Source organism: Ailuropoda melanoleuca, chromosome 6 (assembly GCF_002007445.2).
Source record: "Ailuropoda melanoleuca isolate Jingjing chromosome 6, ASM200744v2, whole genome shotgun sequence".
NCBI classification, from domain to species: domain Eukaryota; kingdom Metazoa; phylum Chordata; class Mammalia; order Carnivora; family Ursidae; genus Ailuropoda; species Ailuropoda melanoleuca.
Window position 1 is genome coordinate 102253883 of NC_048223.1, and position 105586 is coordinate 102359468.

The window sequence follows — 105586 nt, forward strand, 5'->3', positions numbered from 1 at the left end:
CATGCCCCCCCATCCCCACCTTGTGCCCCTGCTGCAATGTCTACGAAGGAGACCGGCTCCTCTTGGGGCCTGCAAGCTTTTGTTAGCGTTATGTGAGCCGCTAGTAACAAGGGCCCTGAAACCCAACTCGACCAAACTCATAAAAGGGGTCACTGTCTCTTTAATTAAAGTTCCCTGTTTGGAGGTTAAAGACAAACCCGTTTGATGGTGCAGGTGTGTGGAGGGGGTTGGGGGGAGAGGGATGGAGGGGGCTGGCGGGAAACGGAATTCTATCTTTGGAGGGGAGCAGGGAGGGGACTCAACAGGGACAGACTGGCTGACCATGGAAAGTCTGATGTGGGCCCGAAGGGTCCCCAGTGTGGTAAGGGTCACAAGGGGAGAAACCAGCCAGGAACAGGGAGGCCAGGGGCCAGTACAGCCAGCTCTGACGGCCCTGTACACATGCTTTGCTCAGGCGGCCTGCTCCCTGATCCCTGCCACCATCATGCCTAAGGACTGTTCCCCTTGTCCACTCCTTGATTCCCCCTTTTCCACCCCAAGAGTTCTCCCCTAAAAGAGGGCTCAGGGCTTAATCCCATCTCCACATAGAAGCGACTTCATCACAGTTTAACATAAAAAGATCAGCTGGTATTGACCCGTAATTTGGACCCACGCCACGCTATTGGCAGGAAGACAGAATAAGTTAGGGTGGCCATGTTTCAAAAATTCTCTGTGTGCACTCAATCACGGCCCAGGGAAGGCGGGCGGGTGCGTAATAACCCAGCCGCGCTCTCCATTTCCCCTGTAGATCAATGCTAATACCAGGAGGCCCCGGAAGATGGATGGAACCGACAGGAACCTTGAAATCCCTACACGGGGGCTGGTGCCTCAACCGATAAAGGATTTCGTTGCTGCTGGGGCGGGGACACAGAAACCCTAAGGGCCACGGGAGACAGTCTGGTGGGGGGCAAGGCGGTGGGGAAGGGGGAGCAGCCTCTTTTTCACACACACACACACACACACACACACACACATACACACACACTCGAGTCCTCACTGACACCACAGTCACTCACACAGCCTCTGACTGATGCACGCTTCCAAGTCACTGACATGCACGTCAATGGCTGGCACACGCAATCACTCACACTCTCCAGCCTGCAGCACCAACACCTCCCCGAGAGGCCTGGGCTCCAAGCAGTCACTCACACAGGTCCTAGGACACATTATGCACACACAGACACAAACATGCACACAAACTCAAACCTACACACCAGAATCACGGTCTCTGACACAGACGCTCACTTGACACGTTGAGATGCAGACACGCCGCCCACTCACTGGCATCTACACGCTGCTGTGGGGAAGAATAAAGATACATGCGCCCGCACCCATATTTATGTCCCTGCCTTTCCTTTCTTCCTTTCCACCCCATTCCTTCTGCCCCTTGTCTTCTGATTCTGTTCAGAACCTTGCTGGCTGGTGATCCGTCGGGGAGCTTCCCAGGACCCACTGGAAGTAAATCGCTAAGAAGTACACCAGACACACAGCCCTGGAGACACCCAGATGAGACCCCATACACATACTGGCTGGAAGGTAGGAGACCTGGGTCGCAGGGACAGATCAGCCACAGACTCGCTTACATGGCCTTGGGGAAGCCCCTGACTCTTTCTGGGCCTCTATTTCCTTATCTATAAAACAAGAGGTTGGACCAGGAGATTTCTAAGTCCCCTTCCAGGTCTGAACGACTGTCTGTGGCAAATACAAGTCCTTGTGCACGTTGTGTGTGCACACACACGGGCAGCCCCAAGCAAGTGCACGCACCCCGGCTTTTGAGCGCCAGGTGGCCTGAAGCCACACCCACGATGACATGCAGGATCACACCCGCAGGCGCTGCTCTTCCCAGCAAGGGTGCCTGCAGCAGGGACAGCAGCTCCTCATCCTTCCCTAAGCTGGATGTCAGGGAGCTTCAGAACCCACTTTTCTGTGATCGAAGAATTAGGGACAGAGCAGGGAAATGAAGCATTGCTGTGAGTTTAAGGCAGGAGGTGTGGGAGGGCAAGGGTTGGGACCTGCAGAGGGGATAGAGAGAAAAGTACAGTGCTGGCTGCCAAGACTGCCCCCCACCTGCCCACCCCTTTCTGGCAGCTGATTTTTCTTCTGAGCTCAGCCCCAATACATGAGCCCTTTCCATGGCCTCACACTGACATCTTGTGGCCATCACTAGGATTGCAGGCACCGCAAGGGGGGCATTGGGTCCCCTGTGGAGAAATACAGCTCTACCAATCGCCTAGCCAGTACTTGGTGGGACAGTGGTCTGATCCCTGGGTGCCCTGTCCTAGGCTCAGCAACCAGGAAAGGCACAGGAGGCTGACATGTACCTTGAGCAGGGGCTGGTGTAAGGACAGGGGACTGCTTTGGGAAAAAGCTTCTTTTGATGACGAAAGGGACTGGAGAAAAATGAACACTCAGGGGAGCTCCAGTCTGTGGAGGTGACATAGCCCTGTCACCCTGCAGCCCCAGTCTGAGGCAGGGAAACGACCCTGGCCCAGGGGCTGCAGTCCAAGGGAGGAGATGCAACATTTCCCCAGGGATCCCCCACCTGAAGGAAGAGACTCAGCCCTGGACTCATGCAAGCACAGTCTGATGGCGAGCGTCTGGCTCCCCTCGCAGGGAGACTAAGCCTTTAGGGGGTGAGACATGGCTGCCCTACGGGAGCCTCTAATCTTGAGGAGGGGAAAACCCCAGCATCATCAGGGATAGCAAGCCTAGCTGAGGAGGATGCAATGTGGGGGTTCTGAAGCCTCCCCATCCCAGCCTCCCATGTCTGGAAGTCTGAAAGGAACATGATTTCTGTGTCTGCATCAGCAGAGCATTGAGGGTTGAGAAAGAAGAGGGTTGAGGAAGAAGTAGGGGGTACCTTGGCTCCAGAGCCGGCCCCATCCATTCTGAAGAGGCCTGGTGAAGGGGGACAGGGAGAGCCACATTTCCAGATCCTCCCAGAAATAGCCGTGACCAAAGTCCCAAGGCTGTCTCAAGACTTCTCTGGATCAGTTCCTCTAGGTGGAGTCTCCTGTCACTTCTGGAGACAGGCTCTAAGCACCCAGAGATGGCAGATCACACACACACAAGGCAGAAACCATGGGTTCTCAGCCCAGAGTCAGGGAACCCTGGAGGTGCTAGGCTGATGACTTTGTTATAAATTAGAGACTCATTAAGAGAAGGTTGAGAAGGGCTCAGTAACAGCTTTCGGGGCCCATCTTTTCGATTTCTTGTTCAGTTTGTTTATTGCGATTGTTCCTGTCTCATAAGCTTATTGCAAAACCAATAAAAATGATCTATTCAGAGAGGGGAGCTGCTCTTTTGACTAGTAAGCTGCCGCTTAGTCCTGGGCCCCACCCCTCCCCCTCCTGGTGGCTGCAGCCCCAGCCTGGTTGACCAGCTGTCTCCTGCCGCGGGGTCAGCAGAGGGTGCCAGATTCTTGCTCACCAGAAACTGTGTCCACCTGCCATGCAGCCACCCTAGGCCGGCCTCAGGCCTCCAACCTGGCCCCATCACTTCAATGACTGCTATACCCCAGCCCTCCAGCTTACCAGGTCTGAGCAGGGCACATGTCGGGGTTCAGATATGAGGGGATGAGAGGTCAAGATGGGGACCCGGGGACAATCGCTGGAGCCTGGAATTTCAGGTGGGATTTTGGCTCAGTTTCCCCTCTGCCTCAGTGAGACTGCATGCTTAACATGGAGTTCTTTACCCTGAGGTAGCCCTGAGGGCTGGTGAATGGAGCAGAGGAAGCCCCAAAGGTTCCCTAGAATCGGAAGTCCTGCCCTTGACCTTGATGACAGCACAGAGTCCCCTGGCCTCTTGCACATCCAGAACCCTGTCAGAGTTGAGTCCAGGGGCCCAGGAACCCCTCTTCTCAGGGAGCTGGCTCTCATCCCCATCCCTGTTCCATCAATGACATCAGTTCTGGTTAGCGACTATGATGTTTGAGACATCATGGATTTCCTTATGGCACTAGGTTTCAGAGACTTTCAGATGATCATTGTGGGGAGCACAGGGTTGAGGGGAGTCAGAGAGAAGCCAACAGACTCCTTACTGACCGTATAGAATTTGAGTGTCAGAGCCCGGAAGGACTTCAGAGATCATTCTGTCCAACTCCTTCAAGTCTGGGATACAGAATCACGGTCAGAGACGTGAAGTGACTTGTCCAAAGCCCCACAGCCACAGAGTGACAGAGCTGGGACTGGAACTCAAAGTGACAGACCCTGGCACCATTGTCTTGTGTCTTTCTTTGTTTATCTGGCTCATGTCAGGGAGCTCTGCCTCCCTCATGTGTCAGTCCAACTCAGGTAACAGTCTACCCTCCCCACCCCCACCCTCACTCTCTAATAACAGGCAAGTTCTCTCTAAAGCAAAGTCAGTGTCTTTCCTCAATGCCCTGGCTCTGCCTGACGGCCCGAGGGAGGGGAGGAACCTTGCACAGAGGCCTTTGGAATTTCTCCATCATTCCAAAGAGATAGCATCAATTGACTCTTCCTTCATCTGTTTATTTTGGATGGGAGAAGAAGACACAAAGGCAGGTAGGAAAGAGCAAAAGTTTTCAGGACACAGAGCATCTCAAGGACTTGGCACATCTTCAGAGAGGCACATCAACATTCTTCCTTGATCTCCTTGTGTTTAACACTCAATATAACAGTTACTGTATGTCAGGCACCGTTCTAAGTGCTTTAAATATTAATTTATTAATTTAATATGCATCATATATTAATTTAATGAATACTCTTAGTAACCTTATGAGGTGGGTATTAATATTAGCCCCACTTTACAGAAGAGGAAACTAAGTCACAGAGAGGCAAGCAGCTTGCCCAAGCCCTCACAACTAGGCAGCAGTGACATCATCATTCACAGCTAAACAATCTGGCTCTTATCACGGTACAGTACGTACCACGCTGTGTACCTTCTCTTTACAGAAGCCCCAGCCCAAGGGCAGCTGTGGCCCTGGTGACCTGAGGAGGAAGGAAGACTCTGAATGTTCGGAAGGGACAAGATGTCCCTGGGGTCCAGGGCAGTATCCCCTCAAGTCTATCTCTTGCTACCCCCCATCCCGGCCACCTCTTCCATTAGCTTGCTTGAAGGCCTATGTTTTATGGTTGGGGTGGCCAAAGGAAGTGTAGACAGCTGAGACCCTGTGTCCCTCCCACACCAGCCCCATTGTGGGGGGCCTTCTGCTGGGATCTGGAAGCCAGGGCTCCAGGCGTGGTGCCACGTACCCACCGCCCAGTTGCTCCCCGAGCCTCCGCCCTCCCACACAGCCGCCTGCACTGACATCTCTGAGAGGGCCTTTGATTAAAGAGACAAGTGACTTTGCCCATTCTATTGATCAGAATAAATTACTAGGAACTAATTTATGGGCCTCCCCGCAGCCGATGACATGGTGGATTGTGCGCTATTGGTCAGTAAATTGGATTGTCAGGCTAGATTATTGGTTCGTATACAGTTATCTCTCATAGCAATAGCAGGCGGCCCAGGTAAAGGAGCAAAATCCTTTCTCTGCTGCCAGATGCCAGGATGTCATGAGGCCTTCTTGAGGTCTGGAGGGGAGGGGCCGGGAGCGAAGAGGGGGAGAGGCGAAGGGAGGCAAGGCGAGGCCTCTGTGCAGGATGCTTATTAATTAGTGTGGCATCGCAGCAGTGAAAGAACATTAGTGTGGAATCGTCTGCGGAGTGATGGGGAAGTGACATGGTGGGCCTCCTCCTGATTCTCCAGCTATGGCGCTGCTGGGTAGAGGCAGGGAGGGGGTTGATGAGCAGATGGGGGGGAGACAGAGGCTGGGGGGGGATAAGAGGCCAAGAGGAGGGGAAGGGAGAGGAGAGGCCGCATGTGCTGGGAGCTGCAAGCAGAGCAGGTCTCCTGAGTGCCAGTGTCGCTGAGCCCCACGCGGGGGAAATGGAGCTGCCGTTCTGCTCCGTACATCACAGCCAACAATGAAAAGTTCTAGAGCTGGGATTTCTCAGGCAATTTGGCCAGCGATGCATGGGGCAGTAGATCCTCGCGCACTCTTCCGTGCTTCTGCCAAGCCAGCAATAACAAAAACTTATTTTTTGCCAGGGAAACGGATATGAGTCAGGCAACCCATCAGGAGTAAGGGGGGCTCTACCACACCACTGCGATTTGTACCGCTCGGCTGTTTCCCCGAGCTCTAAAGACCTGCCAGGAGGTGACAAAGGCGAGACAATTTCGAGTTCACAGTCCTGTGTCCTCGAAGCATAACAGCACGCCATAGATGGGGACTTTCAGGGGCTATGGGTTGCAAAGTCAGCGGTCTTTTCCCCCAAGCCCACTGAGGAGGGGGGAGAAGGGGTGAGCAAGAGGAGAGGGACAGAGAGCTGAGGCCCTGGAGAAATGTGCAGCCCTTCCCCTCGCTGGGCATTCCCAGGACAGACTCCCCAACAGCTCCTTCCTCATACAGGGCATGGCGGGAAGGGAGCAGAGGGGCAGTGTTGGGGTGCCAAGCTGGCTCCGGGGATGGGATCACAGACATCCCAAGTGAAAGGCTGCGTGCCCCCTGCCACAGGCTGCCAGGGTGTTTGTCACCCACACAGCCCCTGGGGTCATGCCATCGCTGAAGGGGCGGGCCTGGAAAACCCATTTGATCCTGTTTTTGCACTCTGGGTATTGAGGTGTGAGCCCTGAGGAGGTCTGCACTTTCTCTGAGGCTCGATCAGGAACACAGATAACCTGTTCTCTGGGCTGCAGGCCTCCGGGGAAAGGCGCGGATGGTGGACGACACACCAAGCCGTTTGGACTCCAGCTATCACTTATCTGACACTGCCGGTAACCCTGCGAGTAAACACCCGCTGGCAGGGACCCAGGGCCTCCGGCTCGCTTGAGTTGCCACTGAGAACAACAGCAAGGGGGTCTCATCAGTGTCGCAAATACACGCAGATCACCCCCCACCCTCACCCAGTGCCGCTTAGCAGATGGGCGTGCTGATGGAGGGCCTTGGGAACGGCCTAGACCGTGAACTCAAAATATTCTGCACATTCCACAAGATAAAGAGTAGAGGCTTAAAAAGTGAAAAACCCCTTCCTCCAGCCTCTGGCTGCTTTTCATGCCTACCCCTGGTCCCTTTGCTCTCCCTATGTTAAACTGCGGCCTTTGGCCATCTCTGCAAGAGTTTTCCTTCTGGCCAATCTCCCTTTCTGCCCTCCACTGATAAATACGAAATTAAGAGGAGGAAGACCCTCAAAGCAGAGGAAACAGGGTGGGGTCCAGACTCTGAAGCCCCAAAGTAGTGCCCCCCCCACCCCTTGTCGGACACTGCTCTGCCCTGGCTTCCATTCAGCAAGTATGTGGAAGTGAATGCACGGCCCCCAGAGTCCTCGAGCCTCGAAGATGGAAAAGTTTGCAAAGCTTGGAAAAAGAAAAGTGGACCTGCTAGTCGGTCTATAAATTAGAGACTCATTAAGGAGAGGCGGGAAGGGCTTTGGGGGCCTGTGCCTTTCGATTTCTTGTTGAGCTAGTTTATTGGTATTGTTTCTATTTCATACGTTTATTGCAAAACCAATAAAAATTATCTATTAAGAGCAGGAAACTCATCTTTTGACTTGTTGGTTGAGGTTTCTACAGAATAACCTTTAACTGGTCCAGCATGTCTGCAGGACAGGAGCAGGCCTGCAGAGATAACTCCAGAGGTCAACCAGGCGGAGAGTAGGTATGCCCAGTCCTGCGGGGAGGGGACAATCTCCCTCCAGAACCCGCGAAGAGCAGAGGTTATGACTCTAACCAACGGGCAACCATACTCTATTTCGTTCACCCCACATTTAAAATTTTAAAATTTGTTGAAAGCATCTAAATTTGAGACTTTCCACCAAAATATGCCAATATCTGGCTTGTCTTTAAACATGGGAAGATCATACCGGGCCTCATTCTCAGCTGGAAACAACAGACACTGTCCTCTCTTCACAGGCTCACGGCCTTCTGTCCCCTGACCCAGCCGCTCGGCCGACTCACTTATGTTTATATTACCTGCCTGACCCCCAAGATCATGGAAGTCTGCAACCCCTGCCTTAGAGGAAGACTAGGTTGGAAGGGGGGACAGCTAAACGTTTCATTTACAGAACTGCTCTTGAAATAAAATTTTATAAGAATGTTTCCAAATCAGACTGATAAAATTTCTCCACCAAGATCCCCCAAAGGAAGGCCTGGGTCTTGTCCGGGCTGGATGGGAAGGGAGTTAACAAGTGTCACATGCCTACGTGCCTAGCCCTAACCCTTCTAGCTTTCTGGGCATCGTCCCCATTTCACCAATGGGGAAATTCAAGCTGGGAGATGGTCAGTGATGTGCCTCAGGGCAAAGGATAATATACCCCTCAGCCGAAGTACGCTAGCCCTAGAAGAACTCAGTAACAATCTCTCTGGTTTTGAAGAAAGAACAGAAGGTCCCCAGTGTTCTCTCAGGCCTGGAGAGGCTGCCCTAAGGGAAGAAGATTCACGACCGATTAAGGAAAACCCACCCAACTGTGGCTCAAGTTAGAACTTGCCTCCAGAGTTACCAACACCCCTAAATCTAGTGAAAGGGAACCACAGGGTCTTTAATAATCACTCTGTCAGGTCACGGGATGGTGACTAATGGGCCTACAGGAGGAGACGGTGAAAAACACTCTAGGAAATAAATTTGGGTGATTAAATTTCAAGGCAGTTCATGGAACAGCAACCCGAGGCCTAAACTAAGCCATCAAGTTACCAAGAGAATCAAGATTTCAATTTAACCACTGCTGCCCAAGAACCAATCCTGAGTCTGCGAAATAGTGGGTTCAGAGAAGGCACCCCCCCAAAAACTCTGAGTGGCTCTGACATCTTCCCACCTCCAGCCCTTCCTTCCAAAGGGCCAGCTAGTATTAAGTCAAGGAAATCGTTGTCTTTGTCTGGTGATTACATGACTCTGAGTCTTTAAGTAAAAAGTCATTACTCACATCAGGGAGATGAGGGTGGGGAGGGCCTCCAATCAGATGTAGGCTAGAGCCGTGCACAAATGTCTAAGAGACTCTCGGTTTACTAAACTAACAGAAGAGGCCCAAATTCCTCCAGTTCTCTGCTATTTCAATTGAATGCCAAATCCCCTGATTGGATCTCAGGCCCAAACAGTCATGGTCTGGTGTCTGGGGCATAATCCCCCCCTGGCTGAATCCCACCCAGGGTGCTGTTGAGGTTTGCGGGTGAATGCGACCTGGGCTCTAAGGTAAGAGCCCCGGGTCTGATTCCCTGTCATATATTGTCCCTGCCTTTGGTTCTAGTCCCCATGGCATCACTCTCACTTGTTTGTTTCTTTTTGAGAAAAGCCAGGGTGGGGAGAGTTGGAGCTGGAAAGCTCCCCCCCCCCCGCCCCGCACTGTGATCCGAGGAGCCCGGGTTGGGAGGGGGGAGAGCTTAGCAACTGCAGCTGCTCCCGTGGCTCTCCCTTTCGCAATCCCTTCCTCTCTCTCTCTCTCTCTCTCTCTCTCTCTCTCTCTCTCTCTCTCTCTCGGGGCTTCGCCTCCCCCTGCCCTGGCTTCACCAGCTGTTTCCTGCAAATCCAGCTGAGACAGCTGCTGGCCCACCATGCTAAATTTCCAGAGGCCCTGGAACCCCTTGACTCTCTTGGCCCAAATGTGGGCAAATCCCAGGCGTCCAGACAAGGCTGAGATTGTTCAAAAAGCACTTCGCTAGGAAACTGGGGGGAAAGCCAAAAAAGTAAATTACAAAAGCAGAGAAACCGACAGCTTTCTAGAGCGCAGATTCCTTCTCCCAGAATGCCTGAAGTCTAGTCCCAGGAAAGTTTGTTGCAAGACAAGGTGAATAAGAAGGGAGGGAGGGAGGCAGGAAAGGAGGGAAGGAAGGCTCCAGCTTGCTGGTCACCCCCACCGCCCTGCTCCCCACTCCTCCTCAATTCTGTAAGACTTGGATACAAAACAAAGGTGCTCACGCTCTAGCCAGAGATAGAGATTAACACCATCGCCGGGCCTGACGGAGCTCTAAGTTTTTCGACATTCTGCCATCCAGGCCCCTGGCTTGAGCCAGTCCCTGGATCGGGGCTGCCTCCAGTATGTGTTGCCCTTTGGTGGGGGCTCCTTACCAGGCCAGACAAGGAAGGCACTCCTCTGTCGCCTTCCTCTTACACAGGCTCCAGGCTACCCCTTAGAGAGCTCAATGAACGCCTTCTACATTTCCTTAAAGTTAAGAGCTTGGTGTCTGGGCCTCTTGGGTTGCTAGCTGACTGGCAAGATGGCATTGGAGTCACTACACCAGGAGCCTTTCTCCTCTGAGCTCCTAACGCTGGCAATTCTCTCAGGTATACTGTCCTACCCCATTCAGATGCCTACCCAGCCCAGAGGACCTTCCTGCATCCTAATACTACAGGGGAGTTAAAAAGCACAAATATTTACCCACTGTCAATAAGAATGTCGAAGCTCTTCTCTCAGAGCACCTCCAGAAGAGGTTAGGCATATGATGAATGATGCTTCTAGTTTCTGTTTCTAGATCTTGGCTCAGCAGAGCTCCACTTCCACACGTCCCATCGCTTAGACGATATTTCCATCTGGCATATCCATCAGCACCTCAGTATCCATTATCCAACTCACCCTCAACCGATTTTGTCACCCCACCATTGCCAGGTAGCTGGAATCTATTAGTCCCACCATGGGCTTCACGTTCCAACCCTGGTTCTGTCACCTGTTAGCTAGATGACCTCAGTTAAGTCATTTAACCCGAACTGCTTTCTTTCTGTGTAATGAAGATGAGTGTTTGTAGCGCCCTCTCATGGCTGATGTGAGGAATTGATAAAATTACGTCTAAAATATCTAGCCTTTCGCCTGACATATAGGAAGAATGTTAAAATAGATCTAAGTGTAGAAACAGATGTATAATCGGAAACCGGGGATGTACTATATGGTGACTAACATAATATAATAAAAAATCATTTAAAAAAAAAGAAATAGATGTATAGATATGCTCCCTTTCATGCGCAAACTGGTGCCCCATATCAACTCTCCAAGATCCTTCAGTGATGCCATCTTTTCCAGAAAAGTCTGCCTCCTCAGAGAGATGCCTGCAGGAGTCTCCTGGATCCATGTGACAGGCTGCTCATTATAAATTAATAAATTCACATTCTGGTTTTAGGCATCGGTCTTTCAAGCCTGATTAATATGCTTTTGCTACCAGACAAGGATCTGTTTCTGGTTGCAGATAAAATGAGTTTTCTGAGCCCATGAGGCTGAGGGTCAGATGTTGGACCAGAAAAAAGTCTCCAAGTTAATGGCTGTCCCCTGAGAAACCTCCCAGGAGACAACCTGCTCACCATCCCCGGAACAGCTGGTCACCTCCATATCTGACACCTCTGGCTTTGCTGCCTCGTCTCCCGTTTGGAGTCGTTGTGCTCTGGGCACCGGGGTTCATATACGGTAGGTATTTAGGATGCACTTGTTTTGTCAGTGTGTGGGTGGGTGGACGGTTGAGCAGGTCACCGGGAATTTGTGCCTCTTTGGGAGGCAGGGAAGAAGCAGTGGTGGCCTAGCAACAAGGGAATCTGCCTAGCAACAGGGGCGGGAGGCGGGGCCTGCAGGCATCGCGTGGAATGGCTGACGGGAAGGAGACCTTTCTGGATCTTGTCAAGCTGGGGTCTCAGGCCAAAAAGAGAGAAAGCAGACCCACAGAGATCAGGAGAGAAGCGTGGGAGGCAGGGCAGGAACAGAGTCAGCGTATTTGGAAATGTTTTGAACCTAAACTGGAAAAAGCCTCCTGCCTTTCCCAAAATGTGGTGAAGCAAGGAGCCCTCCTCATCCCCAGGCGGAGTGAGTTGATGCCCCAAAGTGGACAAATTTGAAGAGTGTACCGCCTTTTCTGCACCCCAATTTGCAAGAGTATAACAGGATACGCTTTCACACGTGCTGTCAAGTCTGGAATTTGCTCAACTCAGAACGCCACAACCTCCCCTCCCCACCCACCCAACGAACCCCGGCCCCGGGAAAGGATAAAGACCTATATTCACTTAAAATCAATCCAGAGGCAGATTTAGCAACTTTCCAACCCAGTCTGTCTCAGGCAAGGAACCATTAAGAACTCAGCATTGATCTGGCTTGGATCTCTTCCGTCCTTCCCTCCCTTCCACCCATCACAGGACAAGGGCTTGGACATCCCCTCCTGTGAACTTTCAAGACCCTCCCCTGAAGAGAAGAAAAATTGTCATCAGCCTTTGACATGATTAATAATTAAAACTGCTGAGTCTGAGCTGCCCCTAACAGCGAGGTGCTCCAAGACCCCAGCAAACTTTAACAAATAACCAGCCCGCTCAGGGGAGAGAGGAAGCTTTTTTCACTAGACAAACTGACAATTAGCCGCTATTCAAATCCCCCTCTAGTCTTAGCATATTGGTTCTCCTTTGAAAGTGGCTCGGCATGGGGTAGAATTTTTGGCCTTGAGTTTAGAACTACTGTGCATAAAATCAAAGCAAGGAAGCCAGCAGTTGAGAGAATAGAGGCTATTTGGGGATTAGTGATTTCGGAGTTAGATTTCTAATAACTTGGTGAGTGGTGGGTTAGGAATGTCCTCCAGGAGCATCAGGCAGTCAACACCGTGGGACATGTCCTCACATTGAACTGGAAAGCAGTGAGTCACTACCCTAGAGGGTAGAAAGACAAAATGGCATAAAGTAACTGCAACTCAGCAGCACTGCGTGGTAATCTGCCTTTTGTAACCCCTGCGGGCTGCATCCGGTGCTCGCAGTCTTGGGGATACATGTGAAACCCCAACTTGGGCTCAAAGTTTTCTCCCCAAAGAGCCGCAAATACAGGCACCCCCACATTAGGAACCATTTACGGAGAACAAAGGCAAGAGAGTGGGGGAGAGGGGAGAAAGGAGAAGGAGGGGGCAGGCATTCAAACTGCTCATTTTCCCCTAGGAAGCATAAGGCCCAGCCACTACGGTGGGTGAGCAAAGCAAATTGGTAATGGGTGATCCAGATTGCCTCGCAGAGTCTTGCTTGCTTTCCAGGCACTTACTGAACTTTATAACTCTTTTGGGGGTAAGGCACAAAAACCCAGGGTTTCTTATTGACCAGTGGGGGAGAGGGAGTTCGAGCTGGCTGGTCCAAGTCTGCTGCTTTTCCACAAGACTGTACTGTATTCCGTCAAGAGATTGTTTTCTAAATATATATTTTTTTTTAAAGAGGGGAGGGAGCCGGAAAATTTTGATGTGAACAGCAGCTGCAGGCACTTCAAGATTGCAATGGCCTAGCCTAGAAAGCACTGGAAAGCTCAGTTTTTCGGAGATGCAGAAGGCAGAAGACCGAGGTGGGCAGATGGCTGCTCATCCTGGGCACCCGGAAGGGGAGGAGGGCCGTTCCGTGAGGACGAATTCCCTTTTATCCTTTTTTGTTTTAATTGAAATGTAACTTACAAACAGTAAGGTGGATGATTCATAAATGTCTGGCTTGGTGGATGAATATATATATTCATGCTCTCACTAGCCAGATCGAGTGTGAAGCATGACCACCACCCTGGGACTTTCCCTTGTGTCCCCTCATGGCCCCTATGCATCCACCTCCCAAAAGTGGCCACCATTCAACCCTATGTCTAGATAAGTTTGGCCAGTTTTCAAACTTCACGTAGATGGGATCATAAAGCATGTGCTTTCTTGTGTTGATATCTGTGAGATTCATCTACAGTGTTGTGACTATCAATAGTCCATTCTCTTTCATTGCTGTGTGGTAGTTCGTTGCATAAATATGCCATAATCTACTTATCCATTTTACTCTTGGGACAGTTGGGTTACTTCCGGTTTTTGTCTATGATGTATGAAGCTGCTATGAGAATTTTTGTCCATGTCTTTTGGTAAATGTGCACTCATTTCTGTTGGGTATATACACAAGAGTCCAATTGCTGGGCCATTTACCTATTAAAAACAATAACCTGGTGGCATATGTCTGGCTCAGTCATTAGAGAGTGTGACTCTCGATCTCGGGATTGTAACTTGATGCCCCACATTGGGTGTAAAGATTACTTAAAAATAAAATCCTAAAACAAAACAATAACCTGGACTCAAAGAGGGCAGAGATCACGTCTGTCTTTTTCATTGTTATATCCTCAGACCTTGTCACAAAGTATGTACTCAGTAAATATTTTTGGAAAATATATTGATAACGATGTCCATTTTTCTGAAATTAATGTACATATTTGTTGCAATTCTAATTAGATGACAAGAAAGTTTTGATGGGGTGGATTGAGTAAAACAAGTTTAAATTATATAGAAGAATAAATGCTTTACAACGGCAAATCAAATGTAAAAAAGAAAAAATAAAGGACGAGGCTTGCCTGAGCAGATATCAGAATGTACTATAGAGCCACTGTAATTAAATCAATTTGGTATTGGCATAGGAATAGATAAATGTATCATTGGAATAAAATAGAGAAGCCAGAAATAGACCAAGTGTATATATGAGAATTCACTCTATGACATAGTTGGTATTTCAATTCTGTGAAAAAGGACAGATTATTTAATAAATGGTGCCGAGGCAACTTCCTTCTGCAAGAAAATAAAACTGGACTCCTAGTTTATACCACACACAAATTTAAACCCTATGTAAATTAAAGACAAATGGAAAAAATGAGACAATACCAATCTGGGAAATTTAGGAGTTTACATGTTCAATATAGGCGTCGGGGTGGGGGCTTTGTAAAACAAAACTGGGGTCCTGAATTTGTACAAGAAAATACAGACATGTTTTACCTGATAACAATTAAAAAAAAACTTGTATGGCAATAGATAAACAAAGTCAATAGCCAAACAGAAGATTTGGGAGAAAATATTCATAATGTCCAGGACAGACAGATAATTAAGAATAAAAATAAATAAAAGTTTTCATAAATGGACCAGAGGCAAATAACAGAAAAATGGGCAAAAGCTGTTGGAAGGGCATTTGTAAATGGTCAACATGCATTTGTAAATGGTCAACATACATAAGAAAAGAAGCTCAAAATTATTAGTAGTTAAAGAGTTGCGAATTAAAGTACAATGAGATATTGTTTCATACCTTTTGAAAGCAAAAACTAAGATGAGGGTAATTTCCATTGCTGGCAGGGATTCGCGGAAAACAGTTCTACCATTGCTGGCAGAATTATAAATTTCTACGACCCTTTACAATCTGGCAACATCTCTTGAAATTGAAAATATGTATTCGCTTTGACCCATCCATAGAAATGAAAACACCAGAGCGTAAGGAGATGTGTGTGTGTGTGTGTGTGTGTGTGTGTGTGTGTGTGTGCTTTAGCATTGTTAATTTGTACTGGCCATTCTCCCTCCACAACCCTACCCCAGAATAAAAGGCTAGACACAAACTAAAACCCATTAATAAGGCTCAATGATGGGCTAGTTAAAATAGGAAAAAGCTCTGGTTTGTAGCTTTTCCAGATTCCTAATATGTAACTGGTCCCACTGGGCCTCACGTCGAGCTACCAGGCTGGTGTGACTGGACGCCAGGCTGGGAGGAGATGAGAACATTGGCTGGGGGCTCCAACACCTGCACCCGGACTCTTATGCCGCTGTTAAGGAGAAGAAGATGATCTGCAGAAGTTTACGTGGTAAATTTCCGAGAGCTATTGTTGCAGAAGAAAAGCAAAAGGCAGAAAAGTGTGTGGTGACATCATCATATTTTTGTAAAGCATATTCTGACCAAAAAAAAAAAAAAACCCACCTCTGTGTGTGTGTGTGCGTGTGCATGTTTGTGTGCATTCTGTTTGTACATGATTACATAAATATGAGAAGGAGAGAGCCAAGGAAACAAAATAAAAAGGGCACATTTATACATTAAATGTATGTGTATAGGGGCGCCTGGGTGGCGCAGTCGTTGAGCGGCTGCCTTCGGCTCAGGGCGTGATCCCGGCGTTATGGGATCGAGCCCCACATCAGGCTCCTTTGCTATGAGCCTGCTTCTTCCTCTCCCACTCCCCCTGCTTGTGTTCCCTCTCTCGCTGGCTGTCTCTATCTCTGTCAAATAAATAAATAAATAAATCTTTTTAAAAAATGTATGTGTATAAAAGTAAAATTTATTTTAATTAAAAAAAGATAAAGAGCCTCCGATACATGCCCAGTTCTGCAGCAGGCTCACAGGAACATAGGAACATGTGAGACATGGTTTCATTCCAGTATCTAGTTGGAAATATAAAAGCAAATTGTCACAGGACAATTTATTAACTCCTATTAGGCGTGAAATAAGTGCCACAACAGGAGGATAAGTAAAATGAGAGTAGGGGTGAGATATCCCACAGGGGAGGGATTTTTATTCCTTCTTGTTGATGTTCTGTGTTTTTTTATTGTTTTGTTTTTGACTAAGGCCTCCAGGCTCTCCTGGGCCGGGACTTGCTGCTGGGTCCAGGTCTCCTGCCCTGTCACAGTGGGTCCCGGGCCAGCCTCCTTTTTAGTCTCCCTCAGCAGGTGCCCTTGCCAGACCCCCACTCCCCCTTCCCTGCTGCCCCCAAAGACAAACACATTTTATTTTAAAGCTTTGGCTGCTTTACTGCTACTGACTGCTGCTAATCACCATGGAAACAGACCTGGAAAAACATAAACTGGGAAAGCCACACACATTAAGAATCACACAGGTGTCAGGAGGTTTGGTTTCTGGGCCTGGCTCTTGACTCCTTTCTAATCTGGTATCAGGAGGAGCTCACTGGGTGGCCACACTCCCTTTCATGCTCCCATTCTCCCTCCCCTGGGGTGGCCAACCGTTCATCAAGCAAGAGCTACTTTGGGTTGCCAGCAGCTTTACCTTGGGGAAGGGTCCTTCCACCTCAGAGAGTTCTGCTCTCCCAGGCCTCACTTTGACTGGGTTTGGTCTCTGCATAACATACCAATAAATAGGTCAGACAGGTCATCCGCAAGTCTCAGAGCCTAGAATTGGCTAAAGCCCAGTAAATCCCCGTTGGTCCCAACAGCCTTTGTCTTCAGGAAGCTCCAGACTCTGACGAATTCTCCACCCAGCCAGCCAAAGCCCCCAGCACCACTTGATAGCCCCACCTCCCCAGATACTGTAATTGCCTCGCTGCCAACTGGCCACCTTTTGTCCTGCTCCTCTGGTCCAGCACTTTAGCCTTCATCCCGAGACTGTCAGGAAGCCCTTGAGCATCCCCCACCTGGGAGAGCCTGGCTTTGGCTCCTGTCCCCTCATTCAAACACAGCTTGATGAACTTACTGTGTTCAGTATCTTTAATTGATTGCACCCACATTTTTCACTCATCCAGCTTGCCAGAGCATTTACATGAAGTTTTGAATCATGCAAGAAAATGGCCAGAATGCCTGTTTATATAGGAAAAAAAGAGGTAGGGTTTAATTAGAAGGTCTGAGGTAATATCCGAGGGGTCCATCCAAGCTGGAAAAGAGAAAAACAGTTGGGAATCTTAATAGTCAGATGAAAGTCTACAGAGACCAGCTGGACAAGGGGACAGGTAGAGCATGGCCAGAGGTCAGGGTAGCAGCAGCAGGACAGGAAGAAATCCTAGCACATTACAGTGAATCCAGGGTGAGCCTTCAGGCCAGGCTTGTGGGAGAGGCTTTGTCCCCGAGGTTGGCAGCGGTATCCCAGTAGCTGGAAATAGGCGGTAAAATCACATAACCAACAGTCGACGAGTGATACTCCCGGGCAAGACCTGACTGCACACTGCGTAAAACTAATGTGTTTTATTTTGTTTTTCATCTTATTTTCCTGATTACAAAAGTAACTCGTACCCACTGTAAAAATGTCAAAAGTTACAGAAATATGTAAGGTAGAAATTAGACCTCTATCTTTCGGAGAGAAATGCTTTAAAGTTGAGATGTATTTATCAAGATTGCTTTCTCTGCATATATGAACATTTAATATATATCTACATATATGTAAAGTTTTACAAAATTAGTATCATAAAATCACAGCCAGACTTAGAACTTCAGCAGCCCTAAGCTTGGAAATGGTTATGATGTCCCCCATCCCGCTTGTGTTTCACTCGAAAAGAAAAATACTAAACAGTAAAACAAGCATGTGGACGTCAAAGTTTTTGATTTTTCCTTTCATTATGATTTCAGTACTTTAAAAACTATACGTATTCTTTCAAAACTTTTTTTTCCCCTAGCACCCCAAGTGTATGCCTCGTTTGCAATTAGGCCATCTAACACTACGCACAATACCTATTGTCTTGCAGCTTGTTTTGTTTTTCATATGAGCTATATCTTGGTCATCTGTCCATGTCAGTATCTAAACAACATTGTGACTGGCAGGTGTGGGCTCCTTTCCAAAGAAAAACAGAATCCTTCAAATGCTGGTGCCTGTAGCCCAAGGGTAGGATCTTGGAGGGATTTCATGGCTTTAATACATTAGTGTGACAACCACTGACAAGGAAGTGTCCTCCATGTTGAGCTCGAGCTCACAAGCAACTGAACTGCCTTCAAACCTTAACAGAAAGAGATGAGATATAAATAAAGTAATTGACTTGTTCACTTCCTCACAGCTGGTTCAACTTAGGAACAACAAACATCCTCATCATAATTAAGGGGAAAAGTAAAAATCAGGGAAAATTCATTAATACAGGTTTCCTTTATGTTATCACTGTGAGAGAATTTAAAATTAGACTATGTCTTCAACTGGTATTTATTACTTAAATGTGGTACTTCTGTTACTGATTTCTAATTTTATTACATTGTGGACAGAGAACGTTTATATGCTATCAGTTCTTCTGCAGCTTCTGGAATCCCGCTGTGGCTTAGCACGTGGTCATTGTAAATATTTGGCCTGAAATACTGCAATTTTGTCCACCATCCTGGGTGAAGGAAGAAATAAGAAAACTAAAGTCCATATTCTTTGAAATTAGCATTCAGAGACAGGCTTCCAAATATCATAAATCCTGAAATTTGCCTGGCTGAAATCCACAAAAGCGCTACCAAAAAAAAAAAAAAAGTACTTTCTAAAAATTATAAACAGCCTTTAAAATTTTCAAACAGAGTAAAGATTATAAAATTGAAAGTAATAATTCCCTGATATCTCCCCTACCTCGAGTCCCAGAAGGTGGACGCGGGGCACTGTGAACTGTTTTGAGAACTTGCAGGCGCAAGAATCTGTAAATACATCGCATACGCCCACCCTGAAAGGAAAACGCCATGCAGAAGTGGGGTTTTATTACCTGCACACTGTTCCACGCTCTGCTTTTTTCCCTTAGTGTATGTCAAGTATCTCTTCCTATCAGCACGCTTATATCCTCTCCGATCTTTTTAAGAGCTGTATGGCGTCCCCTGGTAAAGCTGGGCCATAATTTATTTAGCCACCCTCCATTGATGGCCACGTGCATCGTTACCAACGTTCTGTTACAGACCGTGCGGCTCTGAGCAGCCTCGTTCACACACGGAACTGCTGCTGCTCGGCTCAAGACCAACGCCCCCTCCCACCGTATACCTCACCAAAGNCCCGCCCCCCAGCCGCAGGCTAGGGAGCAGCATTCAGTTCCCTAGGCTCCCTGTTTGACTAGAACTCCTAATGACCAGCACGCAGGCCTGTTCGTGTTTTAAGTGTTTTCTTCCACCACTCCAAGAAGCAGAGAATAACAATACGAACAAATGCGGGGTGGTACAAAGCTTACAAAGTGTTTTAGTTAACAGTCCCTGGCTCTGGTTTCTGTCCAGGAAATGCCTAATTTCCAAAATTCGCCGCCTCCATTTCTGATCCCCAAATTAGAGAAAGTCATAATGATTCTTTTTTCCATAGAACACCTTCCTCCCCCTGGAAACCGTCTTCTTATTTCAAGAGAGCACTTTGTGGCTCTGAGGACGCTGCCCTGGGTTCCCAAATTGACAGGTTTCTGCTCTGTCACTGTGACCACCCCTGAGCATTTGCTTCAACCGTAATTTTTCATTATTATACAACATCTCGAGGTAGGCTGCAACATTCTATGACTAATAAATAGCCTGAAAATGTCAGAACTCCGTGTCCTAAAGCCAGCTAATTCTGAGTGAGTCACACATAACCTCCTAGTCCCTGTAACATAAGGCCAGCAGAATGCATCACTTTCCAAGCCCTGCTGAGACTGGGTGAAGGGGGCCGCACAGAGAGGGAGTAGATTTCACGAGAGAATTCAATCCCGAAGTGAGCTTTGGGTATGAGTGCCTCACGGGTCAGCACATCTGCAGACACCTGTTGTTTTGCCATTTGTTCAGCTGACTCGTAGACACCCAGAATCCCCCAGGCTGATCCCTTGACTTTCACACCTGTCCATATCTGAATTTTTCATTTGTGATCTAAGCCAGCAGCCCTCTAAGGGCCTCTAGAAAATCAGGCATGGCATTTCTAGGCTATGCTCTACAAAACAAAAACAAAGAATATTTTCCTGCTCCCAACTACCCAGGAAAGGTTTGTTTCTGCTCTCGTCATAAGAACACAAAGTGAGCATTTTGTGCTTGAAAGAGTTCGGAAAGAGAACGTTCCGGTAAAGACCATCTGAGTTCCTACCATGGGAAACTGTGGATTCTGGGGGAATCTTGGAACGGATGGTTTGGGTTCATCACACGTGGAGACCTCAGACTGAAGCCTGCTGCAAGGGTGAAAAGAAGAGGGAAAAGGCGGATTTGGTGAGTAGCTTGGAAAGGACTGGGGTGGAAGTACCATAGAGGGGCTAAGGTTTTTAAAATACAAAGAATGTTCCAGATTCATTTAACGTAATGCATTTTTCTAATGCCTACGGTTATTTCTGGTACAATAGCTAAGTGCCTGGGATGGAGGAGCTGGGGAAAGAAGGGAGGAAGAGCGGGAACCATTGACCAAGACCCACTGACCAAGCCAGGACTAAGTGGATAGTGGGAATTACTTCTGAAATTTTGGTTGGGGTTATCCATGTGTCACCTAGGCTAGCACAGCTCCTACACTAAGTATCTCCTTTTGCCTTAGGAATCTCTTTTTGAGGAATGGGCCTATGTCCAGAAATCAGAGGAAGCCAGCACTGGGCAGGAGACAAACTGAGGGAACTGATCCAGCTGTAGGAGTTAGCCCTGGAAGCTGTAATACCCCAAAGACAGTGGACATGAGTTTCAACATTCTCAGTCCTAATTCTGTAAAGGGCGTTAAGACATACAGTGTGGGTAGACAAGATATTCGTGCAAATACACCAAGTGCCTACCATGAATAAATAATAGTTATTAATAATAGGTTAACAAACATAGATCATCTAGAATTAACCTTTATTGGGCACCTATTATATGCTGTATACTATTATAAGTACTTTATGTATATTAACTGATTCAATACAAGCCAATGGGATAGGCAGTATTATTATCCCTGCTTTACAAATGAGGATTCTGAATCATAGAGAAGTGAAGCAACTTCCCAAATAATAACAGAGCTGAGATTCAAACCCAGGCCATCTGTGGCTTCAGAGCTCATACTCCTAGCCACTCTACTATTCTGCCTCTTGAGACAAACAGACAGAACCCTGGCCAAATGAAGATTTCAACCCATAGAGAAGACATATATACAATAAATCATTCCAATGCAAGGTCCTAAATATTATAGGGGGGACATAGAGTATGTGGGTTGAAAAAGGAGCAAAGAGGTCACTTAAGGGATGTCAGGTAAAATTTTACTAGGAGGACAAGATAGCAGTAGAAATGAGGTACACAAAAGCCCAGAAGCATGAATGAGGCCAGTGTGTTCAAAGAACAGCCAATACCACTGTTCTGAACGGCTGGAAGTAAGACGCACAGGGGAGAACAATGTGATGGCCTCGCACAGGTAGAAAGGGATCAAATCATGGAGTACCTGGTATGGCCTGCTGAAGAATTCAGTTGTAGATTCAGTGCCTTAAAATTTGTTTGCTGGGGATTTGACTGTTGTTGCTGATGATGATTTTGTTTTGTTTTGTGTCCCTGTCAATAACGAATTTGGGAGTGGCATGCTCAGATCTGCTCCGTAGAAAGCTAGCTCAGGCTGCAGTGCGGAGATGAACCGGAGAAAGACAAAGGGACCAGTTTGGAAGCTATATTGCAGAAGACTTTGAAGGGGGTCATTAGGACACATATTGGGGTGCAGCAGGAGGGATAGAAAGGATTTTTGAGTATACGAAATATGTAGTTTTAAATTCTATTAACCAATAAGAAAAACACAAATCGCTTAGAAATGAGTGAAATATGGAAATGGACAATTAACAAAAGAAGAATCCAAATAGCCCCCCCAAAATGTGTGAAGAGATAGTCAACCTAATAATTAAGGGAATGCAAAAGAGAACGATGAGAAGCCATTTTCACCCTCCAGACAGGCAAAAATAAAAGGAGCACGGTATCAAAGATTAGAGCAGGCATGAGGAAAGCAGAACTCTCCTACATTGCTAGTAGGGCCGTAAATTAATTTGGCCATTTATGGAAAGCAATTTGGCAGCATACAATACACTTGATAATGCAAATGCCCTATGACCCAGCAATTTCCCTTCTGATTATATAACCCACAGAAATTCTTGCACATGGGCACAAAGGAACATGTACAGAAATGTTCATGACAGCATTGTTTGTAATGGATAAAATGTGGCATATGAACTGCATACATAAATAAGATGTACAAGTATGTAAATCTTTAAAAAACGTATACAAAATAATCCTATATATTCTTTATGACTAAATATAGGTGGAGGTAAAAAATAAGGAATCTGAGGTACAGAAACTCATGTACTGGAAAACCACAATAGTGGGAGAGGCAAATTAAACTGGGGTGTTGGTTAAAAAGGACTCAGCTACTTCTGTGATGTTTTGTCATAAAAACAAAAAGACCAGAGGGACTCCTGGGTGGCTCCGTTGGTTAAGCTTAAGTGTCTGACTTCAGCTCAGGTCATGATCTCAGGGTCCTAGGATCAAGCCCCCCCTCAGCCCCCCCATTGGCATCCCCGCTCAACAGGGAGTCTGCTTATCCCTCTCCCTCTCTCTCTGCCCCTCCCCCTACTCATGCTGACTCTGTCTCTCTCTCAAAAAAATAAATGAAATCTTAAAAAAAAAAAAAAAGACCAGAAAAGAGGAGAGGAGATTAACTGGGCAAAATGTTAATAGTTTGTGAGTCTAGAGTGGCGAATATGATTTGTAATATTCTTCTTTGTATTTGTCTATCTTTTGCATTTCTGAAAAGAACCAAATATATGTTTGTGTGTGCGTGTGCATGTATTTTTAAGAGAAAAGAAAGGATGCAAGTGATATTTAGGGTGCAAAATCACTAAAACTTGATGACTGATGACAGGTGGGGGCTGAGGGTGGTAGAGAAGAGGAGTTAGAAGGATTCCCAGGCTTCTGGCTTGGGTGACAGGGGAGGGGAGATGATGCCACCATTCACTAAGATAAGAAATACAGGAGGAGAGAACATTACATTGGGAGGTTAGGGAGGGGAGATAATGAGACATGCAGAGTTTGAGAACTCAGCATCAAATGTTTATACTACCGAATTCCTCCTCAGGCAACATAACCGAACAGCCTCCACGTTGCCCACAACTAGCAGATAGGAGTGGGGCTGTCAGTGTCAAGGTCCTACAGAAGGGAGATGAAGGAGAAATGGGCAGAGGCTAACAGAAACAGTGGCAGGTATCTGGCAAGTCTTCACTGAAAGCAGTTAATTTAATAGCGTAACTTTTAATCTGAAACTATTGGTCCTTTTATTTTATTATGTGTAATAAAATTACACATTTCTTTGGAAATGTAATATATATAACAGGTAAAATATAAATTTCACAAGTAGGGGAAAAACTCTGTTATGAGCTTCTTTACCTATGATCAAGGTGGCCACTTAAAGGGACCAATGGCTTCCCACATGGGGAGGTCAAGGCAGGCTGCAGGCAGAGACAGCAGCAGGACCTGGAGCACATGCCTTTATTAGGGGCCATGGTAGAATCCTTTGGGGTTCCCAGGCTAAGGCCCGATTGTTCAATTCCAATTAAAAAGAGCTGGATTTTGGTAAGCTCCACAGGGGTCTTATTAAGGGGCACGCAAGGGAAGGCCCTGGGTGGCAGGGGAGACTGTTGATCACAAGGACTGTTGGGAAGGTCATACAGGAACTTACATTTACCTGCTACTCTGCAGCCTGTTATCTAAGCACGTGCACGGGAAAGCAGGTGTCAGTTCAAGGCCCTTGCAGGCTGCTTAGCTGTACAAAATGGTTGCTGTGGTGGCAATATTACAGAGTAGTTTAGCAGAAGCCTCTACGCTTGTGAACAGTATAGACTGGTATGGAATAGTTTCGAAGATATACTAAGTGAAAAAATTAAGTTGCAGAACGGTGTATGCTACCATGTATACATAGACTATATTATTGCTTGTGTAAATAAAAGGGGGGATTTGCATGTATATGCCAAGACTCTCTGGAAGGATGCTGCACTTTCCAAGTGACTTCCTATCTGCAGCACAGCATTCTACTGTATGGATGGGCCATAATTTGTTTTGTCCCGGACTACTGGGCTGGTTAGTTCCTTTTCAGCCTCCTACTACTGCTGATCTACAACAAATGACTTTATAGGTCCATCTTTGTGAATGGAGAGGTATATTTCTAAGAGACATCAGAAGGGACATGGCTGAATCAAAGGACATGGGCATTTTATATCTTTGATAGATATCGGCCATGGGTTCTTTGAAATGCCCACAGGTATTGATTATAGGTAAAGTGTGGCAATTTCTTTAAGTAAGAATCCCTGAGTGAGAACGCTGCTAACTCCCCGTAACACTCCTCTGGAAACCAAAAGCCCTACTTTGTCCTCTGTCGGTTCCAAGAGACATTTGCTTTAAGAGAGCATTCTCTCCTAGAACTTTAGAAACAAATATTGGAGCATATATTCAGACATCTAGGGCCGCTCAAAGAGGAGTTACAGTGCAATATCACGCCTCACCTCCCCACTGCCGGGTGCTTCTGTCTCTGATCCTGAGAGAAGAGGAGGAAACACGAGGCCTGTGCTTCCACATAGAAACTGCGGCCTAGAGAGGTCGTCTCCATTTAGCGGGGAATGTGTCCCCCAGGTCCCCCAGAGCCTCGCCTCTCTACTCACTGAGGCTGGGTTCCACGTGCCATTTCTCACCATGCTTGTGCAAACACTAGGCCAATGCCACCATCTCCTAAGTTGTAGGAACGTGGCAAAGATTAAAGGGGTCAGCAATCATAAAGTCCTTAGAACAGTGCCTGACCCCTAGTGAGGCCCAGTAGGAGTTCCCCACCAGCAGCATACTGACACGAAATATTTCTCTGATCCCAACTCTTGATAAAAGTCAGGAGAATGGACCTGATTCACATATTTCTTTAGCTAGCCCCTGTAGGCATATGTGTGAGGCTCCTCTTTGTACCTGTTGAAGCTAGAAATCTAGAGTTTTGTGTGAAACCTCTTGGTTTTTAAATGTTGCCCTACATCTTTAGCAAACTCTTTGGGAGCTCAGGCAAACACATCTTCAGGGAGGCTGGCACAGAGGGTTCAGTATTTTGGTGTTGTGGAAGCTTCCAGCTTCAGGATAGTGTTGGCAGGGAATGACTGAAGAGGCAAGTCAGAGCCTGATAAAGTAAGAGTCATGATGTGAGGAATTCTGGGAAGAGCACTGCAAAGGTGTGAGATCAAAGGCATTCTCCTTCCCAAACCCTCTGCAGTTCCAGGTGGTGGGGTAGGTCAGACAGGGGATCTCTGCCTCATTTGCAACATCCTCCCTTCTCCCATTTCTCACCCACAGTCCCTAGATGACTGAGGACAAGGCTGGACCTGAGAGGGCCACCTCAGCCATCCTCCCCATCTTGAAGCTATCTCAGTGCAGGATGGGTGAAGGCAAGCCCCTCTGGAGAGACAGTAAGCCTCCCTCTACAAGGCTCCCCACTCTTGGAGGGAATGGCCTTAAAAGAACATAAGGGGAGCCTGAGTCGTGTCTCCCCACCCTCCTCACCAGCAGGAGTGACCAAAGGAAGCCCACCTTTTCTCCTCCAAGCAGCTTCTGTGTTTAGTGCCACCAATACACAGAAGGGTGAAGTATGAATACAGATTACAGCAACGACTTTCAAACGTTTCCACCACTGCCCACAGTAGGAGCCACAGAACTACCTTTTATATCACTGCCTATAAAAGAAAATACATACAACTGAAGTTTTGCAAAATAACACATAACTATAAACGTTTGTGCAGTACACTGATACTCTCTATCCCATTCTCTCACCATTTTCTTTTCAATATGGTCTGTGACCCCTTACATCAATTTTAAAGCCCTCTAATGGGTTGTTAACCAAGTGTGAAAAACACCTGATTATAGGCCAGAGTCCCTAAAACTAGTACTTCCCAAAGACTCCCTTGTATCTCACATGTATGAATAATATCTGCACCACTAGAAAACAAGGTGACCATAAGAGAAATGCGGAGACATTTTTTCTAGTTCTTATTTAGTTCTTTATTAGTTTTTATGGTTTGCTTCCATTTGGAAAGTTATCACATTCCAAGTGATACTGATTTTTAATTTATGGAAATGATATTAAGTTTTCTTCCAAAATAAATGTGTTTAAGAGGGATTCAAGTGAAAATATGGAGTAAATAATAGTACAGGAAATATTCGGGTATATAAAAACATCACAACTATGTTACTTGTGTTCTAAAGTGTAGGAAATGTTATCTTGCAACATTCCATAATGAAATAACAAGAAACGTACTTTCCCTAACATCAGACCTGCTTTTTCAGAGTGTTACTAATCATTCCCAGGAAATTTAGATTATATGACATTACATTATATTACATTTGGCATTTCCCTAGCAGCCCCTTAAAACCAAGCCAGTGCTTTTTCCAAATGCTTGTTGGGCAGTTTTGAGTTTGGCATCCATTTGCAAAGTGAATTGTGTGGATTTTGGAGAAGCAGGAGCTCGCCTCTCCTTCTTCAGATCATCACGTGGTCTTTCCTTCTCTGTCAAGCATTCAAGTTAATTATTTCCTGTTTCTCTGCGTCTGTTCCTTATCCCCCTTCCCGGGTCCCTCTACATTCCCCTCCACACATACAGGCTTGGCCATGGACAGGCAGCTCTGCAGTAAATCCATCTTTGTCTATCTGCCTGCCCTAGAGAACCCTCCAACAAGACCTTGGAATTGACCAGAGGGTAGCAATCTCAGAGCAAAAGTGTGTCATTACTGTAGAACCAGAAGTTACTTTTACTTAGGTCTCTTCTTTTTAGTATCATTCTTTGTAACTTACTGACCTTTTGTTCTTTTAGTCCCTGCCTGCTAAGGTACTGTGTGAGCCAATCTGCCCACTGTTGTTTTCTTTGTGCCTGCTTGGAATCTCTGGCATCAGTTATACTGTCACTCCTCTCAGGATTCCCACGTTGGGCTTGACACTCCCAGCAAACTTGATCTGTTGTTCATGTAACACTGTTTCTGCTGCTGCCCCATCCCTTCCCATCAAGGCCAGAGTCTGCCCTCCTTCTAATGGTCTTTAACAGTTCAGGGCGCCAGACTGAGCTGAGCTGCACCCCATAGAAGCTTCATGCATAGAAGCCACCCCACTCCTATGGTCTTTGCTTCCTTATCCCCACTGCGTTCCCAGAAATCTTCTCAAACTAACCTCTTATGGTCATCTGGCCTTAATTTCTCCAAATTCTTTATCCAATCCTGGCTGCAGTTTTGTCTTAAGTCTCTAATTCAGTCTTGTCTACTTTATTCATCAGCCTCTCCCCCCAGCCCCACCCCAGTTTTACTCTCTTCTTGGCTCCTCACATGCAAACACCTGAGCTCTTTACCATCTCCCACCTGGTGGACAGATCCTGGCTCTCTATTTCTGGCCCACTTAAACGAACCCTACATTTACCATGTGTGCACATGTGGCATATGTACACATTCAATGTGGGGACAAGGGGCATAAAGACAAAATAGACTGTCCAATGCTATTTGCGGGGTGAGGGGGGGGAGAGCCTGAGAGGTTCCCTGGAATTCCAGTTAGTGTGTTGAGCATATTTCACCTGTGACCAAATCTGTATCATTTTCAAACACAGCTTAAACAAAGAAGAGCCTTGATGCTTATTGAGGATTTAGATAACTACTTCCCTGTTAAGAAGAGATTTTTAAAACTGTGTTTTCATTATGACTCCATCTCCATTTATTGATCAAGGGATTTCTTGCCTCACTTAACTCCATAATCTGTTGCTCAGATTAAGAAAATGTGAAAACTATTGTTTGGTAGCGTGAGCACAGACTTTAAAGTGGCACCTTGGAGGCCAGATGATTCAGATACTATAATCCAAGAGAAGCAACTGATTGATCATGTAGAATGTTGTTTTTTTTATGCATTGCTTTCTTATGGACTGAGCATGCAGTGAAACGAATCAGATTAAATGTTTTGTAGATGTGCCATTATAGAAGCAAGAATTTATTAGTGTAGAAATACCCAACGGAAAGCACTAATATGAGATAGGGAATAATGCATGTAAAAAGCCCCAAATAAACAAACGTGTAAATCATTATTCAACACATTTCAAGCATTTACTATATTCTTTGTTAGGTGAAGAATGATGCTAGGTACAACTACTTCTCACTTATTAGCAGAAAAATGCCTCTTATTTTGGTATTTCCTTTCTTGCATTATCACTACCCAGTATATAGCTGCGTATATATGCTTTTTTGGATGTACGAGAGATCTGTACATTCACTGTTTATCTTTTACCCTATTCTTCGCAACCTTGTGGGCCACTTTTATTGCTCATTAATTCTTCCTCCTAAGGGCTAACCAGGAAGGAAAAGAGGTGAACTTCAAGTCAGTCAGCTTTGCTTAGCTACAGAAGCAGTCAAATCTCAGTACAATAAACTTTAAAGACCTGTCTAAATTCTTTTGTATCATTTAAGATTTTGTTCCACCAAAATGATTGAACAGGCCTAACAATTAAAGCTGGAACATCCTGAAGATTGTTATTTTGGATAATAGTTATTACATATAACATCTGTAATAACTATTAACATATTATATTCAATGTATTATATGTCTGTATATATTATATGTCAGACAGTATCTGACCTGCCTTGGAAGATTTTGTAGTAAATTAAAGTGTAAAAGTGTGTCTAAAGAGCAAAGGAAAGGGAACACTAATTTGCTCACTACTTATTACACGAGACTCCGAACTGTGAAGTTAACACTGCTTATCTCTTTTATAGTTTACAATTTCCCAGAAAAATAGAATAGCATTTTATAGATGTGGAAACTGAGGCTCAGAGATATTCTGACCAGTCTGTTTGTAAGGAAAGCCCTGGCTAACAGCCTCCAACACACAGGCCCCTTACGAAGGATAGATTGCTGGCAGCTTTCACTAATCTATGCTGTCCACACTCAACATGGGTAATCGAAAGCTGACCCTGTATTCCTTTCAAAAATCTCCAAGGAATCTGGCTGCAGAGACTTCATGGATAACTCATTTCAACAGCCGAGAAACAAAATGCTTCCGTGGAAAAAAACAGCCTTTATTTCAGTGGGGTTTGAAAAAGCATCCACCACAACACTTAACAAGAACGCTCACAGAATGGACAAGTCTTCGGACTGGGTTGTACAGATTACCAAGGAAATGGTGACAGCATTAGGGCGCCTTGGCCTAAGATGTTGAAGAGACGATGTAATGAACAGCTGCGGATTTCTGAGGCACAATTGTATGACACAGGAAGCCCATTCGTTGGCCATCCTCACTGAGGGCAGCTGCTGGGCTCAGGTTTGCTTCTGCAAACCTCGTCTCTCGCCCTCGACCAGGCGGCTGTCGCCAGCTGCCGCAGCGCCCGCAGCGGCCCGCGCTTGTCCGCCCCCGCGTGCCTGCCAAGGCCAACGCGGCCCGGATGCGATGGTGCGCTCCCCCCACCCGCGCACGTGACGGGGGGGGCAGTTTTCCTACCCCTTCCCCCTTCTCGAAACCCCGCCTTCTCCTGAGAGGCTGCGGCTTTCTATTGCGCCACTAACTGAAATGACCGCCGTGCCAGCCAGTCAGAGTGCGACCCTTCATGTAAGACCCGCCCCCTGTCGGTCCTCAGGTTCCTTCCCGCTCACACAGGAGTCACTTCCGAAGAGAGAGAACCGCCATGAAGATAGAAGGGGGTGCCGCCCAACTCTGCTCCGACAGCCTCCCCGAGTCCCAGCAGCAAGACGGCAACCACGCACCCAACTTCTCCAGCCACAGCTCATGCCGCCGTCGCCAGCGGCGCCGACATGACAAGGCGCTGCATGCCCGCTAGGCCAGGTTTCCCCTCATCCCCAGCCCCGGGGTCGTCGCCCCCGCGCTGCCATCTGAGACCCGGTAGTACCGCCCCTGCTGCAGCGGGAAAGAGAACAAAGAGTCCTGGGGACAGGTACCGTGCAGAGGGCTGGAGAAGGGGCCGGGTCGCGGGGGCAAGGGTATGAGGGAGGACTGCGGACGCCCGCTCTTTCAGTTCCCGCCATCCTCCGCGAGCTCAGGCCTTGGCGTTCCGGAGCCTGGCAAACCCCTGCCCCGCCTCCGCGCGGGGGCTTTTGGGACTTCAAGTTTCCTTTTCTGTAGTTGGGACGCAGTTTTCGGTCTAGTGACCACAGCCTGGGTGGCTACGGAGAACCCGCCTTAGGTAGACCGTGATTTTTCTCCTTTACGATAGCTGGACCCGGGGCCCTACCTGCGTAGTGCAGATTTAGGTGGTTTTTTTGTACGTTGCAGTTCTACTGATCGTAGTAGCTTAACAGTATAAATCTCTAAATTGTGGGTGAAATTATGTACGATGTGACGAGGGACCCTTCCACGAATTACTTTATAGTCCAGTATGCACGATAATTCATACTTAACATGCAGATTTGGAATGTGATATGTTTTTTCCCCTCAGTTAACTTTCCGCCTCCAAGAGGCTAGGTTTTTTGTGAAGATTTTACGGGAGCTATGTAATGAGATGGGGAGTTTTGACATCCTCTGACAATAAAACATGTTTAAATTCTCTACACACTTGGTACTGTCTTTTATTTTAAGTTTTAAAAAGCTTGTAACTTAAATGTAACAGTAAGTTTATTTTCTAATGTTGTGGTACAGGTCCACAAGCCCTTATCTTAATTGTAAAAGCCAGAATGGTATGAAAATCAGAAGTTTTCAATAATTTTGGCACCACCTCTGACTTGGCAGCCAAACCTGACTAGAACTAATGGAAGGCTGTATATGGGCTTTATCGCATTAAGTGTGAGTATTTGTAAGCTTTACTGGAGAAATATTGGTGTGTTTGCTTCTGGGGTGCAGTGTCACACCCCACTGGGGGGCTTTATGTAATGCATCCAAGTTACGCCCTTTCTAAAATCCAGTAAATTCAAAAGCACAAAAGTTTCAGATAAGGGCTTGTGAGCTGTTATATTTTTTAAAAGCTAGTTCTAATGGACATTTCTGTGCATATGAAATTAGAGAACTGTTCCTACTTGAAAGTTACGTTCATAGTTATTTTACAGATTTCTTGTATGTTTTACGCAAAACCATTTTTCCCTCTGGTGTATTACTCGAAAAGGAGCCTGGGATCTAATATTTTAGGAAAGATATAAGGTTACTTTTAGTAATTAATATAAAGGCTTATTTAGTATTGTTTTGAATTTGCTGCTGCTTAATCCTTTCCCATCTCTTTCCTTAACCAGTACAGAGGGCATCATCCTTTCCTGATTTGCAGAACCTCTGGCATTTCTTCGTTTATTCTCCTGTGGAACTAATTTTTTATATTTTATGAAAACAAATACATAAATTCTTCCTTAATTCGTCACACATATTAATTTCATAACCAGTTAGCTTTTCTACCAACATTTCACATTGTGGACTCTCAGTAAACCATTAAAGAGGGGTGTTGCTCTTCTAACATGAACTGTGAAGCATACGAGGGACTTGGATTGTTCAAGTTTTCTCTGAGCATTCCAACCTCATAGTGAATAAATGTTTAGGGAAACTGGTAGTGTACTGCTTCTTTTTCAGTAAAATGAATACGTTTTAGCAGAATTTTGCCAGGAAGTTAATTTTTTGTTCTGCGTATGATGACAGTCTTCTTTACGCAGCTGACAAATAACTCTAAATACATCAATCCAAATACAAATTCTGGTAATATGGTTCACTTTGTGTTACGGTGCAGAAATCCTTAAAAATTAAAACAATTTGATTTTTGTAACTGTTCACTTTCTTCCTTTTCTCTTGTTTTGTGTTTTCCTTACGCGCAATGTGTTATTTTTGTAAATATCCTAAGAATTTTTAGGTAAAAATTAAGATTTTGAAACACTGGTTGTGAAGACTCGTTTTAATTTCTGCTGTTACTTAGTTTATCATCTTACCGTAGTATACAAAAAAGGTAGTGTAAGCTTGGCACTTGATCCTATCTGCCTTTTGGCCAGCATGCCCTTCAACTCAGCTGCCTCCCCAGCTGGGCCCAAACACTGATATTGCCATTCTGCCATCTAATCTTGTTATGAGTCTGTTCAGGTTTTCCTCCTCATTTTATAATCTCCGTTATTCATTCAGCAAACATCTATTGAGCATTATTTTGTACCAGTCACTGGAGATACCAAGCAGTAGGATCAGATCCCCTCATGTAGCAGTAAGCTTTTCCTAGGAAGCACACTGTCAATTCCCTGGATCCGTACTCCAATCTTACCATTTTAGTACAATAGATTATATAAACCTCAGTCGTGCTTTTATAAATTTGCTCCTATAGGAAATAGTAAATTATATTTTCAGTTTTTTGTAATCAGCTTAGCAAAGCATTATTGCCATTGTCAGAACTTGATTAAACCAGGTAATGAAATCCAATCTATATCCTATAAATCTAGTATTCTTCCCTTAATCTGAATTATTGAGGTTTTAATGTTTGCTTATGTGATACCATATTAGTTATGCTTTTATTTTCAGGAAGCAGTCAATTATAGATTTCTTCAAACCAGCTCCAAAACAAGGTATGTATACTATTAATGCATTTCTTGCAGGATCTTTTGAAGAGGGAGATGGATTCAATTTTTAAATTTCTCTAAGCTCTTACTTGATTAAGCATAATGTTCAAGTTGAAAATATGAAGATGCAGTGTTTTTTACAAAGATAAGTTCTAAACATCATGAAGAAACTTTTTGCTGTTATTCTTCCTTACATTTAAAATATTCCAGTCAATAATGTTCATATTGATACTATTTTGATTCTCTAATACAGTAACATTTTATAAATAGAGCCATGTGAGCTTACAAGATGTAGCAAAAGGGAGCTTTATGAAAGTAAGGTTATTAAATAAACCATGTCTTAATCCCCCCCATAAAATGTGTATCATCATCTAAATACTGACTTGGAAATTTTTGTGATAGCTTAGTATTTTAAATATTATTAATTTAAATAAATATACAAAATGTAATAGTTTGTGTGATTTTTAATAACATGCAATTTGTGTTTTAATTGACTAGACAGACATATGTTGGATTCTCCACAAAAATCAGACATCAAATATGGAGGAAGTGGATTGTCCATCACTGGGACAGAGCAGTTTGAAAGGAAACTACCCTCACCAAAAAAATCTAAACCCAAAAGGGTGCCATCAGAAAAGAGCACTATTTTAGAGGCTTTCATGAAAGGTGTAAAAGAGCACCATAAAGATCGTGGTATGCATGAGTCCCGTCGGCCTTGTGTGTCAATAGCCACCAAATATCCAAAGGCAGTTACAAAAGTCTATGTTCCCCCATATTGCTTGTCAAAGGAGATGAAGACACTGAAGAAAAAACATCGATCTCCAGAGAGAAGGAAGTCACTGTTCATTCATGAAAATAGCAGGGAGAAGAATGAGAGAGATCGAAACAAGACCAGTGCAGATTCCAAAAAGCAGGCCACAGTGACAGAAACTGACATCTTCAAGAACAGCTCTAGAAGTCTTAGCAGCAGGAGCAGCCTATCCAGGCACCACCCAGGAGAAAGTCCATTGGGGGCTAAATTCCAGTTGTCATTAGCTTCTTACTGCAGAGAAAGAGAACTAAAGAAGTTGAGAAGGGAGCAAATGGAGCAGAGAATCAACTCAGAAAATTCTTTCTCAGAAGCAAGCAATCTTTCCATAAAATCCTCTAGTACAGAAAGAAAATGTAAACCAAGGCATGAACAAAGTAAACAGAATGATGTCACACCTGGAAAGAGTAATCTTTCAAACCTGGTATGTGTAATAATTACTGAATTAGCTTGGCTACTGTTTTATTATTTTTAACATGCTAAATGTAAAAATACTTAATATTTTTAACTGTTAACATCGTATTGGTATCTTTTGTTAAGGAAATACTGATACACAGTTTGTTTAAAGCCTAATTTAACGGACAGTTTTTTCCAACTGTCCATAGGACTCAGTAGAGTAGTGTTTCTTGCCCTTAATTTTTTCAGACCATGAACAAAGGCCTTCCTTAATCAAGAAAGTAAGCATTCTTTTTTTAGGCAAGTGTAGTCATTTTTTAATTAGGCTGTGCTGAAGGAAGATACTGAAGGAATGGAAAATCTAAAACAGGAGGAAATATTTTAGAACAGCGGTTCTCAAAACATGGTCCCTAGACTAACTATATCAGCATCACCTGGGAACTTAGAAATGCAAATTCTCAGGCCCTGCCCCAGACTCACTGAACCAGAAATTGGAGGTAAGAGTCCAGCAATCTGAAATTAACAAGGCTTCCAGATGATTCTGATGTACTTTAAAGTTTTGAGAATCACTGGTTTAGATCATGTATAAGTCCTAAATAATTTTGAGATTGTGTCATAGACAACTTAGGTAATAGTTAGAAAGCCATCCAAATACATATTAACTTCATCATATTCTTCCTTGAGAATGGACCAAACCTAGATGAGCATAAAAGCTGACCCTCTCCCCTAGAAAGACAATAACCTCTGTTTCAAAGAACTTCTCTACAAGCAGCAAATAAAGGAAGATCAGGTATCAGGAAAGGGCTATGTTGATAAGATGCTGTGAGATTTTAAAACCAGGTAGACCAAAAAAGTAAACCAAACTATAACATCTTAGGAGGGAATGGAGAGTGTTGCCTTGTATATTGCTAGAAAATGTATTTGTAAACTCTAGGATTTGTTTGCAAGGAGTTTGGTGTCTTTACCAGTGAGATTTGCTAGCAATCCTAAGATTTCAGTGTTTGGTTGTACATGAGTACTCAAACTGAAGTTGTGAAGAGTCCATTATGTCCATTTTTCTTTAGAGATTTTATTTATTTATTAGAGAGCGCACAAGCGGGGAGGAGGACAGGCAGACTCCCCACTCAGCCGGGAGCCTGACACAGGGCTCCATCCCAGGACCCTGAGATCAGGACCTGAGCCAAAGTCAGATGCTTAACTGACTGAGCCACCCAAGCGCCCCTGAGTTATGTCCATTTAATTGGCAAATATTAGGCTTACTATTTATCAGAATAATGATACAGTGCTTTAATATTAATCTTGAGTTAATATAAAGCTCTAAGTTTGTATTATGAAAACTGGCTTTATTTTTATAACATTTTTACATTTTTATGGTACAAATGCCCTTCATTTTTATAAAATTTAAGAGTTTAAAATATTTTATTATAGAAGTTTGAATTTACCTCCAAATATAAGTGCTTGCTTTCTTTGGTTTAGAAATCTGTGTTTAAATGTTACAAAGAAAAGTTCATAATCTTTACTGGCCCCAATTCCTAATTAATTTTTTCTCATTTTGTTAATAGGAAAATGGACATTTCTCAAGGAAAAGATCCTCTTCTGATTCATGGGAACCTGCTTCAGGTAGAATCAATATTAATTTGTTAATTTTTAAATAAAATTGTACCACAGTGGCACTTTTTTAAAACAAATTTGTTTAAATGTGCAATTTCTTTCCTAGAGGGAAATTGAATGTCTCAGATTAGTTGAGAGTTTGGTTAAATTATATTTAAAAAGACTAGTCCTTGAATTAGTATGCATAAACTGTAGTTCGTCTTGACTTTTTTGCCTTTTTCAAAAGTTTCTAGCAACATGTTTCTCATTTTGGTATTCAGTGTTCTACTACTGAATCTTGGCTACAATAAGAAGCATAATCTTATATTATTGGAATTGTGGACTATCTGAGATCTTGGTATTATAGATGCTTTATATAAGATTGAAACTGTTATCATGATCCAAAACAGTGTTTCCTAATATTTCAAGTCCAAAGATAACCTTTTTAATATCAAATTTCAAGGACACCTACGTGATATTGATTTGTACTTTTAGTATCTATTGGTTGAGGAAATACATAATAACAAATAGCTACTGTTAATTCAGTAATTCTTACAGTATCTTTATCTTTTTTTAACTAGAAAATAGAATAGTGTAAAAGTCAAACATTGCAAAAATTTATAACACAGAAAATGAAAGGCTCTTAGAAATAACAACTGCTAATAGTCTGATGTGTCAGATTTTTTTCTGCCATGATTGCAAACTTTGAAAAATGGATTTTACAAATTTCCACACTCAGTAAGAGACAGTGGATGTTACGATAATAGCCAACATTTATTGAACAGTTACTGTGTGCCATGCCCTCTTCTGTGTGCTTTTAATTCATTTGATCTTCATATCCTTATGATTACTTTTAAAGATGGAAAAACAGAGGTACAGAGAGACAGATGTAACTCCCTGTTCTTCAGATTTCATGTAAAACTCTGTTTTTTATGTATTCTAGAGGTGCATTGCATTTTGAGCAGGCGATCTCAAGTGTTAAAATCAATGTTTAGCCAAGGCTGAAACCATAGTTTACCATCATAGAGGGAGCTTCTAGATATAAGAATAAATTTGAAGATTTTTGTGGTCTTTAAAATTTTTATTTAATTTTTACAATGTTGATTTTAGTGATCAAATCCCATTGAATGTTGACATGGAGTACAAGAACAATAATTTCTCAGCCACAAGATTGTTCCTGTACTCACTATTACACATGTGTAGTAATAAGTGATCAATTTGCAGTGAGGTGAATGGAAGAACAAAATATTTTTAGTATAAAATATTTTGCTCTGCCAGCATAAAGGGCTGCTGTTGGTGATGTTGCCACCAAGCTCTTCAGCTTTTTTTTCTCTAGTAATAAATAAGATAAAAATTCTCTTCAGTTCATAGGTTTGCAGATTTCATCAGTGGTGACTGTAATGTAGTTTCATTTATATAGTTCCACATACTGCAGCTTTTGAACAGTGCTTGAAGAAGATGCTTTCTGGGTGCCTGGATGGCTCACTCAGTTAAGTGTCTGCCTTCGGCTCAGGTCATGATCCTGGAGTCCCAGGATCGAGTCCACATTGGGCTCCCTGCTTAGCAGGGAGTCTGCTTCTCCCCCTGACCCTCCCCTCTCTCGTGCTTTCTCTCTCTCTCAAATAAATAAATAAAATCTTAAAAAGAGAAAGACACTTTCTGCATATTTTTGTAAGCAGATTTAAGAGGTTGCCTTCACTTATATTTTTATTTCTTAATATTTTTGCATGTCTGATAATCATTTTTAGTTATGGTATTGTACTTTTTAATAAATACACATTTATGCTGCATTTCAGTGTCAACAGAATATAAAGGACATAGGGGGCTTTTTCACTAGATAACCTGAAGAATGCTTATCTTTATCTGATAGTGAATAGATCTTAATAATCCAAATATATTGTCTTGTTCATATTACTGCTATTATACTTCTCAGTTGTGATCGTGATGTACATAATCACATACAAGTTAGAGGATTTCAGAAATGTTGATAAAGTCATTCAGCTCTTTAGTTTTCCAGAATCCTGTCCTTAGACTACATTCTGAGGTCCAATTAATCCATCCCTTGTTTATTCTATAATTTATTAGTAACCAATCCCCTGTTAATGACAGTTGGATTTTTACTTGTTTTCTATTTACAAATTCAGTCCCTGTCTTATCTATTTTATATATTAGCAGATACTGGAAATGTTCTTAAACAGTCTACAGTTCGTACAAGCGATGCAAAAAGAATCATGCAGTTAACCCACTGCTTCAGAGAGCTTGCAGAAGGGCAGCCTACCTACAGTACCAGTTCAACCGCCTCTAATTCTAGATGTCAAAAGCTCTTAATTAGCTGATTTTTCCTAAACTTTGTCCATAAAGTTTTTTTCTCCTCCTGTTCCGGAATTGAAGACCTGAACAAATCAGAAATTCCTGAACAAATCAGAAATTTCTCCTCATTTCTAGCTGTATATAAATAAACTTCTCTAGGAAATGGAACAGAACTCAAACTGGCAGCTCTGTAGCTGTCTTTTTTTGAAATTCCAAACTTAAAAGAATCAGTGTAAGTCCACCCCAAGTCTTTTTCTTAGTTACTTGATTTTTCATCTTTACTATAAAGTTCCCCTGTCCTTTTTTACAAGACATTTAACCCCAGCAAAGTGAGTGTGGATGAAATGATTTCTTCAGGTAGTAGGAACTATCTGTAGAAAAATGGAGATAGAAGCATTTGTTTATTGATTTTTCATGTTTATAAATGGAATTTTTCAGATTATATGCTGATCAAGCTATCCAAAAAGTTGCTGACCTCTTGAGTTATTTCGTTGTTGTTTTAATCAAATTGTTGAGGATTTGAAGACATCTGCCCTTATGCAGAGAGAAACTTGATTTGGGGAATACTGATTATATAAATAATAATCTTTAATGATTAACTGGTTTTAGTTAATGATACATCACATTTTTAAACAGAGTAAGAAAAAAAAATTTTTTTCAAGATTTTTTATTTTTTTTTATTTTTTTTATTTTTTTTTAAAGATTTTATTTATTTATTTGACAGAGATAGAGACAGCCAGCGAGAGAGGGAACACAAGCAGGGGGAGTGGGAGAGGAACAAGCAGGCTCATAGCAGAAGAGCCTGATGTGGGGCTCGATCCCACAATGCCGGGATCACGCCCTGAGCCGAAGGCAGACGCTTAACCGCTGTGCCACCCAGGCGCCCCCTTTTCAAGATTTTTTAAAATTTATTTTGGGGGTGCCTGGGTGGCACAGCGGTTAAGCATCTGCCTTCGGCTCAGGGCGTGATCCTGGCGTTATGGGATCAAGCCCCACGTCAGGCTCCTCTGCTATGAGCCTGCTTCTTCCTCTCCCGCTCCCCCTGCTTGTGTTCCCTCTCTCGCTGGCTGTCTATCTCTGTTGAATAAATAAAATAAAATCTAAAAAAAAAAAAAAATTTATTTTGACAGAGAGAGAGGCAATGAGAGAGGGAACACCAGCAGGGGGAGTGAGAGAGGGAGAAGCAGGCTTCCCGCTGAGCAGGGCTCCATCCCAGAATGCTGAGATCATGACCTGAGCTGAAGGCAGACACTTAACGACTGAGCCACCCAGGTGCCCCACAATAAGAAAATTTTTAAACCTGGTTAACTCAAATATACGTGCTTTATTAAAGTTCCCCTTGGGGCGCCTGGGTGGCACAGCGGTTAAGCGTCTGCCTTCGGCTCAGGGCGTGATCCCGGTGTTCTGGGATCGAGCCCCACATCAGGCTCCTCCGCTATGAGCCTGCTTCTTCCTCTCCCACTCCCCCTGCTTGTGTTCCCTCTCTCGCTGACTGTCTGTATCTCTGTCGAATAAATAAATAAAATCTTTTTTTAAAAAATTTAAAAAAAATAAAGTTCTCCTGGATGGAAAACCTAGGTAGCTTAAAACAATAGAAATTTATTTTCTCATGGTTCTAGAAGCTAGAAATCCAAAATTAAGGTTATCAACAGAGCCATGCTTTCTCTCAACAATTCTAGGAGAGAATCCTTCTTTGCCTCTTCTAGCTTCTGGTGTTTGCCTACAATTCTTGGCATTCCTTCACTTGGAGATGCATCACTACTGTCATATGGCATCTTTTCCCTGCCTGTGTGTGTGGTTTTATTTAAGATTTTATTTACTGAGAGAGAGAAAGCGGGCACACAAGCGGGAGAAGGGGCTGAGGGAGAGAGAGAAGCAGACTCCCCAGTGAGGAGGGAGCCCAATGCAGGGCTCAGTTCTAGGACCCTGAGATCATGACCTGGGCCGAAGGCAGGTGCTTAACCGAAAGCACCTCTTCCCTGTGTGTTTTCACATCATCTTCCCTCTTCAAGTCTGTCTCCATGTCCAAATTTCCCCTTTTGAAGAAAGCCAAAGAGAAAGGTACTTAGGTTCAATTAAAATGCCAGCCTGCTCTACCCAGAGAAGTACATTTTGTGAGAACCAATGGAAAGGAGGCAGAGTTGCTGTAGTACATTCCCTATGAATTCATGACATGATAGTGTAAAAAAGATAAAAGACCTCAAGACTGCATATTTCCCGTTTTTCTAAGCACACCAGTCATAACTGGATTAGGACCCACCTTAATGACTTTATTTTAAATTGACTACTCCAGTAAAGACCCTATTTCTAATTAAAGTCACATTCTGAGACTCTGGAGTTGTAGCTCCCAAAATGATAAGTTGAAGTTGAACCATAACTCATAACACAGCTCAAGACTAGAAGGATGCACAGGAAGGAATAAACAGTTAAACACTGGGGAGAAAGATTTGGGTGGATTTTTTTTAATTAAGAAATTAAAATTTGTCTGCCTTCAGCTAGTTGTTATTGTATATATATTTTAAGGTGTTATAAATTTAGATGTAGAGTATTACGTTTCTGAAATCAGGTAGTCCTTGGTCTAAGAGAGAATATATGAACTTTGAGGGAATTGCCTTTGCAGTCCTTGCCATGATAACAGATATGCAGCTTTTGTGTTTTGGGGAGCAACACCTTAAATTTTGTTTGGATAGTAAACTTTTAATAGCTTTAGAATGAAAATGAACACTGTCATTAGCTTTAAGTTAGGATACCAGTATTTTATTAGTTAATAAATAAATGGTACTATTAACTCTTTTTCCTTATCCCACATATATTGAATGATCTCAACCTAAACTTTTACAATTTAAACATTTTGTCAGAGTGTTCTAGGCACTCGCTGAATAAACTTTACTAAGATAGGAAAATATGCTTTTCACTAATCTGGCAAAAATTAAATTTTAGCAGGGTCTAAGCAGAATAAGTTCTCTGACAAAAGAAAAAGGAACTCTGTGGACTCAGATCTGAAAAGCACAAGAGAATCTATAATGCCAAAAGTAAAAGAGTCCTTCCTTGAGAAGCGTCCTGACGGACCACATCAGAGAGAGAAATTTATAAAACATATTGCACTGAAGACACCTGGGGATGTATTACGCTTGGAAGATATATCCAAGGAACCCAGTGAAGAAATTGATCGCTCCTCTGGAGGCTTGGCACCTTCAAATTCTGGCCACCATTCTTCCAGGAATAGTGACCAAATCCGTGTGGCAAGTACCAAAGAGACTAAGATGCAGAAACCCCACTTATCTTTACCTCAGGAAAAGTCTGCAGTTAAAAAAGCTAGCAACCTTCAGAAAAATAAAACTGCTAGCTCTGTGGCATCAAAGGAGACAAAACTTCTACCTTTACTCTCCCATGTTCCAAGTGCTGGTTCTTCCCGGGTACCATTAAATGCTAAAAATTGCACTCTTCCAGTTCCTAAAAAAGAAAAAGAGCGTTCCTCATCTAAAGAATGTTCTGGGCATTCTACAGAGTCCTCCAAACACAAGGAACACAAAGCAAAGACTGATAAAGCTGATTCTAATGTATCTTCAGGGAAAAATTCTGGGGGATCTTTGCGTTCAGAATATGGCACTCCTACAAAGTCTCCCCCAGCTGCTTTGGAAGTTGTGCCATGTATCCCAAGCCCTACAGCACCTTCAGATAAAGCCCCTTCAGATAAAGAGAGTTCAGGAAATTCCAATGCAGGTAGCAGTGCACTGAAAAGAAAACTAAGGGGTGATTTTGATAGTGATGAAGAAAGTTTAGGTTACAACCTAGACAGTGATGAGGAAGAGGAAACATTAAAATCACTGGAAGAAATAATGGCTTTGAACTTCAATCAGACTTCTGCAACTACAGGAAAGCCTCCTGCTCTTTCCAAGGGGCTTAGATCTCAGTCATCAGACTATACAGTAAGTAGTTTTGTGACATTTATCTTTATTGAAGAGGGGAAGATGGATTGATTAGTGAAAGAGGGATAAATTGATAGAACTTATTTGAAAACTTTGTATTTTTTATGATTCATAATTGTACTGAAACTGGTATAGTTCTTGTTTGGTTAATGGGTTTCCCATATCTTTAGTTTTATTACTGTAAATCAGTGGTCTCCAAACTTTTTTGATCACACACACTTCTATTAGTAAAAAATTTTTAAGCATGCACTCCAATATATATGTGTACTTATAGATTATATACATGTACCACTATACTACTGTGTACTTTCTAAAGCATATGCAAAAACAATTTAAAAGGAAGAAGAAAAAAGTATTTTCCTATAGAAGTTATATAGAAGTTACTATAGACTAAGTTCTACTGGAGTTTCTATAGAAGTTCCATATAAATAGAAGTTCTATTATTTTCTTCCTGCACCCCAATGGATCACCTTGCACACCCCCTGCTTTGGAGACCACTGCTGTAAATGAAGGTAGAGTGTAGAAATGTTGTTAATTGTGGTGTGCAATTTTATTTATAAAGTGCTTCATTCTATCTTGGGAATAAGCTGCATTAAATTCTAATATGTCTGTAAAATTTGGTGGGGAAGGTGTTAATGTTCCATGGTAACACCTAAAAATTAGTTTGAATCCATTAAAATAGAATTTAAAAATAAAGACAGGGTAGCCATGGAGCCCTTGGGTGTTTGCAGTCAGTTCTTAAGGCTGGCAGGGTTTTATAAGTAGTGCCTTTCCTAATAAATGGTAAAAATCAAATTGCCTGCAGTGCAAAATACTAGATTTAAAGCATGATGGTGAAAATTCTCTAAGAAAGGTATCCTCCTGGCCTAGGTTATTGACAGAAAATATTATTTAGTACTCTGAATAACTTAAAACAACCCAATTCTTCTAAGATATAAAGTATTCCTAAATTTTCTTCTTGTTTTAGGAACATGTTCATAGTGGAACGTATACAAATACTTTGGAACGTCTAGTGAAGGAGATGGAAGACACTCAAAGGTTGGTTAGCATCATGACTACCTTGCTGAATTTAACATACTGCTTGTTTGTGTAGCTGGCTTTTTTTTTTTTTTTTTTTTTTTTAAAGATTTTATTTATTTATTTGACAGAGAGAAAGACAGCCAGCGAGAGAGGGAACACAAGCAGGAGGAGTGGGAGAGGAAGAAGCAGGCTCATAGCAGAGGAGCCTGATGTGGGGCTCGATCCCACAACGCTGGGATCACGCCCTGAGCCGAAGGCAGACGCTTAACCGCTGCGCCACCCAGGCGCCCCTGTGTAGCTGGCTTTTAATTTTCCTTTAAAAATTATGAGAGGGGCGCCTGGGTGGCGCAGTCGTTAAGCATCTGCCTTCGGCTCAGGGCGTGATCCCAGCGTTCTGGGATCGAGCCCCACATCAGGCTTCTCCGCTGGAGCCTGCTTCTTCCTCTCCCACTCCCCCTGCTTGTGTTCCCTCTCTCACTGGCTGTCTCTGTCAAATAAATAAATAAAATCTTTAAAAAATAATAATAATAAATAAATAATAAAAATTATGAGAAATTAGCATACATTTTGTGCTAATACTACTATAACAGTTTTACTGGCAGCTCTGTTAGAAATAAAGTGTTCTTGTTCACAGGCTGGGTCAGAAGATCAGGTTTTTATGGTTTACTGCATTATTGTAGTAACACAAATTCTTTTCTGCTTACCACAACCGGAATCTAACTGGTAGCTGAAATTCTTGATCAAAAGTATGGGCAGAATTTTTTGTGTGTTTTTTTTATTGTGATAAAATATATAGAATTTACCATTCTAATCATTTTTAAATGTGCAGTTCAGTGGCATTAAGTACATTCACATTGTTGTGCAGCCGTCACCACCATCCATCTTCAGAACTTTTTTTCAGCTTCCCTAACTGAAATAATCATACTCATTAAATAACTTCCCATCCTCCCCTTCCCCCAGCCCTTGGCAGCTACTCTTCTACTTTCTGTCTCTATGAAATTAACTATTCTAGGTACCTCATATAAATGAAATCACGCAGTATTTGTCCATTTATACTGACTTATTTCATTTAGCATAGCATCTTTAAGGTTTGTCCATGTTGTAGCATGGGTCAGAATTTCCTTCATTTTTTTTTTTAAGATTTTATTTATTTATTCAACAGAGATAGAGACAGCCAGCGAGAGAGGGAACACAAGCAGGGGGAGTGGGAGAGGAAGAAGCAGGCTCATAGCGGAGGAGCCCGATGTGGGGCTCGATCCCAGAACCCTGGGATCACGCCCTGAGCCGAAGGCAGATGCCCAACCGCTGTGCCGCCCAGGCGCCCCAGAATTTCCTTCATTTTTAAGACTAAATAGTACTCTGTTGTATGTATATACCACATTTTATTTATCCATTCATCCTTTGATGGACACGTGGATTGCTTCTACTTTCGGCTATTGGAAATATTGCTGCTGTGAACAAGGGTGTACAAATATCTCTTCAAGTCCCCACTCAGTTCTTTTGTGTTGGGTATATACCGAGGAGTAGAACTGCTGGATCATACAGTGATTCTATACATAAATTTTCGCAGAACTGCTGTACTGTCTTCCATGGCTACACCATTTTACATTTCCACCAGCAGTGCACAAGGATTCCAGTTTTTCTACATCCTCACCCAACACTTGTTTTTTTCTGGTTTTTTGATAATAGCCATCCTAGCAAGTATGAAGTGTACCTCATTATGGTTTCGATTTTCACTTTCCTAATAACTAATGATTTTGAGCATCTTTTCATGTCCTTTTTGGCCATTTGTATAGTTTCTTTGGAGAAATGTCTATTCAGATCCTTTGCCCTTTTTTTTTTAAGATTTTATTGATTTATTTGAGAGAGAGAGCACAAAAGGGGGAAGGGGCAGAGGGAGAAGGAGAAGCATAGTCCCTGCTGAGCAGGGAGCACACTGCGGGGCTCAGTCCCAGGACTGCAGGATCATCATCTGAGCCGAAGGCAGACGCTTAATCAACTGAACCATCCAGGTGCTCCTTGCCCATTCTTTAATTGAGTTGTTTGGGGTTTTTTGTTTGCATAGATAGAATTTTTTTTAAACATTCTTATGTTCATATAGACCAAATTTTGAAACCAGCATAATCACACATGGTATTTCTACATCAAGTTACTCTTGAGGAAGAAGTTTAGAATTGTTTCTCTCTCATTCTGGCTCTGGCTCTGGCCCTTTCTCTCCCTCTCTCTCTCTCTCTCTCTCTCTCTCTCTCTCTCTCTCTCTCTCTCACACACACACACACACACACACACACACACACAGAGAAATCAAAAAGTTTGAGGATCATAATGGACCTAATAAAATCTGTGTCACTAGTTGTAAACTGCTTTTGCTAATGAGGGGGAAAATATCTTCCTTATTTAAGGAATATGCTCAAAACTAGCCCAGAGAACTTAACTAAAAGCTCAACTGACTTGAAGTTGGTATGTATGTGTCTCAAACTTGATATATGAGTTAGCTAACCATAGGAAATACAATTAGTCAGACATGTTCCCCTTTCTAAATTTAGAGAAATTGTCTCTATTGTAAAATTTTTTAAACATTTTATGAATTCATGTGATTTGTAATGTCAGATCTGAAGTTGTTTATTTAAAATGAACACTGCACGGACCAGAGGCAGACATGCTAGTTTGATCTGATAATTGACTTTTCTGTATTGATAGAGCAAATACGTTTACTGGTCCCTTACTGCTGTATTATACTCATCTACTGTGGGGCCGGAGGTAGGAATAAGGACCTGGGTTAAAATAACTTAAGGACTCCAGAGCTAGACTCTCTTGCTCTGAATCCCAGCTCCTTGCATTGTGAGCTTGAGCAAGTTAGCATTCCTAATGTCTGTTTCCTCATGTAAAATGGGTAATAGTAAACTACCACATGGGATTCTTTTGAGGGTTGAAAGATTTAATACATAAAAAGTTCTCAGTACAGTGCCTGTCCCATAGTAAAGGTTCAGTGTTAGGTATTGTGATGATAATGATGACGACAATGATAATGACTACTGCTGCTAGAAAGCCTAATTGGTTGTTGGTCTACTGGAGTCAAATGAGCATTAAAGATTCAGGGGATAATCAGATTATTCTTTGCCATTTTTCCTTCCCCTTTCTCTAAATGAGTTGGATATCATTCTTGAAGTCCTAGCTATAAAGAAATATCCAAGTCTTCTGACGCGAAGGAACCCTATTCTAATATCATACCAGTAGCTGGGTAAAAGTCTGTTATACATCATGATGTTTGGGAAGACATAATTTGACCTGTAGCGTGCAACAAAGTTTGTCATATAACAAGGTACTTATTAATAAGAGGTTGGGTTTTTTGGGGGGTGTGTTTTGTTTTTTGGTGCTGCTTTTAGACATAAATTAAAGATTATTTTTAGAGTAAACCATTTTTTTTTTTTAAAGATTTTATTTATTTATTCGACAGAGATAGAGACAGCCAGCGAGAGAGGGAACACAAGCAGGGGGAGTGGGAGAGGAAGAAGCAGGCTCATAGCAGAGGAGCCTGATGTGGGGCTCGATCCCGGAACGCCGGGATCACGCCCTGAGCCGAAGGCAGACGCTTAACCGCTGTGCCACCCAGGCGCCCCAGAGTAAACCATTTTCTTACAATTTTCTTTCAATTCTCAGACTAGATGAATTGCAGAAGCAACTGCAGGAAGACATAAGGCAGGGCCGAGGTATTAAATCCCCCATCAGAATTGGAGATCAAGACAGTACAGATGATGAGGATGGCCTCTTAGAAGAGCACAGGTAGAGCATTTTTCGTAATGTATACCCTATTAAGTTTATATTTTTTAATTTTGTTCTTGTGAAATAAATGAACCATTGATGGTTATGTACTTAATGAGTAATCTATGATGGTTTTCTAATCCTTCTGTGATGGTTTTCTAATCCATCTGTGATGGATTTGAAGGACAAATGTTATGGCCAAGTTACATATTTTTTCTCCTAGTTATTGTTTCTTTTCACGTAGACCCATTTATTGGCTTTGAACTAACTACTAGCAAAAACTGGGAGGAACAAAACACATGTTCTCATGCAGTCTTCTTATCTGGGGTTAACATTGGTCCTAAGAAGAGTTTTCTTTGCACCCAACCTTTAAACACAAAGCCATATGAAATATAACTATTTGGTATTCAATAACTGTTTTTATTCCAGGGAATTTCTAAAGAAATTTTCAGTTACAATTGATGCTATTCCTGATCATCACCCAGGTGAAGAAATATTCAATTTCCTCAATTCCGGAAAAATTTTCAATCAGTATACCTTGGATTTAAGAGACTCTGGTTTTATAGGACAGAGTGCTGTAGAAAAGCTTATTCTTAAGTAAGTAGAAAAATAGAAAAACATTTTACTTTTTCTTATATAAAAATTACCCTGAAAGATTTCTAACTGATGTAATCTTCTAAAAGGTTAATTTCTATTATGACGTATCCAGTTTCCTAATCCTTCTTGTTACTATTGTTTTTGTGTTTATTATTTAACTATAGGAAGCAGTGTAAGATAGTTGCTTGGCGTATTACATGCCTTTATTAGTTAGGATTAAGATCAGAATATAATAACAGCGACTGTCAAAATAATAGGGGCTTAAAACAAGAAGTATAGTTCTTTCTTCTGTGAAAGAAGTTCAGAGGTAGGAAGTCCAGGGCTGGTGTTTCCCATATAATCTTTTTCTCCACCATCCTAAGTACGTGGTTGCTTCAGGTGCTACTGGTTTTCCAGCCCTTTAATTTCAAATTCCCAGAAATCCCACACATTTCTACTTATGGTTAGTTGGGTAGAACTTGGTCAACATGACCACATCTAGTCACAAGGAAGGCTGAGAAATGGTTTTTATTTCAGGCAGAGCTAGTGTACCCAGCTAAATAAAAGTTAGCGTTCAGTTGCCAAGAGGAAAGGCAAGAATAGATGTTGGGATGGGCAACTAGCAGTCTATACTACAGTGCCCAGATTGATCTAATTTCTCTCAGTACGTGATATCTCAGATCCAGAGAGATCACATTAATTCTGGTGCTGAGTTTTATGGAAGTACAAACCCAAGATGGCAAAAGTAGACAGTGCCCTGAGACTTAATAGGAGCCTTTTCAACACTGCCAGCTAATGTAAGTTTATCCATCAGATAAATCTGGAGACAGACCAACAGACTGGATCAGCTTTAGGCCATCACTTGAATTTCCTTTATGAGTAACCCATCCATAGTAGAGTCGAGTCCACCTCCGGCGGTATGCTTGCTCATATTTCCCTGATTATGTCAGATGTGGTGGTAGAAGTTTCTTATCATCGATTTCATTTTATTTTTTCAGATCAGGAAAAACAGATCAGATTTTTTTGACAACACAAGGCTTTCTTACCTCTGCTTATCACTATGTCCAGTGTCCTGTACCTGTGTTAAAGTGGCTGTTTCGGGTAAGAGAAATGTTCGGGGAGTATAGTTGTCTTCTGCATTTCCAGTCAAAAACAAACTTAAAACATCATATTTGCATATTACTAGAGAAAAAAAATAGCACATCAAACCCATGATTTCAGCAGATGAAAATGAGGCAAAAGAGTCCACGTGAAGAGATTATGAAGGAAATGCTAATGCAGATCGTGTGCGGGATAGTAATGTTAATTGTGTCTAAGACATTTCATCCCACTGGTAAATCACTACCATGGTTAGTTGTAGAAGCTTTCTTCTCATTCTTACGTTACCTATTTTTGGGGAGGGGATGGGGGCTTTGTGGAGTTTTTAAAGTATTTTTTTCTCCCATTTTTATGGAGATTCTTGAATATATATTTTTAGGATTTGACTGGTACACTAATATTTTCCCGTGTGTGTGTTGTGTGTGTGTACACAACCAGATGTTTCTTTTCCCCAATAATGTTTAATTCTTAAATCCACTTAATTATCTAAATTTTTGTATTATCTGCACAGTAACTTTATAAATATCAGTGGTATCGAAAAATAGGACTATTGTATGAAGTGAGAAGTGGGAAAAGCAGAATGAGTGTCTTTTTTTTTAAAGACAAATTTTTTTTTTTTAAGATTTTATTTATTTATTTGACAGAGAGAGAGACAGCCAGTGAGAGAGGGAACACAGGCAGGGGGAGTGGGAGAGGAAGAAGCAGGCTTCCAGCGGACGAGCCTGATGTGGGGCTCAATCCCAGAACGCCGGGATCACGCCCTGAGCCGAAGGCAGACGCTTAACGACTAAGCCACCCAGGCGCCCTAGAATGAGTGTCTTTAAGTGGGCTTTAAGATAGCATTTCAAACAATCTCATATTTGGCAAGAACTAGATATTCTAATATAGCCTTTTATTCATTTTTTTCATATTGCTGGCATTTTTTGAGTGCCAGCTGTGCCAGGTATTGGAGAGAACAGCAATGAAAAAATCCACATTTCTGATCTCATGAAAGTCACATTCTAGTACTGTAGAGGAGATAGACAGTAAATGGGTATGTGTGTGAGAGCATATTTGGAGATATATTATGTCAGATGGTAAGTGCTAGGAAGAAATAGCAGGTCAGGGTAGATACAGAGAAGCATCAGGGTTGGGGAAAAAAGCTTACGTTTTTGGAAAGAAAAAAAATATGTATGTATGTATATACATATAGATATATATGATAATGATGATGGTTTACTGGTAAGGTGAGGTCTGAGTAAAGATCTGAGAAGAAAGTAACGGAGTGAGCCTTGCCACTATGTGGTAAAAGAGCATTCCAGGCAGAGAAAATAGCAGGCAGTGCAGACTGTGGGGCAGGAGCGTTTATTTCCAGTGGTTAGGAGCTCACTACTTTGACCCCAGTAAATTTTTTTTAAAGCAGTCCTAATCAAATCAAAACTTGCCTCCCTGTGGTTTTTATATAGTAGTACTAATTATCTTTTCTAGAGCCTCCCAGAATATGCTTCATCTAACAGTACTTCACTTATTTTAAAACAGCTGTCATGAGCCTCGTCTCCCCCAACACTAAACTTTCTCCAGTCACTAAATATTTAGTCCCTTTACTTATCATCTTTCTGAATGACCTTTAGCTTTTATTTTTTTATTTTTATTTTTTTTAAAGATTTTATTTATTTATTCGACAGAGAGGGAGACAGCCAGCGAGAGAGGGAACACAAGCAGGGGGAGTGGGAGAGGAAGAAGCAGGCTCATAGCGGAGGAGCCTGATGTGGGGCTCGATCCCATAATGCCGGGATCACGCCCTGAGCTGAAGGCAGACACTTAACCTCTGTGCCACCCAGGCGCCCCGACCTTTAGCTTTTAAAGTGTTTCCCCATAAATGGACATATGCTCCAGATCAGGTTTTTCTAAACAGCAGTTTTCAGTGAGACTCTTTCCCTTCTACCCACTGACATATTTCTATTACTACAATTCAAAACTTCATCTGTTGTCCTGCCAGGGCTTTGTTATTCTCTATGCAATATATCTTTTCTTAAACTTGTAAATAAGACTTTGCATTTATCTGTGTTAATTTTTATCTTGGATGGGGGTCCTCATTATAGCCTTTAAAACCCTGATTTTAACATTTAAGCATACCTTTGTATAAGCAGTTTTTATACTCTACATATTTATTGTTTGAAAAACTAAACTAATAATCATTCATTAATCACTTTTTCTGTGTAAAACACTTTGTCTCATCTCTCCTTTTCAATTCCAAGTCATTTTTCATGATGGAGAGATATACCAACTTACAACTATTTTTCTTTTTTAGAAAGTATGTCAGAATTTATTTTAATGCTGTGGTTCTAATGTGGTTTTTTTTTTAACCCTTCTTACCTAAAGAATATAAAAACACCAATTCAGAAGGAAATATACACCCCAGTGTTTTTTGCAACATAATTTACAATAACCAAATTATGGAAGCAACCCAAGTGTCCGTTGATAGATGAGTGGATAAAAGAGATGTACACACAACATCCGCACATATACATGGAATATTATTCAGCCATAAAAAAGGAATGAAATCTATGGTTGTAACATTTTTATAAATTTAATTGTTAAAATGCAGTTCAAACGTTTGCATTTTCCTGATTTTATGAGTATAAAACTAGAAAGACACTTTACTACTTCTTAAAAACTTTTTCAAAGGCAATTCACGTTTGATTGTGAAAAGTTCAAGTAAAGTGGAAAGATTTTTTTTTAAAAAGGCTTAATGGCATCCCAGTTTCCAGGGGCTATTAAATTTTAGTGTTTTCTAGATTGTTCTCTGCATGTACATAGGTTGCTGTATGACAGTATAAACAATATGTGCTGTTTTATGACTTGTTTATTTCAGATAACAAATTATTGAGTATTTTCACATCAGTATAGATATGTTATCCTTTTTTAATGGCTTTATAATATTCTTTTGTAGCGTTATACTATGATTTATTTAACCCAGTCTCAATTGGTAGACATCAGATTGTTATATACACCTCTTTACACATTTATTTAATTATCTCCAAGCACTGGGTTGCCCACCTTAGAATTCACTACTGCCGGAAAAAGATTGTTCCGGTTTCTAACGTGCATTTGAATGTTGTGACCCCCTAGTGGCAAAACATAACACAAACATTATAACAGACTTTTTTTGGACACCGGTTGATTTTGAAAATGGCACAAACATACAAATGATGCTAATACAAGCATACAATGACACAAATAGGCCTGATTGAAACCAGAGTTTGGGTTATTCTTCCTTATATTTTAGATTTAAATTTACTATAATCATAATCTATAGCTCCATAGCAAAAGGGAAAGAGAAATGTTTTCCCCTGCAAAACCACTTTAAAATTACTTTCAATACGTCATATGATTTTTTTTTCCCAAAGATTTATTTATTAGAGAGAAAGAACGTGCATGCAAGTGCAAACGGGGAGACGGAGAATCTCCAGCAAACTCCCTGCAGAGCAGGGAGCCTGACACAGGGCTTGATCTCACAGCCTTGAGATCATGACCTGAGCCAAAATCAAGAGTCGGATGCTTAACTGACTGAGCTACCACCCAGGTGCCCCTGTCATATGATTCTTTAAAATGTTTTATATTTTTTATTTTATTTTTTTTAATGTTTTTTTAAACCTGGTTGATTTTGTTCCCAAAAAATGGTTTTGTAAAATTATATTAATTATATGCCTCTGCATATGAATTTCTGTATGTAAAAAGGCTAACTAGATCAAAATATAAGGATAATAACTTTGCGTAAATACTACCAAATTACTTTTTAAATTTTACCAAATTATACTGGACATGCTACCTCTTTCCTAGTACTCTTATGAATGCTGGTGTTATCAATGTTCTTGATCATTAACAATCTCAAAGTCAAGCTTCTCTCTTTTTTTTAAGATTTTATTTATTTGAGAGAGAGCACTAGAGAAAGAGAGGGACAGCAAGCATGAGTGGGGGCGCCCAGAGTCAGGCTTCTCTTCACAAGCTAAAGACAGCTTGTCACTTCTCTTTGCATTTCTTTCATTACTAGTGATAATGAACATCTTTTAAAAAGTGGATTGATAGGGACGCCTGGGTGGCTCAGTCGGTTGGGTGTCTGCCTTTGGTTCGGGTCATGATCCCAGGGTCCTGGGATCGAGTTCTGCATCAGGCTCCCTGCTCAGCTGGGAGCCTGCTTCTCTCTCTGCCTGCTTGTGCTTGCTCTCTCTCTCCCTGACAAATAAATAAATAAAATCTTTTTAAAAATAATAAATAATAAATAAAAAGTATATTGATATATTATTTTGCACATTTGTATCTTTTCAAATATTTTTATTCGTTTGTGGTTTGATTTTTGCCTATGATCAACTAGCAGCCTTTTCCGTTAGGGTTTTTGAATTTCATCACACAAATGGACTAGAAAGGCATTTTTTGATAGTTTTCAAATGTTGTATTTATCTAATATAAACAAAAGTTATAAAAACAGTCAGAATGGAAAGGGCCCTGATTTTAGAATCAGACCTGAATTTTAAGTTCCAACTCCTCATGTATTACATTGGGTAGACTATTTTAATCTCTCTGAGCCTGTCTGCTCATGTGTAACACATGATCACGTCATAAGGTTGTTGTAAGTATTAAAATGAAATGCATATAAAATACATATTAAAGAAAATACACATAAAACACCTTTATATATGCCTGGCAAGTAGTAAATGCTTATTTTCTTTCTTCTTTTTTAATACTCTACTTTGGCAGATGATGTCGGTTCATACAGACTGTATTGTGTCCGTGCAGATTTTAAGTACATTGATGGAAATAACGATTAGAAATGGTGAGTTTATAAATTTACTCTGATTAGCAGTGTGAATTATTGGTTGCTATGTGTACAGTCTCTTTCATATTGCTAAACATTTAAGATATTCATACATATAGAATAAAAAATTATTTTTTGTGATCTAGAATCTTTAATAATGGCCTGAAACTCCAATAAAAAATTAGTGTCTGCATTTTTGTAGTTGCGTTGAGAAAAAAGATATAAGATCTTACAAGTGACAGCCCTAACCTGATACTTACCAACTCATGGGTTACTGTCCTGGGTAAATGGAAATAGTTGCAAGTTTGTTATTTATTTAGCCAGTTAACTTTAACTGGCTTATTGACGAGCAAGTATTGTACTGATTGTGCACTGAGGAGATTGAAAATATCTACCACAAAAAGGTAACAATTGTTTTCTCACCTTTGAGATCCCTTATAAAATGAAACAAGCATCGTGATTTACATCTCTCACTTGTTTTGAGGATTGGGACTATATGGGCACTGAAGATGGTAAAATCTTCCTGTGTTAGGAGAACTTGGTATTTTCACATTGTTATGTTCAGTCTTTTCAAAGTATGTTACTTCCTGAGTTACACCCTTTTATTCATCATCACTCTCAGATACTTTCATAAATGTCATTTCCTTCACATTTACTTGAAAACCTGTAATTCGCATATGATCATTCTAAGTAACTATATTGTTAACATATCATTACCAGATGTCATTTCTATAAAATCATCGTAGTAATCCATGTTTCACATGCAGACTGTCACCTTGCAACTGTGTGTTTGTGAACCTGGGATTTGAGGTAAATTTTCTTCTGTTAACTAGATACCTTCAGTGATTCACCAGTTTGGCCCTGGATCCCATCGTTATCTGATATAGCAGCCGTGTTTTTCAATATGGGAATTGATTTCAGATTTTTGTTTCCTCTGGAGAATCTTCAGCCAGACTTTAATGAAGACAATCTAGTGTAAGTTTTATTTTCATTATTAACTCCCAAAAACATTCTTTTAAATAATTTGTATTGTGATAACAGTTAATATTCTTTTCAGTACCAATTCTTGGTTTTGTTAAACCTCTCAAAGTTGAAATGCGTTCTTAACATCTGTCTTAATCTGAAAGTCATCATCGAGCTTAACAAGGAGGAAATAGAAACATTTAAAATTTTTAAAATAAAACTGACATTATTTGACATTATTATTTGACATTATTTGATATTATTCATTATTTGACATCATTCTGTTATTTGACATTATTTGCTTATTTGACATTATTTGTTGGCGATACTGGCCAAAGCAATTAGATAATTATTTGACATTATTTCTTGGCATTAATTTGACATTATTCTGTTGGCAATACTGGCCAAAGGAATTAGATAAGAGAAAAAAATAAGAGATATAAAAACTGGAAATGAGTTGGTGAAAATTTCATTATTTGCAGAAGTGTGTTAATATATACAAAGAAGCCTAAGAGTCAGCTGAAAAGCTGTAACAAAAAAAAACAAGAGAAATTGGTATGGGGCACCTGGCTGTGAGTTCAAGCCCCACATTAGGCATAGAGCCTACTTAAAAAAGAAAGGGGGGCATCTGGGTGGCTAACTCTTGGTTTCAGCTCAGGCAATGATCTCAGGGTGCTGAGATCAAGCTCCACATCAGGCTCTGTACTCAGCGGGGAGTCTGCTTAAGATTCTCTCTGTCTCTCTCTCTCTGTCCCTCCTCCCATTCACCTGTTCGCTCTCTCTCTCTCTCTAAAATAAATAAAATAATTCTTTAAAAAAGAGAGAAGTTGGTATGGATGCCAGAGTACAAAGTTTAAAAAGAGAAATTAGTAACCTTCAGGTATATGAACTGTAGCTAATTTAAAAGATAAACTGGGCGGGGGAGGGGTGCCTGGCTGGCTCAGTTGGTAGAGCAGGTGATTCTTGATCTCAGGGTCATGAATTCGAACCCTACCTTATGGGTAGAGATTACATTAAAAAATTTAAAAAATAAAATCTTAAAAAAAAAAGATAAACTGGAAGAAAAGACTTCATTTACAACAGCAAGAAAAATGTATGAAATACCTGGGAATAAACCTAAATAGAAGGGAGAGAAAGTGTGTGTGTGTGTCTGTGTGTGTGTGTAAACATTACTAAGAGACAAAATAGAAGACCTAAATAAATGGAAGAGCATACCATACTTTCAGATAGGAAGATTCAACATTATAATATAAATACATTAGAGCTCCTAAAGTTAAACCATAAACTTAATGATATTTGAGTAAGAAATGCCAGTGGGATATTTTGTGGGGAAGGGGAGAGTTGATACTATACAAGTGATTCTAAAGTCATATGGAAAAAAATAATACCCAGAAAAGCTTTGAGAAAGAAGAGTTAGGAGGCAGGACTGGCCTTAGCAGATAATAGTATGGGACAAGCACAAAGTGCAAAGCTTTGTCAGTGGAGCAAAGTAAGTTAAAAATAGAACCAAATACATATAGATACTTAGTAAATGCTAAAGATGCTATTTCATAAATGAAAGAGTAAGCTATTAAGTAGCTGGTACTATCCATTATCTGGAAAACTGGGTAGCCATCTGAAAAAAATTTTGCATCCATACCTCAAACTGATAGATCAAAGATTTAAATGTATACAATGAAACCATAAAAGTAATAGAAGAAACCAGCAGGTTTTTATAATCCTAGAAAAGGGGGAAATGGTTTTGTGTATGAACTAAGACTCAAAAGCCATAAATAGGAAAATTAATTTATTTGACCACATTAAAAACAATTTGCCATGACAGCAGTCACTATACACAAAGTGAAAAGAAAAGCCTCAAAAGGGAGTGGGAAGGAGCTATAGTGTTTATATGAATTTTTCATATTCATGCATATATGTATGAATGAAACAACTCTGGTTACAGACAAAGGTTTAGTTTCAAATTAATAAAAATATCAATAACCTATTAGAAAAAAGGAATAAACTGATCACAGAAATAAAAATGGTTCTTAAATATGAGAATATATTCATCTTCACTTCTGAGAAAAAGGTAAATTCTTGTTACTGCTATATCCAAAGCCAAACTCTCACCTCTCTAGTTCTCTTTCCACTCCGTACAGGATCCCTTGTTGCTCAGATGTAATCTGTATTTAAAAATGTGTTGGATAGCAAATTTTCAGATAAAGACTATATTCTATCACTTTAGGGAAAATAATGCTTTCCCAGCCCATCCAAAAAACCCAACCATTTCCCCCAAACATTACTAAAGTACTCAAACCACCTATATTTAAAAAGTTAAAAATATCAGTTATTTTATTATTTAACATTTAATGAATTCAGTAACATGGTAATGTATGTTGTGTGCAACAGATTTGAATTTTTCTTCACTGATGTAAGCAGATACAGTAGTGGAAATAGTGAAATAAAGATATATAATGAATGCATTAAGACATAATACATGCAAATGCTATTTAGCAAAGTAGTTTTTTTTATTGGTTACTTACCGGTTAAAGAGTTAGCCTCAGTTAGGTTTGGTGACTACAGCAGGGAGGTCGTGGCTGTAGTCACTGTTGCTGTGAAGTGGTAGGCATCGATGAGCACCGGAAAGCACGAAGGAGCTGGTGAAGGAATGAGTGAACCATGATGAAATGCCTGTTTAAACACCGTGAGTACAAGACTGAATCCTATTGAGATATGACCACAACTCACTCTTCTAAGACTTGTATACAACTTAACCATTTTTGTTGGTGTGTATGAAATGTTTGAAGGTTCTTAAATAATTAGTTAGCGTGAATAATATGCTAAAGTATAGTAGAACGGTTCTTTTCTTGACCATTAATCTGTTAGGTGTACAGACTTAAAATCTGAGTCACAGCTAACCTCTTTCTCTTTTGCATTCCATCAATTCTCACATCCCTGTGTTCTGCTTCCTCTGTTCATGTCACAGCTGTTCTTTCCTTTTTTGTTACCATTGTTAGTCTAATTCAGATCCTCTTTTCATGCCTACCTGGCAAAAAAAAAAAATCTCCTTCCTCAGGGGCTTTCTACCTCCAAGATATTTATTCTTTTCACTGTTGGAGGATTCCTTTTATGAAACATAGCCTGGAACTTCTTTCTCCTCTGTTCTCAAACTTTTTGCACCTCGTATTTAAGACTCTACAATTTGACCTATTTTCTGTTTTGCTGTCCCTTTTGCTAACCAAAATGATCTGCTTGCTGTTCCTCCATATTAGTCATCACTGCATTGGTTCTTCCTCATACTGATCCCTCACCTCCATCCTCAGTGTCTGCTCACCAAAATATTACCTGTCTCTCTCATTGAAGCACAGTTTCTAAGAGCAAGACAGGGCGCTTGGGTGGCTCAGTCAGTTAAGCATCTGCCTTCAGCTCAGGTCATGATCCTGGGGTCCTGGGATTGAGCCCCACATGGGGCTCCCTGCTCAGCGGGGAGCCTGCTTTTCCCTCTGCCCGCCCCCCCCACTTTGTGCTCTCTCTTGCTCTTGCTCTCTCTCTCAAATAAATAAAATCTTTAAAAAATAAGAGCAAGACAGTCTTATCTGTATGGAACAGATTAATAAATCATGTTACATTAATAATCATCACAACTACTAATAGTTACATATTGCTTTACTATGTGCCAGGCACAGTTCTAAGGGCTTCACATATAGCACTTCATTTAATGGTCACTACAACTATTAGATAGTATTCTCATTCCCATTTTACAGGTGAGTCAGGCACAGAAAGGTTAAGTAGTTTGCCTGAGGTTTACAGCTAGGAAGGCCACACAGGACTACCAAGCAGAGACTTTAAAAGCTAAGAAAGCTTTTCATATATAATTATGGCAGTATAAGACATATTAAGTGAAAAAAAGAGAGGTGCACAACAGTGTATATAGTGTGCTGCCATTTATATTAAAGGGGGGACGAATAAATAAATACATATTTATTTGTATATACATAAAATGCTTGTGGAAGGAAGGACTAAAACTAGTAGTGATTGTGGGGAGGGGAAATGGGTGGCAAAAGGCCTAGCCTGAGGACAGTTCTTCACAGCATACTGTGCCTTGATACCTTGTGAAGTTTTTTTAACCATATAAAGGTATTATTTATTCAAAAAATTCAGAAAATATCTTTTGAAGGCCAAATTCATGTGTCTCCTCCTTCATGGACCTGGACTGATTACCTCAACCAAAACTGCGGTGCTTAGAATTGTTTCTTTATATTGCTGTCTATTCATGAGACCTTTATTATGAGTTCTTTTGTAGTCAGAGCCACCGTCTACATACTTCTCTGACACCAAGAACAATGAGGATAGTGCCTTATAAAAAGTAGCTGTTCAAGGGAAAACTAATGCGTAGAGGTAGAAATCAGATTAGTGTTTACCAGGAGTGGGATTAGCGAAGTGACTTGGATTTGGCATGAAGGGACTTTTGTGGGTAATGGAAATGTTCTACTACTTCTTTATTCTGTTGGTGGTTACACTACTATATATATTTATCAAAACTTTAAATGGGTATATTCCTTTTATTGTATGTAAACTATGTTTCAACAAAACTTTCTTGTTGTTCGGTGTTTCTTAAAATATTTTGTGCTTAATTTCACATTGCTTTATTCACTTTTCAATAGTTCTGAAACACAGATGACATTGGGGGGGGAAGGAAGTGAAGATTCATCTTGTAAGCCAATTTTTTCAACTCTTCCTGAAACCAACATTTTAAATGTGGTTAAGGTAGGGAAAAACTCTTTTTTATGTCTTTAGCACAGAACTGGAACCATTTAGTTTTGTGGTTAGTGGTTTTAAAACAAAATCACTAGTGCTTTACCAGGTGATTTCCAATCTTTGAAATTTCTTATTCTTTGTATTAAATGTCGTTTTTTCTGTTTTTATTTTTTGTTTTAATATTAGGAGTAAAAGGGAACTTTAGACTTATAGAATTAATATAGTTCTAGGATACCTTTACTAAGAAGCTTTTAGAAACCAATATTTTTTAGAACCAATAATTTTTTTAGAATTAGGATGTATGAAGGGAAAAAAGTTACTACTTGTAACTTAGTGATTAAGAATTAATAGCAGTGTTAAAACTTTTTAGTGGCTGAATCAAGTCAGTGGTACTGAACCATTAAAAAAATCTCAGAATGAAAATTGGAGAAGAAAATACTTATCCTGTCACAATTCTATTCAACTAATAACATGAATATTTCTTGCCTTCTTTTTTCTAGACATCTGATGTTTTGCTTTCTATAAGTTCTCTTTTGCATTTTTTATCAGGAAGTTTTTATAATTTAAACTCCCCAAGTAAAATATATCTCCTTAAGTTGTTTTGTCTTTGTACTTCTATCACAGTTTCTAGGCTTGTGTACATCTATACATCCAGAAGGTTACCAGGATCGTGAAATAATGTTGCTGATTTTAATGTTGTTTAAAATGAGTTTGGAGAAACAGCTGAAACAAATTCCTCTAGTGGACTTTCAAAGCCTCCTGATAAATCTGATGAAAAACATTAGAGATTGGAACACAAAGGTAACCATACTTAAAGCTTTTGTATTGGTTTTAGTGTTGGTTTTTTGTATACCATCACAATTTGACTTTCATAGTGCATATGGAATTAATAGTTTCTAAGCTCACTTAAGATCTCTGGGAGATGAAAAATAAACTGAGGAAGGGACTGTCTTTGTTGGAACTGTATTAAATTTATGATAACTGATCTTCTCTGAAACTGCAGCTATTCATTCAAAACAAAATGTGTTTATTGGGGATTTACTGGGGGCCAAGCATTAATGTGTTAGAGATACAGCCCTGGAAAACATAAATCCATTGCCTTTATGGAAGTTCTTTGCTAGTTAGAGGGTTAAATAATAAAGTAAATGTGTATTATAATATGTCAAGTTGTAATAAGGGCTGCAAATTAAAATAAAGCAGGACATGGGTATAGAGAATAGCAAAGCAGGAATCTTCTGGTATTTCAGATAAGGCAGTCAGGGAAGGCCCTTCTGAAGTGACCTTTGAGGAGAGACCTACATGAAATGATGAAGCAAAGTCACACATACAACAAAAATTTGAGTTGAACCTCTATAGCCATATTAAGGGTAAACATATAATTTTTGTTAGGTTTTTAAGAATTATATTTTTTAACCTTTTTTGATGGAAAATTTCAAACGTGCAAAAGTAGAGAGAGAAGTATGATGAACCCATTAAGTATTTATCACCCAACTTCAACAACTAACAAGACATAATCAACCTTGTCTCATCTGTTACCCTCATCCCATACTTTCTTCCCCTACTCAGAGAGTATTTTGAAGCAATTTGTTAGACTTTAAATACTGAAATAGTTGAGGATCCCTAAAATGCAAGAAATCCCAGGTCAGGAACATGTATGATCTTCTGCAGCTCTCATTATATACCTTTAGAAACTGGTATTTGTATTTAGCTCTGTTTAGGGGCACTTGGGTGGCTTAGGCAGTTAAGCGTCCAACTCTTGATTTCAGTTCAGGTCATGATCTCAGGGTCCTGGGGTGCAGCCTCCAGTCGGGCTCCACACTCAGCAGGGAGTCTGCTTGAGGATTCTCTCTCCTTCTACCCCTCCCCCCCCGCTCGCACGCGCTCTCTCTCTCTCTCAAATAAATAAATCTTAAATTAGATCTATTTAGATTTAGATTTGTATTCTTCTAGGGAGGACTTTTTAGATATAGGTATAGGTACGACATAGAACAAAACGTGAAAGCCAAATGAAATTCTGATAAATATATCTGTTCAGTGTGTTCTAGAGTTTAAGATAAAACTGAATCTGTGTACTATGTATTGTGTTTTAGCAGGTTCTAGACTCCATGCTGTTTCTAAAAATGAATGCTCTTTTTGTCATCATTTTCCCATAGGGCAAGAAGGGATGTGGATGATTTGGTTCCACGACCTATTTGAAAAATCTTGCTCATTCTTTGTTTTCAGGTGCCTGAACTCTGTCTGGCCATAAATGAACTGTCTAATCATCCACACAACCTTCTGTGGTTGGTACAGCTGGTCCCTAACTGGACATCACGTGGACGGTATTGAAAATTGAGAATTAAACATTAGGAAAAATTTATATTTACATAAATGAAAATACTTTTGGGTCCTTTATTTCCTTTCATCATTCCTTGAATGTTAGATCAGTTTTTTATTTCATAGTCAGCTGTGGGAAAAAGCATTGATAACCTGATTCTAATACTTAAATAATTTTGTGATATTCTTGACTTTTGATTTTAGTTTATCTTATAACTTAATACAGATGGCACATATCATGAAAATGAATGGATTAGCATTTTCTTTTTTTCTTTTTTTTTTACTTTAGTAAATATAAATGTGAGCAATAAGATAGGTTTTCTGTCAATAAATCAGCAGGGCCAAAGATAAAGGCTCTTAATGATTTGCCTGAGTTTCAGGCAATTCTAACTTTATGTACAAATATTTCACATAAAAATGTTACTGTTCCATTAAAGTTTACATGTTCTTATACTGTCTTCTCTTGAAACACTAGCTACTTTTCCAGTTAGAACAACTTTGGGCTCATTTATTTGCTTCTCAAACAGTATTGATTAAAATGCATTCTGACTACTTTTAAATTCTAATTCCAGGCAACTAAGACAGTGCCTCAGCCTAGTGATTATTTCAAAGCTTTTGGATGAGAAACATGAAGATATCCCTAATGCCAATAATCTGCAGGTATAAATGATATTTTTGTTTTCTTTTCATAAATGAGAAAGATAGTGAGGTATAAGGAAAATTGATGGTTCTTAAGTCAAAAGTTCTGGGGTTAGATCTCAGCTCTCAAACATAATACTATTCATATAATCCTTAGAATGATACTTAACTAATGAGATCCATTACATGGACATGATGTCATACTCATTAACATATAGGTTGGTTGTGGGCAGTTAGATGGATTAATGTACAAATACTGGGAAAATCAAAATGTGCTATATAAGTATGACAATTTATATGATTATTTAACAAGGTTAGCAATTTTATCACAAGATTAGAACTTGCAGAACTATTGTACGTTAATTGCATCTTGTACCTGTTTTAATATTAAATAGTAGAGCTTAAACATGGTTGTCCGCTAGTAATTGTTCAGTAGTAAATACATCATGTATAGATGAATGGGTTTAAATACATCCAATGGAAGCTCCACTGAAAGGTCCTGAAAGCTTTTTACAAACGTTAATAACGCTAAGGGAGCTACAGAGGCTACGCATAGTTAGAATTTTAAAACTCAACATCTGACCTGGTCTAGATGTGTTCTAGTGTGAACTGCAATTCAATACAAGATGCTCTGTTCTCTACCAAGTCCTGGGGATAAAAAAAATGAATTAGAGACTCTGCTCTTGAAAACATAATCTAGGTTGATTGTAGTACAATGTAGTAAGAACAAGGATAGAGGTATGCACAGGGTGCTGTGGGACAGAGAGATTGAAAGGGACAGCTGATTTCTTCATTAGTAGAGCTCAGGTAGATTTGATTCCAGGTATATGAGGACTGTCAGTCCTTTCAGTGATACTTAACTTGCATCAAAAGAGAATTATTTTTAGAATTCAGTGACTTCTACTCATAGGGAGATTCAGCTTTGCTGACTTTCAAATAATTTCACAGAGAAAGGATTCTGTTTGGCCTCTATTGTAATGCCATTTGGTCTCCTCCTCGAGCTTTTATCCTCCATTACAAGTACTGAACCTTTTAATTTAAAATCCCTTTTAAGCAAATGAGGACTTTTAAGTGAAGGAGAATTGGATCACTGGACTATAAAGAAAGCTAGGGGGGCAAAATTAGAGAAGGCAAAATGAACAGAGAACCACTGGAAAAAAGTAGACTAAGAAGAGCAACTGTATTGCTTAGTATTGTCTGGTTTCTCTTCTTTCTGTTGATAGATATCAGTCCTACATCGCTATCTTGTGCAAATGAAGCCTTCAGATTTGTTGAAGAAAATGGTCTTGAAGAAAAGGGCTGAACAGCCAAATGGCACTATTGATGACAGTCTTCATTTGGAACTCGAAAAGCAGGTATCCGGGGCTAGATCATCTCAAAAGAGTACATACAAGTATAACTGATGCCAGTTTCCTAATGACAGGCTGATAGCATAGGCATTTCTGGATTTAGAGACTTAGATACATTCTAGCAAACACAATTATAAAGTGAATGATATTTTTTTACTTATTGCTGTCATGAAATTCATAAGTAATCTTGAATGTTGAGAACTGAGGTAAAAGGCTGGTTGTTGGTAATTTAATCCTGGGAGTCAGAAGTCAGGAAGCCTGCCTCAGGTCATGATCCCAGCGTTCTGGGATTGAGCCCCGAATCGGGCTCCCTGCTCAGCGGGAAGCCTGCTTCTCCCTCTCCCACTCCCCCTGCTTGTGTTCCCTCTCTCACTGCCTCTCTCTCTGCCAAAATAAATAAATAAAATCTTTAAATAAAAAAGAAGTAGTAGTAGTCAGGAAGCCTAGGTTAAATGCTTGGCTTTTCCCTACTTACCAGTTCAGTTAACTTTAGCAAATTCTTTAATCTTTCCTGGACAACTCTCCTGATGTGTAAACTGGGATGATCTCTATCCTAGCTAATTCATGGGTGTTTGTTTTATTTATTTCTCTAACAGGCATATTACCTGACCTACATTCTTCTTCATTTAGTTGGTGAAGTTAGTTGTTCTCATTCTTTCTCTTCTGGACAACGGGTAGGTAGTTTTTAGTGTTTTTTGTTTTTAATAAGTGTCACTATTGATGGAATAAATGAATGTTCCTTATATAGAAGAAAACTTTGTAAAAGTTTGGAAAACTTTTAAAAGTTAACATTGTGTTTGCTATAGAAATCCCAGTGTACACTGGAAAGAAGGAAGTAATAGCAACCATATCATTGGCAAGAATTGCCTGCACATGTTCTGTTTATTGGAGTGTAATTTAACCATCATAACTTGACAATAATGTAATACAGTAATAAGATACCAAGGTCACCAAATGGGCCAGCTCTTAGCTGGTTTCTTCCCATCTCTTCTCCCACTACACTTTTTTTTTCCTTTAGAAATATATTTGCCTTCAAAATTAAATTGATGGTAAGTCAGGCTACTTTACATATGCGTTTCTTAATTATCTCCCATGCTAAGATTTTCATTTTGAGTTATTCTGTCCTTCCCATACTACCATAATCCATACTTCTGGGGAAAGTTCTTATTTAAGTCATCATGTTTCATACTGTAGGTATTCCAGCCTATTTTACTTAGTATTATCTCCTTAGTCATTGTGAAAAGGACCTAACACTGGTTCATGTGGGGTTTTCTTAGGCTTTGATGTTTGTTTTGCTTTTTGGGTTTTTTTTTTTAGGTAGACACACAATGTTACATTAGTTCCAGGTGTACAACGTAGTGATTCAACAGGTTTATGTATTATACTGTGCTCACCACAAGTGTAGCTACTGTCTCTCACCATACGGTGCTATTACAGCACCACTGACTTTATTCCCTACGCTGTACCCTTTATCCCCATGACTTACTCATTCCTAGCCTGGAAATCTGTATCTCCCACTCCCCTTCAGCCATTTTGCCCATCCCTTCACCCTCCCCACCCTCTGGCAACCATCAGTTTGTTCTCTGTATTTATAGATTTGTTTCTGCTTTTTGTTTTTCATTTGTTTTTTAGGTTTCACATATAAGTGAAATCACGTAGTATTTGTCTTCTTCTGTCTGACTTACTTCACTTAGCCTAGTACTCTGTAGGTTCATCCATTTGTCTCACATGGCAAGATCTCATTCTTTTTATGGCTAGATGGTATTTGTGTGTGTGTGCGTGTATGCATGTATATATACCACATTTTCTTAATCCTTTCATCTGTCACTGAACACTTGGGTTGCTTCCATTCTTGGCTTGTAAATAATGCTGCAGTAAACATAGGGGTGCATATATTTTCTCAAATTAATGTTTTTGTTTTCTTTGGGTAAATGCCCAATGGTGGGATGACTGAGTCATTTGGTACTTCTATTTAATTTTTTAAGGAATCTCCATACTGCTTTCCACAGTGGCCATACCAATTCACATTCCCATGAGGGTTCCTTTTTCTCCACATCCTTGTCAACACTTGTTTTTTCTTGTCTTTTGCCTCTAGCCATTCTGATAGGTGTAAGGTGGTATCTCATTGTGGTTTTGATTTGTATTCCCTTGATGATTAATGATATTGAGCATCTTTTCATGTATCTATTTGCCATCTGTAGGTCTTCTTTGGAAAAATGTCTATTTAAGTCTTCTGCCTATTTTTTAATTGGATTTTTTTGGGGGCTTTGAATTTTCTATATATTTTGGATATTAACCAAATCAGATATTAACCTTAATCAGATATATTATTTGCAAATATCTTCTCCCATTCAGTAGGTTGCCTTTTCATTTTGTTTATGCTTTCCTTCTCTGTGCAGTGGCTCATATATTATAAACACTGTTGTACATAGCACTACATTTGCTCTCTCTCTCTTTTTTTTTTAAGTTTATTTATTTAAGTAATCTCTGTACCCAACATGGGGCTCGAGATCAAGAGTCACATGCTCTCCTGACCGAGCCAGCTACCTGCCTGCCCCTAAAATGGTTTGCTCTCCTGCTTGGAATCTAATGTAGTCATCTATCTGTATTGTTCTTATATAGGTCTTCATGTTTTTTAAATTATTTTTTCTGATTAAAAGCAATGATTATTATTTAAAAATTCAATCATTATAAAACTAAGTTAGAAAGTAAAAGACTCCTATTATCCGATGCCCCCCTATAAATTTCTCCATAATTTGTGCATATACTGACTTAATTACTTCAACAAAAATGGAGTCATACTATTCATATTATTTGCAACTTATCTTTTTTTGCCTTAAGATATTAGCACTTCTAATAACTATAGTATTTTAAAATCTTTATTGATGAACATTGTATTATGTTCCTTGTGATAACACACAGTACTAACATGAACATGCCTATTTGTATAGTTCTACCAACCTGTACAAGCATTTCTGTAGGATAAATTACTAGAATTAGAATTGCTAAATCAAAGCTTGTAAATTTTTCAAACTTTAGTTATTGTAAAATAACAGTTATCACATTTCCCTTCCAAAAAGTGTCCATTTACATTCTCACCTTAGTATATTCAACCTTACTGTATGTATGACAGTGACTGTTTTGGACTATACATTTCTAAAACTTAAGACACTTAATTTTTCAAGAAACTACTTTTAAACCTTGTTTTGCTCATAGAGAAAAAGTAAGTTAGTTGTTATTTGAATATTCCATTAGAGAATATGTTAAAAAAGAAGGACTCTTTAAATTTCTGAGCATTACATCACAGTCAGAACTCTAGCATTAATTTTCATTAATGTAGCTTAATGTGCAGCAAAACAACTTTCATTTTTATATATATTTTTATGTTAACTAACAATAAATCTTAACAGTCTTATTATTGTGGCAGTTACTGTTTTCACAGATACGACTGCTGTTATGTTATGGTTAACATCAGAAATCGATAACTGGAGAATGATAGATTTTTAAATGATTGTCCTAACAGCATCATCTCCTCTTTGTTAATTTGCAATGCTTCTAAGTTGTTTTTATCCTTCATGTTTGTTTTACACAGAAACACTTTGTGCACCTCTGTGGGGCTTTGGAAAAGCATGTTAAGTGTGATATTAGGGAAGATGCAAGACTGTTTTATAGAACTAAGGTAAGTGTGTGTTTTTCATGAGAATTGTTAGGTTTTGTTTTTGTTGTTGTCTAGCTTTGATTGCATTAATATTTGAGGAAGAGAATCATATAAGCCTCTCTTTAAAAAGGTGGGAGGGGGCACTGGGTGGCTCAGTCAGTTAAGTGTCTGCCTTCGGCTTAGGTCATGATCCTGGAGTCCCGGGATTGAGCCCCACATTGGGCGGTGGGGGGAGCCTCCCTGCTTAGTGGGGAGTCTGCTTCTCCCTTTGCCTTTCACCCTGTTCATGCTCTCTCACCCCTCTCATGCTGTCTGGCTGTCACTTTCTCAAATAAATAAAATCTTTATTAAAAAAAAGAACATATAAGATGAAAAATATGACTTTCTCCTTTAATAACAGAAATCAGTTTCTACTAATACTTCTAGCTAAATTAGAAGTGAAAGGAGGGGCGCCTGGCTGGCTTAGTCAGTAGAATATGTAACTCTTCATCTTGGGGTTGTGAGTTTGAGCTCCATGTTGGGCGAAGAGATTACTTTTTTTAAAAAAGTGAAAGGGAAAAAATCTCAAGACAAGTATATTTTTCTTTTTTTTTTCTTTTTTTTTTTTTTAAAGATTTTTTTTTTTTNTTTGACAGAGATAGAGACAGCCAGTGAGAGAGGGAACACAAGCAGGGGGAGTGGGAGAGGAAGAAGCAGGCTCATAGCGGAAGAGCCTGATGTGGGGCTTGATCCCACAACGCCGGGATCACGCCCTGAGCCGAAGGCACACGCTTAACCGCTGTGCCACCCAGGCGCCCCAAGACAAATATATTTTTCATTTTACTATACCCTCTATTCTAAAACTCCTGACACCTGAAGAGAAGGTTCTTCCAGTACTAATGAAACTTACCGGGACGCCTGGGTGGTTCAGTCAGTTAAGCATCTGCCTTTGGTTCAGGTCATGATCCCAGGGTCCTGGGATTGAGTCCCACATTGGGCTCCTTGCTCAGCGGGGATCCTGCTTCTCCCTCTGGCTGCCGCTCCCCTTGCTTGTGCTCTTTCTCTCTGACAAATAAATAAATAAAATCTTAAAAGAAGGAAGGGACAAACTTATTAGTTTCTTTTCTCATTATACAAATTAAGACTTTTATGCCTAAGTTAATTTTAGGGATTAAAATCAATTTTGTGTGATGGTTGAAAACTTGTTTTGTTCATAGAGAAGAAATAGGTTAGCTGTTATTCTTTGATTATCCCATTAGAGAATGTGTTAAAGAAGGTTTCTTCAGGTTTCTGAGTTCTACATCACCCAGTCTGAGCTCTAGGATGGAAATGATTCGGCAGTAAGCTTTCTAAGCTTTTTCCTTAAAAGTTTAGTATATTCAAAGACAGTAGAAAAGCTGACTTCAGTGAGTATGGCATTAGGAAAGCAACTTGAGTGTTAATAAAAGGATTTAACAGTTTTTCCTAAAACATTGAACACTTTTTTTTTAAAACTTTTTCTTTTAAGGATTTTTTGATTCCAAATCATCTTTTAGCATTTGTAATGTAAAGCTGATTCTTTTTTGCCATTGTGTTTGGATAAGTCAGTAAATGTGAAGTTTTGGCTTTGTAACTTTATATCTTACATTAATTAGCTTGTAAAAGGTTAGTCATTTCAACAATGCCCATTTGGATTCAGTATGTGTATTTGTTTTAGTAGATTTAAGTTAAATACAGAGATGAGCGACTAATGAAGTTGTATCGGATTGCAGATTTTCAGAAATATGTAGGGATAGCTCTTTGACTTAGAGGGGAACCGTAGTTTCAAAGAAGCACATTCTTTTGAACATTGACTAGAGTTACTAGCCCGTAGAACTTGGTGGTAGTGGCTACTGCTGACAGATGTGCTAAAAGGGGACCACCCAAGGTTTTTGTTTCTTAAAGCCAAGGGCCTGCATTGATGGTTGCCAGGGCTTCTCTTACTTAGAGTGGAGAGAGACACAGAGGTCTATGGGAATTGCGTCAGGGGATGGTCTGCTGAGGAGTTGCCTCTTCACAACCTGTAATAGAAAAGGTGGTGATTATTTTGGAGAAACTGAATCTGCTGAATTCTAAATGGGGAATAAAGTAGACCTCTAAATTTATAAACTTAAAGCAGCTATAAAATTCCTGATTTGTCTAAAACATTTTCCGAAGCAATTATGTTTGAGAGCTAATTGAGAATCTCTAGGGTGGTAGGAAAGTTTGAGTTTCAGGCAGACTCACTAAACCTTCAAACTTAGGAATATACCTTGTATTTAAAGAGGATTCGTAGTACTTTGCAGAAACTAGAGAGGCAGAACAGTGAATCTTGGATCTTCTAATGGTGTGGAAAGAAACAAATGACATCCATTTTTGTGGCCTTGAGTTTTTCAAATAGAATTTGGAAAGAGAAGGACAGCCAAAGCCTTGGGCTCTATAACAAAGCCCATGCTTCAGCTTCTCTACGTGGGTGTTCAAAAGCCAGCAAGTTGAAAATGTGTGTTGCAGGCAGGGATGATCTTTTTCTGGATGATCTTTAGTAACTAATGGGAAAATAGAGTCCTAAGCATTAAGTAATTTAAATTATGGTGATCAAGAAAAGTCTTCTATTAATCACTGTGATTTGAAAGCCCCTCCAGAAGATGAGTATTTTCTCTTTCTTGACAAAAATTAAATTGAATTGTTGGGTGTGGGCCTGTCAAAACTATCAGATCTTTTATATCAAGCATTAAAATGATTTTAGGTAAGGATGTTTTGATCTGATACCTTTTCCCCGTTTTGATGTTTTTAAGGTGAAAGACCTGGTTGCCAGGATACATGGAAAATGGCAGGAAATAATCCAGAACTGTCGGCCTACTCAGGTGTCATTTTATTAAACAGTTTTATTTATTCTTAGCTTTGCTAAATGGTATTTCTTTATACTGTTTGAAAAAAATATGACAGAGCACTTGCTTCTAGATATCTTAAGATAATCTGAAAACTCCAGTTTAATAATTTGTGTATGTTTTTTAGTTTTTATTTGCTTTATAATTTATTTATTTCCAGAGATGGTTGAGCCCATTTTAAAATGTCACATTGCATCAAATGGAGGTTGGTATTTCATGGGGAGCATTTTCCTTAACAGCTTTATTGAGATAAAATTCACGTTATCATATTTCACTCATTTAAAGTGTTTTTTGGTATATGCACAGAGTTGTGTAACCATTACTGCCAAATGTTTTAACGTACTTTAAGACATTTTTGTCAGTCCAGAAAAAAATCCCAGAACCCATTAGCAGCCACTGCCCATTCCCCAACCACCTGCATTTCTATTCCCAACTCCCTCCAAGCCTTTAGATAACCGCTATTCTTTCTGTCTATATATATTTGCCTATTCTTCACATTTCATTTAAGTGAAATGATATACTGTGTGGTCTTTTATGACTGGCTTCTTTCACGTAATATAATGTTAGGTGAATCCATGTTGTCATGTATGTCATTTCTATTGCCAAATAATATTCCATTGTATGAATATATCTTATTTATCCACTTATCAGATGGACATTTGAGTATGCTTCTCCTTCCTGGCTGTTCTAAATAATGCTTCCATGAACAACACTGCACAGGTTTTAGTGTGAACATATGTTTTCAGATGAAAATATTTTGGATGTATACCTGGGAGTGGAATTGCTGGGTCATGTGGTAATTCTATATTAAATGTTTTGAGGAATTGCCAGACTGTTTTCCAAATTGGCTACACTGTTTTACATTCCCACCAGAATGTATAAGGTTTCTAAATTCTCTACGTTCTTTCTAACACTTGTTATTATCTGTGTTTTTGATTATAGCTATAGTAGAGGGTTGGTAGAAGAATCTCATGGTTTTAATTAATATTTTCCCAATGACTAATAATGTTGAGCATCTTTTCATATGCTTGCTGTCTATTCATGTAGCTTCTTTAGAGAAATATCTGTTGAAATCCTTTGCTCATTTTTTAATTGGGTTTTTAAATCTTTTTATTATTGAATTGTAGAAATTCTCATTTGCCTCAAATACAAGTCCCTTGTTGGTATATAATTTGCAAATATATTCTCTAATTCTGTGTGTTGTCTTTTCATTGCCTTGATGGTATCATTTGTAGAACAAAAGTTTTTAACTGTGATGAAGTCCAGTTTTATTTATTATTTTTGCTTTTGTTAGGCTTTTGGTATCGTATCTAAGGGGACTTTGCTTAAGAGGGGCATTGTTTAAGTACCTGGTATTACACTTGCCATACTGTAAGTTTGCCTTTTACAAACTAGCTGATAAGTTATTGTCTAAAATTATGCTTCTCGAATTTTAATGTGCATATAGGCATCAATTTGTTGAAATGCAGATTTTGACTCGATAGGTCTGGAGTGGGGCCTAAGAGATGCTGCATTTCTAACAGGTTCTCAGATTGATACTGCTGGTCCAGGAACCATAATTTCAGTAGATAGGACCTAGAAGTTGCTTAGAGTTTATGTCAAAGCAACAGGAACACTGAAGATTAATTAGGAAAAGTAATCTTAACTCTTCTGTATTTTGACTGTCTTGCTGTTATTGCCCTTCATAAGATATGCCTGCTCTTTGAGAGCAGCCGTGAGAAACCTTAAACTAATGGTTTGTTGTTATTTCTGTTTCTAATCTCAATAGATCTTGTTTTAGCCTGGCCACCTTTGCTGATGTGGTATTAAAATAAATGAACTTAATACCAAAACTTTTCTGTTAGTCAGCTTAACATTTTAGTCTTCTTAAATACGATCCTCCACATGTGTGTGTTAGTGAGGAAAACATCTTGCACTTATTTTGTACTTTTTTTAATTGTCAGACCACAAAATGTGAAAACTGATTCCGATTACCATAAATTTGCAGAGAAATGTACATTATAAAGATTTTATTACTTCCTTTACCAAAACCCTGTTTGATGATTAGTAGTTTTATAAGGATTAATGCATAATCCAACTCTTTCTTTTATCCTGTTTTTTTTTCCCCCTTCCCTTTTCTAGGGGCAGCTTCATGACTTCTGGGTACCAGATTCTTAACAGGAGTTGAAGCAGCAAAAATATGAACTAAGAGAAATTCAATAAGATCTTTTCCTAGAGGAGTAGAATGCTACAAACTCCAGTGGAATAAGAAAATGTGCTGCAAATGTGCCACTTGAAATATCTAATATGAAGCTGGTAATGAAGAAATTGCCATTTCTGAAGCAGATATGAAACATGATCTGCTTAATTTTAAGGCAACTGACATTTTAAAAAGAGCAGAATCCTGTAACGAGAGGGGAGGGGTAGAAGCAGCAAATAGTTGCATGTCTAACCTGCCCCTATTAATTCTTGTTAAATTGTAAGCTAGTTTTTTGTTTTGTTTTTGTTTTGTTTTGTTTTGTTTGTATTTATGGCACTTGGATAATCACAGAAAATATGTAGGGAAGGGTTTGGACCAACTTGACTAGTTGGACATGGAAATCAAAACCAAGTTCCAGTTGGGTTTAATTTTCCCCTTGTTTATTTTAGGACTCAAAAAGAAAACTTAGAAGTGAGATTAATAACAAAAATAAATCTCTTCTGTAATTCCTATAAACCACAGGGAGGTTTCAATCCATACATTTTCCTTCACTCTTCAGGATTATAAATCTGTTAGGTTTTTAAAATACATTTAAACAGTTAAGAAACAAATTTGGTATATTGTCAGATCCCCCTTAAGGGGCAGAGGTTAAGCTATACAATAGCATCTCTTTTTATGCCAAAACATTCATATGCAGTTTGTTTTGGGTTCCTTTTAAGTGTATATATATTTTTTAAATACTGGTTAAGTCTTAGAATCCTGGCCCTTGGTTAGCCATATTACAGAAGTCTATAGTATAGAAGCTTAAAGATCTGGACAAGTTTCCAAAACCCTTACTTTCATGAGTCTATAAGCTTGGCAGAGACCTGGATGGTGTTTATTCTTTGGGACATTGCACACGCCTGTGTGTGTGTGGGTGTGTGTGGGTGTGGGTGTGTGTGTATGTCTTATGTGTATGTGTGTGTGCGTGCACGTGTGTGTGCTTGTATTTTAAATTTGTTGCACTTGAAAACCACAGCTGCTCAAAATATTCTTAAACACTGGAAAGCCATCCTTGGGTTTAAATGGTGAAGGGTTAGTAGAAGTGCACATGCTGATCTTAGCCCAAGGGCCCTTTGAAGCCTTTGGTAGTAATAGACTCTTACTAGCTAACTGAAAAATTCTTTCGTTGACTGGGTGTCCCTTTTTGGAGGGCTTTGTTTCTTGAATGAGAATGTCAACTTTTTTTCTTTCCATATTGACTTGGATGACCCTGCTTTCCTGAGCATTCTGATGTCTCCAATTGTGGAGGGAAAGATGATGGAGAAGAAGGGAATTGGAATTGGGGTTTATGGTTTGAGAGGGGAGGAAATAATTTTTGAAAAATAGCTTTCTACTTCTAAATTGAGGCTTAGGAGTAAAAAGCATTTTATCTTAAATTTATCATTTACAATAGTATAAGTAATGTTTGAGCCCATGTCAAGCATTGAGCAGTTAGAGATTTTATAGGGAAGACTAAGTAAATCCAATCCCAAGAACCCTGACTGAATGAGGCTCCAGGAGTCAGACCAACAAAAGTTTTATTCTGTGTTGAGTTTACTGGTAAGAATATTATTATCTTGATACTACCTCTCAAGGGTATTATTAGAAAATGCCACTTATGGTTAATGAGATAGATACAAAGAGTTCTATTTGACAGAAGCTTGAAACTCTGGCATCTATCTGCCCAACAATGGGGGCTTTCACTCTTTGTAATTTAATACTTTGTAGATACATTATTTGTGTGTAATTTTATAAGTGTTCATATTTTTCTCATTTTGCATTGTGTAAAGTGTACAAAATCTCAAAGTATAAAATACTGCTTATATTGCTTGTAATTACAGTGTGTAAATATTTTCTAATCGTGTACATTGACGGGGGGACAAGTGGGTTATTCAGGTTTTTTTTTTAAGTGACCCTTTTGTACTGCAGTTTCAACAGATAACTGCTCATCAATTTAAAACCACTTTGATACATTTTTATTTAGCAGTTCCAATAAGAAAAGTCTCTATTTTTAATTGTCTTTCTTCAATAGAGAAAAATACTTCATCTGTCCCTTTAAAAATGGCCAGACATCAGTTTGAGCCCTTGTATATATGACTCTGGTAGATGTCTCCGTCTCCAGGTCATACTCCAGTCAGTATTTGCATTGGGTTCTCATACAAATTCTGTGATGATTCTCTTTTAGCACAAGTAGCCCGACTTTTCTCCCAAATCAAGTATTATCCTTCTCCCTCTGAGTCCCCATGTTCTGTCTCCCTCCTGCTGTTGTTGCCCAGCGAATGGGATGGTAGTGGAGGGAGAAAATGTTCGTTGCACAGAAAATGTCAGGCCACTTTTGGGACTTGGCAAACAAAGCTTGCACTGAGTGGTGGTGTGTTTGGCAATATTACTGTGCCAAAAATAACCTTGTTTAATTTTCTGGATATGTATGTCAAACTTATTACCCTTATTGCAAGCTGAAAATTAAGGTACTTGTAAGTGTTTATGCTTTTGTGTGTAACTGTTTGCCTTTTCTAAACTGCTTTTCTTGTTATCGGAAAATATAATTCTATTAGTTATATCATGTTAAGAGGCTCTCCATGCACAAAACACATCTATGTAGCAGTAAAGTAACAGCATTTGTACATTTCCTGTCTATCTTCTGATGGCAATGGTGCCTTTGTCACCTTTTGGAAGGTTGGCATTTTGGTTTTGTTTTGAGGTACAAATAATAGCTTGCTTTCGACTTCACATGAAATCTCCCCAGATGTAAAAGAAAAAGGCGTGTAGTCATCCAGGCTCAGTCAGGAGCATTTGCATTTTTATTTCCGTCCAAACAAGTATAGTTGGTGGGGACTGGCCAGTAATGATGCGTGGAGTCTTTAAACCAAGGGTAATTTTTAAATTTAAAAATAAAAAATTTAAGAGGTGACCCAGTAACAAGTGACTGAGTTGGAAAATTAGGAAGAGACTGTCCTGGTTTGTCTCTAAGGAGGCAAGATTAGGGTAGTGGTGGCTGGGCACGTAGAGCGTGATCTGTGGTGATTTCTTACTCACTTGCAGTGTTGGTGCACCTCGTTACCTGTGCATCTGTTTTCCCCGGGCACTCCTGTCAGCCAGTTACTCCACCAGCTCTTAGGCCGTTTACAAGTAAATGCAGATTTCTTTTCTCTTTCCTTTTTTTTTTTTTTAAAGATTTTTTACTACATCTTGTTTAAAGTCCCATGAATGTATGTGTGTGTTATTAAAAATGCTTTTTCTCAGTTTGAACATGTGTTTGGTAATATTTGTTTGGGAGTGGGGGGTGGTTAAATATCTGGAATGTCCTGTTTCTTCCCTGTCCCATCCTCTAGTTTTTAAATGGATTCTTTTTTCCTCTTGCAGTCTGGTTTTTTGGCTTAGTGTCTCCTGTTTTTGGAATACATAAAGCTGTAGTTGTACACAGTTCTCTTTTACGTAACCCACTTAATAATTTGCTGCATAATTTGCGGTCAGCAGTTCAGTAATCTCATTCTTACATTACCTCATTCACTCAGTTGATTCAACAACTGTTGCATACCTACTACATGCTAGGCACTCTTCTGAGGATTCAGTGGTGAACAACACAGCTCTCATGAATTGTACTTTCTGGTATCCAGGTGAAAATACTTTGTTTATTGGCCAAACAGGACTGGAAAGGAATCCCTTTGGCCTGGCTCCCTTTTTCTAGAGCCCAGGTCAAAGAAAGGGGAAACCATATGATGCAGAGGCAGGGCTTAGGACCACCTCCGACCTACCAGGCAGATATAACTGTGCATGTGCCAGCTGAGGGAAGACATAGGTTGACAACAACTCACAGGAGAAACTATTATGAGCTCATAGAAGGGCTAGGCATGGTTGTCAGAGGAGGTTCTAGAACCATGCCAGGATTTCTTTCTCCTCTTCTGGCAGGCTGGTTTGGAGAAGACCACTTGTGAGCATTTTTCTGACTGGGTTAGAGGGGTGGGGGAGTAACAGCCAGACAAAAGCAAAGACATTGCCTTAAGTACTGGGATGCTGGCAGCATAGCCTTGTGCAAGTTAAGGGCTTTGACCTTGACCTAGTCCAGACCTCAGATCCCAGATTGACCATACCAACCGTTTGATCTTTGGCAAGTTACTTAACCTGTCTGAACCTTAGTTTCTTCATCTGTTGAGGGGAATAGTAATGGTGTCTGTCTCAGAGCTTATAAGGATTAAGTGAGCTAATGCATGAAAAGTACTTAGCAAGGTGCCTGGCATATATGCTAGCTATTACTATTTAGCTCTAATTTGAAGCTCTTCTCAGGTAACAGTTAAAATTGAACTTAAGGAGGGGCAGCTGACCGGCTGGCTTGGTTAGTGGAGCATGCTACTCGGGAGTTTGAGCCCCATGTTGGATGTACAGAGTACTTAAGTTGAACATAGGCACTTGGGGGTTCACTGACACCTAAGCAACCCATACCTTAAAATTGTAGTGTGGGTGTGCTCTATTCCTTCTGACAGGCAGCTCCAGAGGCTTCTCTGTCCAGCTCTGACTTTACTGGTAAAAAAATATATATATATGTATATATGCACATATATGTAGATATGTATGTATAAGTTTGTGGCTTTTTTAGGACTCAGCATGCTAAAGCTGAGAAGTGGAGGGGGGGTGGTGATTTTTCATCATTTGTCGACATGTCCTGACACTCCCTTTTCCTTGCTAACCATTTCCCAGGCTGGAGTCAAGAGAGGGCAAACCAGAAGCCCCAGCTTTGGGTCTGACTCCAAGACGACTGGCTGGGAGGAAAACTTAACAGGCAAAACAGGCTTCTGAGGCACAGTGGAGCAGTGAGACTACAGCATTGGTTCCCTGGTGACAGTCTCTACTGAAGAAGCACCTCAGCTGTATATTTGGCCCAAATAAAGATCACACCACCCAAAGGGAGAGTGCTGGGAAACCAAAGGTGGAGATGGCAAAGCAGGAACAGAAATGCTGCCACAGTGAACAGGAAGCAGGACAACCTGACTAGGCCAGAGTTCTTTGCCTCAGGGAACCTCTGCTCAAGTTTCAGGAGTTCATACCTACCCCCTTCACCTAGGATCCCTGCTATACAGTGAGTAACTGCTCTGTGCGAAGCCTGGAGCCAAACGCTGGTGTATAGGTGGCTGAGAACAGCAGCCATTTTCTTACAGCAGAGTTGGGGAGAAGAGCCTAGCAAAAACAAAACCACGTTTTATGTTCTGTGCTTATGAAGAACACCAGAAGGTTTCAAATGGGATCCTCTCCTAGCTGCCCTGTGAAGCAGCCAGGGTAGTGACTTTAAGGATGAGTAACAAACCTGCTCAAAGAATGCCCTGCCTGTGTCCCAGGGCACAAACTCATGGCTAGGTTAGGATTCATTTCTTGCTTTGATTTTGAGTCTCTTCCACTGTCAGTATTCCCCTCATTCTTACTTTATCAGCTTGATTTGCAGAAAAGACCATTGTCAGTCAGAGGGGCTTCCTATAGAAAGTTCCATTAATTGCCATCCCATCTGATCATTTCATTCGGTTCAGAGACTCAGTGGGAGGACAGCAGAGAGAAGTGGATTGTGATCGAATCTGTATTAGAGATACACAGATAACTGCTCAGCTACAGTTTTGCTAGTGCCAGGCTGGAACTCCGTATTGTAATTTACACATTTTGTTCATTTGAAACGTGTGAGGTTCCATCAGGGCACCTTTGAGGAGAAAGGCTTGCCTCACAGAGTGTAGGGGCGAGCGGGGTGCTAAACCTGCTAGCAGACCCTCTGGCTACCTGAAGTCGGCACTGGGAGTTCTGTGAGAACAGAGGAGCTGTGTCCATTAGCCCACTGGGCCCCTGCAGTCTAATCTCTCTCCTTTCTGGTACTGCGGGGCTAGCAGTCTTCCTGCCCTCCCTCCGCTGTCACCCCCCAACCCACTTTCCCACAGGACTGCAGATTTATTTTTCTTAGCCATGTCTTTCCTGGGCTTCCCAGTGTGGATGTCCTTCATCTATAAGGATTTTTTTCTGTGGTCTCTCCCAAACTATTTGCTGACTTTTCCCTTCTATTTCCCAATAGGAACCCTCCCATCTCATCACATTAAACTCACTTTTCTCTTTCACACCCCTTCCTTTCTACCTACTCACTCCTCCAATACATACCTGTGCACAAACTTGCACATTTATGCCTTTGATAATTCCCCTTCAGGTTTACCCTGTTTCCCTCTTCTCAGGCTTTTCCAGTACTGATTATATCCTCTCTCTAAACACAAGAATGAATTTCAAGGCCAGTTACTTAACCTCTTAGAGCCTGTTTTCTCATCTATAAAATGGGGCTATTAATCCCTCAGGATAGAATGAGGGTACGGTTTGTAAAAGGAAGCTGCATAGTCTCTGTAAGAGTGTGTGTACACTTGAACAGAAGCGTTTCTCCCCAGCGACCTCCCCCTCCACATACACACACATCCTATTTACAGAGTGCTGGGGGAGGTGGAAGTGTAGCGTGGGCCCTGCTGTCTAGCGATCTGCAGTCACACAGCAGCCCAGACTACGAGATCGTATATGATGAAGTGCCAGCTAAGCTTTGGGGAATTCAGGAAAGAGAGATGACATGTCTTTCCCAGGGTCCTTTTAGTTCAATAATGACAGAGCCATTTGAATCTTGTTCACCCTCCTTCAGGCCAGTGTGCATCTGCCTGTTCTCCTACCCTCTGCCTCTCCAGAGCTCAGACTCACAGGCACTTGCAAGAGTGAGTTACCTATGTCCCTGCGGCCTTCATCATTTTAGTCCTGCTCTTGGGCCCATTACAGTACTGTCATGGATGAGGCAGGGGGAGGCTCAGGCCAGGTCATGGCAGGAGCCCGGTTTGATTCAAACCGTAGAGGGGTCTTTAACAGGCCGTGAGACGAAGGTATAGCCTGAGTTGCCGGGAAACTGCGGCACCACAGGTTGCATGGGAGGACCATCCTGGACCTCCCCTGATTGGGGAGTTGATTCTGAGGGGGTCTTCCTAGATTGCTGCTAGGTGAGGTGATTGAGCCTTGGAGGGACCGGATATCTGATTGCCTATGGGGAGAGTTCACTGGAAGACCTGGAGTGAGAATGATGTTCAACGTTAGCTGGAAGGGAAGGCAGTTATCTGAGTGACCCAGTCCCTGAGGAGGTAAACCCCAGTTACTATAAGGTTTGATGGAGTGGACAAGTGCAAACTATTGTGGTTTATTTATCCAGAAAAACAATATTGTCTCTGTGAACTTCTGGTCGGACGATTACTTCATCCCTCCAAGCCCGACCCACTCGGACTTCAAGCTGAAGGACCAAGCGGCTGGAGGCTCTTGAGCTGGGAATCCAGACCCCGTTCTGGGTTCAGAGCTGCCCCAACGCTTGGCCCTCCACCTACTGTGGCCCAACTGCACCCTAGGCAGAGAGCAGAAGAGGGTGGCAGGAGCGCAGAAGTGAGGTCCAGATTAGAGGACAGGTCAGAGGGCCCTCGGAAAGTTAAGCCCCCAGAGGACAGGTTTGTAAGTCCCCAGCAGTAGGCAAGTCGGACGGGTCCTAGGGCTAGAGGGAAAGGAAGGTGGGCTTTAAGCCCATCGAAAGCGCACGGCGTGATGAGGCCACCACCAGGGGGCGATACTGAGGCCACGGCCCTTAGGGGCAGAGGACGCCAGATGCCCGGAGGCCGTGGAAGCCTTGGCCTCAAACCTTCTCTATTGTGTGCGTGTGGCGCGGGGGCCGGGGGGGGGGTACGAAAGAAGAAAGCGGCGCCCTTCCCTGCACCCCACCCAGTCGGCCCCGCCTCCCTGGCCCCGCCTCCCTGGCCCCGCCTTCCAGCCCCCGCCCCACCCCCGGCTCCGCCTCCACCCCGCCCCGCCTCCGGCCGCGGCCCCTTCCTCCCGCAGCTGGTGCTGTGTGGCCGTGGAGCAGCGCGTCGCCGTCTCTATGGCCGGGGATCCGAGCGCAAAGGTGAGAAAGGCAGGGAGTGCGGGCGGCGGTGGGGCCTGGGCCGGGGTGCGGAGGCCAGGCCTGGCCTTCCCCACGTCCATTCCACCCTCCAAGCTGGTCCAGGCCTTTCTCACCGCCAAGCCTCCCGGTCCCGCATAAAGGCTCTGGAGGGGCGCGCGCGGGCCAGGCCTCGGGCCGTGCTGGGCGCAGACCCGCCACCGCGGAGTCGGGGACCGGCGCGGGGCGGGGACCCGCGTGGCGAGCAGTGTTCCCTGGGATCTGGGTCACGTCTCCTGGCGTCCGGCGGGATCGAAGGAGAGCTTGTCCTCGAGCTACAGCGTAGAGACAAATTAGATCTAAGGAGATCGAAGACCCGCGGACTGTCCAGGACGGTGGACGGAGAGGCTCTCGAGGGAGGGGCTCTCGGGCCAGAAGAGACTGCCATCCTACTGGGCAGAGGGGGATGCCGCCTACACTAAGCAGGTGGACATCTGGCGTGAAGGTCGAGAGCCTGCTAATCCAACATCGATCCTGTTTTGGGGGGAGGGGGTGTCTCCTCTCCTCAGTTTCTTCAGCCCTAGGATCTAATAGTCGGAAGGTGACCAGAGTTCAGGGGCTGGCCCTGGGGAGGAACCCAAGCTGTGGAACTGGGGGGTGGAGTGTGGGGTGTGGACTGGAGACCTTGAAGCCTTGTGGCCACTGGGAGAGGGAGGGCAGCAGCTCCGCCCCCCCGTTTAGCCCCACCCTCCCTCCCAACAGGTTAAGCGGGGGGCTAAGAGCCCCTGCCCAACTCCCACATTTAGAACAGCAGTATATACATCAGAGTAGCGCAGCGCTAAGTTACACGTTCCATTCCATCTTTCCTTTGCTAAAGCTAGGGGCCTCCTTCCGCCTGGGTTAGGTACCCCCTCCCTCCTTTGTGGAGAGCCCCAACCCATCTGAGCATCTGAGGTCAGATACCTCCCCACATCACTACATACACACTTAGAATCTTGCCTTAAAATTGGGACCTTCAGGAAGGGAGGGAGAGTCGGCTCTGCACCTCGGTGGATACTGGCAGCCTCCAAACCTGCAGTGAGAACTGGACCCCTGTTTGTACATGCGCTTGTCTCTGCAAACATTTAATTGTGTGTTTGTGTACTGTGTGAACACACATTTACTTGACCCTTCTGTGAACATGAACATGCCTGATCTACTGTATTGGTGGGTTTGTGTGCATGTCCCTACACATATGTGTGCATGTGCTGGACCTTTTTGTGAATAGGTGTACAGTCCTTTATAGACACATGTGTGGGTTTATAACCTTCCTTGTCAATCTCTGAGGCTGTGTGACCTGCTGAATGAATGCATGTGAATACAACCTTATTTGTCAATGTGTATGAACACATCTGGCAGGCCCTTTAAATGAACATATGCATGCACAAACTTCCCTGTGAATGTATGTTTGCATGACTCTCCTGTGAGGCCACGTGTTCACAGCCCTTCTGTGAACATATGTGTGTGCGCACCTATTGCATGCACATCACCCCTTTCGGATTATGTGTCTTTTGCCATGAACCACACTCTGAGTGGTTCCTCTGACCTGGGGTGTGTTTCTCCTGTCCAATCCTAGGGACTGATACCGCAGCTGTAGGGCTCCCCCTCCTTCTACGCTAAGCAAATAGGAGGCCCCAAAGGTAAACAGGTGTGCCTCCAGTAGAGGTGGGGCATGGGCAGTTTGCCTGGGACTTCCCGCTGCCCAGCCCCCAAACGAGGAGCTGATGCCCTTTCTGTGGTCCAAGGACCCTCTTCTCTCCACTCATACTACATTCTCCCCCTCTGGGCTCTGATCACTACAGTGCTGACCTTTACCTCTTAAATAAATACTCCAAATTTCTGTTCTCCCTCTGGCCAGTTCCTGGTCCTTCCCCTCTCTTCAAGGCCACATAGTTAATATTTGACCTGGAAAGGAGGGGAGAGGCCAGTGGCCCCTGTGGCCCTGTCTGTGGGTGTCTGATGAGATTGGGTGGGTCAGGCTTCCTTCACACCCAGCCCAGCCAAGGAAGCTTTCAAGAGCCACCTCAGAGATCAGACCTATTACAGGGTATCACAGAAGGCCTGCCACCTACTTCCACCCCATCCCCAGCTGGTTGGCTTGAGGGTCCAGGTGTGGGAATAGTCTTCAAGATGTGCCAGGGGAGGTGGCCAAGAACTCAGGGATCTCATCATCCGCCTTTTCCATGTTGCTTATGTCTCAACTGGTCTTGCACACTAACCTCCGGCACAGACTTTACACTCGTGCAGCCAGGGGGGCCCAGATACCAACCCCCCCCCATGTCTATGAGTGCCCGTTTGCAGGTAGGGGCACGCGCGGATGCCTAGCCAGAGGGTGCAGTACAGACTCGCATGGGCAGAGTACAGATGTGTACCCCCTCGGAGAGGAATGCTGAGGAGGAGAAGTGTCTAATTAAAGAGAAATTCCAGAGGGAGCTCTCAGGCCAGGGAAAAGAAAAAACAAAGGGAAAACAGGACAAAATAAACAAAGGCCCATTAAATGTCTCTGTCCAAGCCTTCTTGCATAGGGCACCCCCGTAGGCAGCCAGGGCAGCTCCTGCCCTAAGTTTGGTCTCATTGTTGGTAGGAGAAGGCATTCTCCCTGAAATGGAGCTCCAGTCGAGATGGAAGCCTAGCTTAGCTTCCGACTTGGTCAGAGAAGGGGCATTACTTTGGATTTGGTCTGGGAGGAGTCTAGGGTCTTGTAAGGAGGGCAAGTTCTGCCCAACTTGCATCAGAGCAGAGAGGTGGACAGAGTGACAGTGAGCTGATCCTGACATGGGATTCTGTGGGCCTCCTCCCTCCAGTGCCCCCTGAAGTCTGGAGATAATGCCATCTACCTTCTACCCACACACAGATCAAAGAGCTTTTTTTCCTGTTTTTTCTTTAGAAAACGGACCTCAGAGAACCAGAACTAGTCCTTCTGTCGGGGCAGGGTGACCCCATCAGTGACCTACAAACCCTCTATGACCCTACAACTCCCTCCCACCATGGAGTTTGTATTTGATGCAGAAAGGCTGTGTGTGATCCATCCCTCCCTCTGACCTCTAACCTGGGATTCCATGGCAACACAACCCTGTGATTCCATGTCCCCTCGATTCCAGGACCCTCCCTGGCCCCATGACCCCTGACCTTCCAAGTGAGCTCTCTGGACCTTGACTCCCGTGACTGTTCTTCCCATCATCCCCTGTGACTCTGGCCCTGGCTCCCCTTGGGGGTCTTACTGGTCTGGAACTCCCCAGGAAAATGTGGGGGAGGCTCTGGCCCCTCTTCCTGGGCTTCCTCACAGCAACTGCAGTCCCTGGACCCTCACTGCGGAGACCATCCAGAGAACTAGATGCCACCCCGCGGATGACCATCCCCTATGAAGGTTAGACACCCCCCCAACTTTGAAAGGCAGCAGGAGCCAGGTCTGGGAGTAGAGAGGCAGCCCCAGGGCTGGGCTCACTACTCCCACTCTCCCCAGAGCTCTCCAGGACCCGGCACTTCAAGGGTCAAGCCCAGAACTACTCAACACTGCTACTGGAGGAGTCCTCCGCAAGATTGCTGGTTGGAGCCCGAGGTGCCCTGTTCTCTCTCAATGCCCGTGACATAGGAGATGGGGCTCACAAAGAGGTTAGCCCCTAGAACCTGGAGCACCCAGAAGGTCTCCAGCTTTATCCAGCTCCCTGGGACCTCAATTTCCTGGAAGCCCTGCCAGACTTCTGTAGCCCTCTGGTCAGATAGCACTGCCCTTCCCAAGCCAGGTCTCCTTTAGCATCCAGTGCCACTCCTGAAACGGCCTGTGCCCCAGTTTCCCCTGTTTCCTGCGGTCCTGTCACCTGGTCCCACGGATAATGGTGAAAGACAAGGGTACTGGGGTCAGCACATCAGCCCATGCGCTTTCCCTGTCTCCAGATCCGCTGGGAGGCCTCCCCAGAGATGCAAAGCAAATGTCATCAGAAAGGGAAAAACAACCAGGTATGTGGTCTGCCCTGTCCCCAGCTCCTTTCCTTCTCCTCTTCATTTGGGGACGTCAGGGTTGGTGGGGACACAGATAGAGAGGTATGGATCAGCCAGTCAGTTGCAGCAACCACAACAAACACGTGAGTGTAGCTGGAGTGGCAGGCCCCAGGTGCAGCACTTTTAAGCCAAACATCTGGTGACCTCCGGGCTTGGCCTGTAGTGGCATCTTAATCTCTTCAGGGCTTCCGAATAGTAATCACGAGAGCAATAAGCAATCTCTAGTAACTGCTGACTTAGCTGTTATCTCTCCTCATTCTAAAATAACCCCGTGAAATAGTTTTATCCTCCATTTTGCTGATGTAAAAAATGAGGTTTGGTCAAGGAATCACTCAGGTACCCGGTATACCATGGAGGGGTGGTAGTGAATTGCCAGCTCTTTCTGGCTAAAGAACAGGGTGTCTGCAGGGGTCCCCTGTCTGGCTATGGAACAGATCCATCTGGAGAGCTGCTTAACAATGCTCATCCCCAGGGGCGCCCGGCTGACTCAGGCAGTAGAGCATGCAACTCTTGATCTTGGAGGCTTGAGTTCAAGCCCCACATTGGGCATAGAGCTTACTTTAAAGAAAAGAAGGAAAAAAAAGAAAAGGGAAAGGAGAGGGGAAAGGAAAGGAAAGGAAAGACAAAACACGTTCCCTGGCCCAAGGATTCTGATTCAGTGGGTCTGGGGTGGTGTTGGGATAGCTGTGTTTAAAGAGGCACCTCTAGGGGCACCTGGGTGGCTCAGTTGGTTGATCGTCGGACTCTTGGTTTCAGCTCAGGTCATGATCTCAGGGTCGTGGGATGAAGCCCTGCATCGGGCTCCCTGCTCACCTTGGGCTCCTCTGGTTCCTGGGGCTCCCGCTCAGCAGAGAGTCGGCTTCCCCTCTCCCTCTGCCCCTCCACCCGCTCTGCCCCTCCACCCGCTCATGCTCTCTCTCTCTAAAATAAATCTTTAAAGAGGCATCTCTGAGAGACTCCATCAAAGATGCCTGCTGGTACAGCACGCAGCATGGGTGGAAAGTGGGGCTGGTGAGGCAAGTGGAGCCCAGGTCACAGAGCACTGTGAGTGCCCAGCTGGGGGGAGGGGTTTTATTCGTGACAATGGACACCCTCACCATTCGGTACTTTACAGACTCAAACTTTAGTGTGCACAGGAAGCCCCTGGGTATGTTATAAACGCAGATGCTAACTCAGTAAGCCTGGGAAAGGGCCGAAGATTTGGCAATTCTAACAAGCTACCAGAAGAAACTGATGCTGCTGGTTCCCAAGCCACACTTCAGGGAGCAAGGCTTTAGGAGAACACTCCCCAGAGCAGGTTCTGAGGAACACTGATTTTCAAAAGAAGGGTTTAATGGTCACATGAGTTTGGGAAGTGCTGTATGCTCAGTCCCACAATGCATAGCAACATCCTTAAGGCTCCGAAAAGTCCCCTGGAAAGGCAAGTTTTAGCCATGGTTTCCAGCTTATTTGACCACAGAATTCCTCCTTCACCCCCCTTTTTTTAAGGAAACATCTTGGGGAAACACTACTAGAGGAATATTAATCAGCCCCAAGCACTAGATGGATTAAAATAAAGTGAGTCTGGAGCCAGGAAAGGCAATAGGGGTTGAGAGCATCATGGGGGTCAGAGGAGGGAGGCCTGAGCAGGCTAGTGGAGAGGAGAGACACATATACCGAGGGAGGGAATGGGATGAGACAAAGAGGCAGGAGGAGGAATCATTAACAAGGCAAAGAAGTCAAGAGGGTCTCCGCTTAGGGCATTTAATGGGCAAAGAAGAGCAGTGTGGCTGGAGGGAGTGAGGAAGGGGCAGAGCCCTATCATGCAGGGGCAGGAGTGGTGGGACCCCATTTCAGGACTCTGGTGAGCCACCAAAGTTTCTTTAAATACAGCAGTGACATGATTTGGTTTACATTTTTAACATATGCCTTGGAAAGTGGGTTGCCAGAGGTTGCTGATTGGTAGATATTTCTGGAAGGAGACTGCCGACAATGGTAACAGCAGTCCACTTTGAAGACAACAGGGATAAAAGGAGATGCTCTGTTTACAACATATCCCTTTGTACCTTTTGAATTTTACACTGCGTACATGTATCCCTCATTCACTGAATAAATAAGTAGCTTTTATAGAGTGGCAGAGGCTTGGGAGAACAGTCAGGCAGTCTGTACATTTGCCCAGGAAAGAGGCGACAGCGGTAACATGGACTAGGGTGGTGGAGGTAGAGGAGAAGTGGACCATGTCAGGAGACACTTACGACAAAGAACCCTGGAGAAGGACTGAACATGAGGGGGTGAGGGAGTGGGAGGCAGCAAGGCTGACTCCTGGTATCTGGACTGAGTAATAGGATGGATGGATGAAGTGAGGTGGGAAAGACTGGATGAACAGGTTTAGGAGGGAAGATGCTGGTTAGGGAGGAGGGAATGAGCTTGGTTTGTGATGAGGTGAGTTTGATGTGTCCATGGGCTATCAGGTGGAGAGAGGGCCAGAGCCTGGGGATAGATCTGGTAGTGTCACCCCAAAAGGCATGTGGGAGCTCCAGGACAGGGGGGCACTGCTGAGAAGGAGATTTGAGAGAAGCATCTCAGGGTGATGGGAGCCCTGGGGGCCCCAGAACTGGGGATGCAGGGGACTGGAGGAAATGCAGGAGAAGCTGGCAAAGTGTTTCAGGAATCCTAACAGTGAGAGAGAAGCAAGAAGAGGGGTCATGCCCCTGGGAAGCCAAAGGATAGTGAGTTCCTGGGAGTATTCTGTGAGCAGGCCTACTGGGATCTCCAAAAGAACCACGTCCCATGGGTGGGGGCAAGAGCTGGACGACAAAGCTGGATTGATTAATGGAAAAGGCCTCTAAGCAGGCTGGGAGCTCACAGTCCTCCCCCACTTACCCCACAGACAGAGTGCTTCAACCACGTGCGATTCCTTCAGCGGCTCAACACCACCCACTTCTATGCCTGCGGGACTCATGCCTTCCAGCCCCTCTGTGCAGCCATTGTGAGTATGCCTGCCCCAGCCCTGCTTGCTGGTCCCAGGCTCCTGGCCCCTGGTCCGTGGCCCCAGGCTGGTCTGACCTTGGACCACAAGCCCTGCCTATCCTCGAGACCACTGACTTCTGGCCCCATGTTCCCTCAGGATGCTGAGGCCTTCACCTTGCCAACAAGCTTCGAAGAGGGGAAGGAGAAGTGTCCTTACGACCCCGCCCGTGGCTTCACAGGCCTCATCATCGGTGAACAGCCTCTCCTCCCCACCCCAGCCCCTCATCCACCAGCATGCTGTCCGTGGGACATGGATCTCGTTGCTATGACTTGCCACCCATGTGTGTTATGCGCCTTGTTGTCTGTGACATGTCTGTCATGCTTGGCCTGTGTCTGCTGCAGATGGCGGCCTCTACACAGCCACACGGTATGAATTCCGGAGCATCCCTGACATCCGCCGCAGCCGCCACCCGCACTCCCTGAGGACCGAGGAGGCCCCGATGCACTGGCTCAACGGTCAGGAGGATGTGGCCCAGGGTGATGGGGGGCAGGGGACATCTTTACTCCCTTGGGCTGTTGACCATCCCATCCCTAGATTCCCAGTGAAGCTGTCTCTTCCTGTGTGTCGCTGAGTGAGGGGTAGGGCGGAGGGGATCCCCAGCCTGTCTCAGAGGCCCCTTGAACTGCCCAACCCACAGATGCTGAGTTTGTGTTCTCTGTCCTGGTGCGGGAGAGTGAGGCCAGCACAGTGGGTGACGATGACAAGGTTTACTACTTCTTCACGGAGCGTGCCACTGATGAGGGCCCCAACAGCTTTGCTCAGAGCCGCAACAGCCACCGTGTGGCCCGTGTGGCCCGTGTGTGCAAGGTGAGTAGGACCAAGTTCAGGGCAAGAGTGTAGAAGCTGACCCTGACCCTGACCCCGTGCCCCTACCTCCCCAGGGAGACCTGGGAGGAAAGAAGATCTTGCAGAAGAAGTGGACCTCCTTCCTAAAGGCGCGTCTCATCTGCCACATTCCGCAGTATGAGATGCTCCGTGCTGTCTGCAGCCTGGACGCAGATGCCTCAGCCCGCACGCACTTTTATGCAGCCTTCACGCTGACCACACAGTGGTCAGTGCAGGGACAGTGGGGAGATGCGGAACTGGGGACAGCACGGGGGCTGGAGCAGAGGTCAGTGAGGATATGATAGGATCCCTTGTGGGGAGGCTGGCTGCAGAGAGAGAATTTCAGGTACACCCAGCTAGCCTGGGGCCAGAGGCCACAGTGGCTTACTGACCCTTAGGAGAGGCCCCGAGGCCTAGACTGGGCTCGGCCAGGGTAACAGCGGGCTCCAGGCTGGGCAGGTGGCAGGGGGGCAGGCTCCACGCAGTGTGGCTCAGCTCCCGCCCCTATGTCCCTTCCTAGGAAGACCCTAGAGGCCTCAGCCATCTGCCGCTACGACCTGGCCGAGGTGCAGGCTGTCTTCGCAGGTCCCTACATGGAATACCAGGATGGTGCCCGGCGCTGGGGCCGCTATGAGGGTGGGGTGCCAGAGCCCCGGCCTGGCTCAGTGAGTGCCGAAGCCTGGGGTCGGCGCTGGGTAGACAGAACCCCTGGGAGGGGCAGAAGGATCTAGCCTTGGGGGTGGTGGGGGACGGGCAGGCAGTAGATTCCTGAGGTTCACCACCTCTGTCCCCCACCCCAGTGCATCACAGATTCATTGCGCACCCGCGGCTACAACTCATCCCAGGATTTGCCATCCCTGGTCCTGGACTTCGTGAAGTTGCACCCACTGATGGCTCGGCCTGTGGTGCCCGCACGCGGACGGCCCCTGCTGCTCAAGCGCAGTGTGCGCTATACACACCTTACAGGGACACCTGTCACCACGCCTGCCGGGCCCACCTACGACCTGCTCTTTCTGGGCACAGGTACTTCTGACCCCTGGCCTGAGCCCTGTGGTCACTGAGTCCTTGATCCTTGTTGACCGCTAATCCCCTGGATGACTTTTGATCACAAAACCCCAGTGACCATTGATGTTGATTCTTCAGTGAACTGGCCCCCGATGACCACTGGCTCTGGGTAACTGCTGACTCCTGTCACCAAACACAGTAATATTGGACCCTGATCACTCATGCTTCTGAACCTAATAATGTCTGCCATGACCAGCCCAGAGCCCCCGGCCTTGAGGCGCTGCTCCTGGCTGGACCCTGTCCCTGATCTCATGACTCCCGAGCTGCCCTCACTAGGCTATTGCGGGGGACCCAAACCCAGATCCCATTGTTGTCTTCTGACCCTCTGTCCTCCCCAGCGGATGGCTGGATCCACAAGGCTGTGGTACTGGGCTCTGGGATGCACATTATCGAAGAGACGCAAGTGTTCAAGGAGCCCCAGTCTGTGGAAAATCTGGTCATCTCTCCAATGCAGGTAGCCTCTGACTCATGACCCTCACTATGGCCTTACCAGAATAGGGGGAGGGAGTGGGTGGCTGGGCACTGGCTGTGTGTGTCTGTAGGTGGAGCTGGTTGCCAACCAGCTTTCCCCTCTGGCTCCCAGCATAGCCTCTACGTGGGGGCCCCCAGTGGAGTCATCCAGCTACCCCTGTCTAGCTGCTCCCGCTACCGCTCCTGCTACGACTGCATCCTGGCCCGGGACCCCTACTGTGGCTGGGACCCCAGCACCCATGCCTGCACCATATTCAACAGGTCCCAGGGTAGCAGGTGAGAGGTGGTAGGGGGGTGAGGGTCCCACGTGAGCAGGGAATCAGGGCCTGAGGGGAGGAGGAAGGCCTGCCAGATGTAGGGGAAGTGGGAGATGTTGGTGACAGCCTCACGGACCTGCCACTGGGGAAAACTAAAGCTCAGTTCCCCCATTCCTGCATCCAGGACAGCGCTGATCCAGGACATGGAGAGAGGCAACCGAGGCTGCGAAGGCAACAGGGACACGGGTAAGTGACCTTCACGGATGTGTAGGCCCTGCTGCACAGCCTGTCCTCTCCACTTTTACTGTCATTTACCTGTGCATGTGTGTGTCTGAACGGCTGTGTCTTGGGCTTGCGGCGAGGACGTCCCAGCAGAGTTTGGCACAGAGTGCTTCACAGACAGTTGTGGCCTAAAAGAATCATAAATGAGGAGACAGGCTCAAGATGTGAAGCTTTCGTCACTTCTGGAGCTTATAGCCAAGGAGGGGGGGCGCATAGGCAATTAAATGACCACACAAATAATTATTTTCATTGGTTTTTGTTACAAAAGGAATACTTTACAACTATGACAAGGGCTTGAAGGATAATGGGTACTCCCTGAGGAAAATCAGATGACGGACCTGATGCCTGAAGAGCCAAAGCTAACAGCCACAGCTAACACGTGCTGAGTCCTTCCTCGTGACAGTCGCTAACCAAACACACACACCATCTCACTTACTCTCACAGCGTTCCTGGGAGACGGGTGCCACGAGCCCCATCCCCACGAGGGGCAGTCTCTCTGAGGTACAGGGAGAATAAGTAAACTACCCAAAGCTAATAAGCTATTAAGTAGCAGGGTCAGAATTCAAACTTCACCCCAAGCATCCTGACTGGAGTTTGTGCCGTGCTCTTTCCTCCAGGTGAACCAGTGGAGGCATGGGGGGGGGGTGACACCCAAGCAGAAGGAACAGCGGGCAGATGAGCTTGGTGTGTTTGAGAAGGGGCTGGGGAAGTGGGCAGGGACCACGCTGAGGCAGGGGAGCGGCATAATCAGTAGGGTGTTTTTAAAAGGTTACCCCACTGCTGCATGGAGAATGGATTAGATGGGAGCCAGAGTGGGCCAGCTTCCCAGGTGGGGAAGGAGAGAAGTGAACAGGTCTGAGAAGGATTCTGGAAGCACAGTCTTCGTGAGGGTTAGATACAAAGGTGAAGGGGAGAGAGAGGCAAGGGAGACTCCCAGGTTTCTGTCTGACTTAAGCAGCTGAGTAGCTAGTGGTGCCATTCACCGTGATGACAATTCAAGGGAAAGACCTGGTGTGGTTTGGGAGGGAGGCTTTGGCCTTAGTTCCTGTGCCATGCCCTAGAGGCCTCTGACAGTCAGGAGAGAACTCTGTGCTAGAGGTCGAGATGACAAATCACTGGCAGAGAGCAGGAATTGAAAGTACCGGGAAGGGCCAATGCGAGCCTGACATGGGAGCATGGGTGCAGGAGAGCTTGGTCAGTGGTCCCGTGTTTCCAGATTCTGTGCTTGGTGCTGGGGACACTAACAGTGAACCATCCGGCCTGCCTTCTGCAATATCCTCCCTGAGATAGACAAGCACTGACCCCTCCTGTCACTCACCCCCCTCCAGGGCCACCGCCACCACTGAAAACCCGCTCTGTGCTCCGAGGGGATGATGTCCTCCTGCCCTGTGACCAGCCATCCAACCTCGCGCGGGCCTTGTGGCTGCTCAACGGGAGCGTGGGCCTGAGTGATGGGCAGCATGGCTACCGCGTGGGCGTGGATGGGCTGCTGGTGACAGACATCCAGCCTGAGCACAGTGGCAACTACGGCTGCTATGCCGAGGAAAACGGCCTCCGCACCCTGCTGGCCTCCTACAGCCTCACAGTCCGGCCGGCCACTCCCGCCCCAGCTCCACAAGCCCCCGCAGTGCCCGGAGCACAGCTGGCACCTGACGTGAGGCTGCTCTATGTGCTAGCCATTGCCGCGCTCGGTGGCCTCTGCCTCATCCTCGCGTCCTCCCTCCTCTACGTGGCCTGTCTTCAGGGAGGCAGACGAGGGCGTCGAAGGAAATACTCTCTGGGTCGGGCTGGCCGGGCAGGGGGCTCTGCTGTGCAGCTGCAGACTGTTTCAGGCCAGTGTCCTGGAGAGGAAGATGAGGGTGATGATGGGGAGGGGCCCGGAGGACTGGACGGTGGCTGCCTCCAAATCATCCCTGGGGAGGGTGCCCCGGCCCCGCCGCCTCCGCCGCCCCCACCCCCGCCAGCTGAGCTGACCAACGGGCTGGCGGCCCTGCCCAGCCGGCTGCGCAGGATGAACGGCAACAGCTACGTGCTCCTGAGGCAGAGCAACAATGGAGCGCCGGCGGGCCCCTGCTCGTTCGCCGAGGAGCTCAGCCGCATCCTGGAGAAGAGGAAACACACGCAGCTCGTGGAGCACCTGGATGAGAGCTCTGTGTGAGCCCAGCCTCCTCGGACAAATGCTCTGCCAAGCCAGCCTGTCTGCCCCGGGCTGGGCTGCTGCTTCCCCAACACAGCCACTCTACCTTCACCCGCCCAACTCCAGACCCTTCCCCCAACTTTTTGATGTCCCTGTAGGGCTGGCAGAATCAGGCCCAGCCAGAGCCCCCTCCTCAGTCTCCACAGACCCATCTGTGAGCAGCCCAGGCCAACCGGTGCTCCTCAGAGGTGAGTACTTCCTCAGGACTGGTCTTCTGTAGACCCAGTTCCAGTTCCTGTTCCCTTAACCAAGCACTTGGGAGGAGAGGATGCCATCCTCCTGCCCCCATCTGTCTGCTCAAACACTTCCTTTCTCCCAGGCAGGGCTCTGCAGGTCCAGATGACCTCAATGTCACCATCCTCTGCATGGCCCTATGTGCTGGACAGTCCTGAAACCAGACAAGACTTCTGCTAGCCACCAGAGCCACCTGAGCCCTGCGTACGTTCACATGTGCACATGGATGAATGTCAGTCAGCTGGGCTGCAGGGCCCCCACCCCCATCTCCTGGTGCATTCTTGTGTTTCATCTCTCCTGGACTTTGGGTCCCATCCTATCTAGTCCTCTCCCCTAGTTCTAGCCTCACGTGCTGACCTCTTTGGCAAGAGCTTGGGAACAGGCCAGTCTGGGGAGGTAAGACTGTGTCATTCTCCTCTTCTTCCTTATTGTGCAGCCCTCGTGAGTCAGCCTCCCCACCCCATTGGTCACTCTCAAGAGTGACAGAGCCCCAGGCATTTCCCTTCACGCACATGTGCTTACATTTCCACGTGCATTTCTGAGCCTCCCTTTGCTGCCTCGGACCTGCGTTTGCTGGGTTTGGTCCGTGGACATTTCAGAGGGAGAGCCCTCTCCCGTTCAGCTGTCCTCTCAGACATTTCCCTAGGACGGGTGACAACACTGCAATGAGCCAGCCTCCCTTTTGGGGACCAAGCATTTGCTACCCCTAGACCAGAGCAGGGGAAGGAGATCTGATGTCTCACCTGGCACATGAAGCCCGTTCTTGGAACTATGCAAAGGGCAGAGACTGGGAGTTTGGATGCTTGGCTCCCATCCCTGTCCTACCTCACCGGGGCACTTTCAGGGTCCAGGGGCCTCTGAAGTCTCCAGGCCCACATGGGACAATCAAATCCTGACTGAGCTCCCCCATTCCCCTTGGGTGAGGATGACTGTTATTTTTGTAGCTGAGAACGTGGAATCTCCACGGATTTTTACTGCCCCTCACCCAACCTCTCCCACCTCCACCCCACAATGAATGTATTTATTGTGAGAACGGCGCTACTTCTTTAGGAATGCCCCCACTCACCACCCAGGTGGGCAGAACAGGCATGTGACAGAGTGGGGAGCCTGGGCTCAGCTCCTCCCCCTCCTGTTGGTTAATAAATACCCTCTCTCCCCCACAGCTATGTGTGTTCCACTTGGTCTAGACTGGCTTTCCCTGATCACCAGGGGGCAGGCTTCTGAGCCTACCGAAGCAGCACTGCAGGGTTGGCTCTGCTCCCCATAAAACCATTTGCAGAGAAAACTGGGATCCTCAGCTTCCATCTGGCTGCCCTGGGCAGGTATATAGGCCTTTATAAGGCTCCCACTACTCACTGGTCATGGTGATAGGGCATGACAAACAAAATTACAACTGTTCAAGAATTCATACAAAGGTTTCTAGGTTTCTACCTCCTGGCTCTCTTCCTCACCATTCCTCCCCCTTGTTTTAGCTAAGCCTAGAAGATGCTCCCTGTTTATCAGTTCTCTTGCTCATCCACAAGAAGCTTTTCGGTACCTCCCCTCCCCCACCAAGGGACACCATGACTTCCTTTCTGCTGCGGGGCCTGTCTTGCGGAATAGTTAGGACCAGGGCAAGCTTGTTACCAGGGATCTGGCCTGAGAATCACTCTCCAAGGGTCAGGACTAGATTAATCACATGGCCTTTGATACTAACCATACTGAAGGGTTATATGTTCCGCTTCTGGTTTTAGGATAATGAAAAATGAGGTGATATTTAAAATCTACACATGTTTTGAAGACCTCAAGTGTAACCTTGAGCAAATTTATTCACCTCAGTTTTCTAATCTAAACATTCACACGGATATAAAGTGGTTATCCTAATGCCAGCTGCACAGCAGAGTATAAGATGCTAGCTCTGTAGCTCAATGGCTGCAGGCCTAGGACACTGTGGATTCTTCAGACGCCAATCTTGAAACTGCTGGCCAGGATTTGAGATCATTATCATCAATGTGGGTTTCAGAAATAAATGCCTCTAATATCCTTGAAGAGTCAAGTTTCAGGGATGTCAAATGGGGAAGAATTGGGAGACTGACAAAGTCACTGCCCCTCCTCCTGAGCAACGAAAAGACGGTTCTTCTTTATCTCAAGCAAAAGCTTTGGCGTCAATTTCCCTTTTGGTGGGCTCCATCTGCCTGTGTGGGCTTGGAATCCCCTGAACCGAAAGAGGAAGAACCACCTCCCCTGGAGTAGGAGTCCAAAGCCTGGGACTGGAGTTGGTGGGGCAACTCTTCATGGCACTTGTGTCTGGGCTAGGGCAGCATCTTGGACCTCTCGCGGGCGCAGCCCACCCAACGTTGTCGGTTTGTTGGTGAAGGGATGCCACTGGCCCTGGATGCTAGGGCTGTCCGTGTGGAAGGGCTTGCGGATGCGGATCACTTCCAAGCCCGACTGGTCCGCCAGCTTCTGCACCAGGGTCGCAATCTCCTCGACTGACTTGCAGTGGATGCTCTCCTCGCGCACTGCCCCGTTAACTGGACGAGGGAGGGGGTGGGGGGAGAGGAAGCGGATGGACCAGGGGTCAGACCAGGGGAAGGCGAGCCCGGCCCAGCATCCCCCCCGCCCCACCATGCCGCCCTCCAGCCTCGCCCAGACCCACTCACGGTATTCGGCCACTACTCTGGGCACACAGCACGGCCGCGAGTTCACGTATATTACGACCCCTGGGTTCCGTCGGGCGAAGTCGGCCACCTCCCGTTCCACGAACTCCCTGAGGAAGCCGAGAAGAGTAAGCACAGCGACCTCTGACCCAGGGCCACCTCAGCCCGGAGAGCACCCCGCGCCCTTCGCCCGGCTCACCTGGCGCCGCGAGACGACGGCGCGTCGCGGCTGAGGCTAAAGCTGAGACGCTGCAGCTGCTGCACGTAGCGACCCAGCCCGTTGTGGAGGACACTGGCCAGGAAGCGGCTCGGAGTCCCGCGCGCCGTCATGGCCGCAGCGCCCAGGTAGCTCGGGCCAGCCTGACGGGGCGGGACGAACGCAGAAGCTTCCGGTTCCGGGAACACCCGCGCCCGGGAGTTTTGCTTCCCCGGTCAAGGCGAGAGGCGCGCCAGTGACCCACGTTGCGGGCGAGAGGGGCTAGAGGAGGGTAGGGACGCGCGGTCAGGGTCGCGAGCTGCTCAGCTTGTCAGTAGAGCCAAGGGAGGACACGGGCGCGGGGATGAGGTGAGCGCGGGGACTGGCGGGAGCCGCCCGGTGGCGCTCTAGTCGTGGCGAGTCCCCTTTGAGGGAAGGAGCGGTGAAGAGGGCCTCCATCTGGGGGCTAGCGCGTTGGGGCCAGGAACGACGCAGGCGGCGGGAGAGATGGGGACGACGAGGAGGTCCCCCGGCCGGGCGGGAGGGGTAAAGAGATGATCTAGAGAAAGCATACTGGTGAGGGGCAGTGTGGAGGGTCGTAGAGGTGAGGCGGTGGCTGTACAGGGCCATAGAGGCAGAGAGCCAGATAGAGGCACACGGGCGTGAAAGATGGGCATAGATGTGAAATAGCAGTGCGCCGGCGCTGAAGAGGATTCAGGGAGATGTTTATAAGGGACCAGTTGGAAGAAAAAAGCCACCGAAAGTGGGTTCTGTAGAGTGCTGTGCAGAGGATCCCTAGGGTCTGACCTAGTGAGGGCACCCAAACCAGGAACGGAAAGCATTTCAATTAGTGACTTCCTCGATTGGACTAGGAATGTGGGTTCTCCTTAGAGGTGGGTACCCCCTCCGTATCCTGCTGCCTCTGCATGGGGAGTGGATGGGTCGGAGGGGCCTGCCCAGAAGCTTGGTCCCAGGCCCTCCTCGCAGACGGTACAGGAAGGAGGCTCTCCCAGCCTTGGAGGTACCAGTGTTGCCTGTAACTGCAACTGAAATCCGCCAGTATTTGCGGGCACATGGGATCCCCTTCCAGGATGGCCACAGCTGCCTGCGGGCACCAAGCCCCTTTGTGAAGGCCTGGCAGCTCAAGGACCAGACTGGTGCTCCTGCTTCCTTCAGCCTTTTCATTGACAAGACCACAGGTCGCTTTCTCTGCATGACCAGCCTAGCAGAGGGGAGCTGGGAAGACTTCCAGGCCAGTGTGGAGGGGAGAGGGGAAGGGGCCAGAGAGGGGGTCATGCTTGGTGAGGCCCCAGAAGCTGAGGACATTGAGGAAGTCCGGAGGATCTGGGACCGAGCCATACCTCTCTGGGAGCTGCCTGAACCAGAGGAGGCCCAGCTGGCTCGTGTGATGTTTGGCCTTACCAAAGTGACAGATGACACACTCAGGCGTTTCGGTGTGCGGTATTTGCGGCCTGCTCGCAGCCTTGTCTTCCCTTGGCTCTCCCCTGGAGGTTTGGGATTACGAGGTCTGAAGCTACTGAGTGCTGAAGGCCGGGGAGATGAAGTGCACTATAAGGAAACCACCATTCCCCGGCCTGGTGTCTACCACAATCTGTTTGGATTACCACTGATCAGTCGGCGAGATGTTGAAGTGGTACTGACCAGTCGAGAGCTGGACAGCCTGGCCTTGAACCAATCCACAGGACTGCCCACCCTTGCCCTACCCCGAGGAACGGCCTGTTTACCCCCTGCCTTGCTCCCTTACCTCGAACAGTTTCGACGTATTGTGCTTTGGCTGGGAGATGACCTTCGGTCCTGGGAAGCTGCCAAGTTGTTTGCCCGAAAACTGAATCCCAAGCGATGCTCCTTGGTGCGGCCTGGGGACCAGCAGCCCCGTCCTCTGGAGGCCCTGAACCGAGGCTTAAATCTTTCTCGTATTCTGCGTACTGCCCTGCCCGCCTGGCACAAGTCTATCGTGTCTTTCCGGCAGCTTCGGGAGGAGGTGCTAGGAGAACTGTCAAATGTGGAGCAGGCAGCTGGCATCCGCTGGAACCGCTTCCCAGACCTCAATCGTCTCTTGAAGGGACATCGGAAGGGCGAGCTGACAGTCTTCACAGGTGAGCCCTTGGGAAATCACTACTTGGGGTAAGAGGCAAAGGATCAGGTGACAAAAGCATGTGGGTTTGGGCCATGGCAAATGTTAAAGAGGAGGTTTCTCCCAACTTTGAAGCCCTTGCTCCAGGTCTTGGTTTTAAGGGTAGAACTTTCCTCCTTCACCCAGGTCTGTGTTCAACCCCCCTGCAGGGCCAACAGGCAGTGGAAAGACAACGTTCATCAGTGAGTATGCCCTGGATTTGTGTACCCAGGGGGTAAACACTCTCTGGGGTAGCTTTGAGATCAGCAACGTGAGACTAGCCCGGGTCATGCTGACACAGTTCGCTGTGGGGAGGCTAGAAGAGCAATTGGACAAATACGACGAGTGGGCCGACCGCTTTGAGGACCTGCCTCTCTATTTCATGACTTTCCATGGGCAACAGAGCATCAGGTGAGATTCCGAGGCTTAGGGTTTTCAAAGAATGGGAGGGCAGGAGGACAGATCCCCAACAGAATTTTCAGGAATTCTGGCTTTTCTGCTGGGATGGTTTAGAGAGCCTGCTTGTAATTGACTCTTGAATTCATTGCCTCCTCCTCTTCCCAGGACTGTAATAGACACAATGCAACATGCAGTATACGTCTATGACATTTGTCATGTGGTCATCGACAATCTGCAGTTCATGATGGGGCATGAGCAGCTGTCCACAGACAGGTGACATCCTCTTGTCTCACTGGAACCCACTTGAACACACATGTCTTCTCAGGCAGTTGCCCCCTAGGCACACACACTGTACTCTCCTGTTTTCTGACGTGTGTTTGTACACACCACCCCATGTGTATTTCTGTCTTCATAGAGGTGTGGGTTGTGGCAGTGGGAAGTATGGATAGGGATCTAAGTGTGAGTCCTTGGGTAGAGTGGGGTGGGGTGGTTTGTGGGGAGATGTGAATGAATCAAGAGTATGCGTATGTTCTCGTCCCTCTGTTTGTGTCTGATAATGTCTTTATTGGGATTGGGGCAGGATTGCGGCTCAAGACTACATCGTTGGGGCCTTTCGAAAGTTTGCAACAGACAATAGCTGCCATGTGACACTGGTCATTCATCCCCGGAAGGAGGATGATGATAAGGAACTACAGACAGCATCGATTTTTGGTTCAGCCAAAGTAAGTGGCCTTTAGAGAAGCCCAAGCTTTGGAGAGTAGAGGGGACAAGTGTGATCAGGAATGGCCCTCATTCAGCCTTAAATCATCTTGCCTGTCCACCTGGAAGAGGCAGGAGACAGCTGCCTCTGGGGCCATGACATGAGGAACACATGTGCTAGGAATATAAAGGCTGATAATAGTTGGTCCTTTGCCCCCCTTACCCCCACGATCTCACATCATCCGGTGGGGAAAATAGACAGTGATTGTAACTCAGTATGATAAAAGCTACGATAGGCAACACAGGTATTTGGGGAGCAACAAGACATCTGAGTCAGCCTGGGACATCTAGGGGGACTTCCTTGCCCATTGGGGAGGGGAGGCGTCGACAGAGGTTGGGTCGAGTTCTGGCAGACAGTAAGTGTTAAATAATCGAATAAATGGGAGGGCCTTCTGGGCAGCAGGACCAGCCCCATCCTGGAGCTTCTGGGGATATGCTGAGTACCTGTTGCATGCTAGGCCTGGGCTGGGCACAGGGAATCCAGGGTGAGGAGCACAAACTGTGCCACAAGGGAACAAACATGGAGCTAGGCAAGAGAGGGACACAGAAGTGCAAAGATAGTCGTTCTTTATTTATGAGGATCAAGAATGGTCTCTGATGAAGTGTGACCTTTAGACCGAGTCCTAAATGAATGATAAGAAGCTGGGGTTGAGTAGGGTGGTGAGCTGTGGAGGAGAAGTGTCACAGGCAGAGGTAACAGCATGTACAGAATCCAGGGCAGTGAGGTAGTCAAGGAACTGAAAGCACGCAAGTGCCCCATCATCATGATCAGTAGTTCAGGGAGATTTGCCATTCTTCCCTGGATCTTCAGCCTTCCTTTCTCCTTCTCATATGTCTTCTCACTGTTCCTTCCTCCTTCTGCCCCCATCCCCCAGGCAAGCCAGGAAGCAGACAACGTTCTGATTCTACAGGACAGGAAGCTGGTAACTGGTCCAGGGAAACGGTATCTGCAGGTGTCCAAGAACCGCTTTGATGGAGAAGTAGGTGTCTTCCCACTGGAATTCAACAAGAGCTCCCTTACCTTCTCCATACCACCAAAGAGCAAGGCTCGGCTCAAGAAGGTCAAGGATGACAATGGGCTGGTGACCAAAAAGCCTTCTTCTGGCAAAAAGGGGGCTGTGCCCCAGAACTCTGAGACTTGCTTGGATCAGGCCCACCACCCCTACCAGCCAAACCCCTCCAAGCCCTCAAGGTGAAGGCAGATCTGGACCCTGAAATGAGCCTGACAGGACAAGCTGGGACATGGACTTTCTTAGCCTTCTGCCAAGGCTACCTCTGTCCTGTGGTCCTAAGTTAGGGACCCTCCTCAGTCAGAGGGGCCTAACCTAGGGCAGAATCCTATACTGAAAGAATTCCATTTAGCAAATATTTGAGAACCTCCTGTGTGCCAGGCTTTGTTCTAGGTCCCAGGAATAGAGCACTGACAAGAGAGATGAGGTCCCTGCTTCCCTAGAACCTGCAGTCTGGTAAGGGAGGCAAGAAAAATAATGAACAAACACAAAACATAATTTTAGACAGTGAGATATACTATGAAGAAAAAACAATAATGCAGTAATGCTTACAAGGATAGTTTAAGGTCTGGACAGGTATGTCTAAGCAGAGGGCACTGGAGATGGGGCCTAAAGAACTAGGATTGAGCCATGTGAACATCGGTGAAAGAGGATTCCAAGCAGAGGGAAAATGAGACACAGAAGCCCTGAGGTGGGAATGAGCAAATTGAGTTCAAAGCACTGGGTTCAGGCCCCCTGAACCTGGAAGGGAACAGAGGACTTCTTGCCAAAACTCCAGCCTAGGTTTCTGGAGCCACAGGGTGACACCATGGGTATCAGACTCCTCTGCTGCCCACTCTAGACCCTGCCATGAGCTGGCACTTGCTGCCACTGGATCCTTGGTGCTTGGCCCTGTAATATCAGGGCCCCAACGGTGGAAGCTGGCCAGAGAAGAAAGCTGTGAGCCCAGAGTGCCTGCCACGTGGACACTGGTTCCACGTTATGCTGCCTCAGACCACTGGAGTGGACACAGTCATGACTTTTTGTAGAGCCTTTTCTAGTTTTACTGAAAAAAATTTTCCATTGCCTTTGTTTCTGTGTTTTTTCTTATTTGTCCACCAGGTGTCTCCCCAGTCTATAACTGGATTTTCCTCTTGATTTGAATTTGGAGTCTTTGAGCTGTGCACTCCCAAGGAAGCAGGGGCATTAAAGGGCCTTGACCTACACATCCCTTTATGCCTCTTCTTGGCTTAGGGATGACAGGATGGTGCCTCTTTATCCCTGTCTTCCCTGAGGATCTCCGTGTGATCCCTGGCAGAGGTGTGGGTCACTGGGCCACATGCCTAGGCCCTGCCTGACCAGCTGTCCCTAGATGATAGGAGCCACTCACCGACCTCTCAATGTGGACTCATGCTCAGTGTCTTCTTATCTGTCTCCCCATCCAGTTCCCTCGTCCTTGTACACTCAGTGTTTCTCTTATGTTCATATGTGTCAGAACTCCTGGGATTCTTTAAAAATGCAGAACCTAGGGCTTACTCTCTCCCCAATAAACACACAGACGTTTCTAATTCTGGAGGAAAGGTATAGGATTCCTCATTTTTAACAAATACTGAAGGAAATAGCAAAGTTAGAGACCTTGTCAGAAATAGTCCTAAATGAGGGCACTTACCCATCTCACTTCCTCTGATATCCTAAAGTCCCATTTTCCCTTTAGATTTGGATGCAAGAATAGTCTGAATGCAAGATGTTCTGAGGGGGTTGGGTCCCTTGTAAGGGTGGGCAGAAGTTTCCTGCTCCCTTGAAGCCTTATCAAGTTCCTCCAGTCCCCCTAAGGGGGCTGCTTCTGGGGCCCTGTGGAAGGCTATGGGGTCTCTGGTCTGTTGTGTGTGAGAACTGTGGCTACAACTGTCTCCTGAAACAGACCCTGGAACAAAGCTGTTCTCTGGGGAAGAACCTACGGGGGAGGTAGGGAGGGGGTAGCTCCTCCAGGGCCTCCCTTCTTGGGGGTCTCTCCCAGACTGGCTGGAGCCAGGCCTCCTAATCCCGCAGTAATCATTCCCAGCCGCCGGCTGGTCTATGCCTCATCCAGGGTCTGTAACACTGAATGCCAACCATGCCTTCCATATGTACACCACCAGGTCATTCCTACCTCTTAAGGATGCTGGTCTCCTGGGAACGCCTGGTGTGTTCTCTCTCAGGCAATCCTTTAGGGATTTCCATTAGGGGACCTTTGAGGTCTCTCTGAATTGGGGATAGAGGGATAGAGACACACTTGCCTGTCTTGCCCTACCCTCCTGGAAAGACTCCCCACACACAGCACAAACTAGAATGATGGGAGGGGAAGTTAATGCTCCCCCAGCCCCACCCCCATACAAATGCATTCCATTGCACACCTGTCTTAAACTCCTCACATAAAATTAGCCCAAAGTATGTTCAGGAGTCCCTGGAGCCTAGAAAGCAGTGGGGGATCCCTGGGTGCTGTGTAAAGTCCCTGGGAGCCACTGTCCCTGTACCAAACCAGGGTGGATTGAGGCAAATTACCTGGGCTCAGCCTATATCCAACTGGATATTAAGAATCTCCCTGAGGGGGCGCCTGGGTGGCACAGCGGTTAAGCGTCTGCCTTCGGCTCAGGGCGTGATCCCGGCGTTATGGGATCGAGCCCCACGTCAGGCTCCTCCACTATGAGCCTGCTTCTTCCTCTCCCACTCCCCCTGCTTGTGTTCCCTCTCTCGCTGGCTGTCTCTATCTCTTTCAAATAAATAAATAAAATCTTTAAAAAAAAAAAAAAAAAAAAGAATCTCCCTGAGAGTTCAGGGAGGGCCTGGCCAAGCAGGGTCCAGCTGAATCTGCAAGCCCTGTCCTCGGATTTACTGTCATATTTGTCTGTGAAGGGGCGTCTTTTGTCCTCCAGTAGATTCTTTACTACAGGTGGGTTTTAGAAGAGACTAAATTCACTGGACTCCTGCTGCGCAATTACTCAGGCTGCAAGTATGGCCCAGATACCTGTAGATACCACAGTCTGTGCCTTCCCGCAGGCTGCCTTGGGGGCCACGGAGGGAACCCTAGGTGCCTCCCACCATACAGGGCAACTTCCTGTTTGCGCCTGTGGGTGGAACTTGATGAGTAGAAGGGAAGCCTGGCTATGCTCTGTGGGGGGCCAGAACTGGCAAATAGGCTCACCTGGGCAGACACCTACTCCCGCGGCGAGGGGAGGTGCTGGTTCTGCAAGGGCAGTTCCGACCGACCGGAGGGTGGGGCGGGGTCTGTTTTGGTGAAACCCGAGCCGTCTTTGTCTGCTTCCTAGGGGTTTTCCTTGTTCCTGGGGAATGAGTCGAGAGTGGACCCGGTTTGGCTCCCTACAGGGCAGGGCAGGTGGCAGTAAAGCCCTATCACCAACTTGGTTAGGGCGGCCAGGTAGTTTAGTTCTCGGTCACGTGCAGCTCGTCCCTTCCCCAGGTCGAAAACCAAATCCAGAAAGCTGTGAAATCGGAGGCCAAAGGGACAGACTCAGGCCACCGTCGAGCTACCGCTGGGCTGGGTACCGGGTCGGCTGTTGACGGGGGGCTGGGCAGACCACTCCCCTCCCTGGGTCGGGGGCGCGGCTTCAGCCGCCCCGCCCCGCTCCACCAGGCCGGGCCAGGCGGGCGCCGGGAGTCCGGAGCCCGGAGCTGGCTGGGAGCCGCAGATCTGCGGCGAGGAGGTGCTCGCGCTGGAGCAGGAGCTGGGCGGGAGCTGGAGCAGCGGCGCAGGTGGCGCTGGGTGAGTGGGGGGGCCGTGGAGGTGTCGGAACTCCAGCCTCCCGCACATCCCGGCTCCGGAGCGAACTTTCCCGGTCTGGGGAAGCCGGGGTTTGGAGTGAGGAGAGGGTCCCACTCTGGGGTGGGGGTGGGGGTGCAGGCGAGGAGCCTGAACTGGGAACGGACTCGGAAACTCACACCGACGGGTCCACACACGCGCGCACACAGACCCACGCACTTGGGACACAGGAACACACGTGCACTCAGGAAAGGACGCGCCCAGTGGGTTACCCTTGCAGTCCCTGGAACAGCGCCACGGGCCCACACGGACCCCCAGCAGACAGGGTGCTCTGCTGTCGCGTACTTGACGGGGGTGGGAGAAAAGGGCTGCCCGGTGACCGCCGACGGGGGCGGGCCGGGTGGGACACCTCCGGAGGTTCCTGCTTCCTGGCCGCCCACAGGTGAAGACTAAGACGTAAACAGGCGCCGAGCACGTGATCGCTTCGCAGACAAGTGGGCTGTGCTCCCCCACCCCCGCATCAGGGCAAGGACCTGCCTCCCCAGTCCTGGGCAAGGCTGCCAGGTCTCCAGTCGGGCTGTGTTCCCTTCTCCGCCTCAAGAAATGTTAAGCCTTCCCCCAGAAATGGGAGCACAACGCCCCCTGGAGTCCGGGTAGCGCAGGACCGAAGACTGTCGGGCCCGGTGGGGTTACCTGGGCTCCTCTCCTTCCTTCAGGTGAACACGTTCATGGTATCCTCATCCCTGGAGGTATCGGAGGAGGGCGCTCTTTTTGATGGCCATGTACTGCAGCCCCCGTCCCATACCTCCAGTCTGGGAAGCCTGAGCACCGGTGGGCCCCTTTCCTACCACCACCCCTCCTTGCAGAACTGGGAGCTCCTCCCCTCACTGTGGGAGCAGAAAGCCCACTCGTGCAAGAGTGGAAGCCCTCCATTCCCAGGGAATGCATGAGGGTAAATGTCCCCTCAATACGGGAGTGGGCCTATCTCCCTTCCCTAGAAGGGAAGATGAGCCCCCTCCCCCAGGGAGTGGGGGAGTGGGCAGCGGCCCTCTGCCTCCCTCTCTGCCCCACCCTCCACCCCTACACACATGCTGAGCCCAGCTGCTGCCTGAGCTTCTGGGCTGGCTGCCAGAAAGGGGAGGAGGCTCCTGGTGCCCCAAGAGGCTGGGATCAGGGCAAGGCCAGAGGAGGGGGTCTCTATAGGGAGGGGGGCTCAGTCTGTTCTTGTGAGGATCGGGGTCTGGGGTGAGCCTGAGGGTAGCTGGGCTATGTCTCCCTTTCCAGGGAAAAAGAAAGAAAAACAACCCTTTCCATAGAGCTAAAAATAGAGCTGAGAGCCGGCCAGGGCTGTGGCCTGGAAGGGGGGGATGCTCCTTCCTGGGGCAGAGGAGCTCTGGCAGGCCTTGGCCTTGGGGGTGGGGATGCAAGTAGGGGGTGGGAGGCGGTCCTTGCCCAGGGGTGTGGGCATCAGCTGACCTGACTGGGGCACCGAGACCCCTCGGGGAAAGTCTGTGTGGTAGAATGTTTGTGAAACACCACGTGTATGTGTAAGTTATCTGTCTGACTGAATGAGACCACCAATGTGTGAAAGATGCTTAGGAGATGAAGCCCATTTAAGATTGTTACTCGGTAGGAAGGACTCTGAGTCGATGTGAAAGACTGTGCACAACAAGGTGTGTGACACCCAGTATGTCTGTGTGTGCGTTGGCCTGAAAGATTATGGAAAGAAGGAACGTGGAACCACGTGATGGATGAGACTGTGTGATTGTGGCTACGTGGGACTGAGTGTGGGAAAGGTCGTGTGGGTGTTACGAAGATTGTGTTGTTTGCGAGAGGGTGAGAATATCTGTGACCCTGAGAAGACAGAGGAGTGTTGTCAGCTGTGAGGCTGGTGTAGGTTCGGACTGTAGGTTTGGACCTCACCCCANGGGGGCCCCGCGGGGGGGGGGGGGGGGGGGGGGGGGGGGGGGGTAGCTGCAAGGGCTGCCTCTATCCCAGCAATGACCTCTCCCTGAACAAATGATTCTGAAGGAAAGCAGGGGAGCAGACAGCCGCGCCCGGGGCAGGCCTGGGCTCGCGGGGTCGAGAGGGTACGGAGCTGGGGAGCCGGGTACGGGCCCCCAAGGTTGAGGGGGTGACGGTGTATTCTCTGAATATGTCGCCAGGTGGCGCCACTTCCGCAAGTCCGAATATGCCTCCATCAACCGCTGGGTCGGGGGGAGGGCGGGCAGGCACGGCCCGAGCCTGGGTCCCGGACCTTTCCTGGGGAGCAGGGGCTCGGCAGCCGGGGAGGGTGAGGGGGTAGCTGACCCTCGGCGCCCCGCTCTGGACTCCGAAGCCGGAGAGTGTGTCTTGCGGGGCAGGCTTCGACCGGAGGAGCGGAGGGGGAAGGGCGGCCGCCCTGGCGCCTGGCCCTTTGTGCTCGAACAATGACCAGCTGCCGCTGGCCCCCGGGCCCGGGTAGGGGTAGAGGGTGACCCGCCGCCGCCGCAGCCGAGTCCCGAGCCGACCGGCCTTCGGGGCGGTGGGGGGGG

General features: G+C 44.7%; 4 protein-coding genes across 10 annotated transcripts; 3 read left to right on the forward strand and 1 right to left on the reverse strand.

The window, feature by feature from the left end:
• Positions 1-30013: 30013 nt before the first annotated feature.
• Positions 30014-73729, forward strand: SLF2 (SMC5-SMC6 complex localization factor 2). Of its 5 annotated transcripts, XM_034663144.1 has the most exons (21): positions 30173-30309; positions 31011-31154; positions 32847-32890; positions 33383-34116; positions 35651-35708; positions 40929-41917; positions 42885-42955; positions 46598-46720; positions 47129-47296; positions 48274-48376; positions 53111-53186; positions 54002-54143; positions 58775-58877; positions 59493-59669; positions 61092-61189; positions 61757-61844; positions 63047-63178; positions 63769-63846; positions 66765-66851; positions 69602-69670; positions 71816-73729. In XM_034663144.1, exons 4-21 carry the CDS (start codon positions 33391-33393, stop codon positions 71849-71851), a joined length of 3324 nt encoding a protein of 1107 aa, XP_034519035.1. In that variant the 5' UTR covers positions 30173-30309; positions 31011-31154; positions 32847-32890; positions 33383-33390; the 3' UTR covers positions 71852-73729. The 5 variants fall into 5 exon arrangements, with proteins under 5 accessions (XP_002913909.1, XP_034519032.1, XP_034519034.1 ...); XM_002913863.4 differs by lacking the exon at positions 31011-31154 and having other exon boundaries at positions 30014-30309; XM_034663141.1 differs by lacking the exon at positions 31011-31154 and having other exon boundaries at positions 30014-30309; positions 40932-41917.
• A 9318-nt stretch (positions 73730-83047) lies between these two features.
• On the forward strand, positions 83048-93952 carry SEMA4G (semaphorin 4G). Of its 2 annotated transcripts, none has more exons than XM_002913864.4 (15): positions 83048-83206; positions 83303-83451; positions 83734-83796; positions 86708-86806; positions 86945-87038; positions 87190-87303; positions 87486-87655; positions 87730-87899; positions 88194-88338; positions 88474-88696; positions 89077-89192; positions 89322-89485; positions 89651-89712; positions 91077-92133; positions 92265-93952. In XM_002913864.4, the coding sequence occupies exons 1-14, from the start codon at positions 83083-83085 to the stop codon at positions 91904-91906; spliced, it is 2523 nt and encodes an 840-aa protein (XP_002913910.2). In that variant the 5' UTR covers positions 83048-83082; the 3' UTR covers positions 91907-92133; positions 92265-93952. The 2 variants fall into 2 exon arrangements, with proteins under 2 accessions (XP_002913910.2, XP_034519037.1); XM_034663146.1 differs by having other exon boundaries at positions 92269-93952.
• MRPL43 (mitochondrial ribosomal protein L43) lies at positions 93952-95201 on the reverse strand. The gene is made up of 3 exons (XM_034663148.1): positions 95018-95201; positions 94822-94928; positions 93952-94692 (listed from the first exon to the last, which is right to left on the reverse strand). Exons 1-3 carry the CDS (start codon positions 95146-95148, stop codon positions 94451-94453), a joined length of 480 nt encoding a protein of 159 aa, XP_034519039.1. The 5' UTR covers positions 95149-95201; the 3' UTR covers positions 93952-94450.
• Positions 95202-95251: 50 nt separating this feature from the next.
• TWNK (twinkle mtDNA helicase) lies at positions 95252-100387 on the forward strand. Of its 2 annotated transcripts, none has more exons than XM_002913865.4 (5): positions 95252-97131; positions 97319-97559; positions 97713-97820; positions 98128-98269; positions 99182-100387. In XM_002913865.4, the coding sequence occupies exons 1-5, from the start codon at positions 95889-95891 to the stop codon at positions 99500-99502; spliced, it is 2055 nt and encodes a 684-aa protein (XP_002913911.1). In that variant the 5' UTR covers positions 95252-95888; the 3' UTR covers positions 99503-100387. The 2 variants fall into 2 exon arrangements, with proteins under 2 accessions (XP_002913911.1, XP_011234206.1); XM_011235904.3 differs by having other exon boundaries at positions 96728-97131; positions 97296-97559.
• Positions 100388-105586: the final 5199 nt, after the last annotated feature.

Coding starts and splice junctions, on each gene's coding strand:
- SLF2 (XM_002913863.4), top strand. CDS start 30,170: ATGACAAGGCGCTGCATGCCCGCTAGGCCAGGTTTCCCCTCATCCCCA. Junction 42,956..46,597: donor GAGATGGAAGACACTCAAAG/GTTGGTTAGCAT, acceptor TTCAATTCTCAG/ACTAGATGAATTGCAGAAGC. Junction 61,845..63,046: donor CTAATGCCAATAATCTGCAG/GTATAAATGATA, acceptor TTCTGTTGATAG/ATATCAGTCCTACATCGCTA.
- SEMA4G (XM_002913864.4), top strand. CDS start 83,083: ATGTGGGGGAGGCTCTGGCCCCTCTTCCTGGGCTTCCTCACAGCAACT. Junction 83,797..86,707: donor AGAAAGGGAAAAACAACCAG/GTATGTGGTCTG, acceptor CTTACCCCACAG/ACAGAGTGCTTCAACCACGT. Junction 87,304..87,485: donor CCCGATGCACTGGCTCAACG/GTCAGGAGGATG, acceptor CCCAACCCACAG/ATGCTGAGTTTGTGTTCTCT.
- MRPL43 (XM_034663148.1), bottom strand. CDS start 95,148: ATGACGGCGCGCGGGACTCCGAGCCGCTTCCTGGCCAGTGTCCTCCAC. Junction 94,929..95,017: donor CCGTCGTCTCGCGGCGCCAG/GTGAGCCGGGCG, acceptor CGGCTTCCTCAG/GGAGTTCGTGGAACGGGAGG. Junction 94,693..94,821: donor CAGAGTAGTGGCCGAATACC/GTGAGTGGGTCT, acceptor TCCCTCGTCCAG/TTAACGGGGCAGTGCGCGAG.
- TWNK (XM_002913865.4), top strand. CDS start 95,889: ATGTGGGTTCTCCTTAGAGGTGGGTACCCCCTCCGTATCCTGCTGCCT. Junction 97,132..97,318: donor CGAGCTGACAGTCTTCACAG/GTGAGCCCTTGG, acceptor ACCCCCCTGCAG/GGCCAACAGGCAGTGGAAAG. Junction 97,560..97,712: donor CATGGGCAACAGAGCATCAG/GTGAGATTCCGA, acceptor TCCTCTTCCCAG/GACTGTAATAGACACAATGC.